Consider the following 144,179-nt stretch of genomic DNA (forward strand, 5'->3'; position numbering starts at 1 on the left):
ACCTCTTTCCAAATGCACTGCTATGACATCCTTAATAATTGATTCCATCATTTTACCCACTACTGATGTCAGGCTGACCGGTCTATAATTCCCTGTTTTCTCTCTCCCTCCTTTTTTAAAAAGTAGGGTTACATTGGCTACCCTCCACTCGATAGGAACTGATCCAGAGTCAATGCATCCGCTATTTCCAAGGCCACCTCCTTAGGTACTCTGTGATGGGTAGATACAGGGGTAAAGACAGGTAGAGACAGGGATATAGGTAGAGATAGAGACAGAGAGACAGATAGAGAGAGACAGATAGAGAAACAGACAGAGATAGAGAGAGACAGATAGAGAAACAGACACAGACAAAATAGAGAGACACAGATAGAGATAGGCAGAGCCAGATAGAGACAGAGAGACAGAGACAGAGATAGAGAGAGAGAGAGAGAGAGAGAGAGAGACAGAGAGAGAGAGACAGAGAGAGAGAGACAGAGAGAGAGAGACAGAAAGAGAGAGAGAGAGAGATGGACAGAGAGATGGACAGAGAGAGAGAGACAGAAAGAGAGCGAGACAGTCAGCGAGAGAGAGAGACAGAGAGCGAGACGGACAGAGACAGACAGACAGAGACAGATGGACAGAGACAGACGGGCAGAGAGAGAGAGGGAGTGAGAGGGAACGTTGGGATGTCGTGAGGTTGTGGCAGGCACTATATAAACAAGTCTATATAAATGAGTTCAGCGATGAATGAATTCTAGCAATGCTCCCTGTAGGCTGCGCTTTGTTCTGCGCAGCCTGGTTCTATTAATGCGGGGTCCCTTTAAATGTCTGCGCATGCGCGATATTTACAGTGTAACAGCCGGTGAGCGGTCTGCTCGGGATCTGTCCGATCACTGCACTGCCGCACGTCCACGCACCTTAGCAGGAACATTGGTCTCGAGTCTGCCAGTACCTCAGATGGTAGCACACTAGCCTCTGAATCAGAAGGTTGTGGGTTCAAGTCCCACTCCAGAGACCCGAGCACAAAAATCTGGGCTGACACTCCAATGCAGCGCTGAGGGAGTGCTACACTGTCGGAGGTGCCGTCTTTCAGATGAGACGTTAAACCAAGGCCCTGTCTGCTCTCTTGGGTGATGTAAAAGATCCCTGGGCAGTATTTCGAAGAAGAGCAGGGAGGTTCTCACCGGTGTCCTGATCAATATTTATCCCTTAATCAACATCACAAAAGAACAGATTATCTGGTCATTATCACATTGTTGTTTGTGGGAGCTTGCTGTATGCAAATTGGCTGCCGTGTTTCCCACATTACAACAGTGACTACTTTATTGGGTGCAAAGTACTTCATTGGATGTAAAGCGCTTTGGGGTACTGGTGGTCATGAAAGGCGCTATAGAAATGCAAGTCTTTCTTTCTTTAGTTCTCCTTTGGAACACCCAGCTGCCTGTATAGGATTCCAGGGTATTTACCTCCACTTCTCTCCTCTGAGTCATTTCCATGTGTGGATTACTGTGTGAAGAACAGCTTCCTGATATTAGTCCGAAATTTGCTTTTTTACGAATTTAAACCCGAGCCTTCTTGTCCTAGTTTTGCAATATAATTTAAAGTAACTTTCTGGATTTACCTCCTCTAACTAATAAAAGAACAACTTGAATTTATATAGCGCCGTTCACGACCTCAGGACGTCCCGAAGCACTTTACAGCCAATGAAGTACTTTTTCAAGTGTAGTCACTGTTGTAATGTGGGAAACACGGCAGCCAATTTGTGCACAGCAAGTTACCTCAAACAGCAATGTGATAATCTGCTTTTTAGTGATGTTGGTTGAGGGGATAAATATTGGCCAGGACACCGGAGAGAACTCCCCTGCTCTTCTTTGAATAGTGGGATCTTTTACATCCATCTGAGAGAGTAGGCAGGGCTTCGGTTTAATGTCTCATCCGAAAGACAGCACCTCCGACAGAGCAGCGCTCCCTCAGCACTGCACTGGGAGTGTCAGCCTCGATTTTTGTGCTTGAGTCTCTGGAGTGGGACTTGAGCCCACAATCTTCTGACTCAGAGGCGAGAGAGAGTGCTACCCACTGAGCCACGGCTGACAATAGAACAAATTAACTAATCATTCATCTCAGTGATCTTTGTCATCATCATCATAGGCAGTCCCTCGAAATCGAGGAAGACTTGCTTCCACTCTAAAAGTGAGTTCTCCGGTGACTGAACAGTCCAATACGGGAATTAAAGTCTCTATCACAGGTAGGACAGACAGTGGTTGAAGGAAAGGGTGGGTGGGGAGTCTGGTTTGCCGCACGCTCCTTCTGATGTCTGCGCTTGGTTTCTGCATGCTCTCGGCGACGAGACTCGAGGCACTCAGCACCCTCTCGGATGCTCTTCCTCCACTTAGGGTGTTCTTTGGCCGGGGACTCCCAGGTGTTGGTGGGGATGTTGCACTTTATCAGGGAGGCTTTGAGGATGTCCTTGAAATGTTTCCTCTGCCCACCTGGGGCTCGCTTGCCGTGTAGGAGTTCCAAGTAGAGTACTTGTTTGTGGGGAGTTACTGGTGCATTGTGTTTGTCCAAAAAGAACGCATCAAATGCGATGAGATGCTATGTAAATGTACGTATAGTTTTGACTTTAAAATAGGCCGGTAACCTGGGCAACATTGGAAATATCATGGATACTTACTCACTGGCCGTGGGAGGGCCATCAATTATATCATTATTTTTGATCTGGCTAATTGGGTTTCCTGAGTACAATTAACCTATACCTCTTGTTTCCCCTCTGGCCTTCTTAATTCTAATGCAAACGTGTCTGTTTTTAAGCAAAAATAGAGGTCAGAAGTCAACTAGCATCTTTTCCCGTACAATGGGGGTGAAAGATCAGCTAATCAATAACCTCCTATTTATAGCTGTGAGTGGGGTGAAAGGTCATCATCCATGGCAGCCACTTTGCTTGTGTTGAACTGAGTGCTTGGGGCCCTGGGAGTGTTCACCCAAACTGACCGTTTCATCCTCGGACCATCATTCATTCAAACTGACCATTCCACCCTCAAAAACAACTTGTATTCATACAACGTCTTTAATATAGTAAAATGTCCCAAGGTATTTCACAGGAGCGTTATCAAACAATATGAGTTACATAAGGAGATATTCAAGCATATGACCAAAAGCTTGGTCAAAGAGGTATGTTTTAAGGAGCATCTTAAAGGAGGAAAGAGAGCTAGAGAGGCAGAGAGATTTAGGGAGGGTGTTCCAGAGCTTGGGGCCTGGGCAGCTGAAGGCACGGCCACCAATAGTGGAACGATTAGACGCAGGGCTGTGCAAGAGGCCAGAATTGGAGGAGTGCATATATCTTGGCAGGTTGTAGGCCTGGAGAAGCTTAGAGAGATAGGGAGAGGAGAGGCCATGGAGGGATTTGAAAACGAGGATGAGAATTTTAAAATTGAGCCAATGTAGATCAGCCCGAGCACAGGAGCGATGGGTGAACGGGATTTGGTGCAAATTAGGATACGGGCAGCAGAGTTTTGGGTGACCTTAAGTTTATGGATGGCGGAAGATGGGAGGTCAGCCAGGAGTGCAATAAAATAGTCAAGTTCTGAGGTAACAAAGACATGGATGAGGATTCAAGCAGCAGATGAAAGTTAACATTTTGGAACACAAAATCAATTAACTGACGAGGGTATCAGTGAGTACATTGTAGCTTTAAAAAAGCTATCCATTCATTGTCATTTTGGAAACTTTCAGGACCAAGCATTGCGTGACACTTTGATTGTGGGTTAAAAAATGAACAAATCAGAAGGAGATTGTTGACAACCCATAACTTGACTTTTGATTTTTCTTGTCAGACAGCCATGTCAATGTATATGGGCGACCAATACTCCTGAGAATTTCGCGCCATTTCCAGTCATCAGACAACCGAGGTGAATCGCCTGCAGGCTAAAAGTAAAAGGCAGTTGCGCCCCAAGGCCTCAGTAACTGGCCACGGTATTAGTATGGGTACCTGGGCCAACACATTGCTCAAAGCTGTCCATATGTGAAGGCAGAGTGTTTCTGCTGCAAGAAAATTGGCATATTGTGAAGGCGTGCCGGCTGAAGAGTAAACAGACTTTCAATGCTAGAAGTAGCAATCACCAGAGACTACATAGCATTGAAGAGAAGTAACAGGATGAGGAGATTCTGGAGATACAGGAGCACGAGGTATCTAACAACAATTCGCAAAGTATCGTCATCCAAGTAGACATTGCAGGAACCAGGATACCCAAAGAAATCAACACTGGTGCATCCGTGAGCATAGTTCTGGAATCGCTATATCTCGACAAGTTGCGTGATTTTCGACTGGAGAAATAGAAGATAGAGCTGTGAGGCCACTCTGGAGAGAAAATCCCTGTTGTAGGATGTATCACTGGACTGGTGAACTACAAGGATCAGTTTCAGAGCTTGCTTCTCATAGTAGTGGCAGGAGACAAGCCTGCCTCGATAGGTATAAATTGGTTGGGATCACTGAAGCTGGATTGGAATTAGATTTTTCATGTGGAAACTAGATTTGCATCAAATGATGATGTCATCAAGCAGTATCTGAAGGTGTTTCACAAAACAGACAGTCCAATCCAAGACTTCAAGGTGAGTGTCAGGGTGCAGAAGGATGTAAGACCAGTTTACTGCAAGCCACGTCCCGTATCATATGCACTCAAGGAGAAAGTTGAGCAAGAACTCAAAAGACTAGATACTGTGAACATTATCTCTAAGGTAAATCTAAGTAATGCTGTTGCGATGTCCAGGTTGACATTCCCATCACAAGTTACACCCAATAGGGAAGAAGTGTTCTATTTTTCATACATTGAAGAGCTGCCAGTCACAACTGAAGAGATTGGTAGAGCAACTAAACTTGACCCAGTTATGTCAAAGGTGTATGATTACATAGCAAATGGCTGGCCAAACCAGGTATCAGAGAAAGATATTCATCCATATTTCGTTCGTAGGAATGAATTATCAGTGGATAAATATTGTATCATGTGGGGTGCAAGAGTGGTTGTCCCAAATAAGTTCAGGTCCAAATTGTAAGGAGATCTTCATGATCAGCACCTGGGAATGTGGTTGACCAAGAGTTTTGCACACAGTTACTTATGGTGGCCAGGTTTAGATAAAGATATAGAGTGCATCGTTAGTCAGTGTACAACATGTCAATCAGTGAGCAAAAAAACACCATCAGTACCATTACAGCCAGAGAAATGGCCTCCCAGGGTGTGGCAAATGTTACATGTAGATTTTGCTGAGCTAGAAGGACAGCAATTGTTCATTGTGATTGGTAGTCATTAGAAGTGGGTAGATGTGTTTCCAATGCGGAAAATAACAACAAGTAAAACACTAGATAATTTGTGAAGATTGTTTTCTTCATATGGCCTCCCAGAAGAAATTGTGTCTAATAATGGACCTCAATTTTGTTCAGAAGAATTTGCACACTTCATGAGCAGAAATGGTGTGACCATACCAAAGTTCCACCATACCACTCTGATTCAAGTCATGCAGTAGAGTGCACAGTACAAGTTGAAAAATGTGCTTTCATTAAGCAAATGTTGGATCCAAGTCCAAGGAAATGACAGTTGCTGGCATATTTTCTGATTACTTATTGGAATACTCCTCATACAACTACTGGTAGAACACCAGCAGAGTTGTTTCTCAAACAACAGCCACGAACCAGGTTCTCGTTGTTAAAGCCAAACTTGGCAAGTCAGTAGAAGAGAAACAATTAAGACAGAAAGAGAGTCATGCTAGAGGTAGAGTAACAGAGAGAAGTGTGAAATTGAATCACAAGATTAGAGTGAAGAACCATCACTATAAATGGTTGAAGTGGTTATCAGGAAGAGTAGTGAAGATTTGTGGCCCTCGCACATATTTGGTCAAGATGTCTGATCATGGAAGGGTTAGGTTTGTTCACATTGATCATATTTTACCTACAGATGTGGAAGGAGATGAAAGTTGGGACGATTTGATTATTTCTGATAAGTCAGATAATCTTATTACAAGTAGAATACCAGTAGCAAATTCTAGAAACAAGTCCAGGAGAATGTCAGACTTTAAGTCAGAGTCTGAGTCAGGCAGACAAAACAGTCTGAAGATGTAGAGAGTCCAAATGTAGATCAAGGTCAGCCCTTGGAGACAAACTCTCCTCAAGCTCCGCCTAGAATGAGTCTAATTCATAGAAACAAGATTGGAAAGTTCTGTTGAAGAACAAAGGTATCCTCTTCGAAACAGAAAACCAGTGGTTAAATTTGATTTGTAAATATGGAAAAATAAGTTCATATCTTTTGTTGTGTATACCACACAAGTTATGTATAATGATTATTTTGTTATGATTACTTCTTCAATAAGGAGGGAGAAGTCTTCTAGAGCTCCACTTAATGGATTACTGATGTATTAACAATAAAAGGTCATGTGGCAAGGTCATGTGACACATTCTTTGTTAAGAAGCCATCTCAAAGTGTGTGTTTGTATTTGTGGTCTCTGTAAAGATATCACATTATGGAGGTGAAAATATGCGGTCAGAAGCTCATGTCTGGGTCAAATAAGACACCAAGGTTGCAAACAGTCTGGTTCAGCCTCAGACAGTTGAGAGGAGAGGGATGGAGTTGATGGCTAGGCAACGGAGTTTGTGGCGGGGATCTTTCCCATATTTAGTTAGAGTAATATTTCTTCTCATCCAGTACTGGATGTCGGACAAGCAATTTAGAGACATTGGAGAGGTCGAGAGACGTGAAGAAGAAGAGCTGGTGTTGTCAGCGTACATGTGGAACCTAAGGCTGCATTTTCGGATGATGTTGCCGAGGGGCAGCATCTAAATGATGAGACATAGGAGGAGGCCAAGGATAGATCCTTGGGGGACACCTGAGGTAATGATGCGGGAGCGGGAAGAGAAGCCATTGCAAGCGATTCTCTTGTTACCTCGTACTATTGCTCACTGAGGCTGACTATTCCACCCTTGCACCAGGCCTGATCGTAAGGAACATTCCACCCTTTAATAAAATCGATTCTGATTGGTGGGGCATTACGCTTAGATCTCGTTGTCACTTATTCTCTACTCTAATCGAAAGCCAAGTGCCCAAGTCAAGGGGATGAGACAGATCAGGATGTATTGTTGGGCTGGGCCAAGCTTTGGGTAGACTGTATGATACAGAGGCAGAGTTAGAGTTGCAGACTGTGCAATTCCCTTTGATTTTTAGAGTGGAGTTGCAGGAGTGGGTATTCAGAGTTTTGTAGCAACGAACAACAAGAACTCAGAGGAGCACGCACCAGAATAATATTTATATAAAACAATTCTAATAAAATTGATTTTTATCCTTGGGATGTACCTGTCGCTGGCAAGGCTGGCATTTATGGACCATCCCAAGAGGCTGTGACAACTGAGCGTCTTGCAAGGGCAGTTAGGAGTCAGCCATATTGCTGTGGGTCTGGAGTCACATATAGGCCCAGACCGGGTAAGGATGGAAGATTTCCTTCTCCAAAGGATATTAGTGAACCAGAGGTGATCTCATCGAAACGTATAAGATTATGAGAGGGCTCGACAAGGTGAATGCAGAGAGGGTGTTTCCACTGATGGGGCAGACGAGAACTAGAGGGCATAATCTTAGAATAAGGGGCCACCCATTTAAAACTGAAATGAGGAGGAATTTCTTCTCTCACAGGGTTGTAAATCTGTGGGATTCTCTGCCCCAGAGAGCTGTGGAAGCTGGGACATTGAATACATTTAAGACAGAAATAGACAGTTTCTTAACCAATAAGGGATTAAGGGGTTATGGGGAACGGGCACGGAAGTGGAGCATATATGGGTTTTTACAACAATCTAATAGCTCCGTGGTCACTTTTACTGAGTCCAGCTTCTTAAAACTAAATTCACGGTGGGTTTTGAACTCATGTTCTGACTGGATATTTTGTCCAGTCCTGTTGATTATTCATCTACATAAGAACATAAAAAATAGGAACAGGAGGAGGCCCCTGGAGCCTGCTCCACCATTTAATAAGATCATGGCTGATCCGATCATGGACTCAGCTCCACTTCCCTGCCCGCTCCCCATAACCCTTTACTCGCTTATCGCTCAAAAATCTGTCCATCTCCACCTTAAATATATTCAATGACCCAGCCTCCACAGCTTTCTGGGGCAGAGAATTCCACAGATTTACAACCCTCTGAGAGAAGAAATTCCTCCTCATCTCAGTTTTAAAATGGGTGGCCCCTGAGTTTTAGTTCCCCTATGAGTCTAGTCACATAACCACGACACCACTGTGGCTGCTCTTGAGAAACAAGAGTAGCTTAGACTCAGACAGAAAGCTGACAGACTAGAATTGGGAGCAAGATTGACGATCAGGCTGGACTTTATATTGTATCCTGCCCAGGAAGATGAGACAGAGAGGTAAGAACAGATTTTCGCAGCTTTGGGAATGAGGCTCTGTGCCTCAATGCGAGGAGTATTTGGAATAAGGTGGATGAATTAACTGCACAGATAGCAGTTAACGGATATGATGTAATTGGCAGAACGGGAGACATGGCTCCAATGTGACCAAGGCTGGGAACTCAACATCCAGGGGTATTCAACATTTAGGAAGGACAGACAGAAAGGAAAAGGAGGTGGGGTGGCATTGCTGGTTAAAGAGGAAATTAATGCAATAGTAAGGAAGGACATTGGATGATGTGGAATCGGTATGGGTGGAGCTTCGGTACGGGTGGAGGGCTGAAAACGCTAGTGGGAGTTGTGTACAGACCACCAAACAGTAGTAGTGAGGTTGGGGACAGCATCAAACAAGAAATTAGGGATGCGTGCAATAAAGCGACAGCAGTTATCATGGGCGACTTTAATCTATATATTGATTGGGCTAACCAAACTGGTAGCAATGCGGTGGAGGAGGATTTCCTGGAGTGTATTAGGGATGGTTTCCTAGACTAATATGTTGAGGAACCAACTAGGGGGCTGGCCATCCTGGGAGATGTATAATGAGAAAGGTCTAATTAGCAATCTTGTTGTGCGAGGCCCCTTGGGGAAGAGTGACCATAATATGGTAGAATTCTTCATTAAAATAGAGAGTGACACAGTTAATTCAGAGACTAGGGTCCTGAACGTAAGGAAAGGTAACTTCGATGCTATGAGACGTGAATTGGCTAGAATAGGCTGGTGGGTGATACTTAAAGGGTTGACGGTGGATAGGCAATGGCAAACATTTAAAGATCACATGGATGAACTTCAACAATTGTACATCCCTGTCTGGAGTAAAAATAAAACGGGGAAGGTAGATCAACCGTGGCTAACAAGGGAAATTAAGGATAGTGTTAAAGCCAAGGAAGAGGCATATAAATTGGCCAGAAAAAGCAGCAAACTTGAGGACTGGGAGAATTTTGTAATACAGCAGAGGAGGACAAAGAGTTTAATTAGGAGCGGGAAAATAGAGTATGAGAGGAAGCTTGCTGGGAACATAAAAACTGATTGCAAAAGCTTCTATAGACATGTGAAGAGAAAAAGATTAGTGAAAACAACCTAGGTCCCTTGTAGTCAGATTCAGGTGAATTTATAATGGGGAACAAAGAAATGGCGGACCAGTTAAACAAGTACTTTGGTTCTGTCTTCACGAAGGAAGACACAAATAACCTTCCGGAAATACAAGGGGACCGAGGATCAAGTGGGAAGGAGGAAATGAAGGAAATCCTTATTAGGCGGGAAATTGTGTGAGGGAAATTGATGGGATTGAAGGCCGATAAATCCCCGGGGCCTGATAGTCTGCATCCCACAGTACTTAAGGAAGTAGCCTTAGAAATAGTGGATGCATTGGTGATCATTTTCCAACAGCCTATCGACTCTGGATCGGTTCCTATGGACTGGAGGGTAGCTAATGTAACACCACTTTTTAAGAAAGGAGGGAAAGAGTAAAGTGGGTAATTATAGACCGGTTAGCCTGACATCAGTAGTGGGGAAAATGTTGGAATCAATTATTAAAGATGAAATTGCAGCACATTTGGAAAGCAGTGACAGGATCGGTCCAAGTCAGCGTGGATTTATGAAAGGGAAATCCTGCTTGACAAATCTTCTAGAATTTTTTGAGGATGTAACTGGTAAAATGGACAAGGGATAACCAGTGGATGTGGTGTATTTGGACTTTCAAAAGGCTTTTGACAAGGTCCCACACAATTTTGGTGTTCAAAATTAAAGCACATGGTATTGGAGGTAATGTACTGACGTGGATAGAGAACTGGTTGGCAGACAGGAAGCAGAGAGTTGGGATAAATGGGTCCTTTTCAGAATGGCAAGCAGTGACTAGTGGGGTGCCGCAGGGCTCAGTGCTGGGACTCCAGCTATTTACAATATACATTAATGATTTGGATGAGGGAATTGAGTGTAATATCTCCAAGTTTGCAGATTACACTAAGCTGGGTGGCAGTGTGAGCTGTGAGGAGGACGCTAAAAGGCTGCAGGGTAACTTGGACAGGTTAGGTGAGTGGGCAAATGCATGGCAGATGCAGTATTATGTGGATAAATGTGAGGTTATCCACTTTGGTGGCAAAACATGAAGGCAGAATATTATCTGAATGGCGGCAGATTAGGAAAAGGGGAGGTGCAACGAGACCTGGGTGTCATGGTACATCAGTCATTGAAAGTTGGCATGCAGATACAGCAGGCGGTGAAGAAGGCAAATGGTATGTTGACCTTCATAGCTAGGGGATATGAGTATAGGAACAGGGAGGTCTTACTGCAGTTGTACAGGGCCTTAGTGAGGCCTCACCTGGAATATTGTGTTCAGTTTTGGTCTCCTAATCTGAGGAAGGACATTCTTGCTATTGAGGGAGTGCAGCGAAGGTTCACCAGACTGATTCCAGGGATGGCAGGACTGACATATGAGTAGAGACTGGATCGACTGGGCCTGTATTCACTGGAGTTTAGAAGGATGAGAGGGGATCTCATAGAAACATATAAAATTCTGACGAGACTGGACAGGATAGATGCAGGAAGAATGTTCCCGATGTTGGGGATGTTCAGGACCAGGGGACACAGTCTAAGGATAAGGGGTAAGCCATTTAGGACTGAGATGAGGAGAAACTTCTTCACTCAGAGAGTTGTTAACCTGTGAAATTCCCTGCCGCAGAGAGTTGTTGATGCCAGTTCATTGGACATATTCAAGAGAGAGTTAGATATGGCCCTTAGGGCTAAGGGGATCAAGGGGTATGGAGAGAAAGCAGGAAAGGGCTGAATGTTCAGCCATGATCTTATTGAATGGTGGTGCAGGCTCGAAGGGCTGAATGGCCTACTCCTGCACCTATTTTCTGTTTCTATGTTTCTGTGGAATTCAAGTACTGGACAGCCTTGACCTTTGAGGAAATTAGGAGTTTTTAAGAGCAAGAGTTTGCAATAAGGGAAGAGATTGAGTTCTAGGGAGGAGTTGATATTATACTGGGGAAAATTTTGACCTTGTGCGATAGTGTGAAACATAAGTCTGCACTGGGTCTTTGAAGTCAAGGGAAATAAAAATCGGGAGAGGTGTAAAATGGGCTAATTCAGAGCGTCAAATATAACCTAATTGTATCTCAAGATCATACCTGGATTTCCTACAGCTTATCACATAGTTCCATTGGCAGAAGAGTTGAGAGCCACAGGACACAGATGTAAGGTGACTGGCAAATGCACAAATGGCGATGAGGAAAATCTTTTTTTACGAAGCAAGTGGTTAGGATCTGGGTGAAAGAGTGGTGGAGGCAGACTCAATCTTGGCTTTCAATAGGGAATTAGATAAGTACCTGAAGGAAATACATTTCAGGGCTACGGGGAAAGGACGGAGGAGTCGCACTGGCTGAGGTGCTCATGCAGAGAGCCGGCACGGGCTCGTCGGGCCGAATGGCCTCCTTCTGTGCTGTAACCGTTCTATGATTCTATCTACATGCTTCTCAGCAGACACCAGCTTTCTAACCACTTAAGTCCAGATATCATAAGCCTGCTGTGACATGTATTCTTCATTCTTTCGAATTCTAGCTCAGGTTCAGCATGGGTTAGATACAGAGTAAAACTCCCTCTACACTATCCCCTCAAACACTCTCAGGGCAGATACAGCATGGGTTAGATACAGAGCAGAGCTGCACCTAAACTGTCCCATCAAATATTCCCATGGCAGGTACAGCATGGGTTAGATAGAGAGTAAAACTCCCTCTACACTGTCCCATCAAACACTCCCAGGTGGTTCAGCATGGGTTAGATACAGAGTAAAGCTCCCTCTACAGTGTCCCATCAAACATTCCCAGGGCAGGTACAGCACAGGTAAATATAGAGTAAAGCTCGCTCTACACTGTCCCATCAAACATTCCCATAGCAGGTACAGCATGGGCTAGATACAGAGTAAAGCTCTCTCTACACTGTCCGATCAAACACTCCCAGGGCAGGTACAGCACACGTTAGTTACAGAGTAAAGCTGCCTCCACACTGTCCCATCAAACAATCCCATGGCAGGTACAGCACGGGTTAGATACAGAGTAAAGCATCCTCTAAACTGTCCCCTTAAACTGTCCCAGGGCAGGTACAGCATGGGTTAGATACAGAGTAGAGCTCCCCCTAAACTGTCCCATCAAATATTCCCATGGCAGGTACATCATGGGTTAGATACAGAGTAAAGTTCCCTCGACACTGTCCCATCAAACATTCCCAGGGCAGGTACAGCACTGGTAGATACAGAGTAAAGGACCCTCGACACTGTCCCATCAAACACTCCCAGGGCAGGTACAGCACCGGTTTATATACAGAGTAAAGCTCCCTCTACACTGTCCCATCAAACACCCCAGGACAGGTATAGCATGGGTTATATACAGCTTAAAGCTACCTCTACACTGTCCCATCAAACACTCCCAGGGCAGGCAGTGAAGACAAACATAGGTTCCTTGCAGTTGGATTCAGGTGAATTTATAATGGGGAACAAAGAAATGACAGACCAATTGAACAAATACTTCTGTTCTGTCTTCACGAAGTAGACAAAAATAACCTTCCGAATGTACTAGGGGACAGTGGGTCGAGTGAGAAGGAGGAACTGAAGGATATCCTTATTAGGCTGGAAATTCTGTTCGGGAAATTGATGGGATTGAACGCTGATAAATCCCCGCCGCTTGATAGTCTGCATCCCAGAGTACTTAATCAAGTGGCCCTAGAAATAGTGGATGCATTGGTGATCATTTTCCAACAGTCTATCGACTCTGGATCAGTTCCTATGGACTGGAGGGCAGCTAATGTAACACCACTTTTTATAAAAGGAGGGAGAGAGAAAATGGGTCATTGTAAACCGGTTAGCCTGACATCAGTAGTGGGGAAAATGTTGGAATCAATTATTAAGGATGAAATAGCAGCGCATTTGGAAAGCAGTGACAGGATTGGTCAAAGTCAGCATGGATTTATGAAAGGGAAATCCTGCTTGACGAATCTTCTGGACTTTTTTGAGGATGTAACTAGTAGAGTGGACAAGGGAGAACCAGTGGATGAGGTGTATTTGGACTTTCAAAAAGCTTTTGACAAGGTCCCGCACAAGAGATTGGTATGCAAAATCAAAGCACATGGTATTGGGGGTAATGTACTGATGTGGATTGAGAACTGGTTGGCAGACAGGAAGCAAAGAATCGGGATAAAAGGGTCCTTTTCAGAATGGCAGGCAGTGACTAGTGGAGTGCCGCAGGGCTCAGTGCTGGGACCCCAGCTCTTCACAATATACATTAATGATTTCGATGAAGGAATTGAGTGTAATATGTCCAGGTTTGCAGATGAAATTAAACTGGGTTGTGATGAGAGCTGTGAGGAGGACGCTAAGAGGCTGCAGGGTGACTTGGACAGGTTAGGCGAGTGGGCAAACGCATGGCAGATGCAGTATAATGTGGATAAATGTGAGGTTATCCATTTTGGGGGCAAAAACATGAAAGCAGAATTTAATCTGAATGGTGGCAGATTAGGAAAAGGGGAGGTGCAACGAGACCTGGGTGTCATGGTTCATCAGTCATTGAAAGTTGGCATGCAGGTATAGGATGCGGTGAAGAAGGCAAATGCTATGTTGGCCTTCATAGCTAGGGGATTTGAGTATAGGAGCAGGGAGGTCTTACTGCAGTTGTACAGGGCCTTAGTGAGGCCTCGCCTGGAATATTGTGTTAAATTTTGGTCTCCTAATCTGAGGAAGGACGTTCATGCTATTGAGGGAGTGCAGTGAAGGTTCACCAGACTGATTCCAGGGATGGCTGGACTGACATATGAGGAGAGACTGGATCGACTGGGCCTTTATTCACTGGAGTTTAGAAGGATGAGAGGGGATCTCATATAAACGTATAAGATTCTGACAGGACTGGACAGGTTAGATGCGGCAGGAATGTTCCCGATGTTGGGGAAGTCCAGACCAGGGGACATAGTCTGAGGATAAGAGGTAGGTCAATTAGGACCGAGATGAGGAGGAACTTCTTCACTCAGAGAGTTGGTAACCTGTGGAATTCCCTGCCGCAGAGAGTTGTTGATGCCAGTTCATTGGATACATTCAAGAGGGAGTTAGATATGGCATCTTACGGTAAAAGAGACCAAGGGGTATGGAGAGAAACCAGGAAAGGGGTACTGAGGGAATGATCAGCCATGATCTTATTGAATGGCAGTGCAGGCTCAAAGGGCCGAATGGCCTACTCCTGCACCTATTTTCTATGTTTCTATGTTACTACATTGTCCCATCAAACACTTGCAGGGCAGCTACAGCACGGGTTAGATACAGAGTAAAGCTTCCTCTACACTGTCCCACCAAACACTCCCAGGGCAGGTCCAGCACGGGTTAGATACAGAGTAAAGCTCCCTGTACACTGTCCCACCAAACACTCCCAGGGCAGGTCCAGCACGGGTTAGATACAGAGTAAAGCTCCCTCTACACTGTCCCACCAAACACTCCCAGGGCAGGTCCAGCACGGGTTAGATACAAAGTAAAGCTCCCTGTACACTGTCCCATCAAACACTTGCAGGGCAGCTACAGCACGGGTTAGATACAGAGTAAAGCTCCCTGTACACTGTCCCATCAAACACTCCCAGGGCAGGTATAGCACGGGTTAGATATAGAGTAAAGCTTCCTCTAAACTGTCCCATCAAACACTCCCAGGGCAGGTACAGCACGGGTTAGATAGAGAGTAAAGCTCCCTCTACACTGTCCCAACAAATATTCCCAAGGCAGGTACAGCACAGGTAGTTACAGAGCAGAGCTCCCTCTACTCTGTCCCATCAAACACTCCCAGGGCAGGTACAGCACGGGTTAGATACAGAGTAAAGCTCCCTCCACACTGTCGCATCAAACACTCCCAGGGCAGGTACAGCACGGGTTAGATACAGAGCAGAGCTCCCTCTACTCTGTCCCATCAAACACTCCCAGGGCAGGTACAGCACGGGTTAGATACAGAGTAAAGCTCCCTCCACACTGTCGCATCAAACACTCCCAGGGCAGGTACAGCACGGGTTAGATACAGAGTAAAGCTCCCTCAACACTGACCCATTAAACACTCCCAGGGCAGGTACAGCACGGGTTAGATACAGAGTCGAGCTGCCCCTAAACTGCTCATCAAATATTCCCATGGCAGGTACAGCACGGGTTCGATACAGAGTAAAGCTCCCTCTACACTGTCCCATCAAACATTCCCAAGGCAGGTACAGTACAGATAGTTACAGAGTAAAGCTCCCTCTACACTGTCCCATCAAACACTCCTAGGGCAGATACAGCACGGGTTAGATACAGAGTAAAGCTCCCTCTACACTGTCCCATCAAACACTCCCAGGGCAGGTATAGCACGGGTTCGATACAGAGTAAAGCTCCCTCTACATTGTCTCATCAACACTCCCAGTGCAGGTACAGCACGGGTTAGATACAGAGTAGAGCTGCCCCTAAACTGCCCATCAAATACTCCCAAGGCAGGTACAGAACGGGTTAGATACAGAGTAAAGCTCCGTCTACACTGTCCCATCAAACACTCTTATGCAGGTACAGAACGGGGTTAGATGCAGACTAAAGCTCCCTCTACACTGTCCCATCAAACATTTCCAGAGCAGGTATAGCACGGGTTAGATACAGAGTAAAGCTCCCTCTACACTGTCCCATCAAACACTCTCAGGGCAGGTATTGCACGGGGTTAGATACAGAGTAAAGCTCCCTCTACACTGTCCCATCAAACACTCTCAGGGCAGGTACAGCACGGGTTAGATACAGAGTAAAGCTCCCTCTACACTGTCCCATCAAACACTCTCAGGGCAGGTATAGCACGGGTTAGCTATCGAGTAAATCTCCGTCTACACTGTCCCATCAAACACTCCCAGGGCAGGTACAGCACGGGTTAGATATAAATCAAAGCTCCCTCTACACTGTCCCATCAAACACTCCCAGGGCAGGTACAGCACGGGTTAGATACAGAGTAAAGCTCCCTCTACACTGTCCCATCAAACACTCCCAGGGCAGGTACAGCATGGGGTTAGATACAGAGTAAAGCTCCCTCTGCACTGCCCCATCACACACTCCCAGGGCAGGTACAGCACGGGTTAGATACAGAGTAAAGCTCCCTCTACACTGCCCCATCAAACATTCCCAGGGCAGGTACAGCACGGGTTAGATACAGAGTAAAGCTCCCTCTACACTGCCCCATCAAACACTCCCAGGGCAGGTACAGCACGGGTTAGATACAGAGTAAAGCTCCCTCTACACTGTCCCATCAAACACTCCCAGGGCAGGTACAGCACGGGTTAGATACAGAGTAAAGCTCCCTCTACACTGTCCCATCAAACACTCCCAGGGCAGGTACAGCACGGGTTAGATACAGAGTAAAGCTCCCTCTACACTGTCCCATCAAACACTCCCAGGGCAGGTACAGCACGGGGTTAGATACAGAGTAAAGCTTCCTCTACACTGTCCCATCAAACACTCCCAGGGCAGGTACAGCATGGGTTAGATAGAGAGTAAAGCTCCCTCTACACTGTCCCATCAAACACTCCCAGGACAGGTACAGCTCTGTACTGAGAGACACAGTGACCAGTCAGGTGTTTAAATTGGGTTGTGTACGCCGCCAGTTAATGTGTGCGGGAGGTGGCAACGGGCGGCAAAGGCCGACCGTCGGTCAGCGCTGTCAACGCCTCGTCCAACGCATCGTCGGCTCTATGGCAGCGGCGCCAAGCGGCAACACTGCGCCGGCTAATGCCACGTGCTTGGTGATGTCATCCAGCGTACAACGCCTCTTTGACGCCTCTGTCGCGCCATTTGCTTTGTACGGTTTCCGTAGAAACAGGCGGCCGTACAGTTGTCCGTAGAAGAGCGGATCTCGGGCGGGATTCAGAGAGGAAGGCAAGATTTTCTCTTTATTTATTTCCCTATGTTTTCATTAGTTTTAAGAGTGGGGAAGTGTGTGTGTGTGTGTGTGGATCGGAGAAGTTTTAGAATCTTAATTTTTTTCCCTGTTTTTTTTCTGGCATGTCGGCAGCCTCCCGTGGGGCTATTCAGTGGGCCTCCTGAGCTCCCGCCCGAGGATGAGTGTGGAAACACCACTATTTTAGCCCTGCTCTCTCATCTTTGGGCCTAAAAACGGAATTTAGGACTTTGAAGTTGTGCCCGACATGCGGCATTAAGGCTGTGACACCGCCTCAAAAACGGCTATAACCAATTTCACCCCCTCAATCTGTACTGAGAGAATCACGGGAGCGGTGAAGTTATTTGGTTCAGCTGTTCCTTTCCTCCTGCTCGCTTTGTCCAGGTGTCTGCCAGCCGGCCCGATCCAGATGAGCTCGTCTCCTGGCAATGGACAGAAAGTGGAAACGGCCAAAAGGAGGAATTCACAGCTGTGCAGCGATGGAAAATCTGACCTAACGGCTGCTGTCTGGGATTGGGCTGCTTCTGATCTACCCTGGCCCCGCTGTGTAGCTGATGGGATTAGCTGAAACCCACACAGCCTCCTCATTGTAGCGATGCCCATTGGCGCGAGTGGTGTGTGGGGGGGTGGGGGGGGCGGGGTTACGGTTGAAGGGAAGGAAGAAGTTTTCTTCCCATCATGAGCTGCGAATAGCAGTGTGTCTTTATTTTGATAAGTGTCCTCATAAGAACATGAGAAATAGGAGCAGGAGTAGGCCATTTGGCCTCTCGAGCCTGCTCCGCCATTCAATAAGATCATGGCTGATCTGATCTTGGCCTCAGCTCCACTTCCCTGCCCGTTCTTCATAACTCTTTACTCCCTTATCGTTCAAAAATCTGTCCATCTTCGCCTTAAATATATTCAATGATTTACCCTCCACAGCTCTCTGGGGCAGAGAATTCCAAAGATTCACGACCCTCTGAGAGAAGAAATTCCTCCTCATTTCTGTTTTAAATGTGCGACCCTTTATTCTGAAACTATGTCCCCTCGTTCTACAAGGGGAAACATCCTCTCTGCATCTACCCTGTCAAGATCCCTCAGAATCTTATACTTTTCAATAAGATCACCTCTCATTCCTCTGAATTCCAATGTGTATAGGCCCAACCTGCTCAACCTATCCTCATAAGTCAACCCCCTCATCTCCGCAATCAACTTCGTGAACCTTCTCTGAACAGCCTCCAAAGCAAGTATATCCTTCTTTAAATATGGAGACCAAAACTGAATGCAGTACTCGAGGTGTAGCCTCACCAATACCCTGTACAGTTGTAGCAGGACTTCTCTGCTTTTATACTCTATCCCCCTTGCAATAAAGGCCAACATTCCATTTGCCTTCCTGATCACTTGCTGTACCTGCATACTAACTTTTTGGGCTGGCTTTTCGGATGTGATGATTTGGGGGCGGTAATAATGGCGGGGCGGTAAAGTTTGCGCCCGGGAACAGTTTGCGCCTCAGTCAGCAAAATTGGGTATCTGGGCACCGAGTCAGGGGGCGCAGCGCTAAGGGAAGCTAAAGAGCTGGGCCGGGAGCGCTCCGAGAGACTCCTGGGGAGAACCAGCCCCCACCTCAAAAACATTCCCAAATATTGCCCATGCCACCTCAACATAAATAGCAAAAAAAGAAAGAAAAGAAAAAACAATCACATTTGCCTCAGGAGTCCATTACTTACCTCTCTGCAGTCGGTATAGGTTGGACTGCTCTGATTTCCCAGGAGGTCACTGCGGGAGTTGTTGCGGGGCGTACGGGTCGGGCTGATGTTCAAACTCGCGCCGGTGTCACAACCAGGTGTGTTGCACACAGGCGCAGCACTGCCGGGTGGTGCTGCTCCATGCCGCAGCAAAACCGGACCCGAGGATCGCCGCGGGGCGCTGGAGGCTGACCGCCCGCCCAGAACACCTCACCGCAGACAACTCCGCCTCTCCAGGGTGAATAAGGGAGTGCGGAAGACCTGAATATCCACCCCTTTGTGTTTCATGTACAGGGACCCCCCCCCCCAGATCCCTCTGTACCGCAGCATTTTGTAGTCTCGCTCCATTTAACTAATAATTTTGCTTTTTTATTCTTCCGACCAAAAGTGGATAAGCTCAGATTTTCCCACGTTATACTCCAGCTGCCAAATTTTTGCCCACTCACTTAACCTGTCTGTATCCCTTTGCAGATTCTTTGTGTCTTCTTCACAACTTGCTTTCCCTGCTCAGGACGATGTATTGGCATTAGAGGAGAACCTTGCTGAGAAGGCCTGTGTTAGCCTGAACTCTGAGGTGTGGAGGGCGATCACTGCACAAGCACCTCCGAATCAGTTGTTAATGACTGTGTGAGGATGTGGCTAAGTTGGGTACAACATGTCCTTGCTGTGAGGGGGGCTGATGATGGCCTGAACGTTGTCATAATATGAAGAAAGGCTGAAGAACCTTGGGCTCTTCACCCGTGAAAGAGAGACTGGATCGACTAGGCTTATATTCACTGGAATTTAGAAGAATGAGAGGGGATCTCATAGAAACATATAAAATTCTGACGGGATTGGACAGGTTAGATGCAGGAAGAAGGTTCCCGATGTTGGGGAAGTCCAGAACCAGGGGGTCACATTTAGGACTGAGATGAAGAGAAACTTCTTCACTCAGAGAATTCTGAACCTGTGGAATTCTCTAACACAGAGAGTTGTTGAGGCCAGTTCGTTAGATATATTCAAAAGGGAGTTAGATGTGGCCCTTACGGCTAAAGGGATCAAGGGGTATGGAGAGAAAGCAGGAATGGGGTACTGAGGGAATGATCAGCCATGATCATATTGAATGGTGGTGCAGGCTCAAAGGGCCGAATGGCATACTCCTGCACCTACTTTCTATGTTTCAATATTTCTATAAGGTACAGTGATGCGATGTTTAGGAATGCAGGAATTGCTAGACCCAAAAAGACCAGGGTCCATCTAGTTCACCTTCTACCATCCTGGGAGTCACATGATACAACGATAATCGAGTTGTTAACTAATCATAGCAATCGATCTCTTATCAATTATTTTGCAACAGATGTTTCCGACATTACAACATTACGACACTTCAAAAGTACTTCATTGGCTGTAAAGTGCTGTAAAGCAGAAATTCGTTTTCACCCAGCGATACTTTTGCGCTCTCTCAAACGTTATCCCCCAAACAGGGTGCTACGCAAATTCCAACCCAAGAAGCTCGACACCATCTAGGACAAAGTAGCCCGCTGGATTGGCACCCCATCCACCACCTTCAACACTCACTCCCTCCACCACTGGCGCACCGTGTCTGCATCTACAAGATGCACTGCAGCAACTCACCAAGGCTTCTTCGATAGCATCTCCCAAACCCGCAACCTCTACCATCTAGAGGGACAAGGGCATCAGGCGCATGGGAGCACCGTCTTGGAAATATCCTGACTTGGAAATATATCGCTGTTCTTTCATCGTCACTGGGTCAAAATTCTGGAACTCCCTCCCGAACAGCACTGTGGGAGCACCTTCACCACACGGACTGCAGCGGTTCAAGAAGGCGGCTCACCACCACCTTCTCAAGGGCAATCAGGGATGGGCAATAAATGCCGGCCTTGCCGGCAACGCCCATATCCCAGGAAATAATTTTTTTTAAGTTACCTGTTCCTCCCAAGTGTGATGTACACATCATACGTCATGGTCGAGTGTGGTCAATGCTTCGATGCTGGGGATGTTGGCCTGAGCGAGAACACTAACGCTGGTGCATCTATCCTCCCAGTGGATTTGCAGGATCTTCCAGCATTTCTCCAGCATTTTGAGGAGTCTCTGAGCCACATAGGAGGGCGGGTATCACTACAGCCCTGTCGACCATAAGTTTGGTGCCAGATTTGAGGTCCTGGTCTTCGAACACTCTCTTCCTCAGGTGACCGAAGGCTGCGCTGGTGCACTGGAGCCGGTGTTGGACCTCATCGTCGATGTCTGCCCTTGCTGATAGTAGGCTCCCGAGGTATGGAAAATGTTCCACGTTGTCCAAGGCCGCGCCGTGGATTTTAATGACCAGAGGGATGTGCTGTATGGCGGGGTCAGGTTGATGGAGGACCTTAGTCTTACGAATGTTTAGTGTAAGGCCCATGCTTTCGTACGTCTCGGTGAAGATGTTGACGATGGCTTGGAATTCAGCCTCTGAATGTGCCGCATTGTAGCTCGATGACTGTACAGTCCAATATGGGAATTACAGTCTCTGTCACAGGTGGGACATACAGTCATTGAAGGAAAGAGCATCGAAGTACTGACCACACTCGACCAGCTCCGTTGGGCGGGCCACATTGTCCGCATGCCCGACACGAGACTCCCAAAGCAAGCGCTCTACTCGGAGCTCCTTCACGGCAAGTGAGCCCCAGGTGAGCAGAGGAAACATTTCAAGGACACCCTCAAAGCCTCCCTGATAAAATGCAACATCCCCACCGACACCTGGGAGACGCTGGCCAAAGACCGCCCTAAGTGGAGGAAGAGCATCCGGGAGGGCACTGAGCACCTCGAGTCTCGTCACCGAGAGCATGCAGAAATCAAGCGCAGGCAGCGGAAGGAGCGTGCGGCAAACCAGACTCCCCACCCACCCTTTCCCTCAACCACTGTCTGTCCCACCTGTGACAGAGACTGTAATTCCTGTATTGAACTGTTCAGTCACCTGAGGACTCACTTTTAGAGTGGAAGTAAGTCTTCCTCGAATCCGATGATGATGACATCATGTCCCAAATTTCCCAGATATTGTATCCAAAATATTATTTTCTGAAAGAAATCTATCTAACTTGCATTTGAATGAATCAATACTGACTGCTTCCACCATATCCTCTGGGGATCCTGGTGCACAGATTGACGATTCACTCACTGAAATTATGTTGCTGGACGAGTAATTGAAAGGCCCAGACTAATAATCCAGAGTTCGTAAATTCAAATCCCTGCACGGCAGTTTCAGAATTTAAATTCAGATTTTTAAAAATCTGGAAAAAAAAATCTGGTGTCAGTAAAAGTGTCCATGAAGCTGCCAGATTGTTGTAAAACCCCATCTGGTTTTATAATGTCCTTTAGGGAAGGAAATCTGCCGTCCTTACCCGGTCTCATCATCATAGGCAGTCCCTCGGAATCGAGGAAGACTTGCTTCCACTCTAAAAGTGAGTCCTCAGGTGACTGAACAGTCCAATACGGGAATTACAGTCTCTGTCACAGGTGGGACAGACAGTGGTTGGAGGAAAGGGTGGGTGGGGAGTCTGGTTTGCCGCACGCTCCTTCCGCTGCCTGCGCTTGCTTTCTGCATGCTCTCGGTGACGAGACTCGAGGTGCTCAGCGCCCTCCCGGATGCACTTCCTCCACTTTGGGCAGTATTTGGCCAGGGACTCCCAGGTGTCAGTGGGGATGTCGCACTTTATCAGGGAGACTTTGAGGGTGTCCTTGAAACGTTTCCTCTGCCCACCTTTGGCTCGTTTGCCGTGAAGGAGTTCCAAGTCGAGCGCTTGCTTTGGAAGTCTCGTGTCAGGCACGCGAACAATGTGGCCTGCCCAGCCGAGCTGATCGAGTGTGGTCAGTGCTCCAATGCTGGGGATGTTGGCCTGGTTGAGGACGCTAATGTTGGTGCACTTGTCCTCCCAGGGGATTTGTAGGATCTTGAGGAGACATCATTGGTAGTATTTCTCCAGCGATTACCCGGTCTGGGCCTATATGTGACTCCAGACCCACAACAATGTGGTTGACTCTTAACTGCCCTCTGAAATGGCCCAGCGAGCCACTCAGTTGCAGAAGGCCAGCTCACCACCACCTTCTCGAGGGGCAATTAGGGATGGGCAATAAATGCTGGCCTTGCCGGTGGTGCCCACATCCCTTGAATGAATAAAACATTTTTTATAACAGGCAAGATGGTTGAATTGGTTGAGGTCAAGGGTCGTTGTTCTAATGGAAGGTGCTCGAGACCGAGACAATGTTGTTCCTGAGATGCCCAGAGCAAGGTCCCATGTCAGACTGTGCGAGGGGTTGACCCTGTCCCAAACCCCGCGGGAAGGTTTTACACTGAGGAGTTTGGTTGCCTTATGCATCCTGGAATCCCATCCCGTGGAAAAGCACCAGCAGGATTGGTCTGCCACCTCGGCTTTGCCAGTGATGCCCACATAAAGGACATTAATGAACGAGTGAACAAAAAAATAAAAACAGAAAATGCTGGAAATCTCAGCGGGTCAGGCAGCCTCTGTGGAGAGGAAGCAGAGTTAACGTTTCGGGTCGATGACCCTTCGTCAGAACTGGAGAGTGTTAGGAAAGAACAGATTCTTAACCAGCACTGAAAGGGGGAGGGGAAGAAAGAACAAAAGGGAAGGTCTGTGATAGGGTGGAAGGCAGGAGAGATTAGAGAGACAAAAGGGATGATTGCCCAAATTCAAATGATAATGGCAGGAGTTAGAAAAACATTAGTCAGGTTAGGGTGTGAATGGTGGGATAATGACCAACTGCCATTAGAGACTAGGAGAAAAAAAGAAAGAAAGAAACAGGCTCTGAGGGGGGGGAGGGGGAAGGGTGGTGGCGGGGGGGGGGGGAAGGGAGCCAAAGATTGACAGCGGTTACACTCTGAAATTGTTGAACTCAATGTTGAGTCTAGAAGGCTGTAAAGTGCCTAAACGAAAGATGAGGTGCTGTTCCTCGAGCTTGCGTTGAGCTTCGTTGGAACAGTGTAGGAGACCGAGAACGGAGAGGTCAGAGTGGGAGTGGAGCGGAGAATTAAAGTGACAGGCGACCGGAAGCTCGGGGTCACACTTGTGGACTGAACAGAGGTGCTCCGCAAAGCAGTCACCCAATCTACGCTTGGTCTCCCCAGTGTAGAGGAGACCACATCGTGAGCAGTGAATACAGTATACTAAATTGAAAGAAGTACAAGTAAATCGCTGTTTCACCTGGAAGGAGTATTTCGGCCCCTGGATAGTGGGAAGGGAGGAGTTAAAAGGGCAGGGGTTATACCTCCTGCACTTGCACGGAAAGGTGCGGTAGGAAGGGGAGGGGGTGCTGGGGGTGATTGAGGAATGGCCCAGGGTGTCGCAGAGGGAGCGGTCCCTTCGGAATGCTGAGAGGGGAGGGGAGGGGAAGGTGATTGGTGGCGGGATCACGCTGGAGGTGGTGGAAATGGCGGAGGATGATCCACTGAACGTGGAGGCTGGTGGGGTGAAAGGTGAGGACAAGGGGAACCCTGTCATGGTTCAGTGAAAAAAAAAAAGATGTGGGTAATCCTTTCTTGGTCTAGTTCTGGCCTGAATCCAGTGAACTCCTTTGGTGTTTGGTATTCACATCTTTCATGTGTACCATCTCAGCCCGAGAGAACCAGATAAGTTACTACAAAGGATTTATTGCTAACCTGGCCTGAAGTCCATTTCAAGGCTTGATACAACTTATTGTCGTATATCTAGCTGTCCACTTCAGTTGTTAATATTCGTGCTTCGGAGCCAGAAGGTTGAGGGTTCAAGCTCCGCTCCAGGACCTGAGCATGTTACAATAATTTGAAATAATGCCACATAATGCCTTTACGCCCACCTCACATTACTGTTTGTGGGAGCTTGCTGTGCACAACATTTACTGCCACGTTTCCTACATTATAACAGGGACTACACTCCAAAAATCTTATACAATAATTACAACAAGTCAAAGGTCTTCCAGGTTGGGAAGCACGTTAACTGGTCACACGATCCCTTGGGAGCTCTAGTGGTCTCCCAGTGTAAGTTTGGCAGGAAACCAGTGAAACCCCACAAGGAAATGGTGGAGATCCCGTTAAGTGGGAGCTGCAACATCGACAGGGATGAGTCTGAAAAGAGTATAAAAAAAAGACTTGCATTAATGTAGTGCTTCAGGTCGTCCCAAAGCGTTTTACAGGCAATGAAGTATTTTTGAAGTGCAGTCACTGTTGTAATGTAGGAAACATGGCAGCCAATTTCTGCACAGCAAGCTCCCACAAACAGCAATGTGATAATGAGCAGATAATCTGTTTTTTTAGGTGTTGGTTGAGGGATAAATATTGGTGAGGATACTGAGGAGAACGCCCCTGCTCTTCTTTCAAATAGTGCAATGGGATCTTTTAAGTCCACTTCACATTGCTGCTTGTGGAAGCTTGCTGTGCGCAGAATTGGCTGTCGCGTTTCCTGAAAACGTGAAAGGCGCTATATAAATGCAAGTCTTTCTTAATAAAGAAAATCTAGAAATTGAAAATATAATAAAGAATAGTCAGGAAGGTCATGCTCGAGCAACCTTGTTGAATTCTTTTTGAAGAAGTAACAGAAAGGGTGGATAAGGGTAATGCAGTCGACGTAATATATTTGGATTTTCAAAAGGCCTTTGATAAGGTATTGCTTGGTAGATTCATGAATAAGGTCAGAACATATGGAGTCGGGGGACAATTAGCAGAATGGATAGTAAGCTGGCTGCAAAACAGTGGCTGAGAAAGTTCGTTATTTATACTGGCAAATGGTAGGAAGTGGCATTCCACAGGGATCACAGTTCTGGGACCACTCTTGCTCACCATTTACATAAATGATTTGGACTTGGGAATCACAAGCACAATTTCCAAATTTGGGAACAACACTAAATGGTCACCATACTAGCTTTTTAATTGCACACTTTATTTAACAAATTGAATTTAAATTCCCCAGCTGCCGTGGTGGGACTTGAACTCACGTCGCCGGATCATTAGTCCCGGCCTCTAGATTACCAGTCCCGTAACATAACCGCTATGCTACCATTCTAGTACACGCTCCTTTTTGAAAGAAAGAGAAAAAGAAAGAGAAAACGAATGAAAGAAAGACAGACTTGCATTTATATAGCACCTGTCACAACCTCAGGATGTCTCAATGCGCTTTACAGCCAATGAAGTATTTTTTGATATGTAGTTACTGTTGTAATTTAGGAAAGGCGGCAGCAAATCTGCACACAGCAAAATCCCACAAATAGCAATGTGTTAATGACCAGATAATCTGTTTCTGGTGCTGGTTGAGGGGTAAATATTGGCCAGCTCTCCCCTGCTCTTCTTCGAAATAATGTCATGGGATCTTTTACATCCACCTGAGAGGGCAGACGGGGCCTCGATTAACGTCTCATCAGCAAGACGGCACCTCCGACAGTGCAGCACTCCCTCAGTACTGCCCCTCCGACAGTGCAGCTCTCCCTCAGTAATACCCTCCGATAGTGCAGTGCTCCCTCAGTACTGCCCCTCTGACAGTGCGGCACTCCCTCATACTGCCCCTCCAACAGTGTGGCGCTCCCTCAAAACCGCCCCTCTGATAGTGCAGCACTCCCTCAGTACTGCACTTCCGACAGTGCAGCGTTCCCTCAGTACTGCCCCTCCGATAGTGCAGCGCTACCTCCACCAGATCAGTGTCCTCTCCCTTTTGTTCCTTTCTTGCTCCCCTTTTTCTGGCTCACTACTTACTTAAAAGCTCTTCATCTCCAATATCTTCCAGTTCTGATGATAGGTCATCCAACCTGAAACGTTAACTCTGTTTCTCACTCCACAGCCGTCGCGCAACCTGCTGAGTATTTTTCAGCATTTTCTGTTTTATTTGAACTTTAGGAAGGATGTGAAGGTCTTAGAGAGGGTGCAGAAAAGATTTACGAGAATGGTTCCAGGGATGGGGGACTTCAGTTACGTGGATAGACTGGAGAAACTGGGGTTGTTCTCCTTAGAGCAGAGAAGGTTGATCGAGGTATTCAAAACCATGAGGGGTCTGGACAGAGTAGATAGCGAGAAACTGTTCCCATTGGTGGAAGGTTCGAGAAACAGAGGACACATATTTAAGGCGATTGGCAAAAGAACCAAAGGCGACATGAGGAAAAGCTTTTTTACGCAGCGAGTGGTTAGGATCTGGAATGCACGGCTTGAAAGGGTGCTGGAGGCAGACTCAATCGTGGCTTTCAATAGGGAATTGGATAAGTAATATGAAGGCAAAGAGGAACTATGAAATTAAATTACCAAGGAACATAAAAACAAAACAGTTAAATATTTTACAGGCACATCGATAAAAAATGAAGGTCGGGATAGGGAACAGGGCTACTAAGCGATGGACAGAATAACACTACATGCAGCAATAGAGAGATGGCAGAGATATGAAATAATTACTTTGCTTGAGTATTTACCAGGGAGATAGAACAGGTGGACATGACATTGGATCATGAGATTAGTAATGAAATAAATGCATTTAAAATAAAAAGAGGGAATATATTAAATAAACTAATCAAACTCAAAGAGGAAAAAAAACCCTGGTCTGGATGGATTACAACTGCACATTTTTAAAGAATCTAGGGAAGAAATAGCAGAGGCATTACTACACATATTTAATATCTAATTAGAAAAAGGTGTAGTGCCAGAGGACTGGTGGATAGTTAATGTAATACAGGATGAACCTCCCTTATCCGGAACCCTCGGGACCTGGCCTGTTCTGGATAAGGGATTTTTCCGGACAAGGGGTGGTCACGTTAAATTGGATGGTACAGGTACTGAGCAAGGGGATATCGGGGCTGGCTGGCTTGGGGCTGGGAGTGCGGCAGAGAGATCATTGGGGGGGGGGGGGGTGGATCGCGGGGTCAGGCCAGCGATTGCGGGAGTCGGCAGCGAGGAATGACTTCAATTTGTTCATGTCGGAATTCTGCGCATGCGCCACCCGGTGGCCGGGAATGGTTCTGGACGAGGGGTGGTTCTGGATAAGGGAGTTCCGGATAAGGGAGGTTCAACCTGTACACATATTTAAGAAGAAGGACAGAACATGTCCAAGGAACTATGGGCCAGTCAGCTTAACATCGATGGTGGGAAAAATAATGGGATCCCTACTAAAGGGGAAAATAGAAGACCATTTAACAGCCAAAAATATAATAATGAATAATCAGCATGGATTTCAAAAAGAAAAGTCATTGAATATTTTGAAGTGATAACTGAGAGATTTGACAAGGGTAATGTAGTAGATGTCATTTATATATAATTTCAAAAGGGCTTCGATAAGACCAGCGAAACGGCTCTCATCAAAGTTGCAAATGACATCCTTTGTGACTGTGATAAAGTCAAACTATCCCTCCTCGTCCTTCTTGACTTGTCTGCAGCCTTTGACACAGTTGACTACTCCACCCTCCTCCAACACCTCTCCACCGTCGTCCAGCTGGGTGGGACTGCACTCGCCTGGTTCCATTCTTATCTATCTAATCGTAGCCAGAGAATCAACTACAACAGCTTCTCTTCCCGCCCCCGCATCGTTACCTCTGGTGTCCCCCAAGGATCTATCCTTGGCCCCTTCCTATTTCTCATCTACATGTTGCCCCTTGGATGAGCGGAAATTTTCTCTAATTGAATATTAGGAAGACCTAAGCCATTGTTTTCAGTCCCCACCACAAACTCCGTTCCCTAGCCACTGACTCCATCCCTCTCCCCAACTTCTGTCTGAGGCTGAACCAGATTGTTCGCAACCGTGGTGTCAGATTTGACCCTGAAATTAGCTTTCGACCACATATCCACAGCATAACTAAGACCGCCTATTTCCATCTCCGTAACATCGCCAGTCTCCGCCCTTGCCTCAGCTCATCCGCTGCTGAAGCCCAACCATTGGTGGCCGTGCCTTCTGTTGCCTGGGCCCCAAGCTCTGGAACTCCCTGCCTAAAATTTTCCACCTCACTACCTCTCTTTCCTCCTTCAAGATGCTCCTTAAAACATACCTCTTTGACCAAGCTTTTGGTCACCTGCGCTAATTTCTACTTATGTGGCTCGGTGTCAATTTTTTAATCTCATAATATTCCTGTGAAGCACCTTGGGATGTTTCTCTACGTTGAAGGTGCTATATAAATACAAGTTGTTGTTGTTGTTGTAGGGCAGAGCAAAACTAGAAGTCATCAATATAAGATAGTCACCAAGAAATCAAATTGAGAATTCATAGAATCATAGAAATTTACAGCACAGAAGGAGGCCATTTCAGACCATCGTGTCCGCGCCGGCCGACAAAGAGCTGTCCAGCCTAATCCTACTTTCCAGCTTTTGGTCCGTAGCCCTGTAGGTTACGGCACTTAAAGTGCACATCCAAATACTTTTTAAATGTGGTGAGGGTTTCTGCCTCTACCACCCTTTCAGGCAGTGAGTTCCAGACCCCCAGTACCCTCTGGGTGAAGAAATTTTCCCTCAAATCTCCTCTGTACCCTCTCTAGTGCAATGACATCTTTTCTGTAATGCGGTGACCAGAACTGCATGCCGTACTCTAGCTGTGGCCTAACTAGTGTTTTATACATTTCAAGCATAATCATAGAAACATAGAAACATAGAAAATAGGTGCAGGAGTAGGCCATTCTGCCCTTCTGGCCTGCACCGCCATTCAATGAGTTCATGGCTGAACATGCAACTTCAGTACCCCATTCCTGCTTTCTCGCCATACCCCTTGATTCCCCTAGTAGTAAGGACTACATCTAACTCCTCTTTGAATATATTTAGTGAATTGGCCTCAACAACTTTCTGTGGTCGAGAATTCCACTGGTTCACTACTCTCTGGGTGAAGAAGTTTCTCCTCATCTCGGTCCTAAATGGCTTACCCCTTATCCTTAGACTGTGACCCCTGGTTCTGGACTTCCCCAACATTGGGAACATTCTTCCTGCATCTAACCTGTCTAAACCCATCAGAATTTTAAACGTTTCTATGAGGTCCCCTCTCATTCTTCTGAACTCCAGTAAATACAAGCCCAGTTGATCCAGTCTTTCTTGATAGGTCAGTCCCGCCATCACGGGAATCAGTCTGGTGAACCTTCGCTGCACTCCCTCAATAGCAAGAATGTCCTTCCTCAGGTTAGGAGACCAAAACTGTACACAATACTCCAGGTGTGGCCTCACCAAGGCCCTGTACAACTGTAGCAACACCTCCCTGCCCCTGTACTCAAATCCCCTCGCTATGAAGGCCAACATTCCATTTGCTTTCTTAACCGCCTGCTGTACCTGCATGCCAAACTTCAATGACTGATGTACCATGACATCCAGGTCTCGTTGCACCTCCCCTTTTCCTAATCTGTCACCATTGAGATAATAGTCTGTCTCTCTGTTTTTACCACCAAAGTGGATAACCTTACATTTATCCTCATTATACTTCATCTGCCATGCATTTGCCCACTCACCTAACCTATCCAAGTCGCTCTACAGCCTCATAACATCCTCCTCGCAGCTCACACTGCCACCCAATTTAGTGTCATCCTCAAATTTGGAGATACTACATTTAATCCCCTCGTCTAAATCATTAATGTACAGTGTAAACAGCTGGGGCCCCAGCACAGAACCTTGCAGTACCCCACTAGTCACTGCCTGCCATTCTGAAAAGTATCCATTCACTCCTACTCTTTGCTTCCTGTCTGACAACCAGTTCTCAATCCATGTCAGCACACTACCCCCAATCCCATGTGCTTTAACTTTGCACATTAATCTCTTGTGTGGGACCTTGTCGAAAGCCTTCTGAAAGTTCAAATATATCACATCAACTGGATCTCCCTTGTCCACTCTACTGAAAACATCCTCAAAAAATTCCAGAATATTTGTCAAGCATGATTTCCCTTTCACAAATCCATGCTGACTTGGACCTAACAGGTCACCTCTTTCCAAATGCGCTGCTATGACATCCTTAATAATTGATTCCATCATTTTACCCACTACCGATGTCAGGCTGACCGGTCTATAATTCCATGTTTTCTCTCTCCCTCCTTTTTTAAAAAGTGGGGTTACATTGGCTACCCTCAACTCCATAGGAACTGATCCAGAGTCAATGGAATGTTGGAAAATGACCGTCAATGCATCCACTATTTCCAAGGCCACCTCCTTAAATACTCTGGGATGCAGTCCATCAGGCCCCGGGGATTTATCGGCCTTGAATCCCATCAATTTCTCCAACACAATTTCCCGACTAATAAGGATTTCCCTCAGTTCCTCCTCCTTACTAAACCCTCTGACCCCTTTTATATCCGGAAGGTTGTTTGTGTCCTCCTTAGTGAATACCGAACCAAAGTACTTGTTCAATTGGTCCGCCATTTCTTTGTTCCCCGTTATGACTTCCCCTGATTCTGACTGCAGGGGACCTACGTTTGTCTTTACTAACCTTTTTCTCTTTACATATCTATAGAAACTTATATAATCGCCCGCTCTTGTGTTCTATGCCTTGGCTAATAAAGGCAAGTATTCCGTATGCCTTCTTAACCACCTTATCTACCTGTCTTGCTACCATCAGGGATCTGTGGACCTGCACTCCAAGGTCCCTTTGTTCCTCTACACTTCTCAGTGTCCTACCATTTAATGTGTATTCCCGTGCCTTGTCAGCCCTCCCCAAATGCATTACCTCACACTTTTCCAGATTTAATTCCATTTGCCACTGTTCTGCCCACCTGAACAGTTCATTGATATCTTCCTTCAGTCTACAGCTTTCTTCATTATCAACCATTCAGCCGATTTTAGTATCATCTGCAAACTTCTTAATCATACCACTACATTCAAGTCCAAATCATTGTAATATACCACAAAAAGCAAGGGACCCAGCACTGAGCCCTGCGGAACCCCACTGCATACAGCCTTCCAGTCCAAAAACACTCATCAACCATTACCCTTTGCTTCCTGCGTCTGAGACAATTTTGGATCCAACTTGCCACTATGTCTTGGATCCCATGGGCTTTTACTTCCGTGACCAGTCTGCCATGTGGGACCTTATCAAAAGCCTTGCTAAAATCCATATTCGCACTGCCCTCATCGACCCTCCTGGTTATCTCCTCAAAAAATTCAGTCAAGTTAGTCAGACACGACCTTCCCTTAACAAATCCGTGCTGACTGTCCCTGATTAATCTGTGGCTTTCCAAATGAAGATTTGTCCTGTCCTCAGAATTTTTTCCAATAATTTTCCCACCACCGAGGGGTTAGGCTAACTGGCCTGTAATTACTCGGTCTATCCCTTTCTCCCTTTTTAAATTCAGCAGAAGTGCTTATATCCTGAGAATGGTGCGAATGTGGAACCAGCTAGGGAGTGGGAGTGGTTGAATCGAATAGTTTAGATGGAATTAAGGGGAGGCTGGTAAGCATTTGAGGGAGAAGGGGATGGAGGGAATAGAGTTAGATGAGGAAAGAGAGGAGGAGGCTCGAGTGGAGCATAAACGCTGGCATGGACTGGTTGGGCTGAATGGCCTGTTTCTGTGTCGATCTTAAGTACTTGAAGGAAAAGATTTGGAGGGCTACGGGGAAGGGGCGGGAGAATGGGACTAGCTGAGGTGACCTTGCAGAGAGCCGGCACAGGCTCGACGGGCCGAATGGCTTCCTTCTGTGCTGTTACCATTGGATGATTCTATGATGCTATGAAATGATAGAGTCCTGTGTGCCTGTTGAAATGGTTGCTAAAGATCCCTTGGCCAATAATCCTCCATCCACAATGTACCAGATATGTAACGTAGTGGATCCCAGCGCTGCGATGGTCATTACCTGAAGGGCTCTGGGACGTCCCTATAAGATGAAGGCCCCAAATTGAAAACTCTCTGTTAGCATTTTTAGGAGCATTTGACTTGAATTCAATCTAAATTCCTCTAAAGCCAATGTAACGCACCAGTGGATTAAATACTGTGACACATTGATTATTCATTAATTACAGAACTGACGGAATTATCCAGAAAGAATGCGATTTACAAAAAGGAAAATGTCATTACTTCTCTGCCCGGGCCACAGAAGGAAAGGTTTCTTTAATAAGTCGAGATTAACTGCAGCATTCCATTGCACATGACGGGTGATTGGACACATAAACCGGTCTGGATCACTTGGCTGTGCGAAAAGAGCAAAGAAAAATAATTGAAGATATATTTGAGTATCAGCAGCCCTTCCCCTCTCCCCTCCCCAGGACCACTCCCCACCCGCCTCTCCCCTTCCCCTCTCCCCTCCCTCCCCTTCGCTCCTCATTCTCTCCCCTTCCCCTCTCCCCTCCCATCATGTCCACTCCCCATCCCCTCTCCCCTTCCCTTCCCCTCTATCCCTCCCTCCCCTCCCCATCTCTCCTCATCCACTCCCCACCCCCTCTCCCCTTCCCTTCTCTCCTCATCCTCTCCCCAACCCCTCTCCCCTCCACATCTCTCCTCATCCTCTCCTCTCCCATCTTCTCCCCTCCCCCATTCTCCTCTAACTTCCCCGTCCCCTTCCCTCTTTGCTCCCTCCCCTCCCCACTTCCCTCCCCTTTCCCTCGCCACTTCTCTTCCTCTCCACCCCCTCTCCCTCCCCTCTCCCCCACCCTTCTCCCTCTCCACCCCTCTCCCTCCCTTCTCCCCACTCCTCTCCCTCTCCATCCCCTCTCCCTCCATTCTCTCCTCCCCATCTCTCCTCTCAACCCCGTTCGGCTGGCAAAATACTGCCCCCCAGGTTTGGCCGGGCCACCAACGGGCAGCCTGTACCCCCTCTCGGGTGCCAGGCCGCTGGCCCGGACGAAACCCTCCCTGGTGGCCCAGTGGCCAAAGGTAAAAAATGCTCCAATCTCTCCCCTTTAATGGAGGGGAGAGAGCGCGGTGACGCACACGCGCTGTGACATCACCACGTTGACTGACAGCAGCGGAGGCCCAACCGGCTCATTTTCAGCCAGTCAGCCTGGCTTTGAATCTAAGGCCCGCCCCCATTATGATCCATTTACTGTGGATCTACTTACCATCCCGGGGGGCGAATTTGGTGAAGGCCGCTGCCCGCACAAGTGCCACCCAAAGGACTGCCGATGGCTGCCGAGGTACCTGACGGTACTCTGCGCGGGGTTTTCATCAAAAAGTTCCTTGAAAGGGCGGCGGGCGGGAAAAGAGGGACTTACGCCATCAATCTGAGCGGCAGTGGGTGGGAGGTCCCTATTGTGTTCTTAACACAGATGAGACTGCACACAGGGAGGTTAAAGTAACAGTGACCTCAGTCTTTAATAAGACACTCCAGAGTGAGGAACAGGCCTTAGGGACCAGCTTATATACAGTGCTCCCAAGGGATGCTGGGATCCCTTGGGACTTCAGGGGATGAGCTCCCTGGTGGCGGAACATGGGAGTGCATGCTTTACGGATACACAACATCACTCCCCCCCAAAGTCAAAGTGAAAACTAGTTACAAGGTGAGGCGGTCGGGAGCCTTTCTTCCCCTGGTGGACCGCCTCGGTACAAATGTCTGTTCCGTGTGTTGGCTGTGCCCTCGCTGGGCTGGCGTGTTGTTGGCCCTGCAGGGCTGCAGGGTGAGCCTGGCCTTGCTGGGCTGTTGGGCGTGATGGGTTCGATTTCCTGGTCCGCGGTGGTGTCGTTGATTCTTTGGGTGTGTGTTGTGGGCTCGAGAAAGGTGGTGTCTGCCGTGGGTTGTTCAGGGCAGTCTGTGAACCACAGCCTCGTTTGGTCCAGGTGCTTTCTGCAAATTTGTCCATTGTTAGTTTGACGATAAACACCCGATTCCCTTATTTAGCTATCACCGTGCCCGCGATCCACTTGGGACCATATCCATAGTTTAGCACATACACAGAGTCATTCAGATCAATTTCCCGTGACACAGTGGCGCAACCGTCGTTTACATTTTGTTGCTGCCGCCTGCTCTCTACCTGATCATACCTTATTAGTCGGGAAATTGTGTTGGGGATATTGATGGGATTGAAGGACGATAAATCCCCAAGGCCTGATGGACTGCATTCCAGAATACTTAAGGAGGTGGCCTTGGAAATAGCGGATGAATTGACTGTCATTTTCCGACATTCCATAGACTCTGGATCAGTTCCTATCGAGTGGAGGGTAGCCAATGTAACCCCACTTTTTAAAAAAGGAGGGAGAGAGAAAACAGGGAATTATAGACCGGTCAGCCTGACCTCAGTAGTGGGTAAAATGATGGAATCAATTATTAAGGATGTCATAGCAGCGCATTTGGAAAGAGGTGACATGATAGGACCAAGTCAGCATGGATTTGTGAAAGGGAAATCATGCTTGACAAATCTTCTGGAATTTTTTGAAGATGTTTCCAGTAGAGTGGACAAGGGAGAACCAGTTGATGTGGTGTATTTGGACTTTCAGAAGGCCTTTGACAAAGTCCCACACAAGAGATTAATGTGCAAAGTTAAAGAACATGGGATTGGGGGTATTGTGCTGACGTGGATTGAGAACTGGTTGTCAGACAGGAAGCAAAGAGTAGCAGTAAATGGGTACTTTTCAGAATGGCAGGCAGTGACTAGTGGGGTACCGCAAGGTTCTGTGCTGGGGCCCCAGCTGTTTACATTGTACATTAATGATTTAGACGAGGGGATTAAATGTAGTATCTCCAAATTTGCGGATGGCACTAAGCTGGGTGGCAATGTGAGCTGCGAGGATGATGCTATGAGGCTGCAGAGTGACTTGGATAGGTTAGGTGAGTGGGCAAATGCATGGCAGATGAAGTATAATGTGGATAAATGTGAAGTTATCCACTTTGGTGGTAAAAACAGAGAGACAGACTATTATCTGAATGGTGACAGATTAGGAAAAGGGGAGGTGCAACGAGACCTGGGTGTCATGGTACCTCAGTCATTGAAGGTTGGCACGCAGGTACAGCAGGCGGTTAAGAAAGCAAATGGCATGTTGGCCTTCATAGCGAGGGGATTTGAGTACAGGGGCAGGGAGGTGTTACTACAGTTGTACAGGGTCTTGGTGAGACCACACCTGGAGTATTGTGTACAGTTTTGGTCTCCTAACTTGAGGGAGGACATTCTTGCTATTGAGGAAGTGCAGTGAAGGTTCACCAGACCGATTCCCGGGTTGGCGGGACTGACCTATCAAGAAAGACTGGATCAACTGGGCTTGTATTTACTGGAGTTTCGAAGAATGAGAGGGGATCTCATAGAAACGTTTAAACTTCTGTCGGGTTTAGACAGGTTATTTGCAGGAAGAATGTTCCCAATGTTGAAGAAGTCCAGAACCAGGGGTCACAGTCTAAGGATAAGGGGTGAGCCATTTAGACCGAGATGAGGAGAAACTTCTTCACCCAGAGAGTGGTGAACCTGTGGAATTCTCTACCACAGAAAGTTGTTGAGGCCAATTCACTAAATATATTCAAAAAGGAGTTAGATGTAGTCCTTACTACTAGGGGGATCAAGGGGTATGGCGAGAAAGCAGGAATGGGGTACTGAAGTTGCATGTTCAGCCATGAACTCATTGAATGGCGGTGCAGGCTCGAAGGGCCGAATGGCCTACTCCTGCACCTATTTTCTATGTTTCTATGTTTCTATGCAGGTTGGGGTGAACCAGCGAGAGTCTGGTTTTAAGTGTCCTTTTCATGAGTAGCTCAGCTAGGGGCACCCCTGTGAGCGAGTGGGGTCTCATGCGGTAACTGAGCAGTAATCGGGACAGGCGGGTTTGGAGTGAGCCTTCTGTGACTCGTTTAAAGCTCTGTTTGATTGTTTGTACTGCCCGCTCTGCCTGCCCATTGGAGGCTGGTTTAAACGGGTCCAAGGTGGCATGTTTGATCCCATTGCGGGTCATGAATTCTTTAAATTCAGCACTGGTGAAACATGGCCTGTTGTCACTGACCAGTATGTCAGGCAGGCCGTGGGTGGCACACATGGCCCTCAGGCTTTCAACGGTGGCAGTGGCTGTGCTTACCGACATTATTTCACATTCAATCCATTTTGAAAAAGCATCCACCACCACCAGGAACATTTTACCAAGAAACGGGCCCACATAGTTGACATGGATCCTCGACCATGGTCTGGAGGGCCAGGACCACAAACTTAGTGGTGCCTCTCTGGGCGCGTTGCTCAACTGAGCACATACGCTGCATTGCCGTACACAGGACTCTAAATCAGAGTCGATACTGGGCTACCACACGTGGGATCTGGCTATCGCTTTCATCATTACTATACCCGGGTGGGTGCTGTGGAGATCCGAGATGAACTTCTCCCTGCCCTTTTTTGGTAGCACTACGCGGTTACCCCACAACAGGCAGTCTGTCTGAATGGACAGCTCGTCCTTTCGCCGCTGGAATGGCTTGATTGGCTCTTGCATTTCAACGGGGATGCTGGCCCAGCTCCTATGCAGCACACAGTTTTTCACTCGGGACAGCAGGGGATCTTGGCTGGTCCAAATCCTAATCTGCGGGCCGTGACAGGTGATTTATCATTTTCAAATGCTTCCATGACCATCAACAAGTCTGCGGGCTGCACCACCATCAATAAGTTTGCAGGCTGTGCCATTTCCACCCCCGTGGTGGGCAATGGTAGCCGACTGAGAGCATCCACACAGTTCTCAGTGCCTGGCCTGTGGCGGATGGTATAGTTATACGCTGATAGCGCGAGTGGCCACCTTTGTATGCGGGCTGAGACATTAGTATTTATCCCCTTGTTTTCAGCGAACAGGGATGTGAGGGGCTTGTGATCGGTTTCCAGCTCAAATTTGAGGACAAACAGGTACTGATGCATTTTCTTTACCCCGAACACACACGCTAATGCCTCTTTCTCAATCATGCTGAAGGCTCTCTCGGCCTTAGACAAGCTCCTGGCGGCATAGGCGACAGGTTGCAACTTCCTCGCAACATTAGCTTGTTGTAATACACACCCGACTCCATACGACGACATGTTACATGCTAGCACAAGTCTTTTACACGGGTTATACAATACAAGCAGCTTGTTGGAGCATAAAATGTTTCTGGCTTTCTCAAAAGCAATTACTTGTTTTTTTCCCCATACCCAGTTCTCACCTTTGTGCAGTAACACATGTAGGAGCTCTAAAAGGGTGCTTAACCCCGGTAGAAAGTTACCAAAATAGTTGAGGAGTCCCAGGAACGACCGCAGCTCCGTGATGTTCTGTGGCCTGGGCGTGTTCCTGATAGCCTCGATCTTTCTCCCCAAAAACTCCACTTCTGTTGCCATGAAGACGCATTTTGACCTCTTCAGCCACAGCCCTACGCGATCCAGTCGCTGGAGGACCTCCTGCAGGTTTTGTAGGTGCTCGGCCAGTGTCCCGACCCATGACCAATATGTTGTCCTGAAAGACCACCGTGTGTGGTACCGACTTGAGTAGGCTCTTCGTGTTTCTCTGGAAGATCGCTGCAGCCGACCGAATTCCAAACGGGCATCTGTTGTAGATGAACAGTCCCTTGTGCGTGTTGATGCAGGCGAGGCCCTTTGAAGACTCCTCCAGCTCCTGCGTCATGTCAGGTTGAGCTTGGTGAACGTCTTGCCTCCTGCCAGCGTCACAAATAGGTCGTCTGCCTTAGGTAGCGGGTATTGGTCCTGTAGCGAGAAACGATTAATAGTTACTTTATAATCGTCGCAAATCCTGACCGTGCCATCACGTTTGAGTACTGGAACAATCGGGCTGGCCCACTCGCTGAACTCCACTGGGGAGATGATGCCCTCGCGTTGCAGCCTGTCCAGCTCGATTTCCACTCTCTCCCTCATCATGTGAGGTACCCCTCGCGCCTTGTGGTGAATGGGTCGTGCCTCTGGGACCAAGTGGATCCGCACCTTTGCCCCAGAAAAGTTTCCGATGCCTGGCTCAAAAAGGGAAGGAAATTTGTTAAGAACCTGGGTACATGAGGCCTCATCGACATGTGATAGCGCTCGGATGTCATCCCAGTTCCAGTGGATTTTGCCCAGCCAGCTTCTTCCAAGCAGTGTAGGGCCATCACCCGGGACAATCCAGAGTGGCAGTTTGTGCACCATGCCCTCGTAGGTGACCTTGACCATGGCGCTGCCCAGGACAGTGATAAGCTCTTGGTGTACGTTCTCAGTTTCGTATGAATGGGGCTCAGGGCTGGTCTGAGTGCCTTGTTGCACCACAATCTCTCAAACATTTTTTTTACTCATGATGGATTGTCGAGCGCCAGTGTCCAGTTCTATGGCTACGGGTAAGCCATTCAATTTTACGTTTAGCATTATAGGTGGACATTTCGTCAAAAATGTGTGCACCCCGTGTACTTCATAATCTGCCTCCTCTCTCTGAGGCTCAAAATGGCTTTGATCCACCATGGACCGATCTTCCTCTGCCACATGGTGGTTAGCAGGTTTTGCAGAGCTTGCAGCTCGTTTGCAAGATCGTTGGAGGTGCCCCATTGGTTCACAGTTCTTGCAAACATACCCTTTGAAGCGGCATGAATAGGCTGAATGGAAGCCTCCACAACGCCAACAAGGTGTGAATTGCCTTGCATTTATCCTTTATTGGGGACTCTGAGTCATCTGGGTCACCTGAGGCCTGCTGACAGTTGCAGATTTGTGGGTTCTGCCCTGTATATTTCTGCTCGCAAACACAGTTCCAGTTAATTTATGAACATTGCTAGCACTTGTGTGCTGAGAGATTTGTTTGGTGTTATCACTGGTGGACATAAACGCCTGTGCTATCGCAATGGCTTTACTGAGGGTCAGTCAAAAGTTTTCGTAGGATGGTCTCGTGGCCAATGCCCAGTACAAAAAAGTCTCTGAGCATTTGCTCCAGGTAGCCTTCAAACTCACATTGTCCTGCAAGTCGCCTTAGCTTGGCGACGTAGCTCACCACTTCCTGACCTTCAGATCGCTGGCACGTGCAGAACCGATACCTCGCCATCAGCACGCTCTCCCTCGGGTTAAGATGCTCCCGAACCAGTGCATACAGTTCCTCATACGACTTATCTGTGGGTTTCACCGGAGCCAGAAGATTCTTCATGAGGCTGTAGGTCGGTGAGGAGGACGCTCTCCTTTTTGCAGCGCTTCCTTCTCCGTCCAGCTCGTTGGTCTAGCCGTTCGACATAGGCTTCCCAGTCCTCACCCTCCGAGAACTTCTCCAGGATGCCCACAGTTTGCTGCATCTTTGCGTTGGATTCGTATTGTCATCGCCAGTTATTGTGTTCCTAACACAGGTGAGGCTGCACACAGGGAGGTTAAAGTAACAGTGACCTCAGTCTTTATTAAGACACTCCAGAGTGAGGAACAGGTCTGAGGGGCCAGCTTATATACAGTGCTCCCAAGGGATGCTGGGATCCCTTGGGACTTCAGGGGATGAGCTCCCTGGTGGCGGAACATGGGAGTGCATGCTTTACAGATACACAACAATTCTAATCTCGGCGGCAGAGGCGCTTGCTGCCCAAGTGCCGCTGAGGATGGAGTCGGGCCCACAGAGGGTCGAAGACCTGCAAAGGAAAATCATTTATAAAAAACCCATCAGGGGACCCCATCCCGGTAAGTCGCTGTAAAAAGAAATTTAAAAATGTTTACTAACCTATTTTTTCGGTTCCTTATACTCATCATCGGGGGCAGACCAGCCTCCAGCCCCGGTCCACCCCCGTTCTGGTGCCGAGTCCCGCTGACTCCGACCCATATCGATCTGGCATCCTCCCGCCCGCTCCACACCAAATGGAAAGTGGCACTGGGCACAACTTCAAGATGAATGTCGGCAGCAGCGGGCGGCTGTGGGCGCTAAGGCCATCAATTTCGGGCCCCAGGAGTTCCAGCGGTAAATACACTCCAAAAATCATAGGTGCACCAGCTTTCTGGTGCAGCTGAATTTTGATTCCTTTATGTCTATCATGTCACAATTTTAAAGACCTCTATCAGGTCACCCCTGATAGAGAGAAGAGGGTTAAGGTTCCCCACTAAGAATATTCCACTTTATCTCTCTCAAAATACTTTGTGTAATGAATTCGTTTGACGTCCTGTTGCTGTTTAGGATACAACAGTCATTTGATCCCATGAAGGAGCAGCTAGTTCAACTGCCTTAGAAATCTAGTTTTAAAATTAACCCAAATCTTTGCAGCTGGCAGGACAGAATAAGGCTGCTATAAAAGTGATCTTCAGCTTTCTAAATAGAAGCATAGGGCATAAAAGCAAGGGAGTTATTCTAAACCCGTATAAATCACTGGTTTTGCCTCATCTGGAGTGTTGTGTTGAATTCAGGGCAATACACTTTAGGAAGGATGTGCAGGCCTTAGAGAGGGTGCAGAGAGATTATATCCCGAGGCATAGAATACAAGAGCAAGGAGGTTATGCTTGAACTGTATAAAACACTGGTTAGGCCACAGCTAGAGTACTGTGTGCCGTTCTGGTCACTACATTACAGGAAAGATGTGATTGCACTGGAGAGTGTACAGAGGAGATTCATAAGGATGTTGCCTGGACTGGAAAATTTTAGCTATGAAGAAAGATTGAATAGGCTGTGTTTGTTTTCTCTGGAACAGAGGAGGCTGAGGGGAGACCTTATTAAGGTGTATAGAATGATGAGGGGCCGAGATAGCCTGGACAGGGAGGACCTATTTCCCTTAGCAGAGCAGTCAACATTAAAGGGGCATAGATTTAAATAATAATAATAACTTATTTATAGAGCGCCTTTAATGTAGTAAAATGTCCCAAGGTGTTTCACAATAATTTTACAACACGTTATATATTGACCATTGAGGGAAAGAGAGAAAAGGCGTGAGAAGGAAATGTAAAAAGAAGTTAAAGACTCGGGTCCAAACCGCAGCCAAAATATGCACCCAGATAGACACAGGCGAAAAAAATTTTAAACAAGAAATTCAAATTACCTTGTAAATAATACAATAAGGAGTATACAATAGTAAAATCAGTATAATAAATATTAATTATAATGAAACAAAATTAAATAATATATACCATAATTATAAATTAAGTTAAAATTAGAAAATTAGCAATTGAATCAAATTAAATCAGTTATTAGCTGTCTTTAAGATTCATGCCCTGTCCAGTGATTCAATTAATCTGGAAGAACCAATCACTGTCCTCCATCCTTGTGATGTCATAATTTTATTACTTTTTATTTCTCATTTTGTTCTGTTGATAGAACCTATAATAGTCCAGGCTCGATCTGCCTCCATTGTCAAGGAGACACTGATGTTTAAATCTCCCCCCAGCTGCTCGAGGCTCATGCTGCATCCGTTGTCAAGGAGACACTGATGTTTAAATCTCCCCCCAGCTGCTCGAGGCTCATGCTGCCTCCGTTGTCAGGGAGAAACTTATGTTTAAATCTCCCCCCAGCTGCTCGAGGCTCATGCTGCCTCCGTTGTCAGGGAGAAACTTATGTTTAAATCTCCCCCCAGCTGCTCGAGGCTCATGCTGCCTCCGTTGTCAGGGAGAAACTTATGTTTAAATCTCCCCCCAGCTGCTCGAGGCTCATGCTGCCTCCGTTGTCAGGGAGATGTTTATGTTTAAATCTCCCTCCAGCTGTTCTAGGCTTGAGCTGCCTCCATTGTCAGGGAGAATTAAAGTAATTGGTAGAAGGTTTAGAGGAGATTTGAGGGGAAATTTCTTCTCCCAGAGGGTGGTGGGGGTCTTGAACTCATCGCCTAAAAGGGTGGTAGAGGCAGAAACCCTCACCACATTTAAAAAGTATTTGGATGTGCACTTGAAGTGCCGTAACCTTCAGGGCTACGGACCTAGAGCTGGAAAGTGGGATTAGGCTGGATTGCTCTTGGTCGGCCGGCATGGACACGATGGGCCGAAATGGCCTCCTTCCATGCTGTAAATTTCTATGATGATTCTATGATTTACCAGAAAGGTGTCAGGGATAAGAGACTTCAGGTATGTAGAGAAACTAGAGAAGCTGTGGTCGTTCACCTTAGAGCAAAAAAGCAGATTTAATAGAGGTGTTCACAATTATGAAGGGTTATGATAGTTTCCCCTTATTTACTCTGTTCCCATTGGCAGGAGGGTTGATAACCAGAGGACACAGATTTAAGGTAATTGTAACCAGGGGGGAGATGAGGAGAATTTTTTTAAAGCAGCGTGTTAATGTGATCTGGCATGTGCTGCCTGAAAGGCCGGTGGAAGCAGATTCAATAGAAATTTTCGAAAGGGAATTGAATAAATACTTGAAAAGGAAAAGAATTGCAGGGCTACGGGGAAAGAGCAGGCGAGTGGGACATAAGAACATAAGAAATAAGAGCAGGAGTAGGCCATTCGGCCCCTCGAGCCTGCTCCGCCATTTAATAAGTTCATGGCTGATCTGATCATGGACTCAGATCCACTTCCCTGCCCACTCAAAAATCTGTCTATCTCCACCTTAAATATATTCAATGACCCAGCCTTCACAGCTCTCTTGGGCAGAGAATTCCACAGATTTACAGAAGAAATTCCTCCTCATCGCAGTTCTAAATGGACGGCCCCTTATTCTGAGACAATGCCCCCTAGTTCTAGATTCCCCCATGAGTGGAAACGTCCTCTCTGCATCTAGAAACTTAGAAACATAGAAAATAGGGGCAGTAGTAGGCCATTCGGCCCTTCGAGCCTGCACCGCCATTCAATATGATCATGGCTGATCCTCTATCTCAACACCATATTTCCGCTTTCTTCCCATACACCTTGATGCCTTTTGTGTCGAGAAATCTATCTATCTCCCTCTTAAATATATTCAGTGACTTGACCTCCACAGCCTTCTGTGGTAGAGAATTCCACAGGTTCACCACCCTCTGAGTGAAAACATTTCTCCTCATCTCAGTCCTAAATTTCCAATCCTGTATCCTGAGACTGTGACCCCTTGTTCTAGACTTCCCAGCCAGGGGAAATATCCTCCCCCCATCCAGTCTATCCAACCCAGTCCAATTTTATATGTTTCAATGAGATCCCCTCTCATTCTTCTGAACTCTAGTGAATACAGGCCTAGTCGACCCAATCTCTCCTTATACAACAGTTCTTGGATTGGGACGAGTTGGATTGTCGTAAAAACCCAACTGGTTCACCAATGCCCTTAAGGGAAGTAAACACCTTCCTTACCCGATCTGGCTTATATGTGATTCCAGTCCCACGTTAACATGGTTGACTCATATCTGCCCTCCAGCCACTCAGTTATATCACCACAGGGCGACTAGGGATAGGCAATAAATGCCGGCGATGCCCATATCCTGAGAATGAATAAGAATAGATTGGAGAGTGACAAGGAAAGAACTTAGCTTGACTTGTTCTGTGGATCGCTATATAACATTACGGTGTTGGCATGGCAATGCAGCACTATGGGACGTGCAGGAACGAGTTGACAGTGAACAGGCAGGCTGCAGTCTGAATGCTGTCACTCTATACAGGAAGAGAGGGCCAGCAGTTCTTTATTTGGAAGGTATTATTGGAGGGGGTGGCGAAGTTTAATTGGGGAGATCTTGGTACAACGACTGCCCCAATCTCATACAGGGGTCAACAGCTGTGTCTATGTTTACTGACCGTGTGTTCACAACCACAGGCTGTGGCTCAATATCAGGAGCGCATTGGATACAGCAACAGCTATGGGCCCCAACAACATCCCAGCTGTCGGGCTGAAAACTTATGCTCCAGACCTAGCCGCGTCTCTAGCTGAGCTGTTCCAGCACAGCTACAGCACTAGCCTCTACCCGACAATGTGGAAAACTGCCCAGGTATTTCCTGTCCACAAAAACAGGACAAATCTAATCCAGCTAATTACAACCCCCATCGGTCTACTCTCTCAATCATCAGCAAAGTGATGGAAGGTGTCGTCGACAATGCTATCAAGTGGCACTTATTTACCAATAACCTGCTCAGTGATGCTCAATTTGGGTTCGCTGCAGGAGTTCCTCAGGGCAGTGTCCTAGGCCCAACCATCTTCAGCTGCTTCATCAATGACCTTCCCTCCATCAAAAGGTCAGAAGTGGGGATGTTCGCTGATGATTGCACAGTGTTCAGTTCCATTCGCAACTCCTCAGATAATGAAGCAGTATCCTAATCTGAGGAAGGGCATTCTTGCTCTTGAGGGAGTGCAGCGAAGGTTCACCAGACTGATTCCCGGGATGGCAGGACTGACATATCAAGAAAGACTGGATCAACTAGGCTTATATTCACTGGAATTTAGAAGAATGAGAGAGGATCTCATAAAAACATATAAAATTCTGACGGGACTGGACAGGTTAGATGCAGGAAGAAAGTTCCAGATGTTGGGGAAGTCCAGAACCAGGGGTTACAGTCTAAGGATAAGGACTAAGCCATTTAGGACCGAGATGAGGAGAAACTTCTTCACTCAGAGAGTGGTGAACCTGTGGAATTCTCTACCACAGAAAGTTGTTGAGGCCAGTTCGTTAGATATATTCAAGAGGGAGTTAGATGTGGCCCTTACAGCTAAAGGGATCAAGGGGTACGGAGGGAAAGCATGAAAGGGGTACTGAGGTGAATGATCAGCCATGATCTTATTGAATGGTGGTGCAGCTTGAAGGGCCGAATGGCCTACCCCTGCACCTATTTTCTATGTTTCTATGTTTCTATGCAGCAAGACCTGGACAACATTCAGGCCTGGGCTGATAAATGGCAAGTAACATTCGCGCCACACAAATGCCAGGCAATGACTATCTCCAACAAGCGAGAGTCTAACCACCGCCCCTTGACAATCAATGCCATTACCATCGCCGAATCCCCCACCATCATCATCCTGGGGGGTCACCATTGACCAGAAACTTAACTGGACCAGCCACATAAATACTGAGGCAACAAGAGCAGGTCAGAGTCTGGGTATCCTGCGGTGAGTGTCTCACCTCCTGACTCCCCAAAGCCTTCCCACCATCTACAAGCCACAAGTCAGGAGTGTGATGGATGAGTGCCGCTCCATCACAACTGAAGAAGCTCGACACCATCCAGGACAAAGCAGCCCACTTAATTGTCACCTCATCCACCACCTTCAACATTCACTCCCTCCACCATCGGCGCACCGTGGCTGCAGTGTGTACCATCTACAAGATGCACTGCAGCAACTCGCCAAGGCTTCTTCAGCAGCACCTCCCAAACCCGTGACCTTTACCACCTAGAGGGACAAGGGCAGCAGGCGCATGGGAACACCACCACCTGCAAGTTCCCCTCCCAGTCACACACTATCCTGACTTGGAAATATATCGGCCGTTCCTTCATCGTCGCTGGATCAAGATCCTGGAAGTCCCTCCCTAACAGCACTGTGGGAGCACCTTCACCACACGGACTGCAGCGGTTCAAGAAGGCGGCTCGCCACCAGCTTCTCAAGGGGCAATTAGGGATGGGCAATAAATGCCCGGCCTTGCCAGCGACGCCCACATCCCAGGAACTAATAAAATAAAAGATGCTGACAACTCCCTGAGTAAAAAAATGTCCCCTCATCTCTCATCTCGATCTTATGTTGACGATTTTAAATCTATAACCTCTGGTTATTGACCCACTTGCCATAGGGAATAATTTCACTCTATCTAATTGATCAAAATCCAATCATCATTTATAAAACCTCTATTAGGTCACCTCTTAACCTTCTCCATTAACAGCCCTAACTTTTCCAACTTCTCCTCATAACTGAAATCCCTCATCCCTGGCAACATCCTGGTAAACCTCATCTGCACTCTTTCTAAGGCCTTTACATCTTTTCTGAAGTGTGGTGCCCAGAATTGTCCGCAATACTCCAGCTGAGGCTGAACCAGTGGCGTATAAAGTTCTAACATGATCTCTTTGCTTTTATATTCTATTCCTCTATTTATAAACACAAGTAACCTATATGCCTTTTAACCACCTTATCAACTTGCCCTACCACCTTTCAGGATTTGTGTATATGGACACCAAGGTCTCTCTGCTCATCTACACTTTTCAAAATCATACCGTCCGGAGAGATTCAACCAAGCTGAGGGAGGGGAGAGAAACAGAAAGAAAGAGAGGGACAGAAAGGCAGAGAAAGACAGACAGAGAGAGACAGGGAGCCACACAAAGAGAGACAGAGAGAGAGAGAGAGAGAGAGGCAGGCAGAGAGAGAGAGACAGAGAGAGATAGAAAGAGACAGAAAGAGAAACACAGACAAAAAGGGAGAGGCAAAGATAGAGAGAGAGACACACAGAGAGGGTTAGAGAAAGGCAGAAAGAGAGACAGAGGGAAACAGAGAGGGGAACAGAGAGAGAGACAGACAGGCAGAGAGAAGAAGGAGAAGACAGACAGACAGAGGGAGAGAGATAGCCAGAGAGAGAAAAAGAAAGGGGAACAGAGAGAATGAAACTGAGAGAAAACGATGAGAGTGAGAGAGACTGACAGATAAACTAAGAGAGAGAGAGAGATAAGGAGAAAAAAATAAGAAACAGTCAACATAGGACAGGAGGAGGCCATTCAATGAGATCATGGCTGATCTGTATCTTAACTCCATTTTCCTAAATTTGATCCAATCTCTTGATACCTTTACCCAAGAAAAATCTAGCGATCTTAATCTAGAAAATGTCAATTGTTCCACCCCCCACTTCCCAGCACCACACCCCCCCTCCCCTCCCACTCCCCCCCCCACCCCCAGGTTTTGGGATAAAAATTCCACATTTCCACTCCTGTTTCTGTAAAAGCAGAGAGATAAAGAGAAAAAAAAGTAGAAGCATGAGAGAGATTGAGAGAAACAGACAGTGAGAGACCGAAGTAACAGGAGAGAGGAAAAGAGAAAATATGCGTGACAGTAGAGCGAGACGGGGAGCTGATTGACTGGTTGTCAAGGGACACACATCATCAGTGTGGTTCGCTAGCACATTTAATGTGCAAATTCTTACTGCTGTTCAGTTTAATTACATCCTTGCACCCCTGGTACAGCTATTAAATTCACAATATAACATCCTCTCGCTAATACTCGATTTAGAAACCTATAGAAACATAAAACATGGAAATTTACAGCACAGAAGGAGGCCATTTCGGGCCATCATGTCCGCGCCGGCCGACAAAGAGCTGCACGGCCCTCAGTCAGCAGCCCTGAAGATTACATATAAACCTATGAACAATGAACAATGGCGGAAAGGTAAAGAGCACCCAGCCCAACCAGTCCGCCTCACACAACTGCGACACCCCTTGCACCGAAACATTCTACACTCCACCCCAACCGGAGCCATGTGATCTCTGGGAGAGGCAAAAACCAGATAAAAACCCAGGCCAATTGGGGGAAAAAAATCTGGGAAAATTCCTCTCCGACCCATCTAGTCAAGGAGATCACCCTGGCCGTATTCGATTCCCTGCAGTACTTACCATCATATCATCGTATCTTTATTGTCATCACAAAGATGTACACAGGTTTAATACAGAGTAAAGCTCCCTCTACATTGTCCCATCAAACACTCCCAGGGCAGGTACAGCACGGGTTAGATACAGAGTAAAGCTCCCTCTACACTGCCCCATCAAACACTCCCAGGGCAGGTACAGCACGGATTAGATACAGAGTAAAGCTCCCTCTACACTGCCCCATCAAACACTCCCAGGGCAGGTATAGCACGGGTTAGATATAGAATAAAGCTCCCTCTTTGTTTGCCATCTGATAGCTGATTTAACTGTTAACTGTTTCTCCTATCCCTTTCTCTCTGTTATTCCAGTCTCTGTGCTTGTCACTTTAATGAGCTTTCCTCTCTTGTTCCCATGGAGCTCCAAATAAACTGGTCTCCGAGCTCGTTCTGAAGAGAATGTTGCCAGGACTGGAGAATTTTAGCGATGAGGAAAGATTGGATAGGTTGGTGTTGTTTTGCTTGGAACAGAGGAGGCTGAGGGGAGACCTTATTGAGGTGTATAAAATTATGAGGGGCCTAGATAGAGTGGATAGGAAGGATCTATTTCCCTTAGCAGAGGGGTCAACAACCAGGGGGCATAGATTTCAAATAGTTGGTGGAAAATTTAGAGAGGAGTTGAGAAATTCTTCACCCAGAGGGTGGTGGGGGTCTGGAACTCACTGCCTGAGAGGATGGTAGAGGCAGAAGCCCTCATCACATTTAAAAAGTACCTGGATATGCACTTGAAGTGCCGTAACCCACAGGGCTACAGACCAAGAGCTGGAAAGTGGGATTAGGCTGTCTAGCTCTTTGTTGGCCGGCGTGGACATGACGGGCCGAAATGGCCTCTTTCCATGCTGTAAATTTCTCTGATTCATCTCACAAAACTACCCTCCTCCTCTAACGTATTTTGCCTCAGGACCTCACAACTTGTGAGGGTGGGATTTGAACTCGTGGCCTCCGAGTTGCTGGTGAAGAGTAGGAGAGACGTAAAAACAGAAAATGCCGTAAATCTCAGCGGGTCAGGCAGCATCTGTGGAGAGAGAGAGAGATTTAACGTTTCGGGTCTGAGACCCTTCATCAGAACTATGTCGCCTTCCGCCTTTCTTCCCTCCGGCAATCTACAGGCTGATTTAAAACCAGCAAATCACAGAGTCATCTCATCTTCTTGATCTGTAGGGTTCTTGCATATTGGTAGCTGACCACTAGATGGTGCATCTAATGGGAGTAAGGACTTTGTGCCAATTATACCCCAAGGTCTCACTATGTTATTCTTTCTCGGGAATGTCCCAGAGATTCCAGAAAGTAAAAGGTAGCTCGTTATTACCACAGCAATAAGTTTATTCGGACACAGCACTTCTTTCATGCCTTTTTTTTTTACAAACCCCGCCCTCTTTTCTCTCATTCTCAGGGCACCTGGTGATGATTCCACCATTCACGCCCCATCTAGACTCATCTTTCGTTTCCTAACTTGTGCCATTGCTATCTCATTTTGTCTCTCTAATCTCTCCTGTCTTCCACCCTTTCACAGACCTTCCCCTTTTGTTCTTTCCTCCCCTCCCCCTTTCCCTGCCCTTGCACTTCCTGAAGAACCTGTTACATCTCAAACTTTTCCAGTTCTGACCAAGGGTCCCAGACCCGAAACATTAACTCTGTTTCTCTCTCCTCAGATGCTGCCTGACCCGCTGAGATTTACAGCATTTTCCCGTTTTTACTTCTCTCCTACTCTTCGCCAGCAACTCGGAGGCCATCAGTTCAAATCCCACCCTCTCAAGTTGTGAAATTGAATTCAATAAATCTGTCGGCTTGTTGTTAAAAAACCCAAGCAGTTCACCACTGTCCTTCAGGGAAGGGAATGTGTCGCACTTAACCAACTTGGCCTAAAGAATCATAGAATGGTTACAGCACAGAAGGAGGCCATTCGGCCCGTCGAGCATGTGCCGGCTCTCTGCAAGAGCACCTCAGCTAGTCCCACTCTCCCATCTCTTTCCCCATAGCTCTTAAAATTTGTTTTCCTTCAGGTACTTATCCAAATACCTTTTGAAAGCCACGATTGAACCTGCCTCCACCTCTCTTTCAGGCCGTGCATTCCTGATCCTAACCACTCGCTGCGTAAAAAGGTTTTCTTATGTCGTCTTTGGTTCTTCTGCCAATCGCCTTAAATCTGTGTCCTCTGGTTCCCGACCCTTCCGCCAATGGGAGCAGCTTCTCTTCATCTACTTATCTACTCTATCTAGACCCCTCATGATTTTGAAAACCTCTATCAAATCTGCTCTCAACCCTCTCTGCTCCAAGGAGAACAAACCCAGCTTCTCCAGTCTATCCATAGAACTGAAGTCTCTCATGCCTGGAACCATTCTTGTAAATCTTTTCTCAAACCTCTCTGAGGCCTTCACATCCTTCCTAAAGTGCGGTGCCCAGAATTGGATACAATACTCCAGTTGAGGCCGAACCAATGTTTTATACAGGTTCATCATAAAATTCACATGTGACTCTACTCCCACATTATGTGGTTGTCTCTTAATGCCCTCGGACCTAGGAATGGGCATTTAATGCAGCCTTGCCCACATCTCCAGAACAAATGACAATGTTCCTTTGATGGTGTCCTGTATACAGGCCTCAGTCTTGCACCTCTACTCCTTGATAAAGTGAAACGCATTCCCGGTATTCTAACTCCCAGTCCACACATTGTTCATACCTCCCAGCTGTCTTTGAAAGAACGTACAGCACAGAAACAGGCCACTCAACCCAACTGGTCCGTGCCGCCATTTATGCTCCCCATAAGTCTCCTCCCCCCATCTTCCTCTCACCCTATCAACAGATCCTTCTATTCCTTTCTTCCTCGTGTGTTTGTCTAGCCTTTCCCATCCATGTAATAAGCATCAACTACAGGGAAGGAGGGGACTTGAGGGGAAATGTTTTCACCCAGAGGGTGGTGGGGCCTGGAACTCACTGCCTGAAAGGGTGGTAGAGGCAGAAAGTACATGGATGTGCACTGGAAGTGCCATAACCTACAGAGCTACGGACCAAGAGCTGGAAAGTGGGATTAGGCTGGGTAGCTCTAGATTGGCCGGCGCGGACACGATGGGCCGAAATGGCCTCCTTCCGTGCTGTAAATTTCTATGATTCTCCATGTGTTCGCAAGTGCTGCATCCTAACCATTCTCTGGGTAAATAGGTTTCTCATGAAATATTTATTCAATTTATTAATGACTGTCTTATATATATATATATATATATATAGTTCCTAGTTTGGCCACCCACCCCCCATCCCCACAACACAAGTGGAAACATCTTCTCCATGTCTACCTTATAGAACTCTCTTCATAATCTTAAAGACATCTATCAGATCACCTCTCAGTCTTTTCTGTTCTGGAGAAAGGAGCCTCAGCTTATTCAGACTGTCCTGATGGCTGCCAGTCGGAGTGGACATGTGGCTATCATGTATGTACGCTTGGGGTTACTAGCCACCAGGTGGCACCACTGTCGGAGGTCATTGGGCTGTACGCACGTGTGTGCGGCCCAGGTGTAAAAGGCAAGCCATCAGGTAATGTTTTCACTTTGGGCCCTAATAAAGCAGAGCCAGGTTTATACCTGTGTTAGTTCACAGTATTCAGTCTATCGAGTTATTACATACATAACGGTGTGAAAGGAGATTGTAGACGAGTATGAAAGCAGTGGACTGCCTGCTCCAGTGTGGTTTATTCACTGGTCCACTGGGAAACCGATGTCACATGGGACAAAACACACTATCACAGACTCAGCCCCTTAGTGCCTGACCTTAATGGAGGTCAGGACCTCCGACCTGATCTAGCCTCAGTTATGTGGGCTGCAGAGTTGGCTGTAGAAACCCCCACACAATTACTTCCATATGTAAGCGACTGGTTCTTAAACACAAAGAAGCGGATCAGCATTCCCTGTGGCTGAGGAGGTCAAAGCACCATTGTGTGGCGTTTGACAGGAAAGGGCCCAAGTTTTAATCCCCGGTTAGCGCTGAGTTACCTGACCTCAGCCAGTGTCGCATAATGAGGGGGCACTGCAATTAGTCATAGCGCCTTTAGGCTAAACCACTTAAACTCTGCTGACCGTACCTAATCCCACACCAGATCCAGCTCACCCATTACCCTGGTGCTCACTGACCTACACTGGCTCCCGGTCTCCCAGTGCAGCAAATTCCAAGTTCCCACCTTCGTATTTAAATCTCTTCGTGGCCCGCACCGCCCCATCTCTGGAAGCTCCTTCAGCAATCAAGTGCCTGCCTGAAATCTTTATTCCTCTGACTCTGGCCTCTTGTGGTATCCCCCAATCCCTTCAACCCACTGATGGCAGCAGTGCCTTCAACCATCTCTCTGAGATTCCCTCCTCAAAGCTCTCTGTCTTTCAATCTCCCTCTCCTCCTTTAAGATGCTCCTTAAAGAGTTTGGAAGACAGAGGAAACAAAGGCTAGAAAATAGAGAACAAGGGAGTTTGGCAGTGCTAAATGGTACATACTTTAATGCAAGGAGTCTAGGATATAATGTACTGACATGGATAGAGAACTGGGTTGGCAGACAGGAAGCAGAGAGTCGGGATAAATGGGTCCTTTTCAGAATGGCGGGCAGTGACTAGTGGGGTGCCGCAGGGCTCAGTGCTGGGACCCCAGCTCTTTACAATATACATTAACGATTTGGATGAAGGAATTGAGTGTAATATCTTCAAGTTTGCAGATGGCACTAAACTGGGTGGTGGTGTGAGCTGTGAGGGGGATGCTAAGAGGCTGCAGGGTGACTTGGATAGGTTAGGTGAGTGGGCAAATACATGGCAGATGCAGTATAATGTGGATAAATGTGAGGTTATCCATTTTGGGGGCAAAAACACGAAGGCAGAATATTATTTGAATGGTGGCAGATTAGGAAAAGGGGAGGTGCAACAAGACCTGAGTGTCATGGTTCATCAGTCATTGAATGTTGGCATGCAGGTACAGCAGGTGGTGAAGAAGGCAAATGATATGTTGGCCTTCATAGCTAGGGGATTTGAGTATAGGAGCAGGGAGGTCTTACTGCAGTTGTACAGGGCCTTAGTGAGGCCTCACCTGGAATATTGTGTTCAGTTTTGGTCTCCTAATCTGAGGAAGGACGTTCTTGTTATTGAGGGAGTGCAGCGAAGATTCACCAGACTAATTCCAGGGATGGCTGGACTGTCAGATGAGGAGAGATTGGATCAACTGGGCCTTTATTCACTGGAATTTAGAAGGATGAGAGGGGATCTCATAGAAATATATAAGATTCTGATGGGACTGGACAAGTTAGATGCAGGAAGAATGTTCCCGATGTTGGGGAAGTCCAGAACCAGGGGACATTGTCTTAGGATAAAGGGTAGGCCATTTAGGACTGAGATGAGGAGAGACTTCTTCACTCAGAGAGTTGTTAACCTGTGGAATTCCCTGCTGCAGAGAGTTGTTGATGCCAGTTCATTGGATATATTCAAGAGGGAGTTAGATATGGCCCTTACGGCTAAGGGGATCAAGGGGTATGGAGAGAAAGCAGGAAAGGGGTACTGAGGTGAATGATCAGCCATGATCTTATTGAATGACGGTGCAGGCTCGAAGGGTCGAATGGCCTACTCCTGCACCTATTTTCTACGTTTCTATAAAGCAGATAAGCTGAGGGAGCAGATAGACATGGGAGATTATGATATTGTAGCCATTACTGAGACATGGCTGAAAGAAGGGTAGGAATGGCAGCTCAACATTTTTGTTACAGGGTTTTCAGGTGAGATAGAAAGGGGTTAAAAAAGGTGGGAGGGGTTTGCAGTATTGATTAAAGAAACAATTACAGCTATGAGGAGAACACAAGGACACAAAAAATAGGAGCAGGAGTAGGCCATACGGCCCTTCGAGCCTGCTCCGCCATTTAATAAGATCATGGCTGATCTGATCATGGACTCAGCTCCACTGCCCTGCCCGCTCCCCATAACCCATCACCTCCAGGCCAGATCCAAGACCGTCCCATCCTCTGTCGTCGAACTACAGTATGTGGACGGCGCTTGCGTCTGCGCACATTCAGAAACTGAACTTCAAGTCATCATCAACATCTTCACCGAGGTGTATGAAAACATGGGCCTTACACTGAACATCTGTAAGACAAAGATCCTCCAGCAACCTGACCCCGCCACACAGCACTGCCCCCTGGTCATCAAGATCCACAGCGTGGTCTTGGACAACGTGGACCATTTTACATACCTCGGGAGCATATTATCAGCAAGGTCATACATCGACAACGAGGTTCAACACCGCCTCCAGTGAGCCAGTGCAGCCTTCGGCCGCCTGAGGAAGAGAGTGTTCGAAGATCAGCCCCTCAAATCTGGCACCAAGCTTATCGTCTGCAGGTCTGTAGTGATACCCGCCCTCCCGTATGGCTCAGAGACGTGGACCATATACAGTAGACACCTCAAATCGCTGGAGAAATAACACCAATGATGCCTCCGCAAGATCCTGCAAATCCCCTGGGAGGACAGACGCACCAATGTCAGTGTTCTCGCTCAGGCCAACATCCCCAGCATCGAAGCACTGACCGCACTCGACCAGCTCCGCTGGGCGGGCCACATTGTCTGCATGCCTGACACAAGACTCCAAAAGCAAGCGCTCTACTCGGAAATCCTACACGGCAGGCGAGCCCCAGGTGGGCAGAGGAAATGTTTCAAGCGTACCCTGAAAGCCTCCTTGATAAAGTGCAACATCCCCACCAACACCTGGGAGTCCCTGGCCAAAGACCGCCCTAAATGGAGGAAGAGCATCTGGGAGAGCGCTGAGCACCTCGAGTCTCATCGCCGAGAGCATGCAGGAAACCAAGCACAGGCAGCGGAAGGAGCGTGCGGCAAACCAGACTCCCCACCCACCCTGTCTGTCCCATCTGTGACAGAGACTGTAATTCCCGTATTGGACTGTTCAGTCACCTAAGAACTCACTTTTGAAGTGGAAGCAAGTCTTCCTCGATTTCGAGGGACTGCCTATGATGATTCCCTTATCGCTCAAAAATCTGTCTATCTCCGTCTTAAATATATTCAATGACCCAGCCTCCACAGCTCTCTGAGGCAGAGAATTCCGCAGATTTACAACCCTCTGAGAGAAGAAATTCCTCCTCATCTCAGTTCCAAATGGGTGGCCCCTTATTCTGAGACTATGCTCCCTAGCTTTAATTTCCCCCATGAGTGGAAATAGCCTCTCTGCATCCATCTTGCCAAGCCCTCTCATTATCTTATATGTTTCAATAAGATCACCTTTCATTCTTCTGAATTCCAATGAATATAGGCCCAATCTACTCAACCTATCTTCATAAGATATGTTAGAAGGATCGTCTAATAAGGCTATATGGGTTGAACCAAAAATCAAAAAAGGGGAGTGTACTATAGACCCCCAAACAGCCCAAGGGAGACAGAAGAGCAAATTTGTAGGTAAATTTCTGACAAGTGCAAAAACCATAGGGCAGCAATAGTGGGAGATTTCATATACCCTAATATTAACTGGGATACTATCAGTAAAATAGATAGAGGGCACATAATTCCTAAATTGCATGTTGGAGAACTTTTTTAGCCAATACGTAGCAATCCCTACGTATTGGAATTAGTTTTCGGGATCGGCCATTTAGAACTGAGATGAGGAGAAATTTCTTCACTCAGAGGGTGGTGAATCTTTGGAATTATCTATCCCAGAGGGCTGTGGATCCTCAGTCTTTGAGTATATTCAAGATGGAGATCAATAGATTTTTGGATATTAAGGAAATCAAGGGATATGGAGATAATGCAAGAAAGTGGAGTTGAGGTCGAAGATCAGCTGTGATCTTATTGAATGGTGGAGCATGTTCGAGGGGCCGAATGGCCTACTCCTGCTCCTAATTTTTTCTTCTTATGAATGAAGCTGGGCAGGTGGAAGGAGTATCAGTGGGAGAGTATTTTGTGGTAGTGATCATAATTCAGCTAGTTTTAGCATAATTATGGATAAGGACAAAAAAAAAACAGGAATAAGGATTCTAAATTTGGGTCCTGGGCAATATTTATCCCTCAATCAACATAACAAAAACCATTTATCCGGTCATTATCACATTGCTATTTGTGGGAGCTTGCTGTGCGCAAATTGGCTGCCGCATTTACTACATTCAAAAGCACTTCATTGGCTGTAAAGCGCTTTGAGACGTCTGGTGGTCGTGAAAGGCGCTATATAATTGCAAGTCTTTCTTTCTTTCTAAATTAGGGAAAGGCCAATTATACTTGGCTGAGAGGTGATTTAGTAAAAATGGACTGGTAACAATTACTTGACGATAAATCAGTGCCGGAGCAGTGGGAGGCATTCGAGAGGGAGGTACATGGAGTACATGGAGTGCTGGGACCACAACTGTTTACAATATACATAGATGACCTGGAAAAGAGGACAGAGTGTAGTGTAACAAAATTTGCAGATGACACAAAGATTAGTGGGAAAGCGGGTTGTGTAGAAGACACAGAGAGGCTGCAAAGAGATTTAAATAGGTTAAGCGAATGGACTAAGGTTTGGCAGATGGAATACAATGTCAGAAAATGTGAGGTCATCCACCTTGGAAAAAAAAACAGTAAAAGAGAATATTATTTGAATGGGGAGAAATTACAACATGCTGCAGTGCAGAGCGACCTGGGGGTCCTTGTGCATGAATCCCAAAAAGTTAGTTTGTAGGTGCAGCAGGTAATCAGGAAGGCGAATGGAATGTTGGCCTTCATTGCGAGAGGGCTGGAGTACAAAAGCAGGGAGGTCCTTCTGCAACTGTACAGGGTATTGGTGAGGCCGCACCTGGAGCACTGCGTGCAGTTTTGGTCACCTTACCTAAGGAAGGATATACTAGCTTTGGAGGGGCTACAGAGACGATTCACTAGGCTGATTCCGGAGATGAGGGGGTTACCTTATGATGATAGATTGAGTAGACTGGGTCTTTACTCATTGGAGTTCAGAAGGATGAGGGATGATCTTATAGAAACATTTAAAATAATGAAAGGGATAGACAAGATAGAGGCAGAGAGGTTGTTTCCACTGGTCGGGAGACTAGAACTAGGGGGCACAGCCTCAAAATACGGGGAAGCCAATTTAAAACCGAGTTGAGAAGGAATTTCTTCTCCCAGAGGGTTGTGAATCTGTGGAATTTTCTGCCCAAGGAAGCAGTTGAGGCTAGCTCATTGAATGTATTCAAATCACAGATAGATAGATTTTTAACCAATAAGGGAATTAAGGGTTACGGGGAGCTGAGTCCACGGCCAGATCAGCCATGATCTTGTTGAGTGGCGGAGCAGGCTCGAGGGGCTAGATGGCCTACTCCTGTTCCTAATTTTTATGTTCTTATGTTCTTATGTTCTTATGTACACTGGATTGACATTACTCTAGACTGACATTACCCTGGATTGACATTACTCTGGATTAACATTACACTGGATTGACATTACACTGGATTGAGATTACACTGGATTGACATTACTCTGGATTAACATTACTCTGGATTAACATTACTCTGGATTGACATTACACTGGATTGACATTATGCTGGATTGACATTACTCTGGATTGACATTACTCTGGATTGACATTACACTGGATTGACATTATGCTGGATTGACATTACTCTGGATTGACATTACACTGGATTAACATTACTCTAGATTAACTTTGCCCTGGATTAACATTAATCTGGATTGATGTTACACTGGATTGACATTACTCTGGATTAACATTATCCTGGATTGATATTACACTGGATTGACATTACACTGGATTGACATTACTCTGGATTGACATTACTCTGGATTAACATTACCCTGGATTGACATTACACTGGATTGACATTACACTGGATTGGCATTACTCTGGATTGACATTACTCTGAATTAACATTACTCTAGATTAACATTACTCTGGATTAATATTACACTGGATTGGCATTACTCTGGATTGACATTACTGTGGATTAACATTACTCTGGATTGACATTACACTGGATTAACATTACTCTGGATTAACATTACTCTAGATTGACATTACACTGGATTGACATTACTCTGGATTAGTATTACCCTGGATCGACATTATTCTGGATTGACATTACTCTGGATTAACATTACACTGGATTGACATTACTCTGGATTGACATTACTCTGGATTAACATTACTCTGGATTGACATTACACTAGATTAACATTACTCTGGATTGACATTACACTGGGTTGACATTACTCTGGATTGACATTACTCTAGATTAACATTACTCTGGATTGACATTACTCTGTATTGTCATTGCTCTAGATTAACATTACTCTGGATTAACATTACACTGGATTGACATTACTCTGAATTGACATTACTTTGGATTACCATTACTCTGGATTGACATTACTCTGGATTATCATTGCTCTAGATTAACATTGCCCTGGATTAACATTGTCCTGGCTGTTCACTAGGTTGATTCTGGATATGAGAGGGTTGTGATCTATGGAGACTGGGTCATCGAATATATTGTGTATGCAATAACTCAATAGACTGAATATTGCCAACTCCAAACAGGTACAAACCTGGCTCTACTTTATTAGAGCCCAAAGTGATTACATTACAAGATGGCTGGCCTTTTATACCTGGGCCGCACACATGTATGCACAGCCCACTGACCTCCGACAGTGGCGCGCGCCACCTGGTGGCTAGTAAACCCAAGCATACATACATGATAGTAAATAAGGGTGATAATTTCGCAGACAACACTCCGGGCAGCCAGTGAGGCTTGGATAGGGTGAGTGTGGGGTGATGGAGATGGCGGGACGTCGAGTGGGGGATGACCATGCAGGGACGGTTAAAACATTATAGAACTGCGGGTCTTTCTTTAACAAGCGGAAAACAAAAGGGAACCTGACACAAACAGAATTAAAAGTGCGCACCACAAAATCACAGCAGCAGTACTGTGAGAGCCTTGCTTTAAGTAGCGCAAAACAGGTTTGTTAGCTTGAGAGCCAGAGCCAATCAGCATCCAGCATGAACTTTGGTGGTGTCAATTATTATTTAATTAACTTTGCATAAAATGCTCCTGATTATGAAAATGAGGGGATTTTGTTTCTCGCTGACCCTCAGTTGCCAATTCTTTTGATTTACAAAGGCAAACCGTTTAACCATCTGTTCTCTGCGCTCCATCAAAGCAATGCAGAGAGCGAGGGGAGAGGGGGAGAAATGGCCAGCAGTGAGTTATATTTTTCTCTCACTCTTTCTCTCCACCAACACCCCAGAGATGTTGAGCAGAAAGAAATGGATGTTGCGCGACTGATTGGCCTCCTGCTCCTTCCACGTGACCCTCGCTAGCGTCTTGAAGTCTGGATCCCTCTTTAGAATCCATTTGATGGGATTGACATTTCTGGATAGAAGGAAGCGGAGAGGTGGAAAACCAGGACTTGCCAAACCCGGATCGGGATTCATCGAGCGATTGCGATGGGAGGTGAAGGGTCGTGGGGAGGATATAACTTCCCAGGCAGTGTCCATCATCTTCAGTTTTTAATGTATCTCCCTTCTCCAAGCTTCTCCGTAAACTTGAGCTCATCCAAATCTCAGCTGCCTGTATCCTGACTCGCACCGAGTCCCGTTCGCCTCTCACCCCTGTGCTCGCTGACCTACATTGGCTCCCGGTCCGGCAACGTCTCGATTTTAAAATTCGAAACCTTGTGTTCAAATCCCTCCATGTCCTCGCCTCCACTATCCATGTAATCTCTTTCAGCCCTTCGAGCTCTCTGCCCTCCTCCAAATCTGACCTCTCGTGTATCGCTGATTTTCATCGCTGCACCATTGGTGGCCATGCCTTCAGCTCTGGAGTTCCCTCCCTAAACCTCCCCGCCTCTCTCTCCTCTTTTAAGACACTCCTTAAAACCTACCTCTTTGACCAAGCCCTTTCCGAATATCACCTTAAATTGTTTCGTGACATTTTTTTCCTGCTAATGCTCCTGTGAAGCAGCTTAGGCCATTATAGTATGCTAAAGATGCTTTATAAATACAAGTTGTTGTCATTGAAAGTGCAGAGTCTGTGCTAAAGGAACTTGAATTTATATAGCGCCTTTCACGACCTCAGGAGGTCCCAAAGTGCTTTACAGCCAATGAAGTACTATTCAAACTGTACTCACTGTTGGCAATTTGCGCACAGCAAGCTTCCACAAATACCAATGCGATAATGACCAGATAACCTGACCTTTTTGTGATGTTGGTTGAGGGATGAATATTGGCCAGGATACCAGGGAGAACTCCCCTACTCTTTTTCCAATAGAGGATTTGAGTATAGAAACATAGAAACATAGATAATAGGATCAGGAGTAGGACATTCGGCCCTTCTAGCCTGCACCGTCATTATATAGGAGCAGGGAGGTCTTACTGCAGTTGTACAGGGACTTGGTGAGGCCACACCTTGAGTATTGTGTACAGTTTTGGTCTCCTAATCTCAGGAAGGACATTCTTGCTATTGAGGGAGTGCAGCGAAGGTTCACCAGACTGATTCCCGGGATGGCAGGACTGACATATGAAGAAAGACTGGATCCACTAGGCTTATATTCACTGGAATTTAGAAGAATGAGAGGGGATCTCATAGAAACATATAAAATTCTGACAGGGTTGAACAGGTTAGATGCAGGAAGAATGTTCCGATGTTGGGGAAGTCCAGAACCAGGGAACACAGTCTAAGGATAAAGGGTAAGCCATTTAGGACCGAGATGAGGAGAAACTTCTTCACTCAGAGAATTGTGAACCTGTGGAATTCTCTACCACAGAAAGTTGTTGAAGCCAGTTCGTTAGATATATTGAAAAGGGAGTTAGATGTGGTGTGAAAGAAAGGACAGTGACTACACCTCAAAAGTACTTCATTGGCCGTAAAGCGCATTTGGGACATCGTGAGGATGTGAGAGCCACTGTAGAAATTAACATCCCCTCTTTTTGAATCTGTCATTTGAGCGTTACTTCTTAATAAGGTGGCACCAGGTGGGGGGAGGGGGTTGGATTGTGGGATGAGGATGAAGGATAAAATGGATGGGGTGAGGTGGAAGGGGATCATAGAATCATAGAAATTTATGGCACAGAAGAAGGCCATTTCGGCCAATTGTGTTCGTGCTGGCCGAAAGAGAGACTACCCAGCCTAATCCCACTTTCCAGCTCTTGGTCCATAGCCCTGAAGGTTACGTCACTTCAAGTTCACATCCAAGTACTTTTTAAATGTGATGAGGGTTTCTGCCTCTACCACCCTTTCAGGCAGTGAGTTCCAGACTCCCACCACCCTCTGGGTGCAAAAGGTTCCCCTAAATCCCCCTCTAATTCTTCCACCAATTACTTTAAATCTATGCCTCCTAGTTATTGACCTCTCTGCTAAGGGAAACAGGTCCTTCCTATTCACTCTATCCAGGCCTCTCATCATTTTACACACCTCAATAGGGTCTCCCCTCAGCCTCCTCTGTTCCAAAGAAAACAGACCCAACATCTCCAATCTTTCCTCATAGCTAAAATTCTCCAGTCCAGGCAACATCCTCGTAAATCTCCTCTTAACCCACTCTAGTGCAATCACATCCTTCCTGTAATGTGGTGACTTGAACTGCAAGCAGTTGGAATGGGGTGATGGGACCAGGAAGACTGCAGAGAAGGAGAGTATTCGCGGATTAAAGAGGAAGCTGGACAGATATTGCGTGGAGAAAATGGTTGAGGAACATGAGAGATACAGAGGGACGAAGCGATAGTGCTGAATTGGGAGCCCATGTTATACCTCGACCGATTTTATTCTCCATTGTCTTTAGATGGAGTAAATAGTTAGACATTGTTTGCAGTGGCAGGAGGGTCAGTAACCAGAGGACACAGGTTTAAGGTAATTGTAACCAGGGGGGGGGATGAGGAGAATTTTCTTACGCAGTGAGTTGTTGTGATCTGGAACGCGCTGCCTGAAAGGGCGGTGGGAGCAGATTCAATAATAACTTCCAAATGGGAATTGGATAAATACTTGAAATGGAAAAGATTGTGCAGGGCTGTGAGGAAAGAGCAGGAGGGAGTGGGACACAAACAATCTTCTGGATATAAAAGGGGTCAGAGGGTCTAGTAAGAAGGAAGAACTGAAGGAAATCCTTATTAGTCGGGAAATTGTGTTGGAAATAATTGATGGGATTGAAGGCCGATAAATCCCCAGGGCCTGATGGACTGCATCCCAGAGTACTTAAGGAGGTGGCCTTGGAAATAGCGGATGCATTGACAGTCATTTTCCAACATTCCATAGATTCTGGATTAGTTCCTATGGAGTGGAGGGTAGCCAATAACCCCACTTTTTAAAAAAGGAGGGAGAGAGAAAACAGGGAATTATAGACCGGTCAGCCTGACATTGGTAGTGGGTAAAATGATGGAATCAATTATTAAGGATGTCATAGCAGCGCATTTGGAAAGAGGTGACATGATAGGTCCAAGTCAGCATGGATTTGTGAAAGGGAAATCATGCTTGACAAATCTTCTGAAATTTTTTGAGGATGTTTCCAGTAGAGTGGACAAGGGTGAACCAGTTGATGTGGTGTATTTGGACTTTCAGAAGGCTGTCAACAAGGTCCCACACAAGAGATTAATTTGCAAAGTTAAAGCACATGGGATTGGGGGTAGTGTGCTGATGTGGATTGAGAACTGGTTGCCAGACAGGAAGCAAAGAGTAGGAGTAAATGGGTACTTTTCAGAATGGCAGGCAGTGACTAGTGGGGTACCGCAAGGTTCTGTGCTGGGGCCCCAGCTGTTTACATTGTACATTAATGATTTAGACGAGGGGATTAAATGTAGTATTTCCAAATTTGCGGATGACACTAAGTGGGGTGGCAGTGTGAGCTGCGAGGAGGATGCTATGAGGCTGCAGAGTGACTTGGATAGGTTAGGTGAGTGGGCAAATGCATGGCAGATGAAGTATAATGTGGATAAATGTGAGGTTATCCACTTTGGTGGTAAAAACAGAGAGACAGACTATTATCTGAATGGTGACAGATTAGGAAAAGGGGAGGTGCAACGAGACCTGGGTGTCATGGTACATCAGTCATTGAAGGTTGGCATGCAGGTACAGCAGGCGGTTAAGAAAGCAAATGGCATGTTGGCCTTCATAGCGAGGGGATTTGAGTACAGGGGCAGGGAGGTGTTACTACAGTTGTACAGGGCCTTGGTGAGGCCACAACTGGAGTATTGTGTACAATTTTGGTCTCCTTATTTGAGGAAGGACATTCTTGATATTGAGTGAGTGCAGCGAAGGTTCACCAGACTGATTCCCGGGATGGCGGGACTGACATATCAAGAAAGACTGGATCAACTGGGCTTGTATTCACTGGAGTTCAGAAGAATGAGAGGGGATCTCATAGAAACGTTTAAAATTCTGACAGGTTTAGACAGGTTAGATGCAGGAAGAATGTTCCCAATGTTGGGGAAGTCCAGAACCAGGGGTCATAGTCTAAGGATATTTAGGATCAAGATGAGGAGAAACTTCTTCACCCAGAGAGTGGTGAACCTGTGGAATTCTCTACCACAGAAAGTTGTTGAGGCCAATTCACTAAATATATTCAAAAGGGAGTTAGATGTAGTCCTTACTACTGGGGGGATCAAGGGGTATGGCGAGAAAGGAGGTACTGAAGTTGCATGTTCAGCCATGAACTCATTGAATGGCGGCGCAGGCTCGAAGGGCCGAATGGCCTGCTCCTGCACCTATTTTCTATGTTTCTATGACCAGTTGGATAGCTTCTTCAAAGAGCTGGAACAGGCAGAATGGGCCAAATGGGCCTCCATCTTCACTGGATCATTCATAGGTTCTATGAATTCAGGAGGCTAAAAAACAATTTTCCCCCAGATAGAATTTCCAGAATTTTTGAATTAGCCAGACAGACGACACTGACTTTGTCCCACCCTGCACACACCCGTGTTCCTATCAGTGCCGTTGTTATTTCGGAGCTGCTTTATTCACCTCCAATGAGCCAGGTGTGATGACTGGACGGCCTCATTCTCCAGGACTTGGGTTCGACACGTGGGGTAAATCTCTCCTCTCCTGTCACTCTCTGTTGGCGCACGGAGCCCAGGTGAAATGTGCTCCAGGTAATCTCCATCTAGCTCTGTGCAGATAGTCAGCTGTGGCTCAGTGGGCAGCACACTCGCCTCTGAGTCAGAAGGTTGAGGGTTCAAGTCCCACTCCAAGAACTTGAGCACATCAATCCAGGCTGACGCTCCAGTGCAGTGCTGAGGGAGTGCTGCATTGTCGGAGGTGCCGTCTTTTGGATGAGATGTTAAAACTGAGACCCTGTCTGCCTTCTCAGGTGGATGTAAAAGATCCCACGGTGCTATTTCATAGAAGGGCAGGGGAGTTATCCCCGGTGTCTTGGGCTAATATTTATCGCTCAATCAACATTACAAAAAACAGTTTATCTGATCATTATTGCATTGCTGTTTGTGGGAGCTTGCTGTGTGCAAATTGGCTGCCGCGTTTCCCACATTACAACAGTGACCACACTCCAAAAGTACTTCTTTGGCTGTAAAGCGCTTTGAGACGTCCGGTGGCCGTGAAAGGTGTTCTTTTAGTCTAAGTCTTTCAAGCATCACTCCAGGGACTTGAGCACAAAATCTCGGCTGACACTCCCAGGGCAGTGCTGAGGGAGTGCTGCACTGTCGGAGGTGCCGTCTTTCGGATGAGAAGTTAAACCGAGGCACCCATGCACATACATACTGACACAAACATACAGACACAAACATACAGACACACACAGAAACAGATACACACACACACACATAGAAACAGATACACATACACACACACACACAGAAACAGATACACAGACACACACAGAAACAGATACACACACACAGAAACAGATACACAGACACACACAGAAACAGATACACACACACACACAGAAACAGATACACACACACACACACACATAGAAACAGATACACAGACACACACAGAAACAGATACACACACACACATAGAAACAGATACACACACACACACAGAAACAGATACACAGACACACACAGAAACAGATACACACACACACACAGAAACAGATACACACACACACAAACAGATACACACACACACATAGAAACAGATACACAGACACACACAGAAACAGATACACACACACACACAGAAACAGATACACACACACACATAGAAACAGATACACAGACACACACAGAAACAGATACACACACACACATAGAAACAGATACACACACACACACATAGAAACAGATACACAGACACACACAGAAACAGATACACACACACACACATAGAAACAGATACACAGACACACACAGAAACAGATACACACACACACATAGAAACAGATACACAGACACACAGAAACAGATACACACACACACATAGAAACAGATACACAGACACACACAGAAACAGATACACACACGAAATAGATACACACACACATAGAAACATACACACACACAAACAGATACACGCACACACACAGATACACACACACACAGATACGCACACATAGATACAGATACGCACGAAACATACACACACACACACAGATACACACACACGAAACAGATACACACACACACACACAGAAATAGACAGAAACAGAGACACACAGACTCCAGGTCACTTTTGCTTAAGCTGATCCACTGCAACTTTTCCGTCTCTCTCTGCAGGAATGTATTGCGGCTGATCATAAACTTGGATGGCCGAAGCTAGCGACTCCTCCTCCCATGAAGCCCACCCCCTGAAACCCTATAAACACAGAGGCTCATTCAACACCGAGCTCGGGAGCCAGGAACAGGAGCGACAGACCACGGTGTGGAGAGAGAGAGAGAGAAAGAAAGAAAGGGTTTCACTGCACAAGGGCGGAGCAGGCATTTTTCCATTGTCCCTGTTTATGAAATTTCAGCTGGAATTGGAAAATCCAAGGGTCGGCATGGATTTTTTGAACTCCAACTACCTGGGCGCCGGGAGCGGGTACGATTACACGTTTAACTTTTGGAATGACTACCTGGGTCTGTCCACACTGGTGATGAAGAACCGCAGGAACGTGCCTAGGTCCTCCAACTCCATCACCGAGTCGCTCAAGGCCACCCTGGGGCTGAACGACTCCACCTGCCCTTGCATGGGGAATGGCGATGGACCTCTGGAGTGCTGCTGTTCGCCCAGCCCGGCCAGGACCTTCCTGGAGCTGGAGGAGAGCTTCTCCCTCTTCAACCCCTTCCAGCCTCTGCCGCCCGGCGGCGGTCACCAGGAGCCCGAGATGCTGCTCGACCCCTTCGGCTCCCTGGACCTCCTGGGGCTGGAGAGGAGGGCCTTCAGGAAGGCCAACGGCCGGCCCAAGCAAGAGCCCAAGATCTGCGTCTTCTGCCGGAACAACGGGGCGCCCGAGGATGTGTACGGCTCGCACGTCTTGAAGAGCCCGGACGGTCGGGTCCTGTGCCCCATCCTGCGGGCGTACACTTGCCCCCTGTGCAACGCCAACGGCGACAACGCGCACACCATCAAGTACTGCCCCCTCTCCAAAGACCAGCCCCCTCAAAGGGTGCTGAAGGGAGGCAGAGCTGTCGGCGGCGGCAAGAGAATCAAAGTCTTCTAGACTCGACATCTCAATGGGAAGAGAGAGCTTCCTCTGCTTCCCAATCCTTCCCAACTCAAGATCTTCTCGATGGGAAGAGAGAGCTTCCTCTGCTTCCCAATCCTTCCCAACTCAAGATCTTCTCGATGGGAAGAGAAAGCTTCCTCTGCTTCCCAATCCTTCCCAACTCAAGATCTTCTCGATGGGAAGAGAGAGCTTCCTCTGCTTCCCAATTCGTTCCAACTCAAGCTCTGCTCGATGGGAAGAAAGAGAGAGAGAGAGAGAGAGAGCTTCCTCTGGGTCCTAAACCTTCCCAACTCTTCCCACAAACTGTTTCAAAGATGACCTGGTCTTGAAAATAAATGCTAAAAATTCCACCAATTCTAAATCTTCACGGAACAGGAATCTGATTTTGGGGAAACCCCGTGCGTTTTTGCCTCTCTGAAATGTGCTGTTTCGGAAAAAAAAGACAGAACGAGAGAGGAAATTCAGCTTCTCCCTGCTAACTCTTTGTTGTTTAAAGTGCTCGGTGTCGTTTGCTTTTACAATGCCAGTCAATTATACCGACGTTCAAGAAGGCACCTTTTGTGTTTCATTTGAGGTCCAGATTTATATCTATTTTATTAACCCACCACGCCATCTCTCCTCTCCATTTGAGATGCCAGTGATGTATTTGAAATCCAGCTCACCTCCTATCAAACAACGTTCTACAGAGAGAGAGAGAGAGAGAGAGAGGGCTGCTGTGGTGGACCAGGAATTTCATTTGGACACAAGACAACAAAAAGTCCCCGCTCTTGGGATGAACCGAACGGAATTCGCACCGACCCTACATTTTCAGCAGAAATCAATGGATCATTTTAAGGAGTATTTTTTATTTTGAATTCAACGGGCATTTTTTTTGTGGGGGGGGGGGGGGTTTGGGGGAAGGATTGAATTCTAAACTTGGGGCAAGAATCGTAATGCTCTGATATGTAACTAACACTTCACTGTAACTCACAACCCGAGATGTCATTACCAGCCCAACCCTTGACTCCAGTGATCCGTTAGAATTGAACCTGTCTCTTGAGTTTTTGCATTGGGGTGGGGGGGAGGGGGGTGGTTTATGTTGCGGAGCACTGCTAGATCGGTACATAGAAACAGGGATTTATTTTGAACACGTATGACATAATCCGACTCATTTTAGGACCTGGGGCGGCAGGGGAGGAAGGTCCCCTCTCGGGGTTTGGCTGGATCACATTTCAGTCTCAAGACCTGAATTCGTCTTAAAGCAAGACTGCTGATACTGTGTTTTTCCCCCCCCTTTGCTTAAATACAAACAAGCAGGATTTAAATATGTTGGATAATAGCCAGCATTTGAATCTTAATCTTTGGTGCATTCGGTCTAAACTCTTAATCCAAATATATTGGAAAAAAATGCAATTTCTTTATTTCTTGTAGTGAATGTAACATTTTAACGGTCAGAATATTTTGAAGAGAAAATGATTCTAGCAGGACTGCACAATGGAATTGCTTGTTTTTTTTTTGGTTTTGTTTACCAAAGCAGATTTAAAAGTTGTAATAGAATTATTTGTAAATAAGAACTTGCTAGTAATGTATATTCAGTATGTTACCATATACTGACCGAAAGAGGGCGCTATTTCAAGGACACTAATGCTTGAGCATTAAGTTTGTATCAAAAAAATGAATGAAGTATCAAGTCGATAAATAACCAGTTTATAAATGACACACTGCCATTTCTAAAAGGTTTTGTAATAGTATTTTTTTGGATTTTATATAAGAAATTTGTATTTTTCGCCATGAAGTGGCAGAGGAGATTAAAAATGAATGTCGCTTTGAAGCAATTCTTTAATCTTGAGAAGTAACTGTAAATATATTCACCATTTTTCCTTATTTTGGATTTGCGTTGTACATTGTTTCCAGAGAATGGCCTTTTTTTCGTAGAGTTCTTTTTAAAAAAAAATTAAGATACTGGTTTAATTTTTATTTATATAATGGAGTCACTTCTGTATGCTGCGGCACAGAAAGAATTATATTGTTTACTGGAAGATAATAAAAATGGCATATCGAAGACCCGTCGAGATGGCTCTTTTCATTCGTTGGCGATCAGTGATTGGGAGTGTGTGGGCATGGGATCCCCTGGTGGCTGAGTTGGAATGAGCAATTTACAGGGCAGACCAGAAATTTCGAGTTTGAGTCCTGGCTTGGTAGCAGATCTCAGCTGGAGTGGAAGGAAGTGGAAGGAAGGGCAGGATAATAGAGGGTCTGGGCTCCATCATCATCATCATAGATGGTCCCTTGGACGAGGATGACGTGCGTCCACGCCAAAAGCGATGTTTGCAGATGCTTCAATGAAGGACCCAATATTCTAGTCCTGAACTCCAGGGGTGGAAGATGCCTGTGCGTGGATTTTGTTAACGTGTGGTGATCATTGCACACCAGCCACCAGACGGGCTTGACAGAGCTAGGTCTTGGTTCAGCGGCAAGGGTTAACCAGGACGACTGGAGACCTGCTCTGCTGCACGGACCTAGTGCGCGCACATATCGCAGTGTGGGGCTGGCCCGTGCTGCCCCTGGCCCCGAACTCGCGCCTCTCCTGGGCCCCGATCACGTCCCTCTACAATCTCTCGCCGCTCCTGCTGTACCTGCCCGCGCTCCATTCACCGACCTGGACCTTGATGACGCCACCCTCCGCTGCCATCACCCTCCTGCAGCAGCTCGCACTGCTCCCCGATGTGGCCTGCCTCCACGCTGCTCCCGGGGCCTACACGCTGCTCCCAGGCTGCTGCTCGCCGCTCCTCTTATGGCCCCGACCTGCCGCTGGTGCTCTCACGCAGGCCGGGGCCTCCATGCTGCTCCCGGGGCCTCTACCTGCTCCTTTTATGGCCTCGACCTGCGTGAGAACACCAGCGTCAGGCCGTTAAAGGACCACAGTGTAGAGGGTCGCGGCTCCCCTCTAGGGTATGGCAGTGCCAAATCGCACAGGTTCAAGCAGCTAGCTTAGTTGTGACATCTCCCGAAGTCAATATTCTGAGGGGGGTGGGGGAGGGCAGGGCGGGGGCTTGACGGTAGATGCTGAGAGGCTGTTTTCCCCTCGGGCTGGAGAGTCTAGAACTAGGGGGCACAGTCTCAGAATAAGGGGTCGGCCAATTAAGACTGAGATGAGGAAGAATTTTTGGAATTCTCTACCCCAGAGGTCTGTGGATGCTTAGTCGTTGAGTATATTCAAGACAGAGATCGATAGATTTTTGGACTCTGGGGGAATCAAAAGGTCTGGTGATCGGGTGGGAAAGTGGAGTTGAGGTCGATGATCAGCCGTGGTCTTATTGAGTGGCATAGCAGGCTCGAGGGGCCGAATGGCCAACTCCTGCTTCTAATTCTTATGTTCTTTTCTGATGTCCACTACCATTACAACAACAGCAATTTGCATTTATATAGCGCCTTTAATGTAGTAAAACATCCAAAGCTGCTTTGTGGGAGTGTAAATCAGACACAAATCAACACCGAGCCAAAGGAGACATTAGGACAGGTGACCAAAAGCTTGGTCAAAGAGGTAGGTTTTAAGCCGAGACATAAAGGAGGAAAGAGAGGTGGAGAGAAGGACGACTGGAGACCTGCTCTGCTGCATGGACCTCATCATCATAGGCGGTCCCTCGAAACGAGGATGACTTGTTTCCACGCCAAAAAGGGATGAGTTTCAATGAAGGACCTAATATTCCAGATCCTGAACTACATTTTGAAGGGTGGAAGGTGCCTGTGCGTGTATTTTTTTAACGTGGGGTGACGGTTGCACACCAGCCACCACACGGGCTTGACAGAGCTCGGTCTTGGTCCAGTGGCAAGGATTAACCAGGACGACTGGAGACCAGCTCTGCTGCACGGACCTAGTGCGCACACATATCGCAGTGTGGGCTGGCCCATACTGCCCCTGGGCCCTCGGTTCTTCTGGGCCCCAAACTCACGCCTCTTCTGGGCCCCGATCATGTCGCACTACAATCTCTCGCTGCTCCTTCGCCCCGACCTCGCCGCTCCGCCATGCTCCCTCAGTACTGTCCCTCCACCAGTGCGGCACTCCTTCAGTGCTGCCTTTCCAACAGTGCGGTGCTCCCTCAGTACTGCCCCTCCGACAGTGCGGCACTCCCTCAGTGCTGCCCCTCCGACAGTGCGGTGCTCCCTCAGTACTGCCCCTCCGACAGTGCGGCACTCCCTCAGTGCTGCCCCTCCGACAGTGCGGCACTCCCTCAGTGCTGCCCCTCCGACAGTGTGGCGCTCCCTCAGTGCTGCCCCTCCGACAGTGCGGCACTCCCTCAGTGCTGCCCCTCCGACAGTGTGGCACTACCTCAGTACTGCCCCTGCGACAGTGCGGTGCTCCCTCAGTGCTGCCCCTCTGATAGTGTGGCGCTCCTTCAGTGCTGCCCCTCCGACAGTGTGGCGCTACCTCAGTACTGCCCCTCCGACAGTGCGGTGCTCCCTCAGTGCTACCCCTCCGATAGTGTGGCGCTCCCTCAGTGCTGCCCCTCCGACAGTGCGGCGCTCCCTCAGCACTGCCCCTCCAACAGTGTGGCGTTCCCTCAGTACTGCCCCTCCGACAGTGCGGCGCTCCCTCAGCACTGCCCCTCCAACAGTGTGGCGTTCCCTCAGTACTGCCTCTCTGACAGGGCGGCGCTTCCTCAGTACTGGCCAAATCGCAGTGTGGGCTGGCCCGTCTCTTTTGGGCCCCGCACCCTCATTTGCTGCACCTCCGCTATGGCAGTGCCAAATCGCACAGGTTAGACCAGCTGGTGCTTAGTTGTGACCTCTCCCGAAGTCAAGATTCTGAGGGGAGGGGAGGGAAGGTGGGGAGGGGATTGACAGGGTAGATACTGAGAGGCTGCTTCCCCCTGGCTGGAGAGTCTAGAACTAGGGGGGCACAGTCTCAGGAGAAGGGGTTGGCCATTTAAGACGGAGATGAGGAGGAATTTCTTCACACAGAGGGTGGTGAATCTTTGGAATTCTCTGCCCCAGAGAGCTGTGGATGCTCAGTCGTTGAGTATATTCAAGCAGAGAGTTCTCAGAGGGTTGCAGGGCTGGAGAAGATAGGGAGGGGAGAGGCCACGGAGAAATCTGAAAACCAGGATGCAAATTTTAAAATCGGACGCATTGTTGTTTGGCAGCCAATGTAGGTCAGCGATGGGTGAGCGGGACTTGGTGCAAGTTACAACAACTTGAAAAGGGGAGGAGGCTGTGGGGAGAGGAAATAAATATCTTTGCGGGATACATGAAATTGATTTTAAAAGATTCACACAAATACCAACCCCCAGTGTCAGCCGTGGCTCAGTTAGTGGCACTTTCCTCTCTGAGTCAGGTCATGGGTTCAAGTCACACGCCAGTTGTTATGTTCAGAATAAATCCAGAGGACTTATTCAGACTCCAGAGTGCAGAAACAGCATGGTGAATCACCTTTTATAACTGCTTGCCCCAGGGTGCACAGGTGACCCTTAGGTCTCCCACTGGTGTGCCCCCTAGTGGCAAGTCTTACACTTTGGTAAGGTTTACATGCATACATAACACCAGTGACTTGAGCAAGTAATCTAATCTGACAGTCAAATGCAGTACTGAGGGAGTACTGCACTGTCGGGTGAGACGTTGAACTGAGGCTGACCCGACGCTTGTCACAAAGGTAAGCTCCTGAACGTAACAGATGCAAGGCCCACTTAAGGGAGAGACTGGTGATGCTGGACCTGGTAGAATATTGACTGCAGCTATGAGAGCCTCGATTGCAATCTACCCTGCAGGCTGGGATCAGGGAGTGAAATCGGGCGGGGTGTATAACGGGCGTCGGATCCGAGTTAGAATCAAATCGGTACTGAACTGTGCAAAACTGGCGTTAAGCTGCATCACAGCGAGAAACAACAGCAGGGCAGGACCCCAGCGTATGTGCGTGATCTGTGTGTGTATGTGAGAGTGTGTGTGTGTGATCTGGGTGAGTGTGTGTGATCGGTGTATGTTTGAGTGTGTGTCTGTGAGTGTGAATGTGAGTGTGAATGTGAGAGTGCGTGTTTGTGATGTGCGTGTGTATGTGTGTATGTGTCATGTATGTAACCTTCATGTAACTGTAACTTTCATAACAACACTGCATACTGTATTCACCTAAGAAATGCACACCTTGACTACAGAGGGTGAACTTGTGGGAGACACTCTTCACCTGGTCATCCAGGTATATAAAGGAATGTCCCACGCAGGGTCATCACTTCCTTGTCCTGTGAATAAAGGTTCAGGTCACAGAGTGACCTTGTCTGCAGAATGTGCCTCGTGTGAATTTATAGTAGTGTGTAAGGACATTACATTTGGCGACGAGAAATGGGAATCAACGACTCACGCGAATGGCCACCAGTAGCACAGAGGAACGGTACTGTGTTGGTGAGGACTGGGACGATTTCGTTGAGAGGCTCCAGCAGAGCTTTGTCACGAAGGACTGGTTGGGAGATACAGCGGCTGACAAGTGAAGGGCGCATCTACTGACCAGCTGTGGACCTAAGACGTACACGCTGATGAAAGACCTACTCGCACCTGAGAAGCCGGTGGACAAAACCTTTGAAGAGCTCAGCAAACTGATTGGTGAGCACCTCAAACCGGCGAGCAGTATACACATGGCCCGACACCGATTCTATACACACCGACGTCAGGAAGGACAGAGCATACCGGACTTCGTTGCGGACCTTCGGCGCTTGGCCAGCCTCTGTAAGTTCACAGACGCCTGCAGGGGCGAGAAGTTAAGGGATTTCTTTATTGAGGGCATTGGTCATGCCGGGATTTTCAGAAAGCTAATTGAGACCAAGGAGTTGACCTTGGAAGCGGCGGCGTTGATGGCTCAGATCTTCATGGCGGTGGAGGAGGAAACCAAGATAATATACGCACGCAACTCTGCTTCCAACGTGGCGAATGATCAGGGAGTTAACGTTGTAAATGCGACTCAGAACCCCGCAGGCAGGCAAGGGCAATTCAACACCACCCAGGCAGCAACAGACTCTAGAGTGGGTCCTCAGCAGAGACAATGGCAGGTTGAACAGACATTTACACCATCACAGTGGACAATGCATCCCGGGATGGGGCCATTGACTCCCACTAACAGAGTGCTCAAGAGTAATCAAAGAGACAATCAGAGAGGAATGCCTGGTAACAGCCCTTTTGTTCACAACGATCTCAGCTCATGCTGGAGGTGAGGGGGCAGACATGCTGCAGAAACCTGTAGGTTTCAACAATTTATCTGTAGAAATTGTAAGTTCAGTGGACACTTAGCCAGAATGTGCAGGAAGGCCGCAATGAGGCTAATTTATGAGGCAGATGAACCAGAAGAGGGGTCTGCAAGGCAGGTTGATGCTTGGGACAAAGCAATGGATGCTGAAGTTCAGCGGGTTCATGTGGCAAACATCCACAGCTCATATACCAAAATGCCACCTATGATGATGAAAGTCCTATTAAACGGCATACCGGTACGCATGGAGCTGGACACAGGGACCAGCCAGTCACTTATGAGTGTCCAACAATTCGAGAAACTATGGCCACTCAGAGCCAGCAGACCCAAACTAGAACGCATTGGCACACAATTACGGATGTACATCAAAGAGATCATCCCAGTGCTAGGCAGTGCAATGTTGGTGGTCACACATAATGGATCAGAGAACCGGCTGCCACTCTGGATTGTCCCGGGAAATGGTCCCGCGCTTTTGGGGAGGAGCTGGCTAGCCGAAATGAACTGGAAATGGGGGATGTGCACGCCATTTCATCTGTGGAGCGAAGTTCATGCTCACAGTTTGTACAGAAATTTGAGTCACTATTTCAACTTGGTGTCGGGACTTTCAAGGGTACCAAAGTAGTGATACACATCACCCTGGACGCCAGCCCACAAAGCCAGAGCTATGCCGTATGTGATGCGGGAGAAAATTGAGAGTGAGTTGGACAGGTTGCTAATTTCGCCCGTTGAATTCAGCGACTGGGCAAGCCCCATCGTCCCTGTCCTAAAAACAGATGGCTCGGTCAGGATCTGTGGCGACTACAAGGCCACTATTAACCGAGTGTCACTACAAGACCAGTACCCGCTTCCGAGAGCGGAGGATCTTTTTGCCACGCTGGCAGGCGGCAAGCTGTTCACCAAGTTGGACCTCACTTCGGCCTACATGACCCAGGAACTGGCCGAAGAATCCAAGCTACTGACCACCATCACCACGCACAAGGGGCTGTTTGTTTACAACAGGTGTCCGTTTGGCATTCGATCAGTGGCCGCTATCTTTCAAAGGAACATGGAAAGCCTGCTCAAATCCATCCCTGGAACGATCGTAATTCAGGACGATATCCTTATCACAGGTCGTGACACCGAGGAACACCTCCACAACCTGGAGGAAGTGCTACGCCGACTGGACCGGGTAGGCCTGCGACTGAAGAAGTCCAAGTGTGTGTTTTTGGCCCCAGAGGTCGAGTTTTTGGGCAGGAGGGTTGCCGCAGACTGGATCCGGCCGACCGGATCCAAAACGGAAGCGATTCGTCGTGCGCCCAGGCAACATATCGGAGTTTCATTCATTTCTGGGACTCTTGAAATATTTTGGGAACTTTCTGCAGAACTGAAGCACATTGTTGGAGCCTCCTGCGTAAGGGTTGCGATTGGTTTTGGGGCGACTGTCAGGAACGGGCTTTCAATCGGGCGTGGAACCTGCTTTGCTCTAAAAAGCTGTTGACTCCGAACAACCCCTGTAAGAAATTGGTTTTGACATGTGATGCATGATCCTATGAGGTTGGGTGCATGTTGCAGCAGAGTAATGATGAGAGCCAACTCCAACCTGTGGCTTATGTCTCCAAGTCGCTCTCCCAAGCAGAACAGGGATATGGGATGGTTGAAAAGGAAGCGCTCGCATGTGTCTACGGGGTGAAAAAGATGCACCAGTACCTTTTTGGCAGAAGGTTCGAGTTAGAAATGGACCACAAGCCGTTAACATCCCTGTTGTCAGATAGCAAAGCAGTCATGGCCGTTGAAGCCTTTGACAGCACAGGCTCCCCCATCACAGCCCACCAGATCAAAATCTGGACACACAGAGATCCCCTCCTATCTTCGATTAAGAAATGTGTCCTGACTGGGGATTGGGAGCCCGCACACGGAGCATGCCCCGAGGAGGTCAGGACTCTCCATCCAAGCCGACTGCCTGCTAAGGGGCAGCCGGGTAGTCATGCCCCAGAAGGGAAGGGAAGCATTCATCAGGGAACTCCATAGCGAGCACCCTGGCATCGTGCTAATGAAGGCCATTGCCCAGTCACATGTATGGTGGCCGGTGATTGACTCAGACCTGGAACACTGGGTTCGCAGGTGCACGACGTGTGCCCAGCTAGGCAATGCCCCCAGGGAGGCCTCACTCAGCCCGTGGCCCTGGCCCAACAGGCCATGGTCACGTATTCACGTAGACTACGTGGGCCCGTTCATGGGAAAAATGTTCCTCATTGTTGTTGATGCGTACTCGAAATGGATCGAGTGCATCATATTGAATTCGTGCACGACATCCACCACTGTGGAGAGTCTGCGTACGGTCTTTGCGACCCACGGCTTGCCGGACATCCTGGTTAGCGACAACAGCTCGTGTTTCACTAGCTAGGAATTCCGGGAGTTCATGTCGGGTAATGGCATCAAACATGTCAGGATGGCACTGTTCAAACCGGCTTCCAATGGCCAGGCGGAACGTGCGGTCCAAATCATAAAACAGGGCATGCTCCGGATTCAAGGACACTCCCTTCAATGCCGCCTATCGCGCCTCCTGCTGGCCTATAGATCCCGACCACACTCGCTCACGGGAGTCCCGCCCGCGGAACTACTCATGAAATGCACACTTAAAACTCGGCTGTCCCTCATTCATCCTGTTCTGTCAGACATTGTTGAGGGCAACGCCAGTCCCAAAATGAGTGCCATAACCATAACTCAAAGGGGAGATGTATAGAAATCGATGACCCTGTATTTGTTCTTAATCACGCTTTGGGGCCCAAGTGGCTTGAGGGTACTGTAATTGGCAAAGAGGGGAATAGGGTCATAGTGTTCAGACTCAACAATGGGAAGATATGCCGCAAGCATCTGGACCAAGTAAAAAAAAGGTTCAGCATGGACACTGAGGAACCTGAGAAAGATCATGAGATGTTGCCCACACCATCGCCAGTGAACGAGCAACAAGAACATTCAGCAGCATGCACAGTCCCTGCGGCCAGCCCGGACAAGCCGGAATCACCTCAGGTGACAGAGACACATGCCAAGGCTCAACAACTAGAGCCCCAACTGCGGCGCTGCACGAGAGAGCGTCGACCGCCTGAAAGACTCAATCTTTGACCCCATAAGATGTTGGGGGGGAGGTGATGTCATGTATGTAACCTTCATATAACACTGCATACTGTATACACCTAAGAAATGCACACCTTGACCACAGGGGGTGAACTTGTGGGAGACACTCCTCACCTGGTCATCCAGGTATATAAAGGGAGGTTCCACGCAGGGTCATCACTTCTTGGTCCTGTGAATAAAGGTTCAGGTCACAGAGTGATCTTGTCTGCAGAATGTGCCTTGTGTGAATTTATAGTAGTGTGTAAGGACATTACAGTATGAGTTTGTGTGTGTGTGTGTGTCTGACCTGTTTGTGTGTGTGTGATCTGTGTGTGTGAGTGTGTCTGATCTGTGTGTGTGAGTGTGTGTGTGTGATCTGTGTGTGTGAGTGTGTGTGTGAGTGATCTGTGTGTGTGCGTGATCTGTGTGTGTGTGTGTGAGTGTGTGATCTGTGTGAGTGAGTGTGTGTGTGTGTGATCTGTGTGTGTGAGTGTGTGTGTATGATCTCTGTGTGTGAGTGTGTGACTATGTGTGTGTGATCTGTGTGTGTGCGTGATCTGTGTGTGTGTGTGTGTGATCTGTGTGTGTGACTGTGTGTGTATGATCTGTGTGTGTGAGCGTGTGAGTGTGTGTGTGGGATCTGTGTGTGTGAGTGTGTGTGTGATCTGTGTGTGTGAGTGTGTGTGAGTGTGTGTGTGAGTGTGATCTGTGTGTGTGCGTGATCTGTGTGTGTGTGTGTGTGATCTGTGTGTGTGAGTGTGTGAGTGTGTGAGTGTGTGTGTGAGTGTGATCTGTGTGTGTGCGTGATCTGTGTGTGTGTGTGTGATCTGTGTGTGTGAGTGTGTGTGTGAGTGTGTGAGTGTGTGAGTGTGTGTGTGAGTGTGATCTGTGTGTGTGCGTGATCTGTGTGTGTGTGTGTGTGTGATCTGTGTGTGTGAGTGTGTGTGTGTGTGTGTGAGTGTGTGTGTGTGAGTGATCTGTGTGTGTGAGTGTGTCTGATCAGTGTGTGTGCGTGATCTGTGTGTGTGCGTGATCTGTGTGTGTGAGTGTGATCTGTGTGTGTGCGTGATCTGTGTGTGTGAGTGTGATCTGTGTGTGTGCGTGATCTGTGTGTGTGTGTGTGATCTGTGTGTGTGTGTGTGATCTGTGTGTGTGTGTCTGATCAGTGTGTGTGCGTGATCTGTGTGTGTGCGTGATCTGTGTGTGTGAGTGTGATCTGTGTGTGTGCGTGATCTGTGTGTGTGAGTGTGATCAGTGTGTGTGCGTGATCTGTGTGTGAGTGTGATCTGTGTGTGTGCGTGATCTGTGTGTGTGTGTGTGATCTGTGTGTGTGTGTGTGTGTGATATATGTGTGATATGTGTATGTGTGTAAGTGTGTGTGTGTTTGTTATCTGTTACAACTCTAACGTTTTCCAGTTCTGAAGAAGGTGCTGCCTTACCTGCTGAGAATTTCCAACATTTTCTGTTCTCATTTTAAGAGCAAGCATTTGGCACAAGGGAAAATATTGAAGATAAGAACATAACAATAGGAGCAGGAGTCGGCCATTCGACCCCTCGAGCCTGCTCCACAATTCAATGGCTGATCTTCTACCTCAACTCCACTTTCCTGCCTATGTCCCCATATCCCTTGATTCCCTTAATATTCAAAAATCTATCGAACCATGCCTTGAATATACTCAAAGACTGAGCCTCTATAACCCTCTGGGGCAGAGAATTCCAAAGATTCACCACCCTCTGAGTGAAGACATTTCACCTCATCTCAGTCCTAAACAGCCAACCCCTTATTCTGAGACTGTGACCCCTGGTTCTAGACTCCCCAGCCCGAGGAAACATCCTCCCTACATCTACCCTGTCAAGCCCTGTAAGAATTTTGTAGTTTCAATGAGATCATTGCTCATTCTTCTAAACTCTGGTCTACTCAATTTCTCCTCATAGGACAATCCCTCCATCCCAGGAATCAGTCTGGTGAACCTTCGTTGCACTCCCTCTATGGTAAGTATATCCTTCCTTAGGTAAGGAGAACAAAACTGTATGCAATATTCCAGGTGTGGTCTCACCAAGGCCCTATATAATTGTAGTAAGATGTATTTACTCTTATACTCAAATCCTCTTATAATAAAGGCCAACATACCATTTGCTTTATTAATTGCTTGCTGCACTTGCATGGTAACTTTCAGTGATTTGTGTACAAGGACACCCAGGTCCCTCTGAACACCAACATTTCACAATCTCTCACCATTTAAAACATATTCTGCTTTTCTATTTTTCCTACCAAAGTGGATAACTTCACATTTCTCCACATTATATTCCATTTGCCATGTTCTTACCCTTCACTCAGCCTATCTCTATCCCCTTGAAGCCCCTTTGCATCCTCCTCACAACTTGCATTCCAACCTAGCTTTGTATCATCAGCAAACTTGGATATATTACATTTGGTCCCCTCATCCAAATCATTGATACAGATTGTGAATAGCTGGGGCCCCAGCACTGATCTTTGCGGTACCCCACTAGTTACAGCCTGCCAACCCAAAAATGACTCGTTTATTCCTACTCTCTGTTTTTTGTCCGTTAACCAATCCTCAATCCATGCTAGTATAATACCCCCAATCCCATAAGGCCTAATTTTGTTTAATAACCTCTTGTGTGGCACCTTATCGAATGCCTTCTGAAAATCCAAATACACCACATCCACCGGTTCCCCCTTATCTATTCTACTAGTTACAACCTCAAAAAACTCTTACAGATTTTTCAAACATGATTACTCTTTCATAAATCTTTGTTGACTCTGCCCAATCCTATTATTATTTTCTAAGTGCCCTGTTACCACATTCATAATAATAGATTCCAGCATTTTCCCTACTATTGATGTCAGGCTAGCTGGTCCATAGTTCCCCGTTTTCTCTCCCTCCTTTCTTAAATAGTGAGGTTACATTAGCTACCTTCCAATTTGCAGGAACCGTTCTAGAATCTATGGAATTTTGGAAGATGACAACCAATGCATCCACTATCTCTATAGCCACTTCTTTCAAAACCCTAGGATGTAGGCCATCAGGTCCAGGGGATTTATCAGCTTTCAGTCCCATTAATTTCTCCAGTACTATTTTTTTACGAATACTAATTTCTTTCAGTTCCTCATTCTTGCTAGACCCTTGGTTCCCCACTATTTCCGGAAGGTTTTCTGTGTCTTCTTCCATAAAGACAGACACAAAGTATTTGTATAATTTCTCTGCCATTTCCTTATTCCACATTATAATTTCTCCTGTCTCAGCCTGTAGGGGACCCACATTTACTTTCGCTAATCTTTGCGTTTTTACATACCTATAGAAGCTTTTATTGTCTGTTTTTATGTCTCTTGCTAGTTTACTCTCATATTCTATTTTCTATTTCTTTATCAATTTCTTGGTTCTTCTTTACTGAATTCTAAAATCCTCCCAATCCCCAGGCTTACTGCTCTTTTTGGCAACATTATAAGCCTCTTCCTTTGACCTAATACTATCCTTAACTTCTCTTGTTAGCCACAGTTGGACCACTTTTCTTGTGGGGTTTGTGTGCCTTAAAGGAATGTATATTTGTTGTAAATTATATATTAATTTTTAAAATGCTATCCATTGCTTGTCTACTGTCATACCTTTTAACGTAGTTTCCCATCTACCTTAGCCAACTCTCCCCCTCATACCTACGTAGTTTGCTTTGTTTAGATTTAAGACCGTAGTTTCAGATTTAAATAAATCACTTTCAAACTCAAAATAAAATTCTATCATATTATGGTTACTCTTCCCTAAATGTTCCTTTACTGCAAGGTTATTAATGAACCCTTTCTCATTGCACAATACTAGATCTAAAATAGCCTGTTCCATAGTTGGTTTCTCAACAGACTGATCTAGAAAACTATCTTGCATACATTCCATGAATTAGTCCTCCACACTATTACTACATATTTGATTTGCCCAGTCTATATATAGATTAAAGTCCCCCATGATTACTGTATTATCCTTGTTACATGCACCTGTAATTTCCTGATTTATACTCTGCCCTACACTACCACTACTGTTTGGGGGCCTATAAACAACTCCCACCAATGTTTCCTGTCCCTTGCTATTTCTTACCTATTAATTTCTATCTGCGCTCGTAATTCATTGTGATATATTCACAGAGCACAGCACACACAGCTCCTAACATGGCAGGCAGCTCTCTTGGAAGCCTCCGGAATCTGCCTGGTTCTGTTTATTATTAACTCTGCAGTTGCAGTACACAATACGTCCACATCCATAGTGTGGAGCTACAAACATTACAAGCTGACAGACATTACACTTCTCCCTCCTTAATGAAGAAGTTATTATAACAAACATCATACATAACTTTCATGTTTATACATAACGCAAGATATAAATGTATTTTTTTTCATATTTACAAATTTAACTTTGCTACTTGTTTTCTGTTTCGAAGAGGATACATTTGCTCATGAACAGAACCTTCCAAACATGGTGTCGAATCTAAACTCATTCGAGGCTCATCCTGAGGAACGTTTTCCTCCACGGAATTTCCTTGATTTTCATTTGAACTCACTCTAACTTTAGGCTCTTTGTTTTCCTGACTCGAACCCAGACTTTCATTCTGATTCTCTCCTGGATTTGTTTCCAGTACATTGGATTTAGGATTTGCTACTGGTGTATCAAAACTATCTGATGAGTCAGAAATAATTGAATCATCCCCACCTTCAACTCCTTCCATGTCTGTAGGTAAAATATGATCAATATGAACAAACCTAACCTGTCCATTATCAAACATCTTTACCAAATATGTGCGAGGACCACATATCTTCACCACTCTTCCTGGTAACCACTTTAATCATTTATGGTAATGGTTCTTTACTCTCACTTTCTGGTTTAATTTCACACATCTCTCTTTTACTCTACCTCTATCATGATTCTCTTTCTGTTTTAATTGTGTCTCTTCTACGGACTGTGCCAAATTTGGTTGAACAACGAGAATCTGGTTCGTGGCTGTCGTTTGAGAAACAACTCTGCTGGTGTTCTACCAGTAGTTGTATGAGGAGTATTTCGATATGTAATCAAAAAATTAGCCAATTTCTGATCCAATGACAACTGTCGTTTCCTTGGATTTGGATCGAACATTTGTTTTATGAGGGCACGTTTTACAATTTGTACAGTGCGCTTTGCTGCACCATTCAAAGCAGGATGGTATGATGGAACCTTGGTATGTTTCACACCATTTTTGCTCATGAATTGTGCAAATTCTTCAGAATGAAATTGTGGTCCATTATCCGAAACAATCTCTTCAGGGAGGCCAAATGAAGAAAATAATTTTTGCAAAATGTCCAATGTTTTACTTTTTGTTATTTTCCACATTGGGAACACCTCAACCCACTTCGAATGGCTATCAATCACAATGAACAATTGTTGTCCTTCTAACTCAGCAAAATCAATATATAGCCTTTGCCACACCCTGGGAGGCCATTTCCATGGCTGTAATGGTACTGGTGGTGGTTGCTTGCTTACTGATTGACATGTCGTACACTGACTCACGATGTACTCTATATCTTTATCAAGACCTGGCCACCATAAATAACTGCGTGTAAAACTCTTGGTCAAGCACATTCCCAGGTGCTGGTCATGGAGGTCTCCTAATAATTTGGACCTGAATTTATTTGGTATAAGCACTCTTGCACCCCACATGATACAATCTTTATCGACTGATAATTCATTCCTACGAATGAAGAATGGATGAATATCTTTGTCTGTTACCTGGTTTGGCCATCCATTTGCAATATACTCATACACCTTTGACATCACTGAGTCACGTTTGGTTGCTCTACCAATCTCTTCAGCTGTGACTGGCAGTTCATCAATCTTTGAAAAATAAAACACTTCTTCCCTATCGGGTGTAATTTGTGATGGGGAAGGCCATCTAGACATTGCATCAACATTACTGTGATCAGCTGATCGTCTGTATTCAATATCATGTATATGCTGACAAAATCAAAGCCCATCTCTGCATTTGGGCTGCAGCTAATGTTGGAACTGGGGACTTTGGATGGAGGATTGCTGTTAGGGGTTTATGGTCCATAACGATGGTAAACTTATGACCATACAAGTATTTGTGAAACTTCTTGACCCCAAAAATTAATGCCAAAGCTTCCCTTTCAATTTGCGCATAATTACTCTCACTGGCACTGAGAGTGCGTGAAGCAAAAGCAATTGGTCTCTCCTCCCCACTATGTGATACATGAGAGATCACTGCCCCAACTCCATATGGAGAGACATCACATGCTAGCTTAATCTCCTTTGATATGTCATAGTGAACTAACATGGTGCTCTCTACTAATTTGCTTTTACACTCCTTGAATGCTGTATCGCATTCTTTTGACCACTTCCAATGGACCTGTTTTTTCAAAAGTTCATTCAGTGGATGTAATACTGTAGACAAACTTGGTAGGAACTTCCCATAATAGTTCAAAAGACCCAAGAATGAACGCAGTTCAGTGACATTCCTGGGAGTGGGTGCATTTCTGATTGCATCCAGTATTTCCTTGGTCGGATGTAAACCATCTTTGTCCACTTTGTACCCTAAGTACTCCACTGAGTTTTTAAATAACTCACACTTACGAGCAGACACTCATGCTCTGTGCTTCTCTAGTCGTTTGAGGACTTCATTCAATATGTTATTATGAATTTGCCTATTTGGTGCTGAAATTAGTATGTCATCCAAATAACATACTACCCCTTCAATACCTTGCAAAATCTGGTTCATCACCCCTTGGAATATGGCAGGGGCAGAAGACACTCCAAATGGTAGCCTATTAAATTGATATAGGCCTAGATGAGTATTTATAGTCAAACATGACTTGGACTCCTCATCTAGTTCAAGCTGTAAGTAGGCATTCGTAAGATCCAGTTTTGAGAAGATCTGACTACCTGTCAGTGTTGTGAACAAATCTTCTATATTCGGCAATGTATTGGGGACATCACCCTCTAGAACCTCGTTTACGGTTACTTTATAATCACCACACAATCTTACCTTACCATCGGACTTAGGTACAACAACAATGGGTGTAGCCCAATTACATCGATCTATCTTACAAGTAATGTTCTCAGTCTCTAGTCTTTTGAGTTCTTGCTCAACTTTCTCCTTGAGTGCATATGGTACGGAACGTGGCTTATAGTAAACCTATCTAGCATCCTTCTGTACCCTGACACTCGCCTTGAAGCCTTGGATCGGACTGCCCGTTCCGCAGAACACTTTTGGATACTTCTTGATAACTTCATCCGTTGATGAAAATCTCGCTTCCACACAGAAAATCTTACTCCAATCCAACTTCAGTGAGCTCAACCAATTTCTTCCTAGTAAGGCAGACTTGTCTCCTTTCACTATTATTAGAGGCAAGTTCTGAAATTGATCTTTATATTTCACCGGTACGGTGATACGACAGGAATTTTCTCTCCCGAGTAGCCTTGCAGCTCTAGCTTGGATTTCTCCAGTTGGAAATCACGCAATTTGTCGAGGTACAGCGACTCCGGTACTACACTCACGGATGCACCCGTGTCAATTTCCATTCGTATCTTGAATCCCGCAACATCTATGTGGATTTTGATGCTTTCTGAATCGCTGTCCGTTAACCTCATGCTCCTGATGACGTGTAACACTAACAGCTCCTCGTCCTGTTGTTGTTCTTCCATGCTATGTAGCCTCTTGGGATTTCTACTCATAGCTTTGAACGCTGGACTCATAGCTTTAAAAACTGGTTTAGCCTTCAGTCGGCATGCCTTCGCAAGATGCCCAGTCTTCCTGCAGAAGAAACACTCTGCCTTCACGTATGGACAACTTTGAGCAATGTGTTGTCCCAGGCACCTATAGCACGACTTCGACGCTCTGTTAGAATTTCCAGTTTCTGAGACTTTGGGCCCCCACCGTCATTTACTTTGAACCTGCAGGTGATTTACCTCGGTTGACTGACGGCCGTAATCATTATTTAATTCTCGGGAATATTGTTTGGCCATGCCCATCGACCTCGCTGTCTGACAAGCAATCTCAAAAGTCAAGTCATCCGTCGTCAATAACTTCCTTCTGATCGCATCATTTTTCACCCCACAAACAAAACGATCCCGTAATGCTCGGTTTTGAAAGTTTCCAAAATTACAGTGCATCGATAGCTTTTTTAATGCTACGATGTAATCACTGATACCTCCATCAGCCTTTTGATTCCGAATCCCGAAACGATAGCTTCAGCAATTTCCAACAGTTTGGGGTTATAGCGCTGTTCCAGCTTCATTAAAATCTCTTTAAACGTTGTGTCCTTTGGCTCGTCAGGCACAAGCAGATTTACAAGGGTTTCGTACAATGCTGGACCCGCCTCCGATAAGAAGATCGCTTTCTTACGTTCCAACACAGCCCAGTTCTGGACTGCATTGTCTGGAACTTCGATTATATTATTTGCAGTGAAAAACATTTCTAGCCGATCTACATACGCTTTAAAAAGTTTCTGGTCGTGTCTATATTCCCCCAAATGTCCGATTACACCTGCCATTTTAATCTCTAGCTGTTCACACCGTGTGGTGTATTTTACCTTGGATTTTGTAGCTTTTTTCCAAAGACAGAAACTTCCAAAGTCTCTCTGTCGGCTGGCTGAATCCTTCCCTAACAAAATTTAAGCTTTAAATCATCCGAAAAATCCCATCTCATCACCAAATGTGATATATTCACAGAGTACAGCACACACAGCTCCTAACATGGCAGGCAGTGCTCTTGGAAGCCTCCGGAATCTGCCTGGTTCTGTTTACTATTAACTCTGCAGTTGCAATACACAATACGTCCACATTCACAGTGTGGAGCTACAGACATTACAAGCTTACAGACATTACATTCATCTATTTTGTTGTGAATGTGTAGCTTTGACTTTTTTCTATTGTTCCCTGATACCACCTTAGTCACTGATGCCCTATGATCTTTGTTACTTTCTCTGTCCCTTCCTGACCCACTCTGCTTATTGTTACCCAAAACTCTGCTCTGCTCTAGAGCCTCGACATTTCCCTTGCTGCTTTTAAATTTACTCTTTTCTGAATCCTCCCACCCGTCCTTCATTGCTCCAGGGAATACTTTAATCTTATACTGGGGATAATTTAGACGATGTGCGATAGTGTGCAACGTAAGTCTGCACTGAGACTAAACTGAATTTAGATTCTCGGTGTCATGTTGGGATTTGAGCTCACGTTTGATGGTTAACCAGTCCCGACCTCTCGATCGCTGGTTAAATAATATGAACACAATACCACTATGTCCTTTCCCTCATCATCATAGGCTTCCACTCTTAGAATGAGTCCTCTGGTGACTGAACAGTCCAATATGAGAGCCACAGTCCCTGTCACAGGTGGGACAGACAGTGGTTGAAGGAAAGGGTTGGTGGGACTGGTTTGCCGCACGCTCCTTCCGCTGCCTGCGCTTGGTTTCTGCATTCTCTCGGCGACGAGACTCGAGGTGCTCAGCGCCCTCCCGGATGCGCTTCCTCCACTTAGGGCGGTCTTTGGCCAAGGACTCCCAGTGTCGGTGGGAATGTTACACTTTATCAGGGAGGCTTTGAGGATGTCCTTGTAATGTTTCCTCTGCCCACCCTTGGCTCACTTGCCGTGAAGGAGTTCCGAGTAGAGTACTTGCTTTGGGAGTCTCGTGTCTGGCATGTGAACAATGTGGCCTGCCCAGCGGAGCTGATCAAGTGTGGTCAGTGCTTCAATGCTGGGGGAGTTACACCCACCCTATAATCACCAATTATACAAGTAATGTATGAAATCCTATTACAGAGGATGCAAGTTAAAAATTAGAAAAATTTAAGGTAGCTTTGATCCAGATTTAGTAAATAGAAATACATTAGAACAGCAGAGAACAGGCCATTCGGCCCAACCAGTCAGTGTTTCCCTTCCACACGAGCAAATAGTTCTGATCATAGTTACCTCCCCTGTTCTCATATCCCTTTAATCCCTTTTCCTTCATCCCCTCTCCATCTAATCTTGAATGTTGACACAGTTTCTGCCTCCACCACTGACCCTGGGTCTGAAGCCCACAGCCTCACAACTCTCTCTATGTGAAGAAGTTTCTCGACCCTTCTGTTCGAAATCTTTCGCATTAAATCCTGGATCTGTGGCCACCTTGTGGTCAGAGGAATTATCACATCCAAAAGTTGGCAACAGTTTATATTCCAGCACTGACCACACTCGATCAGCTCCGCTGGGCGGGCCACATTGTCCACATGCCAGACACGAGACTCCCAAAGCCAAGCGCTCTACTCGGAACTCCTTCACAGCATACGAGCCCCAGGTGGGCAGAGGAAAGGCTATAAGGACACCCTCAAAGCCGCCCTGATAAAGTGCAACATCCCCACCGACACCTGGGAGTCCCTGGCTCAAGACCGCCCGAAGTGGAGGAAGCGCATCTGGGAGGGCGCTGAGCACCTCGAGTCTCGTCGGCGAGAAGATGCAGAAATCAAGCTCAGACAGTGGAAGGAGCGTGCGGCAAACCAGACTCCCCACCCCTAACCCTCAACGACTGTCTGTCCCACCTGTGACAGGGTCTGTGGCTCTCGTATTGGACTGTTCAGCCAACAGTGAACTCACTTCAGGAGTAGAAGCAAGTCTTCCTCGATCCCGAGGGACTGCCTATGATGATGATGATATTCCAGGTGATCTCCAACCCGTGTGAGAACACCACCGCAGGTCGGGGCTATAAATAGAGCTGGAGATCCGGGCCCTGGAGCAACGTGGGTGAAGGTGCAGCGAATGAGGGTTCGGGGCCCAGAAGAGCCGAGGGCCCAGAGGCAGCATGGGGCCAGCCCACACTGCGATATGTGTGCGCACTAGGCCCATGCAGCAGAGCTGGTCTCCAGTTAGTCTTGGGTAACCCTTGCCACTGGACCAAGACCTAGCTCTGTCAAGCCCGTGTGGTGGCTGGTGTGCAACGGCCACCACACGTTAAAAAATCCACGCACAGGCATCTTCCACCCTTCAGGATGTAGTTCGGGATCCGGAATATTATTGAAACACTTGTGAACTCATCTGTTCTCAGCGTGGAAGCAAGTCATCCTTGGCAGAGATAGAGAGACAAAGAAATACAGAGAGGGAGGAAGAGAGAAAGGCAGAGAGAGAGAGTGAGACACACAGAGAGAAAGTCAGAGAGAGAGTGAGACAGAAAGAGAGAGCGATAGGGAGAGAAAGGGAAAAAGACAGAGAGAGAGTGAGACAGAGAGAGAGAGACAGGGAGAGAAAGGGAAAAAGAATGAGAGAGAGTGAGACACAGAGAGAGAAAGACAGAGAGAGAATGAGACAGAGAGAGAGAGAGAGAAAGACAGAGAGAGAGAGAGAGTGAGCCAGAGGGAGAGAGAGACACAGAGAGCGATAGAAACAGGGAGAGAAAGGAAGAGAGAAAGACAGAGAGCGAGAGTGAGACAGAGAGCGCGAGAAAGACAGAGAGAGAGTGAGACGAAAAGAGAGAAAGACAGAGAGAGAGTGAGAGTGAGACAAAGAGAGAGAGAGAGAAAAAGACAGAGAGAGTGAGACAGAGGGAGAGAGACAGAGACAGAGACAGAGAAAGACAAAGAGAGGTAGAGGTTGAGGCAGAGAGAGAGAATGTGACAGAGAGAGAGAAAGACAGAAAGAGAGAGTGAGAGAGAGAGAAAGAGAGAGAGAGAGAGAGAGACAGGGAAAGAGAGACAGGGAGAGATAGAAAGGAAGATGGAGAAAGGGAGAGAGAGAAAGGAAGCGAGAGTAAGGGAGGGAGACATGGAGAGACAGATAGAGAGATAGAGACCGAGGCCAAAATTTAACCGTTGCCGTGCATGGGGGTTTGTGGGCGAGTCAATAGTAAAAATCCCGTAAATAGGGAGCGTGTCAGAAACCCGCCATCATCCTGCCTCCTCGTGCATTTACCTCGGGCAGCTGTGAAGGCGTGACATGGACACGATCGGTAGAGGCGGGCGACCTGCAAACATTCAGCACTGAAACAATGCAACATTACAGCTCAGTACGTGCCTCACGGAAAGCCTCATGCTAGAAACATAGAAACTAGGTGCAGGAGTAGGCCATTCGACCCTTCGAGCCTGCACCGCCATTCAATGAGTTCATGGCTGAACATGCAACTTCAGTACCCCATTCCTGCTTTCTCACCATACCCCTTGATTCCCCTAGTAGTAAGGACCTCATCTAACTCCTTCTTGAATATATTTTAGTGAATTGGCCTCAACAACTTTCTGTGGTAGAGAATTCCACAGGTTCACCACTCTCTGGGTGAAGAAGTTTCTCCTCATCTCGGTCCAAAATGGCTTACCCCTTATCCTTAGAATGTGACCCCTGGTTCTGGACTTCCCCAACATTGGGAACATTCTTCCTGCATCTAACCTGTCTAAACCCGTCAGAATTTTAAACGTTTCTATGAGATCCCCTCTCATTCTTCTGAACTTGTGAATGCAAGCCCAGTTGATCCAGTCTTTCTTGATAGGTCAGTCCCGCCAGCCCGGGAATCAGTCTGGTGAACCTTCGCTGCACTCCCTCAATAGCAAGAATGTCCTTCCTCAAGTTAGGAGACACAATACTCCAGGCGTGGCTCAACAATGCCCTGTACAACTGCAGTAACACCTTCCTGCCCCTGTACTCAAATCCCCTCGCTATGAAGGCCAATAACACCTTCCTGCCCCTGTACTCAAATCCCCTCGCTATGAAGGCCAACATGCCATTTGCTTTCTTAACCGCCTGCTGTACCTGCATGCCAACCTTCAATGACTGATGTACCATGACACCCAGGTCTCGTTGCACCTCCCCTTTTCCTAATCTGTCACCATTCAGATAATAGTCTGTCTCTCTGTTTTTACCACCAAAGTGGATAACCTCACATTTATCCACATTATACTTCATCTGCCGTGCATTTGCCCACTCACCTAACCTATCCAAGTCACTCTGCAGCCTAATAGCATCCTCTTCGCAGCTCACACTGCCACCCAACTTAGTGTCATCCGCAAATTTGGAGATACTACATTTAATCCTCTCGTCTAAATCATTAATGTACAATGTAAACAGCTGGGGCCCAGCACAGAACCTTGCGATACCCCACTAGTCACTGCCTGCCATTCTGAAAAGTACCCATTTACTCCTACTCTTTGCTTCCTGTCTGCCAACCAGTTCTCAATCCACGTCAGCACACTACCCCCAATCCCATGTGCTTTAACTTTGCACATTAATCTCTTGTGTGGGACCTTGTCGACAGCCTTCTGAAAGTCCAAATACACCACATCAACTGGTTCTCCCTTGTCCACTTTACTGGAAACATCCTCAAAAAATTCCAGAAGATTTGTCAAGCATGATTTCCCTTTCACAAATCCATGCTGACTTGGACCTATCATGTCACCTCTTTCCAAATGCACTGCTATGACATCCTTAATAATTGATTCCATCATTTTACCCACGACTGAGGTCAGGCTGACCGGTCTATAATTCGGTTTTCTCTCTCCCTCCTTTTTTAAAAAGTGGGGTTACATTGGCTACCCTCCACTCCATAGGAACTGATCCAGAGTCTATAGAATGTTGGAAAATGACTGTTAATGCATCCGCTATTTCCAAGGCCAGCTCCTTAAGTACTCTGGGATGCAGTCCATCAGGCTCTGGGGATTTATCGGCCTTCAATCCCATCAATTTCCCCAACACAATTTCCCGACTAATAAGGATTTCCCTCAGTTCCTCCTCCTTACTAGACCCTCTGACCCCTTTTATATCCGGAAGGTTGCTTGTGTCCTCCTTAGTGAATACCGAACCAAAGTACTTGCTCACTCCACTTTGTCCACAGGTTTGGGTGTCAGCAGTTTGCAGGTCATTTGTGAAACCTCGGAAGCCACTCTCACCACACTGCTCACTCACTATCGCAACATTGAGGGATTGGCCCTCTCATGGCCACTTGACCTGCCGTATGCTACATCAGCACAGGTGCCGCTTATACTGTCTCACCTTGTCCCAAAGAGTCGGCCCAAGATGAGCCCCACTACCAACAACAGGAGCCTTCTCCCCACTGAACTTATGCTTCCACAGGGCTGCAGCGCGCTGGAGGCAATACTCTCAACACAGGGTATACAGGCAGAGCATGAGCTTCCTCAACATGACGGAGCAGCAACAACTTAATGTAATAGAGTGGACTCATCAACATCCTCATAAGCAGTCCCTCAGAATCGAGGAAGACTTGCTTCCACTCTAAAAATGAGTCCTTTGTTGGCTGAACAGTCCAATACGAGAGCCACAGTCCCTGTCACAGATGGGACAGATCGTCGTTGAGGGAAAGGGTGGGTGGGACTGGTTTGCCGCACGCTCCTTCCGCTGCCTGCGCTTGATTTCTGCATGCTCTCGGCGACGAGACTCGAGGTGCTCAGCGCCCTCCCGGATGCACTTCCTCCACTTTGGGCGGTCTTTGGCCAGGGACTCCCAGGTGTCAGTGGGGATGTCGCATTTTTATCAGGGAGGCTTTGAGGGTGTCCTTGTAACGTTTCCTCTGCCCACCTTTGGCTCGTTTGCCGTGAAGGAGTTCCGAGTAGAGCGCTTGCTTTGGGAGTCTCGTGTCTGGCATGCGGACAATGTGTCCTGCCCAGCGGAGCTGATCGAATGTGGTCAGTGCTTCAATGCTGGGGATGTTGGCCTGATCTAAGGTTGGTGCATCTGGCCTCCCAGGGGATTTGTAGGATCTTGCGGAGGCACCGTTGGTGATATTTCTCCAGCGACGGACTACCGTGGTAATGCAACTAATGATGCATTATTATAAATCAATCATGTGACAAGGTCACATGACAAGTTCTGATGGCACCATCTTGTGTGTAGTGTGCTTAATGATGTTGTAACGAATATATCACAATTATGTTTATATCTTCTTCTTAGGCAGTCACTTGGAACCGAGGGTGACTTGCTTCCACACTAAAAGTGAGTTCTAAGGTGACTGATGAGACCAATGCGGGATCTACAGTCTCTGTCACAGGTGGGGCAGATGATGGTTGAAGGGACGGGTGGATGGGGTGCTTGGTTTGTTGTACGCTCCTTCCGCTCTGTACGCTTGGGTTCCGCGTGCTCCCGGCAAAGAGACTCGAGGTGTTCGGTGCCTTCCTGGATGCTTCTCCTCCACTTTGAACGGTCTTAGGCCAGGGATTTCCATATTCCTATGGCACTTCACGGGAGTATTGTAAGACAGAAATGTGACATTGAGCCACATAAGGAGAAATTAGGGCAGGTGACTAAAAGCTTGGTCAAAGACGAGGCTTTAATAAGAACATAAGAACATAAGAATTAGGAACAGGTGTAGGCCATCTAGCCCCTCGAGCCTGCTCCGCCATTCAACAAGATCATGGCTGATCTGGCCGTGGACTCAGCTCCACTTACCCGCCCGCTCCCCATAACCCTTAATTCCCTTATTGGTTAAAAATCTATCTATCTGTGATTTGAATACATTCAATGAGCTAGCCTCAACTGCTTCCTCGGGCAGAGAATTCCACAATTCACAACCCTCTGGGAGAAGAAATTCCTTCTCAACTCGGTTTTAAATTGGCTCCTCCGTATTTTGAGGCTGTGCCCCCTAGTTCTAGTCTCCCCGACCAGTGGAAACAACCTCTCTGCCTCTATCTTGTCTTTCCCTTTCATTATTTTAAATGTTTCTATAAGATCACCCCTCATCCTTCTGAACTCAATGAGTAAAGACCCAGTCTACTCAATCTATCATCATAAGGTAACCCCCTCATCTCTGGAATCAGCCTAGTGAATCGTCTCTGTACCCCCTCCAAGGCTTCCTTAAGTAAGGTGACCAAAACTGCACGCAGTACTCCAGGTGCGGCCTCACCAATACCCTATACAGTTGCAGCAGGACCTCCCTGCTTTTGTACTCCATCCCTCTCGCAATGAAGGCCAACATTCCATTCGCCTTCCTGATTACCTGCTGCACCTGCAAACTAACTTTTTGGGATTCATGCACAAGGACCCCCAGGTCCCTCTGCACCGCAGCATGTTGTAATTTCTCCCCATTCAAATAATATTCCTTTTACTGTTTTTTTTTCCAAGGTGGATGACCTCACATTTTCCGACATTGTATTCCATCTGCCAAACCTTAGCCCATTCGCTTAACCTATCTAAATCTCTTTGCAGCCTCTCTGTGTCCTCTACACAACCTGCTTTCCCACTAAGGAACATCTTAAAGGAGGAAATAAAGGTAAAGAAGCGGAGAAGTTTAAGGAGGGAATTCCAGAGCTTAGGGCCTTGGCAGCTGAAAGCATGGCTGCCAATGGTGGAGCGATTATACTCAGGGATGCTCAAGTGGGCCGAATTAGAGGAGCGCAGCCATCTCGGGGGTTTTGGGGCTGGAGGAGATTACAGAGATAGGGGGGGGGCGAGGCTATGGAGTTATTTGAAAACAAGGATGAGAATTTTGAAATCGAGGCGTTGCTTAACCGGGAGCCAATGTAGGTCAGTGAGCACAGGGGGTGATGGGTGAGCGGGACTTGGTGCGAGTTAGGACATGGTCAGCTGAGTTTTGGATGACCTCAAGTTTAGGGTAGAATGTGGGAGGGCAGCCAGGAGCGAGTTGGAGTAGTCAAGTCTAGAGGTAACAAAGGTGTGGATGAGGGCTTCAGCAGCGGATGGACTGAGGCAGGGACGGAGATGGGCGATGTTACAGAGGTGGAAATAGGCGGTTTTAGTTATGCTGTGGATAAGTGATTGGACAGTAATTTCAGGGTCAAATATGACACCAAGGTTGCGAACAGTTTAGTTCAGCCTCAGACAGGAGTTGGGGAGAGGGATGGAGTCAGTGGCTAGGGAACGGAGTTTGTGGCGGGGACCGAAAACAATGGCTTTGGTCGTCCCAATATTCAATTGGAGAAAATTCCTGCTCAGCCAGCACTAGATGTCGGACAAGCAGTCTGACAATTTAGGGACAGTGGCGGGCTCAAGAGAAATGGTGGTGAGGTAGAGCTGGGTGTCATCAGCGTACATGCGGATACTGACGCTGTGTTTTCAGATGATGTTGCCAAGGGGCAACATGCAGATGAAAAATAGGAGGGGACCAAGGATAGATACTTGGGGGACACCAGAGGTAAAGATGCGGGAGTGGGAAGAGATGCAGGGGGATAAGGGGTTATGGGGAACGGGCAGGGAAGTGGAGCTGAGTCCATGATCAGATCAGCCATCAGTTTATTGAATGGCGGAGCGGGCTCGAGGGGCCGTATGGCCAACTCCTGCTCCTAGTTCTTATGTTCTTATGTTCTAAGCCATTGCAGGAGATTTTCTGGCTATGATTAGATAGATAAGAATGGAACTAGGCGAGTGCAGTCCCACCCAGCTGGACGATGGTGGAGAGGTGTTGGAGGAGGATGGAGTGGTCACCTGTGTCAAAGGCTGGAGACAGGCCCAGAGGATGAGGAGGGATAATTTACCTTTGTCACATTCACAAAGGATGTCATTTGTGACTTAAATGAGAGCCGTTTCTGTACTGTGGCCGGGGCCGAAACTGGACTGGAGGGATTTAAATATGGAGTTCTGGGAAAAACAGACGTGGAGTTGGCAACACGTTCAAGGATTTTGGAGAGGAAAATACATTTGAAAATTGTATGGTAGTTTGCAAGGGCGGAGAGGGTAAAGGATTTATTTTTTGAGGAGAGAGGTGATGTTGGCAGATTTGAGGGAGAAGGGGACAGTACCTGAGGATAGAATGAGCTTTGGGAGGCTGAATAATACAGGATAGATAATTAAGTGTAGATCGCACAGTGCAGATAATACAGTGTGGATCGCAGAGTACAGATAATACATGGTAGAACATACAGTGCAGATCGCACAGTGCAAATAATAGAGACTAGACCGCACAGTGCAGATAATACAGAGTAGATTACACAGTGCAGATAATACAGCATGGATAATACAGTGTTTGGATAATACAGTGTGTGGGGATTACAGTGCGGATAATAAAGTATGTGGATAATACAGTGTGGAGAATACAGTGTGTGGATAATACAGTGTGGATAATACAGTGTGGATAATACAGTGTGTGGATAATACAGAGTGGAAAATACAGTGTGTGGATAATACAGTGTGGATAATACAGTGTGGATAATACAATGTGGATAATACAGTGTAGATAATACAGCGTGGATAATACAGTGTGGATAATACAGTGTGTGGATAATATAGTGTGGATAATGCAGTGTGGATAATACAGTGTGGAGAATACAGTGTGTGGATAATACAGTGTGGATAATACAGTGTGGATAATACAGTGTGTGGATGATACAGTGTGTGGATAATACAGTGTGGATAATACAATGAGAATAATACAGTGTAGATAATACAGTGTGTGGATAATAGTGTGCGGATAATACGGTGTGGATAATACAGTTTAGATAATACAGTGTGTGGATAATAGAGTGTGTAGATAATACAATGAGGATAATGCAGTGTGGATAATACAGTGTGTGAATAATACAGTGTGGATAATAGAGTGCGTGGATAATACAGTGTGGACAATACAGTGTGCGGATAATGCAGTGTGGAAAATACAGTGTGTGGATAATACAGTGTGTGGATAATACAGTGTGGATAATACAGTGTAGATAATACAGTGTGTGGATAATACAGTGTGTAGATAATGCAGTGTGGACAATACAGTGTGGATAATACAGAGTAGGTAAGACAGTGTGGATAATAAAGTGTAGATAATACAATGTGTGGATAAAAGTGTGTGGATAATACAGTGTGGATAATACAGTGTGGACAATAGAGTGTGTGGATTATACAGTGTGGACAATAGAGTGTGTGGATAATACAGTGTGGATAATACAGTGTGTGGATAATACAGTGTGGATAATACTGTGTGGATAATAAAGTGTGTGGATAATACAGTGTAGATAATACAGTGAGTGGATAATACAGTGTGGACAATACTGTGTGTGGATAATACAGTGTTGATAATACAGTGTGTGGATAATACAGTGTGGATAATACAGTGTAGATAATACAGTGTTTAGATAATACAGTGTGGATAATACAATGTGGATAATACAGTGCAGATAATACAGTGCGTGGATAATACAGTGTGTAGATAATACAGTGTGGATAATACAGTGTAGATAATGCGGTGTGTGGATAATGCAGTGGGTAGATAATACAGTGTGTAGATAATACAATGTGGATAAAAGAGTGTAGATAATACAGTGTGTGAATAATACAGTGTGTGAATAATACAGTGTGGATAATACAGTATGGACAATACAGTGTGTGGATAATACAGTATGGAAAAAAATGTGTGTAAAATACAGTGTGGATAATACAGTGCAGCTAATACAGTGTGTGGATAATACAGTGTGGATAATACAGTATGTGGATAATACAGTGTAGATAATAGAGTGTGTGGATAATACAGTGTGGACAATGCAGTGTGTGGATACTACCGTGTTGATAATACAGTGTGTGGATAATACAGTATGGATAATACCGTGTGTGGATAATACAGTGTGTGGATAATACAGTGTGGATAATACAGTGTAAATAATACCGTGTGTGGATAATACTGTGTGGATAATACAGTGTGTGGTTAATACTGTGTAGATAATACAGTGTGTGGATAATACAGTGTGGACAATACGGGTGTGTGTGGATAATACAGTGTTGATAATACAATGTGTGGATAATATAGTGTGGATAATACACTGTAGGTAATACAGTGTTTGGGTAATGCAGTGTGGATAATACAATGTGGATAATACAGTGTGTAGATAATACAATGTGGATAATACAGTGTAGATAATACAGTGTGTGGATAATACAGTGTGTAGATAATACAGTGTGGATAATACAGTGTAGATAATACGGTGTATGGATAATCCAGTGTGTGGATAATACAGTGTGTAGATAATACAATGTGGATAAAACAGTGTAGATAATACAGTGTGTGAATAATACAGTGTGGATAATACAGTGTGGACAATGCAGTGTGTGGATAATATAGTATACGACAATAAATTGGGTGGATAATACAGTGTGGAAAACACAATGTGTGCATAAGACAGTGTGGATAATACAGCGTAGCTAATACAGTGTATGGATAATACAGTCTGGATAATACAGTGTGTGGACAATACAGTGTAGATAATACAGTGTGTGGATAATACAGTGTGGACAATGCAGTGTGTGGATAATACAGTGTGGATAAAACAGTGTAGATAATACAGTATGTGGATAATACAGTGTGAATAATACAGTGTGGGTAATACAGTGTGTGGATAATACAATGTGTGGATAATATGTGTGGATAATACAGTGTAGATAATACAGTGTAGATAATACAGTGTGGGGATAATACAGTGTGGATAATACAGTGTAGATAATATAGTATGTGGATAATAGTGTGTGGATAATACAGTGTGGAAAATACAGTGTGTAGATAATACAGTGTGGATAATACAGTGTAGATAATACCGTGTGGATAATACAGTGTAGATAATACAGTGTGTGGATAATACAGTATGGATAATACAGTGTAGATATTACAGTGTGTGGATAATACACTATGTGCATAATACAGTGTAGATATTACAGTGTGTGGATAATATAGTGTGTGGATAATACAGTGTGGATAATACAGTGTGGACAATACAGTGTGTGGATAATACAGTGTGGACAATACAGTGTGTGGATAATACAGTGTGGATAATACAATGTAGATAATATGGTGTGTGGATAATACAGTGTGGATAATACAGTGTGTGGATAATACAGTGTAGATAATACAGTGTGTGGATAATACAGTGTGGATAATACCATGTGTGGATAATAAAGTGTTGATAATACAGTGTGTAGATAATATAGTGTGGATAATACAGTGTAGACAATACAGTGTTTGGATAATACAGTGTGGATAATACAATGTGGATAATACAGTGTAGATAATACAGTGTGTGGATAATACAGCGTGTAGATAATACAGTGTGGAAAATACAGTGTAGATAATACGGTGTGTGGATAATACAGTGTGTGGATAATACAGTGTGTAGATAATACAATGTGGATAAAACAGTGTAGATAATACAGTGTGTGAATAATACAGTGTGTGAATAATACAGTGTGGATAATACAGTGTGGACAATACAGTGTGTGGATAATACAGTATAAGACAATACATTGTGTGGATAATACAGTGTGGAAAATACAATGTGAGTATAAGACAGTGTGGATAATACAGTGTAGCTAATACAGTGTGTGGATAATACAGTGAGCATAATACAGTGTGTGGACAATACCGTGTAGATAATACAGAGTGTGGATAATACAGTGTGGACAATGCAGTGTGTGGATAATACAGTGTTGATAATACAGCGTTCGGATAATACAGTGAGGATAATACCGTGTGTGGATAATACAGTTTGTAGATAATACAGTGTGGATAATAGAGTGTAGATAATACAGTGTGTGGATAATACAGTGTGGATAATGCACTGTGGATAATACAGTATGTGGATAATACAGTGTGGATAATACAGTGTGTGGATAATATAGTGTTGATAATACAGTGTGGATAATACAGTGTGTGGATAATACAGTGTGGATAATACAGTGTAGATAATACAGTATGTGGATAATGCAGTGTGGATAATGCAGTGTGGATAATACAGTGTGAAGAATACAGTGTGTGGATAATACAGTGTGTGGATAATACAGTGTGGATAATACAGTGTGCATAATATAGTGTATAGATAATACAGTGTAGATAATACAGAGTGGAAAATACAGTGTGTGGATGATATAGTGACAATAATACAGTATGGAAAATACAGTGTGCGGATAATACAGTGTGGATAATACAGAGTAAATAATACAATGTGTGGATAATACAGTGTGAATAATACAGGGTGGATAATACAGTGTGTGGATAATACAGTGTGGATAATACAGTGTGTGGATAATACAGTGCAGATAAGATAGTGTGGATAATACAGTGTAGATAATACAGTGTGTGGATAATAGTGTGTGGATAATACAGTGTGGATAATACAGTGTGGACAATACCGTGTGTGGATAATACAGTGTTGATAATACAGTGTGTGGATAATATAGTATTGGATAATACACTGTAGATAATACAGTGTTTGGATAACACAGTGTGGATAATACAATGTGGATAATACAGTGTAGATAATACAGTGTGTGGATAATACAGTGTGTAGATAATACAATGTGGATAATACAGTGTAGATAATACAGTGTGTGGATAATACAGTGTGTAGATAATACAGTGTGGATAATACAGTGTAGATAATACGGGGTGTGGATAATCCAGTGTGTGGATAATACAATGTGGATAAAACAGTGTAGATAATAGTGTGTGAATAATACAGTGTGTGAATAATACAGTGTGGATAATACAGTGTGTAGATAATACAATGTGGATAAAACAGTGTAGATAATAGTGTGTGAATAATAGTGTGTGAATAATACAGTGTGGATAATACAGTGTGGACAATACAGTGTGTGGATAATACAGTATACGACAATACATTGTGTGGATAATACAGTGTGGAAAACACAATGTGTGTATAAGACAGTGTGGATAATACAGTGTAGCTAATATAATGTTTGGATAATACAGTGTGGATAATACAGTGTTTGGACAATACAGTGTAGATAATACAGTGTGTGGATAATAGAGTGTGGATAATACCATGTGTGGATAATAAAGTGTTGATAATACAGTGTGTGGATAATATAGTGTGGATAATAAAGTGTAGATAATACAGTGTGTGGATAATACAGCGTGTAGATAATACAGTGTGGATAATACAGTGTAGATAATACGGTGTGTGGATAATACAGTGTGTGGATAATACAGTGTGTAGATAATACAATGTGGATAAAACAGTGTAGATAATACAGTGTGTGAATAATACAGTGATAATAATACAGTGTGGACAATACAGTGTGTGGATAATACAGTGTGGAAAATACAATGTGAGTATAAGACAGTGTGGATAATACAGTGTAGCTAATACAGTGTGTGGATAATACAGTGAGGATAATACAGTGTGTGGACAATACCGTGTAGATAATACAGAGTGTGGATAATACAGTGTGGACAATGCAGTGTGTGGATAATACAGTGTTGATAATACAGCGTTTGGATAATACAGTGAGGATAATACAGTTTGTAGATAATACAGTGTGGATAATAGAGTGTAGATAATACAGTGTGTGGATAATACAGTGTGGATAATACAGTGTAGATAATACAGTATGTGGATAATGCAGTGTGGATAATGCAGTGTGGATAATACAGTGTGGAGAATACAGTGTGTGGATAATACAGTGTGTGGATAATACAGTGTGGATAATACAGTGTGCATAATATAGTGTATAGATAATACAGTGTAGATAATACAGAGTGGAAAATACAGTGTGTGGATGATATAGTGACAATAATACAGTGTGGAAAATACAGTGTGCGGATAATACAGTGAGGATAATACAGAGTAAATAATACAATGTGTGGATAATACAGTGTGGATAATACAGTGTGGATAATACAGTGTGTGGATAATACAGTGTGGATAATACAGTGTGTGGATAATACAGTGCAGATAAGATAGTGTGGATAATACAGTGTAGATAATACAGTGTGTGGATAATAGTGTGTGGATAATACAGTGTGGATAATACAGTGTGGTCAATACCGTGTGTGGATAATACAGTGTTGATAATACAGTGTGTGGATAATATAGTGTGGATAATACACTGTAGATAATACAGTGTTTGGATAACACAGTGTGGTAATACAATGTGGATAATTCAGTGTAGATAATACAGTGTGTGGATAATACAGTGTGTAGATAATACAATGTGGATAATACAGTGTAGATAATACAGTGTGTGGATAATACAGTGTGTAGATAATACAGTGAGGATAATACAGTGTAGATAATACCGTGTGGATAATACAGTGTAGATAATACAGTGTGTGGATAATACAGTATGGATAATACAGTGTAGATATTACAGTGTGTGGATAATACACTATGTGCATAATACAGTGTAGATATTACAGTGTGTGGATAATATAGTGTGTGGATAATACAGTGTGGACAATACAGTGTGTGGATAATACAGTGTGGACAATACAGTGTGTGGATAATACAGTGTGGATAATACCATGTGTGGATAATAAAGTGTTGATAATACAGTGTGTAGATAATATAGTGTGGATAATACAGTGTAGATAATACAGTGTTTGGATAATACAGTGTGGATAATACAATGTGGATAATACAGTGTAGATAATACAGTGTGTGGATAATACAGCGTGTAGATAATACAGTGTGGATAATACAGTGTAGATAATACGGTGTGTGGATAATACAGTGTGTGGATAATACAGTGTGTAGATAATACAATGTGGATAAAACAGTGTAGATAATACAGTGTGTGAATAATACAGTGTGTGAATAATACAGTGTGGATAATACAGTGTGGACAATACAGTGTGTGGATAATACAGTATAAGACAATACATTGTGTGGATAATACAGTGTGGAAAATACAATGTGAGTATAAGACAGTGTGGATAATACAGTGTAGCTAATACAGTGTGTGGATAATACAGTGAGCATAATACAGTGTGTGGACAATACCGTGTAGATAATACAGAGTGTGGATAATACAGTGTGGACAATGCAGTGTGTGGATAATACAGTGTTGATAATACAGCGTTCGGATAATACAGTGAGGATAATACCGTGTGTGGATAATACAGTTTGTAGATAATACAGTGTGGATAATAGAGTGTAGATAATACAGTGTGTGGATAATACAGTGTGGATAATGCACTGTGGATAATACAGTATGTGGATAATACAGTGTGGATAATACAGTGTGTGGATAATATAGTGTTGATAATACAGTGTGGATAATACAGTGTGTGGATAATACAGTGTGGATAATACAGTGTAGATAATACAGTATGTGGATAATGCAGTGTGGATAATGCAGTGTGGATAATACAGTGCGAAGAATACAGTGTGTGGATAATACAGTGTGTGGATAATACAGTGTGGATAATACAGTGTGCATAATATAGTGTATAGATAATACAGTGTAGATAATACAGAGTGGAAAATACAGTGTGTGGATGATATAGTGACAATAATACAGTATGGAAAATACAGTGTGCGGATAATACAGTGTGGATAATACAGAGTAAATAATACAATGTGTGGATAATACAGTGTGAATAATACAGGGTGGATAATACAGTGTGTGGATAATACAGTGTGGATAATACAGTGTGTGGATAATACAGTGCAGATAAGATAGTGTGGATAATACAGTGTAGATAATACAGTGTGTGGATAATAGTGTGTGGATAATACAGTGTGGATAATACAGTGTGGACAATACCGTGTGTGGATAATACAGTGTTGATAATACAGTGTGTGGATAATATAGTGTGGATAATACACTGTAGATAATACAGTGTTTGGATAACACAGTGTGGATAATACAATGTGGATAATACAGTGTAGATAATACAGTGTGTGGATAATACAGTGTGTAGATAATACAATGTGGATAATACAGTGTAGATAATACAGTGTGTGGATAATACAGTGTGTAGATAATACAGTGTGGATAATACAGTGTAGATAATACGGGGTGTGGATAATCCAGTGTGTGGATAATACAATGTGGATAAAACAGTGTAGATAATAGTGTGTGAATAATACAGTGTGTGAATAATACAGTGTGGATAATACAGTGTGTAGATAATACAATGTGGATAAAACAGTGTAGATAATAGTGTGTGAATAATAGTGTGTGAATAATACAGTGTGGATAATACAGTGTGGACAATACAGTGTGTGGATAATACAGTATACGACAATACATTGTGTGGATAATACAGTGTGGAAAACACAATGTGTGTATAAGACAGTGTGGATAATACAGTGTAGCTAATATAATGTTTGGATAATACAGTGTGGATAATACAGTGTTTGGACAATACAGTGTAGATAATACAGTGTGTGGATAATAGAGTGTGGATAATACCATGTGTGGATAATAAAGTGTTGATAATACAGTGTGTGGATAATATAGTGTGGATAATAAAGTGTAGATAATACAGTGTGTGGATAATACAGCGTGTAGATAATACAGTGTGGATAATACAGTGTAGATAATACGGTGTGTGGATAATACAGTGTGTGGATAATACAGTGTGTAGATAATACAATGTGGATAAAACAGTGTAGATAATACAGTGTGTGAATAATACAGTGTGTGAATAATACAGTGATAATAATACAGTGTGGACAATACAGTGTGTGGATAATACAGTGTGGAAAATACAATGTGAGTATAAGACAGTGTGGATAATACAGTGTAGCTAATACAGTGTGTGGATAATACAGTGAGGATAATACAGTGTGTGGACAATACCGTGTAGATAATACAGAGTGTGGATAATACAGTGTGGACAATGCAGTGTGTGGATAATACAGTGTTGATAATACAGCGTTTGGATAATACAGTGAGGATAATACAGTTTGTAGATAATACAGTGTGGATAATAGAGTGTAGATAATACAGTGTGTGGATAATACAGTGTGGATAATACAGTGTAGACAATACAGTATGTGGATAATGCAGTGTGGATAATGCAGTGTGGATAATACAGTGTGGAGAATACAGTGTGTGGATAATACAGTGTGTGGATAATACAGTGTGGATAATACAGTGTGCATAATATAGTGTATAGATAATACAGTGTAGATAATACAGAGTGGAAAATACAGTGTGTGGATGATATAGTGACAATAATACAGTGTGGAAAATACAGTGTGCGGATAATACAGTGTGGATAATACAGAGTAAATAATACAATGTGTGGATAATACAGTGTGAATAATACAGTGTGGATAATACAGTGTGTGGATAATACAGTGTGGATAATACAGTGTGTGGATAATACAGTGCAGATAAGATAGTGTGGATAATACAGTGTAGATAATACAGTGTGTGGATAATAGTGTGTGGATAATACAGTGTGGATAATACAGTGTGGTCAATACCGTGTGTGGATAATACAGTGTTGATAATACAGTGTGTGGATAATATAGTGTGGATAATACACTGTAGATAATACAGTGTTTGGATAACACAGTGTGGTAATACAATGTGGATAATACAGTGTAGATAATACAGTGTGTGGATAATACAGTGTGTAGATAATACAATGTGGATAATACAGTGTAGATAATACAGTGTGTGGATAATACAGTGTGTAGATAATACAGTGAGGATAATACAGTGTAGATAATACGGGGTGTAGATAATCCAGTGTGTGGATAATACAATGTGGATAAAACAGTGTAGATAATAGTGTGTGAATAATACAGTGTGTGAATAATACAGTGTGGATAATACAGTGTGTAGATACTACAATGTGGATAAAACAGGGTAGATAATAGTGTGTGAATAATACAGTGTGTGAATAATACAGTGTGGATAATACAGTGTGGACAATACAGTGTGTGGATAATACAGTATACGGCAATACATTGTGTGGATAATACAGTGTAGATAATACAGTGTGTGTATAATACAGTGTCACAATGCAGTTTGTGGATAATACAGTGTGGATAATACAGAGTAAATAATACAGCGTGTGGATAATATAGTGTGAATAATACAGTGTGGATAATACAGTATGTGGATAATACAGTGTGTAGATAATACAACATGGATAATACTGTGTAGATAATACGGTGTGTGTATAATACAGTGTGGTTAATACAGTGCGGATAATACAGTGTAGATAATACAGTGTGTGGTTAATACAGTGTGTAGATAATACAGTGTGGATAATACAGTGTGTGGATAATACAGTGTAGTAAGACAGTGTGGATAATACAGTGTAGATAATACAATGTGTGGATAATACAGTGTGGATAATACAGTGTGCATAATATCGTGTATAGATAATACAGTGTAGATAATACAGAGTGGAAAATACAGTGTGTGGATGATATAGTGACAATAATACAGTGTGGAAAATACAGTGTGCGGATAATACAGTGTGGATAATACAGAGTAAATAATACAATGTGTGGATAATACAGTGTGAATAATACAGTGTGGATAATACAGTGTGTGGATAATACAGTGTGGATAATACAGTGTGTGGATAATACAGTGCAGATAAGATAGTGTGGATAATACAGTGTAGATAATACAGTGTGTGGATAATAGTGTGTGGATAATACAGTGTGGATAATGCAGTGTGGTCAATACCGTGTGTGGATAATACAGTGTTGATAATACAGTGTGTGGATAATATAGTGTGGATAATACACTGTAGATAATACAGTGTTTGGATAACACAGTGTGGTAATACAATGTGGATAATACAGTGTAGATAATACAGTGTGTGGATAATACAGTGTGTAGATAATAGTGTGTGGATAATACAGCGTGCATAATGCAGTGTAGATGATACAGTGTGTGGATAATAGAGTGTGTGGATAATACAGTGTGTAGATAATACAATGAGGATAATGCAGTGTGGATAATACAGTGTGTGGATAATACAGTGTGTGAATAATACAGTGTGGACAATACAGTGTGTGGATAATACAATGTGGAAAATACAGTGTAGATAATACAGTGTGTGGATAATACAATGTGGATAATACAGTGTAGATAATACAGTGTGTGGATAACACAGTATGGACAAAACAGTGTGTGGATAATACAGTGTGGAAAATACAATGTGTGTATAATACAGTGTGGATAATACAGTGCAGCTAATACAGTGTGTGGATAATACAGTGTGGATAATACAGTGTGTGGATAATACAGTGTAGATAATACAGTGTGTGAATTATAGTGTGGATAATACAGTGTGTGGATAATACAGTGTAGATAATACAGTGTGTGGATAATACAGTGTGGATAATGCAGTGTGGATAATACAGTGTGTGGATAATACAGTGTAGATAATACAGTGTAGATAATACAGAGTGTGGATAATATAGTGTGTGGATAATACAGTATGGATAATATAGTGTGGATAATACAGTGTAGATAATACAGTGTGTGGATAATACAGTGTATGGATAATAATGTGTGGATAATACAGTGTAGATAATAAAGGGTGTGGATAATACAGTGTGGACTATACCGTGTGTGGATAATACAGTGTGGAAAATACAGTGTATAGATAATACAGTGTGGATAATACAGTGTGGATAATACAGTGTGTGGATAATACAGTGTAGATAATAACATGTGGATAATATAGTGTAGATAAGACAGTGTGGACAATGCAGTATGGATAATACAGTGTAGATATTACAGTGTGTGTATAATATAGTGTTTGGATAATACAGTGTGGATAACACAGTGTAGATAATACAGTGTGGACAATGCAGTATGGATAATGCAGTGTAGATATTACAGTGTGTGGATAAAACACTGTGTGGATAATACAGTATGCATAATACAGTGTAGATATTACAGTGTGTGTATAATATAGTGTTTGGATAATACAGTGTGGATAACACAGTGTAGATAATACCGTGTATGGATAATACAGTGTGGATAATACAGTGTGGATAATACAGTGTAGATAATACCGTGTATGGATAATACAGTGTGGATAATACAGTGTGGATAATACAGTGTAGATAATACAGTGTGTGGATAATACAGTGTGGATAACACAGTGTAGATAATACCGTGTGTGGATAATACAGTGTGGATAATACAGTGTAGATATTACAGTGTGTGGATAATATAGTGTGTTGATAATACAGTGTGGATAATACAGTGTAGATATACAGTGTGTGGATAATATAGTGTGTGGATAATACAGTGTGGATAACACAGTGTAGATAATACCGTGTGTGGATAATACAGTGTAGATAATACAGTGCATGGATAATGTAGTGTGTGGATAATACAGTGTGGATAACACAGTGTAGATAATACAGTGTGTGGATAATACAGTGTGTGGATAATACAGTGTGGATAATACAGAGTGGATAATACAGTGTGGATAATAGAGTGTGTGGATAATACAGTGTGGATAATACAGTGTAGATAATACAGTGTGTGGATAATACAGTGTGTGGATAATAAAGTGCAGATAATACAGTGTGCTGATAATACAGTGTGGACAATACAGTGTGTGGATAATACAGTTATGATAATACTGTGTGTGGATCATACAGCCTGGATAATACAGTGTGACTAATAGTGTAGATAACAGTGTGTGGATAAAACAGTGTGGATAATACAATGTGGATAATACAGTGTAGATAATACAGTGTGTGGATAATACAGTGTGGATAAAACAGTGCAGTTAATACAGTGTGTGGATAATACTGTGTGGATAATACAGTGTAGATAATACCGTGTGTGAATAATAGTGTGGATATAACAGTGTAGATAATACAGTGTGGATAATCCAGTGTGGATAAAACAGTGTAGATAACACAGTGTGCAGATAATGCAGTGTAGATAATACAATGAGGATAATACACTGTAGATAATACAGTGTGTGGATAATACAGTGTGTGAATAATACAGTGTGGATAATATAGTGTGGATAATACAGTGTGTGTATAATAAAGTGTAGATAATGCAGTGTGGATAATACAGTATAGATAATACAGCGTGGATAATATAGTGTGGACAATACAGTGTGTGGATAATACAGTGTGGAAAATACAGTGTGTGGATAATACAGTGTGGATAATAAAGTGTGTGGATAATACAGTGTGAATAATACAGTGTAGATAATACAGTGTGTGGATAATACAGTGTGTGGATAATACAGTGTAAATAATACAGTGAGTGGATAATACAGTGTGGACAATACTGTATAGATAATACAGTATTTGGATAATACAGTGTGGATACTACAATGTGGATAATACAGTGTAGATAATACAGTGTGTGGATAATACAGTGTGGATAATACCGTGTGTGGATAATACAGTGTGAATGATACAGTGTAGATAATACAGTGTTTGGATAATACAGTGTGGATAATACAATGTGGATAATACAGTGTAGATAATACAGTGTGTGGATAATACAGTGTGTAGATAATACAATGTGGACAATACATTGTAGATAATACAGTGTGTGAATAATACAGTGTGTGAATAATATAGTGTGGATAATACATATGGACAATACAGTGTGTGGATTATACAGTGTGGAAAATACAATGTGTGTATAATACAGTGTGGATAATACAGTGCGGCCAATACAGTGTGTGGATAATGCAGTGTTGATAATATAGTGCATGAATAATACAGTGTAGATAGTACAATGTGTGGATAATACAGTGTGGATAATACCGTGTGTGGATAATACAGTGTGTGGATAATACAGTGTAGATAATTCAGTGTGTGGATAATACAGTGTGGATAATGCAGTGTGGATAATACAGTGTGTGGATAATACAGTGTGGATAATACAGGGTGGACAATACAGTGTGTGGATAATACAGTGTAGCTAATACAGTGTAGCTAATACAGAGTGTGGATAATATAGTGTGTGGATAATACAGTGTGGATAATATAGTGTGGATAATACAGTGTAGATAATACAGTGTGTGGATAATACAGTGTGTGGATAATACAGTGTGGATAATACAGTGTAGATACTACAGGGTGTGGATAATACAGTGTGGACTATACAGTGTGTGGATAATACAGTGTGGAAAATACAGTGTGTAGATAATACAGTGTAGATAATACAGTGTAGAAATACAGTGTGTGGATAATACCGTGTGTGGATAATACAGTGTGGAGAATACAGTGTGTGGATAATACAGTGTAGATAATACCGTGTGGATAATACAGTGTAGATAAGACAGTGTGGACAATACAGTATGGATGATACAGTGTAGATATTACAGTGTGTGGATAATACCGTGCGTGGATAATACAGCGTGGACAATACAGTGTAAATATTACAGTGTGTGGATAATAAACTGTGTGGATAATACAGTGTGGATAATACAGTGTAGATAATACAGTGCGTGGATAATATAGTGTGTGGATAATACAGTGTGGATAACACAGTGTAGATAATACAGTGTGTGTGGATAATACAGTGTGTGGATAATGCACTGTGGATAATACAGCGTGGACAATACATTGTGGATAATACAGAGTGGATAATACAGTGTGGATAATATAGTGTGTGGATAATGCAGTGTGTGGATAATACAGTGTGGATAATACAGTGTGTGGATAATACAGTGTGGATAATACAGTGTGTGGATAATACAGTGTGGATAATACAGTGTGGATAATACAATGTAGATAATAAAGTGTAGATAATACAGTATGGATAATACAGTGTGGATAATACAGTGTGGATAATACAGTGTGGATAATATAGTATAGATAATACAGTATGTGGATAATATAGTGTGGATAATAGTGTGTGAATAATACAGTGTGAATAATGCAGTGTAGATAATAAAGTGTACACAATACAGTGTGGATAATACAGTGTGTGGTTAATACAGTGTGTGGATAATACAGTGTGTGGTTAATACAGTGTGTGGATAATACCGTGTGGATAATACAGTGTGGATAATACAGTGTGTGAATAATACAGTGTGGATAATACAATTCAGATAATACTGTGTGGATAATACAGTGTGTGGTTAATATAGTATGTGGATAATACAGTGTGTGGTTAATACAGTGTGTGGATAATACAGTGTGGATAATACAGTGTGGATAATACAGTGTGGCTAATACAGTGTGTTGATAACACAGTGTGTGTATAATACAAGTGTGGATAATACAGTGTGTGGATAATACAGTGTAGATAATACAGTGTGTGTATAATACAGTGTGGATAATACAGTGCAGAAACAGTGTGGAGAATACAGTGTGGATAATACAGTGTGTGGATAATACAGTTTTGATAATGCAGTGTGCATAATACATTGTGGATAATACAGTGTGGGTAATACAGTGTGTGGCTAATACAGTGTGGATAATACATTGTAGATAATACAGTGTGGGTAATATAGTGTGGATAATACAGTGTAGATAATACAGTATGGGTAATACCGTGTGGATAATACAATGTAGATAATAAAGTGTACATAATACAGTGTGGATAATACAGTGTGTGGATAATAAAGTGTAGATAATACAGTGCGAATAATGCAGTGTAGAAAATAAAGTGTAGATAATACAGTGTGTAGATAATACAGTGTGTGGATAATACAGTGTGGATAATACAGTGTGTGAATAATACAGTGTGGATAATACAATTCAGATAATACTGTGTGGATAATACAGTGTGTGGTTAATACAGTGTGTGGATAATACAGTGTGTGGTTAATACAGTGTGTGGATAATACAGTGTGGATAATACAGTGTGGCTAATACAGTGTGTGGATAACACAGTGTGTGTATAATACAGTGTGGATAATACAGTGTGTGGATAATATAGTGTGGATAATACAGTGTGGATAATACAGTGTGTGGATAATATAGTGTGGATAATACAGTGTGGATAATACAGTGCAGAAACAGTGTGGAGAATACAGTGTGGATAATACAGTGTGTGGATAATACAGTTTTGATAATGCAGTGTGCATAATACATTGTGGATAATACAGTGTGGGTAATACAGTGTGTGGCTAATACAGTGTGGATAATACATTGTAGATAATACAGTGTGGGTAATATAGTGTGGATAATACAGTGTAGATAATACAGTATGGGTAATACAGTGTGGATAATACAATGTAGATAATAAAGTGTACATAATACAGTGTGGATAACACAGTGTGTGTATAATACAGTGTGGATAATACAGTGTGTGGATAATATAGTGTGGATAATACAGTGTGGATAATACAGTGTGTGGATAATATAGTGTGGGTAATACAGTGTGTGGCTAATACAGTGTGGATAATACATTGTAGATAATACAGTGTGGGTAATATAGTGTGGATAATACAGTGTAGATAATACAGTATGGGTAATACAGTGTGGATAATACAATGTAGATAATAAAGTGTACATAATACAGTGTGGATAATACAGTGTGTGGCTAATACAGTGTGGATAATACATTGTAGATAATACAGTGTGGGTAATATAGTGTTGATAATACAGTGTAGATAATACAGTATGGGTAATATAGTGTGGATAATACAGTGCGGATAATAATGGGTGGTAATATAAATTCAAAATTATTGCAAAGCAATTTGTCTTTCAAGAAGCACTGATGAAGGTATAAAGATAGATTTACAAGGATGATATTTTGTTCGTTCTGGAATGTAGGCGTCGCTGTCAAGGCCGACATTTATTGCCCATCTCTAATTTCCCTTGAGAAGGTGGTGGTGAGTCGCCTTCTTGAGCCGCTGCAGTCCGTGTGGTGAAGGTACTCCCACAGTGCTGTTAGGGAGTTGCAGGATTTTGACCCAGCGACGATGAAGGAACGGCCGATATATTCCCGAGTCAGGATGATGGAACTTTGAGGGGAACTTGATAATTTGAGACCTGAGAAGCTGTTGCTATCAGGAAGCGCTGAACAGGCTGGGGCTGTGCTGTCTAGAAAGGCGAAGACTGAGGTGTGGCTGATTGAGGTCTTTAAGATTCTGAAAGTGTTTGATAGGGTAGACATAGAGAAGATGTTTCCACTTGTGGGGGCCGAGCAGAACTAGCGGCCATAAATATAAGATAGTCACTGATAAATCCAATAAGGAATTGTTTACCCAGAGAGTGCTGAGAATGTGGAACTGGCTACCACAGGGAGTGGTTGAGGCGAATAGTATAGACGCGTTTAAGGGGAAGCTGGATAAACACATGAGGGAGAAGGGAATAAAGGGTTATGCTGATAGGGTTAAGTGAAGTAGGGTGGAAGGAACCGCGTGTGGAGCATAAACACCGGCACGGACCAGTTGGCCCAATGACCTGATTCTGTGCTTTACCTTCTATGTAAAACCTGAGGTGGCAACAGCGGCAGGTCGGGGCCATAAAAGGAGCGCTGAGGAGGTATACCACGACAAGGTACAGCGCCAGCTGGTGCAGGAGGGTGACGGCAGCGAAGAATGACGTCATCAAGGTCCAGGTCAGTGATTGGAGCGTGGGCAGATACATCAGGACCGGTGAGAGACTGTGGAGGGATCTGATCAGGGCCCAGGAGAGGCGTGAGTTCAGGGCCAGGTGCCCAGGGGCTGCACGGGCCCAGCCCACACTGTGATATGTGCGCGCACTAAGTCCGTGCAGCAGAGCGGGTCTCCAGTCGTCCTGGTTAACACTTGCCACTGGACCAAGACCTAGCTCTGTCAAGCCCGTGTGGTGGCTGGTGTGCAACGGTCACCCCACGTTAAAAAAATCCACACACAGGCATCTTCCACCCTTCAACATGTAGTTCCAGATCCGGAATAATAGGTCCTTCATTGAAACACCTGTGAACTCATCCCCGTGGAAGCAAGTCATCCTCGCTTCGAGGGACTGCCTATGATGATGAAAACCTGAGGTCCAGAGACTCCCCTGTGCTGAATAAATGGAGCTCTGCTGCCACCCTGTGGCGATGCTATGTTCTGCATGGGAACGCACCGCCTGTTGCTGTCTGCAGGCGAGGGGAGAGGGGCCCATTACATTTCACAGCACCTTTTATCCTATGGGGTTGCTGGGGGTTTTGGGGGGATGTTAGGATTAGAGCGGGAATGAACGGCCCCCCAGGGCCCCCCAGACCCTGGGACAGTGCGATCGGAGTGTGTACATAAGAACATAAGAACATAAGAATTAGGAACAGGAGTAGGCCATCTAGCCCCTCGAGCCTGCACCGCCATTCAACAAGATCATGGCTGATCTGGCCGTGGACTCAGCTCCACTTACCCGCCCGCTCCCCATAACCCTTAATTCCCTTATTGGTTAAAAATCTATCTATCTGTGTAATGTGGTGTGGGAGCAGCAATAAAGGGCGGGAGAGTCAGGAGTCAGGGGGTTGGCAATGAGGAGAGAGCAGGAATCTGGTGAATAGGAGAGGGGGGTGTGGGGAAAGAGGGAGACTGGGGAAATGGGCCTTGGAGTGGGGAAAGGGGGTTGGGGGGAGAGGGAGTGAGACTGGGGAATGGGGAGAGGAGAGAGAGAGAGAGAGAGAGACTGGGCAAAGGGGAGAGGAGAGAGAGAGAGAGAGAGACTGAGGAATGGGGGAGGAGAGAGAGAGAGAGAGAGACTGGGGAATGGGAGAAGAGAGAGAGAGAGAGAGAGAGAGAGACTGGGGTATGGGGAGAGGAGAGAGAGAGAGAGAGACTGGGGAATGGGGGAGGAGAGAGAGAGAGAGAGAGAGACTGGGGTATGGGGAGAGGAGAGAGAGAGAGAGAGACTGGGGAATGGGGGAGGGGAAAGAGAGAGAGAGACTGGGGAATGGAGGAGGGGGGAGAGAGAGAGAGAGAGAGAGAGACTGGGGAATGGAGGAGGGGGGAGAGAGAGAGAGAGAGAAAGAGAGAGACTGTCAGAGTAGGAATCGCAGGATAGCGCAGATGAATACGTGGCTTGAGCAGTGGTGCAGCAGGGAGGGATTCAAATTCCTGGGGCATTGGAACCGGTTCTGGGGGAGGTGAGACCAGTACAAACCGGACGGTCTGCACCTGGGCAAGACCGGAACCAATGTCCTAGGGGGAGTATTTACAAGTGCTGTTGGGGAGGAGTTAAACTAATATGGCAGGGGGATGGGAACCAATGCAGGGAGACAGAGGGAAACAAAATGGAGACAGAAGCAAAAGACAGAAAGGAGATGAGTAAAAGTGGAGGGCAGAGAAACCCAAGGCAAAAAACAAAAAGGGCCACTTTGCAACAAAATTCTAAAGGGTCAAAGTGTGCTAAAAAGGCAAGCCTGAAGGCTCTGTGCATCAATGCGAGGAGTATTCGGTATAAGGTGGACGAATTAACTGTTCAGACGGCAGTTAACGGATACGATGTGGTTGGCATCACGGAGACATGGCTCCAGGGTGACCAAGGCTGGGAACTCAACATCCAGGGGTATTCAACATTTAGAATGGATAGACAGAAAGGAAAAGGAGGTGGGGTGGCGTTGCTGGTTAAAGAGGAAATTAATGCAATTGTAAGGAAAGACATTAGCTTGGATGATGTGGAATCGGTATGGGTGGAGCTACGGAATACCAAGGGGCAGAAAACACTAGTGGGAGTTGTGTACAGACCACCAAACAGTAGTAGTGATGTTGGGGAGGGCATCAAACAGGAAATTAGGGGTGCATGCAATAAAGGTGCAGCAGTTGTCATGGGTGACTTTAATATGAATAGAGATTGGGCTAACTAAACTGGAAACAATACAGTGGAGGAGGATTTCCTGGAGTGCAAATTGGATGGCTTTCTAGACCAATATTTCGAGGAACCAACTAGGGGGGAGGCCATCTTAGACTGGGTATTGTGTAATGAGAGAGGATTAATTGGTAATCTCGTTGTGCGAGGCCCCTTGGGGAAGAGTGACCATAATATGGTGGAATTCTACATTAGGATGGAGAATGAAATAGTTAATTCAGAGACCATGGTCCAGAACTTAAAGAAGGGTAACTTTGAAGGTATGAGGCATGAATTGGCTAGGATAGATTGGCAAATAATACTTAAGGGGTTGACAGTGGATGGGCAATGGCAGACATTTAGAGACCGCATGGATGAACTACAACAATTGTACATCCCTGTCTGGTGTAAAAATAAAAAAGGGAAGGTGGCTCAACCGTGGCTGTCAAGGGAAATCAGGGATAGTATTAAAGCCAAGGAAGTGGCATACAAATTGGCCAGAAATAGCAGTGAACCTGGGGACTGGGAGAAATTTAGAACTCAGCAGCGGAGGACAAAGGGTTTGATTAGGGCAGGGAAAATAGAGTACGAGAGGAAGCTTGCAGGGAATATTAAAATGAACTGCAAAAGCTTTTATAGATATGTAAGGGTAAAAAGTTTAGTAAAGACAAACGTAGGTCCCCTGCAGTCAGAATCAAGGGAAGTCATAACTGGGAACAAAGAAATGGCAGACCAATTGACCAAGTACTTTGGTTTGGTATTCACTAAGGAGGACACAAACAACCTTCCGGATATAAAAGGGGTCAGAGGGTCAAGTAAGAAGGAGGAACTGAGGGAAATCCTTATTAGTCGGAAAATTGTGTTGGGGGAATTGATGGGATTGAAGGCAGATAAATCCCCAGGGCCTGATGGTCTGCATCCCAGAGTATTTAAGGAGGTGGCCTTGGAAATAGCGGATGCATTGATAGTCATTTTCCAACATTCCATTGACTCTGGATCAGCTCCTATGGAGTGGAGGGTAGCCAATGTAACCCCACTTTTTAAAAAAGGAGGAAGAGAGAAAACAGGGAATTATAGACCGGTCAGCCTGACCTCAGTAGTGGGTAAAATGATGGAATCAATTATTAAGGATGTCTCAGCATTTGGAAAGAGGTGACATGATAGGTCCAAGTCAGCATGGATTTGTGAAAGGGAAATCATGCTTGACAAATCTTCTGGAATTTTTTGAGGATGTTTCCAGTAGAGTGGACAAGGGAGAACCAGTTGATGTGGTGTATTTGGACTTTCAGAAGGCTTTCGACAAGGTCCCACACAATAGATTAATATGCAAAGTTAAAACACATGGGATTGGGGGTAGTGTGCTGACGTGGATTGAGAACTGGTTGGCAGACAGGAAGCAAAGAGTAGGAGTAAATGGGTACTTTTCAGAATGGCAGGCAGTGACTAGTGGGGTACTGCAAGGTTCTGTGCTGGGGCCCCAGCTGTTTACATTGTACATTAATGATTTAGACGAGGGGATTAAATGTAGTATCTCCAAATTTGCGGATGACACTAAGTTGGGTGGCAGTGTGAGCTGTGAGGAGAATGCTATGAGGCTGCAGAGTGACTTGGATAGGTTAGGTGAGTGGGCAAATGCATGGCAGATGAAGTCTAATGTGGATAAATGTGAGGTTATTCACTTTGGTGGTAAAAACAGAGGGACAGACTATTATCTGAATGGTGACAGATTAGGAAAAGGGGAGGTGCAACGAGACCTGGGTGTCATGGTACATCAGTCATTGAAGGTTGGCATGCAGTACAGCAGGCGGTTAAGAAAGCAAATGGCATGTTGGCTTTCATAGCGAGGGGATTTGAGTACAGGGGCAGGGAGGTGTTACTACAGTTGTACAGGGCCTTGGTGAGGCCACACCTGGAGTATTCTGTACAGTTTTGGTCTCCTAACCTGAGCAAGGACATTCTTGCTTTTGAGGGAGTGCAGCGAAGGTTCACCAGACTGATTCCCGGGATGGCGGGACTGACCTATCAAGAAAGACTGGATCAACTGGGCTTGTATTCACTGGAGTTCAGAAGAATGAGAGGGGATCTCATAGAAACATTTAAAATTCTGACGGGTTTAGACAGGTTAGATGCAGGAAGAATGTTCCCAATGTTGGGGAAGTCCAGAACCAGGGGTCACAGACTAAGGATAAGGGGTAAGCCATTTAGGACCGAGATGAGGAAAAACCTCTTCACCCAGAGAGTGGTGAACCTGTGGAATTCTCTACCACAGAAAGTTGTTGAGGCCAATTCACTAAATATATTCAAAAAGGAGTTTGATGTAGTCCTTACTACTAGGGGGATCAAGGGGTATGGTGAGAAAGCAGGAATGGGGTACTGAAGTTGCTTGTTTAGCCATGATCATATTGAATGGTGGTGCAGGCTCGAAGGGCCGAATGGCCTACTCCTGCACCTATTTTCTATGTTTCTATGTTTCTATGACTGGGGAATGGGGGTCGGGGGAGAGAGTGAGAGAGAGAGACTGGGGTATGGGGGAGAAAGAGGGAGAGAGAGACTGGAGAATGGGAGGGAAAGAGAGAGACTGGGGAATGTGGGTCGAGGGTGAGAGAGAGAGAGAGAGAGAGACTGGAGAATCGGGGAGGGGAAAGAGAGAGAGAGACTGGAGAATGGGGGAGTGGAGAGAAAGAGAGAGAGAGATTGGGGAATGCACGAGGAGAGAGAGAGCGAGAGAGAGAGAGAGATTGGGGAATGGGGGAGGAGAGAGAGAGAGAGAGAGAGAGAGAGAGACTGGAGAATCGGGGAGGGGAGAGAGAGAGAGAGACTGGAGAATGAGGGAGTGGAGAGAAAGAGAGAGAGAGATTGGGGAATGCACGAGGAGAGAGAGAGCGAGAGAGAGAGAGATTGGGGAATGGGGGAGGAGAGAGAGAGAGAGAGAGAGAGAGACTGGGGAATGGGGTAGGGTGAGAGGGAGACTGGTGAATGCGGGTCAGAGAAGAGGGAGACTGTGGAATGGGAGTCGTGGAGAGGGAGACTGGGAAATGGGAGTTGAGGGAGAGGGAAACTGGGGAATGGGGGAGAGGGAGACTGGGGAATGGGGCTTGGGGGAGAGGGAGACTGGGAAATGGGAGTCGGGGAGAGGGAGACTGGGAAATGCGAGTCGGGGAGAGGGAGACTGGGAAATGGGAGTCGGGGAGAGGGAGACTGGGAAATGGGAGTCGGGGAGAGGGAGACTGGGGAATGGGGGAGAGGGAGAGAGAGAGAGAGAGAGAGAGAGAGAGAGAGAGAGAGAGAGAGACTGGGGAATGGGGGAGGGGAGAGGGTGACTGGGGAATGGGGGAGGGGAAGAGGGAGACTGGGGAATGGGGGAGGGGGAGAGGGAGACTGGGGAATGGGGGAGAGGGAGAGAGAGAGAGAGAGAGACTGGGGAATGGGGGAGGGGAGAGGGAGACTGGGGAATCGGGGTGGGGAGAGAGAGAGAGAGAGAGAGAGAGAGAGAGAGAGACTGGGGAATGGGGGAGGGGAGAGGGTGACTGGGGAATGGGGGAGGGCAGAGGGAGACTGGGGAATGGGGGAGGAGAGAGGGAGACTGGGGAATGGGGGAGGGGAGAGAGAGACTGGGGAATCGGGGTGGGGAGAGAGAGAAAGAGAGAGAGAGAGAGAGAGAGAGAGAGAGAGAGAGACTGGGGAATGGGGGAGGGGGTGAGGATACTGGGGATTGGACGTCCACATAGGATTACATCGGATATACGGCACAGAAACAGACCATTCGGCCCAACCAATCCATGCGGCGTTTATGCTCCACTCGAGCCTCCTCCCGTCTCTCCTCATCTAAATCTATCAGCATAACCCTCTATTCCCTTCTCCCTCATATGCTTGTCCAGTCTCCCCTTAAATGTATCGATACTATTCGCCTCAACCCCTCCCTGTGGCAGCGAGTTCCACATTCTCACCACTCTCTGGGTAAAGAAGTTTCTTCTGAATCCCCGATTTGATTTCTTGGTGACTATCTTATATTGATGGCCTCTAGTTATGCCCTTCCCCACAAGTGCGAACACTCTCTCTGTATCCACTCTATCAAAACCTTTCATAATTTTAAAGACCTCTTTTAGGTCACCCCTCAGCCTTCTCTTTTCAAGAGAAAAGAGACCCAGCCTGTTCATCCTTTCCTGATGTGTATACCCTCACATTTCTGGTATCATCCTTGTAAATCTTCTCTGCACCCTCTCCAGTGCCTCTATATCCTTTTTATAATATGGCGTAGTACTCTAAGTGTGGTCTAACCAAAGTTCGATACAAGTTTAACATAACTTCAGTACTTTTCAATTCTATCCCTCTAGAAATAAACTCTCGTGCTTGGTTTGCTTTATATATGAGGGAGAAGGTCGAGGAGAGAGGGAGACTTGAGCCTCCTGACTAGACACTTCCTATTCCCCCTCCGCCCTCCCCCATCCCCCCCAAACCATGGGGCCTCGGTTTCATGTCTCATCCAAAAGACGGCACCTCTGACACAAGGCCATCAAGGAGAGCAATGGCCTGGAAAATGTTAATTTATGCTAAGTTGTCGTAATTACATTGTCAGCTGTGGCTCAGTGAGTAGCACACTCACCTCAGAGTCAGAAGGTTGTGTGTTCAGGTCCCAGGGACTTGAGCACAAATCTAGACCGACACTCCCAGGGCAGTGCTGAGGGAGCGCTGCACTGTCGGAGGTGCCATCTTTCGGATGAGACGTTAAACCGAGGCCCCGCCTGCCCTCTCAGGTGGACGTAAAAGATCCCACGGCCACTATTTCCCACATTACAACAGTGACTACACTTCAGAAGTACCTCATTGACTGTAAAGCGCTTTGAGACGTCCGGTGGCCGTGAAAGGTGCTATATAAATGCAAGTTTCTTCCTTTATCTCTAAATGCAGTTCGCATCGGGTTAAACGCACAAGTTATTCTGGAATAAAAACAGACAATGCTGGAAACACTCAGCGGGTCAGGCAGCATCTGTGGAGAGAGAAACAGAGATAACGTTTCGGGTCGATGATCCTTCGTCAGCGCTGGAAAAAGTTAGAGATGTGACAGGTTTTAAGCCAGTGTAGGGGCAGGGAATGGGGGGAGGGGGAGGAAAGAGCACAAGGGAAGGTCTGTGATAGGGTGGAAGACAGGAGAGATTAGAGAGACAAAAAATGATGGTGGGTACAAAGCAAAAGGAGATGGTCATGGGACAAGTGAGTAAACAAGAGGTGGGTCTCGCGGAGGTGTCAATGGGAATAGCAGAACCTGCAACAGGTGCTGTTGCCGGACTGGGAACCAGTGTCGATCAGCAAGCACAGAGGGTGACAGGTGAGCAGGACTGGGTGCCAAAGCAAGGAAGTTATGATGAACCTTTATAAATCACTGGTTCAGCTCCAGCTGGAGTAGTGTGTCCAATTCTGGGCTCCGCACTTTCGGAAGGACGTCGAGACCTTGGCGCGGTTGCGGAGGAGTTTTTTTAAGAATGGTTCCAGGGATGAGGGACTTCAGTTGCGTGGAGAGACTGGAGATTCTGCGCTCGTTCTCCTTAGGGTCGGTAATCATGTGGACACATCCCTGGAACCACTGCAATTAATATCAGCAGAGAAAAAGTACTTGAGAAACTAACGGGGCTAAAAGCCGACAAATCCCCTGGACCGGTCATAGAAACATAGAAAATAGGTGCAGGAGTAGGCCATTCGGCCCTTCGAGCCTGCACCGCCATTCGATATGATCATGGCTGATCATTCACCTCAGTACCCCATTCCTGCTTTCTCTCCATACCCCTTGATCCCTTTAGCCGTAAGGGCCACATCTAACTCCCTTTTTGAATATATCCAACGAATTGGCCTCAACTACTTTCTGCGGTAGAGAATTCCACAGGTTCACCACTCTCTGGGTGAAGAAGTTTCTCCTCGCCTCGGTCCTAAATGGCTTACCCCTTACCCTTAGACTGTGACCCCTGGTTCTGGACTACATCCTAGGGTTTTAAAAGAGGTGGCTGCAGAGATAGTGGATGCTTTGGTTTTGATCTTCCAAAAATCCCGAGATTCTAGAATGGTCTCCGTGGATTTGAAGGTAGAAAATGTAACACCGTTATTCAAGAAAGTAGAGAACACAGGGAACTACAGGCCAGTTAGCCTGACATCAGTCTTCGGGAAAATGCCAGAATCCATTTTTCAGGGCACTTAGAAATTCATAACATGATTAGACAGAGTCAACAAGGTTTTATGAAAAGGAAATCGGTGTTTGACAAATTTATTAGAGTATTTTGGGAATGTAACTAGAAGGGTAGATAAAGGGGAACCAGTGGATGTAGTATATTTGGATTTCCAAAAGGCATTCGATAAGATGCCACATAAAAGATTATCACACAAGATAAGGGTTCATGGGATTAAAGATAATGTATTAGCATGGATAGAGGATTGGTTAACAGACAGAAAACAGAGAGTAGGGATAAACAGGTAATTTTCAGGTTGGCAGTCTGTAACTAGTGGGTTGCTGCAGGGATCAGTGCTGGGGCCTCAGCTATTTATGATCTATATTAATAATTGAGATGAAGGGACCGAGTGCAATGTATCCAAGTTTGCTGACGATTTAAAGCTAGGTGGGACAGTAAGCTGTGAGGAGAACACAAAGCATCTGCAAAGGGATATAGATAGATTAAATGAGTGGGCAGTTAGGTGGCAGATGGAATATAATGTGGGGAAATGTGAGGTTATTCACTTTAGTAGGATAAATAGAAAAACACAATATTTTTTAAATGGTGAGAAACTTTTAAATGTTGGTGTTCAGAGAGATTTGGGTGCCCTTGTGCAAGAAAGACAGAAAGCTAGTATGCAGGTACAGCAAGCAATAAGGAAGGTAAATGGCATGTTGGCCTTTATTGCCAGGGGGTTGGAGTATTAAAGTAAAGAAGTCTTGCTACAATTGTACAGGGCCTTGGTGAGACCACACCTGGAGTACTGTGCACAGTTTTGGTCCCTTACCTAAGGAAGGATGTACTTGTCTTGGAGGCGGTGCAACAAAGGTTCACCAGGCGGATTCCTGGGATGAGAGGGTTGTCTTATGAGGAGAGATTGTGTAGAATGGGCCGATACTCTCTGGAGTTTAGAAGAATGAAAGGTGATCTCATTGAAACTTACAAGATTCTGAGGGAGATTGACAGGTTTAATTGCAGGGAGGATGTTTCCCCGGGCTGGAGTGTCTAGAAATAGGGGTCACAGTCTCATGATAAGGGGGCGGCCATTTAAGGCAGAGATGAAGAGAAATTTCTTCACTCAAAAGGTTGTGAATCTTTGGAATTCTCTGCCCCAGAGGGCTGTGGATGCTGGGTCATTGAATATATTCAAGGCGGAGATAGATAGATTTTTGGACTCTAGGGGAATGAAGGGACATGGGGATCAGGCGGGAAAGTGTTGAGGTCGATTATCAGCGATGATCTTATTGAATGGTGGAGCAGGCTCGAGGGACCGTATGACCGACTCCTGCTCCTAATTCTTATATTCTTATTATGATGGGCTAAATGGCCTCCTTTTATGCTGTAAAAGTCAAGGACGTGCTTATTTGTACTGCCAAAATGGCCACCATGCTCCACCCTTTGTCTCTGATTGGTCCCCTTGGAGGATAAGCCACACCCTGAAGTTTCACAGGAATGTATAACTGGAAACATAGAAACATAGAAAATAGGTGCAGGAGTAGGCCATTCGGCCCTTCGAGCCTGCACCACCATTCAATATGATCATGGCTGATCATGCAACTTCAGTACCCCATCCCTGCTTTCTCTCCATACCCCTTGATCCCTTTAGCCGTAAGGGTCACATCTAACTCCCTTTTGAATATATTGAACGAACTGGCCTCAACAACTTTCTGCGGTAGAGAATTCCACAGGTTCACAACTCTCTGAGTGAAGATGTTTCTCCTCATCTCGGTCCTAAATGGCTTACCCCTTATCCTTAGATTGTGACCCCTGGTTCTAGACTTCGCCCAACATTGGGAACATTCTTCCTGCATCTAACCTGTCCAATCCCGTCAGAATGTTATATGTTTCTATGAGATCCCCTCTCATTCTTCTAAATTGCAGTGAATATAAGCCTAATCGATCCAGTCTTTCTTCATATATCAGTCCTGCCATCCCGGGAATCAGTCTGGTGAACCTTCGCTGCATTCCCTCAATAGCAAGAATGTCCTTCCTCAGATTAGGAGACCAAAACTGTACACAATATTCAAGATGTGGCCTCACCAAGACCCTGTACAACCTATATGCTCCTATATGCAAATCCTCTCGCTATGAAGGCCACCATGCCATTTGCCTTCGTCACCGCCTGCATGCCAACTTTCAATGACTGATGTACCATGACACTCAGGTCTCTTTGCACCTCCCCTTTTCCTAATCTTTCACCATTCAGATTGTAAAATTTTTACTCTACCGCATGCAACCACACGAGGCACATTCCAGGGACAAGGCCACTCTGTGACCTTAACTCTTTATTACAGGACTCCACAAGTGATGACCCTGCGTGGGACCTCCCTTTATATACCTGTGTGATCAGGTAAGGAGTGTCTCCCACAAGATCACCCCCTGTGGTCAAGGTGTGCATCTGAGTTGAGTGTATAGAGTAATACAGTGGTGTTACATTGTAGTTACAAACATGACATCACCTTCCCTCCCAAAGTCTTATTGGGATCATAGGTTTAGTCTTTCAGGTGGTCTACGCTCCCTCGCGGAGCGCCGCAGTTGGGGCTCTGGTTGTTGGACACTGACGTGAGTGTCTGTCACCTGTGGTGATTCCGGCCTGTCCGGGCTGACTGCAGGGACTGTGCATTCTTCTGATTGCTCTTGTTGCTCCATCACCGGCGGTGTTGTGAGCTCCATCTCATGGTCTTCTTCAGGTTCCTCCGTGTCGATGTTGAACCTTTTTTTTAACATGGTCCAGATGCTTACGGCATGTCTGGCCATTGTTGAACCACGAAGACGCTGTTCCCCTCTTTGCCAATTACAGTACCCTCAAGCCATTTGGGCCTCATGGCGTGATTGAGGACGTATATAGGATCATCTATTTCTATACATCTCCCCCTTGAATTACGGTCATGGTACTCATTTTGTGACTTGCGCTTGCCCTCAACTATGTTGGTCAGGACTGGGTGGATGAGGGACAACCGAGTTTTGAATCTCCGTTTCATTAGTAGCTCTGCGGGTGGGACCCCCGTGAGCGAGTGCGGTCGGAATCTGTAGGCCAGCAGGAGACGCGATAGGCGGCATTGTAGGGAGGGTCCTTGAATCCTGAGCATACCTTGCTTAATGATTTGGACCACACGTTCCGCCTGGCCATTGGAGGCCGGCTTGAACGGCGCAGTCCTGACGTGGTTGATGACATTGCCCGACATGAACTCCGGAATTCATAGCTCGTGAAACACGGGCCATTATCACTAACCAGGATGTCCGGCAAGCCATGGGTTGCAAAGATCGCACATAGGCTTTCCATGGTGGTGGATGACGTGCATGAATTCAGGATGATGCACTCGATCCATTTCGAGTACGCATCGACGACAATGAGGAACATCTTCCCCATGAACGGGCCCGCGTAGTCAACATGAATGCGTGACTATGGCTTGGTGGGCCAGGGCCACGGGCTGAGCGGGGCCTCCCTGGGGGCATTACCCAGCTGGGCACATGTCGTGCACCTGCGAACACAGTGTTCCAGGTCTGAATCAATTCCAGGCCACCAAATGTGTGACCGGGCAATGGCCTTCATCAGCACAATGCCTGGGTGCTCGCTGTGGAGTTCCCTGATGAATGCCTCCCTGCCCCTCTGGGGCATAACTACCCGGATGCCCCATAGTAGGCAGTCGGCTTGGATGGAGAGCTCATCCATCCGTCTGTAGAACGGTCTGACCTCCTCAGGGCATGCTCCGTGTGCGGGCGCCCAATCCCCAGTCAGGATACATTTCTTAATCAAGGATAGGAGGGGATCTCTGTTTGTCCAGGTTTTGATCTGGCGGGCTGTGATGGGGGAGCCTGCACTGTCAAAGGCATCGACAGCCATGACCATCTCAGCGCTTTGCTCCGCTGCCCCCTCAGTGATGGCCAGTGGAAGCCTGCTGAGCGCGTCAGCGCAGTTTTCAGTGCCGGGCCGGTGCCGGATGGAGTAGTCATAAGCAGCCAGCGTGAAGGCCCACTGCTGTATGCGAGCTGACGCGTTGGCATTGACAGTCTTGCTGTCTGACAACAGGGATGTTAATGGCTTGTGGTCCGTCTCTAATTCAAACTTCCTACCAAAGAGGTACTGATGCATTTTTTTTACACCATAGACACATGCGAGCGCTTCCTTCTCGACCATCCCATATCCCCGTTCTGCTTGAGAGAGTAACCTGAAGGCATAAGCCACAGGTTGTAGCTGACCCTCAGCATTACCCTGCTGCAACACGCACCCAACCCAATAGGATGATGCATCATATGTCAGAACTAAACGTTTACAGGGGTCGTACAGGGTCAACAACTTGTTTGAACAAAGTAGGTTTCGCGCCCGATCAAAAGCCCGTTCCTGACAGTCCCCCCAAAACCAATCGCAACCCTTACGCAGGAGCACGTGTAGCGGCTCCAACAACGTGCTCAAGTTCGGCAGAAAGTTCCTGAAATAGTTCAACAGTCCCAGGAATGAACGCAGCTCCGATGTGTTGCAGGGCCTGGGTGCTCGTCGAATCACCTCTGTTTTGGATTCGGTGGGCCGAATCCCATCTGCAGCAACCCTCCTGCCCAGAAACTCAACCTCAGGAGCTAAAAACATGCATTTAGACTTCTTGAGTCGCAGGCCTACCCGGTCCAGTCGGCGCAGCACCTCCTCCAGGTTGTGGAGGTGTTCCTCAGTCTCTCGACCCGTGATGAGGATGTCGTCCTGGAATACTATCGTTCCCGGAATGGATTTAAGCAGGCTTTCCATGTTACGTTGAAAAATCGCGGCTGCTGATCGAATGCCAAACGGGCGCCTGTTATACGCAAACAGTCCCTTGTGCGTGGTGATGGTGGTCAGTAGTTTACTTTCGTCGGCCAGTTCCTGGGTCATATAGGCTGACGTGAGGTCCAACTTGGTGAACAGCTTGCCGCCTGTCAGCATGGCGAAGAGGTCTTCCGCTCTTGGGAGCGGGTATTGGTCTTGTCGGGACACCCGATTGATGGTGGTCTTGTAGTTGCCATAGATCCTGACAGAGCCATCTGCTTTTAGGACGGGAACGATGGGGCTCGCCCAGTCGCTGAATTCAACAGGCGAGATGATGCCCTCTCTCAACAGCCGGTACAATTCGCTCTCGATTTTTTCCCGCATTACATACAGAACCGCTCTGACTTTGTGGTGTACTGGCCTGGCATCCGGGGTGATGTGTATCACTACTTTAGTGCCTTTGAAAGTCCCGACACCCAGTTGGAATAGTGACTCTAATTGTTGTAGGACTTGTGAGCATGAACTTCGCTCCACCGTGGACATTGCATGAACATCCAACCATTTCCGGTTCATCTCGGCTAACCAGCTCCTCCCCAACAGTGCGGGACCATTGCCCGGGCCAATCCAGAGTGGCAGCCGGTTCACTAACCTATTGTGTGTGACAGCCAACATTGCACTGCCTAGCACCGGAATGATTTCTTTGGTGTAAATCCGTAATTGTGTTTCAACACGTGCTAATTTGGGTCTACTGACTTTAAGTGACCATAGCTTCTCAAATTGCTGAACTCCCATGAGTGACTGGCTGGTCCCAGTGTCCAGCTCCATGCATACAGGGATAGCGTTTAATAAAACCCTCATCATCATTGGTGGTGTTTTGGTGTATGAACTGTGAATATTCGCCACATGGACCCGCTGAACCTCGGCGTCCATCGATTTGCCCCAAAAGTTATCCTGCCTCAAAGAACCCTCTTCTGGTCCATCCGCCTCATATATTAGCCTGGTTGCAGACTTCCTGCACATTTGAGCTAAGTGGCCACTGAGATTGCAGTTTCTGCAGACAAACTGTTGGAATCTGCAAGATCTAGCTGAGTGTTTTCCCCCACACCTCCAGCATGAGTTAAAGTTTCCATTGTTGGGGAGAAAGGGACTATGGCCAGGCATTCCGCGCTGACTGTCCCGTTGACTGCTCTTAAATACCCTATTAGTGGGTGTCAATGGCCCCATCCCGGGCCGCATTGTCCACTGTGATGGCGTGAACATCCGTTCAGCCTGCCATTGTCTCTGTTGAAGTCCTACTCTGGGGTCTATTGCTACCTGGGGAGTGTCGGACTGCCCCTGCCTGCCTGCGGGGCTCTGAGTCACATTGATGATGTTGACTCAGATCCATCGCCGCGTTAGAGGCAGAATTGCGCGCATAAATCATTTTCTTCTCTTCCTCCCCCGCCATGAAAGTTTGAGCTAACAACGCCGCCGCTTCCAAGGTCAAATCCTTGGTCTCAATTAACTTGCGAAAAATTCCCGCATGACCGATACCCTCGATAAAGAAGTCCATTAGCATCTCCCCCCCTGCAGGCGTCTGTGAACTTACAGAGGCTGGCCAAGCGCCGGAGGTCCGCTACAAGATCCGGTATGCTCTGTCCTTCACGACGTCGGTGGGTGTAGAATCTGTGTCAAGTCATGTGTATGCTACTCGCCAGTTTGAGGTGCTCCCCGATTAATTTGCTAAGCTCTTCAAAGGTTTTGTCCGTCGGCTTTTCAGGTGCTAGTAAGTCCTTCATGAGCGCGTAAGTCTTTGGTCCGCAGCTGATCAAAAGATGAGCCCTTCGCTTGTCGGCCGCTGCATCCCCCAGCCATTCTTTCATAACAAAGCTTTGTTGAAGCCTCTCAACAAAATCGGCCCAGTCTTCCCCAACACAGTACCGTTCCGCTGTGCTACCGGTGGCCATTCCCGTGGGTCGTGAATTCCCGTTTCTCGTCGCCAATATAAAGTCCTTACTCTTCCGTATGAAACCACACGAGGCACATTTCAGGGTCAAGGCTACTCTGTGACCTTAACTCTTTATTACAGGACTCCACAAGTGATGACCCTGCGTGGGACCTCCCTTTATATACCTGTGTGATCAGGTAAGGAGTGTCTCCCACAAGTTCACCCCTTGTGGTCAAGGTGTGCATCTGAGTTGAGTGTATACAGTAATACAGTGGTGTTACATTGTGGTTACAAACATGACACAGATAATATTCTGCCTTCCTGTTTTTGCCCCCAAAGTGGATAACCTCACATTTATCCACATTATACTGCATCTGCCATGCATTTGACCATTCACCTAACCTGTCCAAGTCACCCTGCAGCCTTTTAGCATCCTCCTCACAGCTCACACTGCCACCCAGCTTAGTGTCATCTGCAAACGTGGAGATATTACATTCAATTCCTTCGTCTAAATCATTAATGTATATTGTAAAAACTGGGGTCCCAGCACTGAACTTTGCGGTACCCCACTAGTCACTGTCTGAAAAGGACCCGTTTATTTCTACTCTTTTCTTCCTGTTTACCAACCAGTTCTCTATCCACGTCAATACATTACCCCCAATACCATGTGCTTTAATTTTGCACACTAAACTGGAACCGCCCATCGCAAGGTCTCACTGACTTTGCAAACTGTAACTCTATCTATTTTGACTTCCTGAAGCGACAGAGGACAGAGCCCCCTAAAAGACAGGAAGGGCCAGCCAAAGTGCCTTACCCCAGTCCAAGTACACGCCTCCCCCAGCCGAAGTGCCTTACCTCAGTCCAAGTACATGCCTCCCCCAGCCGAAGTGCCTTACCCCAGTCCAAGTACATGCCTCCCCCAGCCGAAGTGCCTTACCCCAGTGCAGCAAGTGCAACCACACCCCCTTCCCCCACCCCCCCCATCACCACAGATGGGACAGGTATTTTGTACGGATTGTTAACAGGTTTATTGGATATGAAGTGAATAGTGACACTGACTTCTGGATATCATCCACTCCAACGTTATCCCTTGGTTGGAAGAATGTGATCTATCTTCCCTGAGTGCCCCTCTCTCCTCCGATCCTCACCCCCCTCCCACCCACCCGTGTCTTTCTCTCTCCCCCCCCAGTCTCTAACTCTCCCCAGCCTCTCTCTCTCTCTTGCTCTCTTTCTCTCTCTTCTAGCCTCTCTCTCCCTCCCAGTTTCTCTCCCTCTCCCCCAGCCTCTCTCACTCTCCCTCAGATTCTCTCTCTCCCCCAGTCTCTCTCTCACTTTCCCCCAGTCTTGCTCTCTCCTCCAGTCTCTCTCTCTTCTCCTAGTCTCTCTCTCCCCCGCCCCCCCAGTCTGTCTCTCTCCCCCAGTCTCTCCCTCTCCCCTAGTCTTTCCCCCACCCCCAGTATCTCTCCTCCCAATCTCTCTCTCTCTCTCCCCCAGTCTCTCCCTCTCCCCCAGTCTTCCCCCTCACCCCCAGTATCTCTCCCCCCCAATCTTTCTCTCTCTCCCAACTTCTCTCTCTCCCCCAGTCTCTCTCAATCTCCCCCACAGTCTCTCTCTCTCCCACCCAAGACTCTCACTCTCCCACACAGTCTCTCCCTCTCTATCCCTGTCTCTCTCTCCCCAGCCTCTCTCTGTCTTCCCCAGTCTCTCTCTCTCTCTATCCCTGTCTCTCTCCCCAGTCTCTCTCTCTCCCCCAGTCTCTCTCCCCTCCCCCCAGTCTCTCTCTCTCTCCCCCCAGTCTCTCTCTCCCAGTCTCTCTCCCCCCCCCCCCACCCCAAGTCTCTTTCTTTCCCCCAGTTTCTCTCTCTCTCTCTCTCTCTCTCTCTCTCTCTCCCCTGTCTCTTTCTTTCTCTCTTGCGTTCAGAATAACACCACAAGACTGTATATCTTAAGTTCAAACTGTTGTGACCTTGGTCTCTTTAATGTAACTCTAGAGTGAGAAAGCAGCATGGTAGACTGAATTTTATACCTGCTTGCCCAGGGTGTGCAGGTGACCCTTGGGTCTCCCACAGGTGTGCCCCCTGGTGGCAAGTCTTACACATTGGTAATGTTTACATACATAACATCACTCCCCCCCCCCCCCCCAACCCCCAAAGTCTTAGATACAAGTTATTTACAAGTTGAGGTGATCCGGGACTCTACGTTCCCGGGTTGATCGCCTGAGTTGAAGTCCTGGTATGGGTGAATTGGTCGGATCATTGCTGCACTGCGGTGTGACTGGTCTGATCAGACTGTCGGCCATGGTGGGTTCATCCTCGTGGTTGACCGCGAGGTCGATTGCTGGTTGGGTGTGTGTGGGTGGGTCATTGATGGTAATGTCCTCTTCAAACTGTTCTTGGTTGTCAGTGAACCGCAGTTTGTCTGATCCAAGTGCTTTCTGTACGTTTGTCCGTTCAAAAGTTTGACAACAAACACTCTATTTCCCTCCTAGGCTATCACAGTGCCAGAAACCCATTTGGGACCATGACCGTAATTAAGAACAAACACAGGGTCAGTAACCTCAATGTCACACGATACAGCCGCCCGATCGTGGTACATGTTATGCCGGTGACGCCGGCTTTCTACGTGATCATTGAGATCCAGGTGGACTAAGGAGAGCCTGGTTTTGAGTGCTCTCTTCATTAGCAATTCTGCAGGGGGAACCCCGGTAAGTGAGTGGGGTCGCGTGCGGTAGCTGAGCAGAACCCGAGATAACCGGGTCTGCAGGGAACCGTCTGTCACGCGTTTCAAGCTCTGCTTGATGGTTTGGACTGCCCGTTCCGCTTGACCATTGGATTCGGGCTTAAATGGCGCAGACCTGACATGCTTGATGCCATTGTGGGTCATGAACTCATTGAATTTCGAGCTGGTGAAGCATGGTCCATTGTCACTAATAAGGACGTCGGGCAAACCATGGGGGGCGAACATGGTCCGGATGCACCGTGGCCCTCCTCCGCCTACTGCCGACCCGGGAGCGCCCCCTCACAGGAAGAGGAGCGTCGGAGACAGAACTGGATACGGGGGGAGGGGACAGAGGGGGAGATAGAGGGAGAGACAGAGCTGGAGACAGAGGGGGAGACAGAGGGGGAGGCAGAGGGAGAGACAGAGGGGGAGACAGAGGGGGAGACAGAGGGGGAGGCAGAGGGAGAGACAGAGGGGGAGACAGAGGGGGGGACAGAGCTGGAGACAGAGGGGGAGACAGAGCTGGAGACAGAGGGGGAGACAGAGGGGGAGACAGAGCCAGAGACAGAGGGGGAGACAGAGGGGGGGACAGAGCTGGAGACAGAGGGGGAGACAGAGGGAGAGACAGAGGGGGAGACAGAGGGAGAGACAGAGGGGGAGACAGAGGGGGAGACAGAGCCAGAGACAGAGGGGGAGACAGAGCCAGAGACAGAGCTGGTGACAGTGGGGGAGGCAGAGGGTGTTATGTTTAGAATAACTCCACAAAACTGTGTTGTAAGCTCAAACCATTGTGACCTTGGTCTCTTTAATATAACTCCAAAGTGAGGCAGTAATGTGGTGGCCTGCCTTTTATACCTGCTTGCATCAGGGTACACAGTGACCCATAGGTCTCCCACAGGTGTGCCCTCTGGTGGCAAGTCTTACACACAGGTGAGGTTTGCATACATAATATCACTTCTCCCCCCCCCCCAAAGTCTTGAGTACAAGGTATCTACAGGTTGAGGCGATTTGGCGTTCTGCGTTCCCTGGTCGATCGCCTGAGTTAACGTCCTGACATGGGTTAGTTGGTTGGGTCATCGCTGCACGGCAGCTCGGCTGGTCTGATTGGACTGTCGGGCAAGGTGGGTTCATTCTCGTGGTTGACAGTGAGGTCAGTTGCTGGTTGGGTGTGTGTTGGTGATCATTGATGGTAGTGTCTTCCTCAAACTGTTCTTGGTAGTCCATGAATCGCAGTTTGGTCTGATCCAGGTGCTTTCTGCACGTTTGCCCATTCAACAATGTCACAACAAACACTCTATTCCCCTCCTTGGCTAAGACAGTGCCAGCAATCCATTCGGGACCATGACCGTAATTGAGAACAAACACAGGATCATTGACCTCAATGTCACGCGAGGCCGCTGCGCGATCATGGTACACGTTATGCCTGTGACGTCGGGTTTCTACATGATCAATGATCAGTGGACTAAGGAGAGCCTGGTTTTGAGTGCTCTCTTCATTAACAATTCTGCAAGGGGAACCACAGGTGAGCGAGTGGGGGCGTGTCCGGTAGCTGAGCAGGACCCTGGATAACCGGGTCTGCAAGGGGCTTTGCTTGATGGTTTGGAGTGCCCATTCCGCTTGGCCGTTGCATGCGGTTTTAAATGGGGCAGACCTGACATGCTTGATGCCATTGCGGGTCCTGAACTCGTTGAATTCCGAGCTGGTGAAACATGGTCCATTGTCACTGACAAGGACGTCGGGTAGCCCGTGGGTGGCGAACATGGCCCTGAGGCTTTCAATGGTGTCGGTGGACGTACATGATGACATTATTATACATTCAATCCATTTTGAGTCAGCGTCTACTGCTACGAGAAACATCTTCCCAAGAAAGTGGCCAGCGAAATCTACGTGGACCCTGGACCACGGTTTGGAGGGCCATGACCACAGGTTCAGGGAGGCCTCCCTGGGTACGTTGCTCAGCTGTGAGCAAGTGTCACATTGGTGTACGCATGCCTCTAATTTGGAGTCAATGCCGGGCCACCAGACGTGTGACCTGGTGATAGCCTTCATCATGACTATGCCTGGGTGGATACTGTGTAGGTCCCGTATAAACATTTCCCTGCCCTTTTGGGGCAAAATCACGCGATTCCCCCCCATAGGAGACAATCCGACTGGACTGACAGTTCATCCTTGCATCGATGAAAAGGCTTAATTTCCTCTTGCATTTCCCCGGGAACTCCCGACCAGCTCTCATTGAGAATGCATCTTTTTACTAGTGATAACAGGGGGTCTTGGCTGGTCCAGGTCCTGATCTGGCGAGCCGTGATGGGTGACCCCTCGCTCTCAAAAGCATCGATTACCAGAAGCGAGTCTGCGGGTTGCACCATTTCCACCCCGGTAGTAGGCAATGGCAACCGACTGAGGGCATCAGCGCAGTTCTCTATGCCTGGTCTGTGGCGGATTACATAGTCGTATGCAGACAATGTTAGTGCCCATCTTTGAATGTGGGACGATACTCTTGATTTCTGAGAGCAGTGATGTGAGCAGTTTGTGGTCGGTTTCGAGCTCGAACCGGAGACCAAATAGATATTGGTGCATTTTCTTTACCCCGCATATACAAGCCAACACTTCTTGCTCAACCATACGATATGCTCTTTCAGCCTTGGATAAACTTTTGGATGTACATGCAACCGGTTGCAGTTTGCCTGACACATTTGCTTGCTGTAACACACACCCGACCCCGTATGCATCACATGCTAGTACTAAGTATTTACACGGGTCATATAATACAAATAACTTGTTGGAGCATAGCAGGTTTCTGGCCTTGTTAAAGGCTGTTTCTTGAGATTTACCCCAAACCCAGTCATCACCCTAATGCAAGGGTTCCAGCAAAGTGCTCAACCCCCGGTAGAAAGTTACCAAAGTAGGTGAGGAGTCCCAGGAACGAACACAGCTCCGTCACATTCTGTGGTCTGGGTGCATTCTTGATGGCCTCCGTCTTGGAGTCCGTGGGTCCTTCTCCCCAGAAATTCGACCTCTGGCGCCAGGAAGACACACTTGGAGCGTTTCAGCCTGAGCCCCACTCTGTCCAGTCGCTTTAGAACCTCTTCCAGGTTGTGCAAGTATTCGGTGGTGTTGTGACCCAGTGATCAAGATGTCATCTTGGAACACCACTGTACATGGAACCAATTTCAGCAGACTCTCCATGTTCCTCTGGAAGATGGCCGCTGCCGAGAGAATCCCAAAGGGGCATCTGTGATACACGAACAGTCCTTTGTGCGTGTTGATACACGTCAACTTCTTTGACGATTCAGCCAGCTCCTGTGTCATGTACGCGGAGGTGAGGTCTAGCTTGGTGAACGACTTTCCCCCTGCTAGCATTGCGAATAAGTCCTCCACTTTGAGTAGTGGGTCCTGCTCCTGTCACGAGACTCGGTTGATCGTCACCTTGTAATCCCCACAGATTCTGACCGTCCCGTCCATCTTTAGCACCGGCACAATTGGATCGGCGTTGAACTCGACTGGCGATACGATTCCCTCTCGTTGAAGTCTGTCCAGCTCGATTTTGACTTTCTCGCGCATCATATATGGGACTGCTCGGGCCTTGTGATGAACAGGCCGTGCCCCAGGAACAAGGTGGATCTGCACTTTTGCGCCTGTGAAGTTGCTGAAGCCTGGCCCGGGAATTTGTTTAGCACCTGGGCGCACGGGGCGTCATCCACCGAAGACAGTGCTTTGATGTTGTCCCCGTTCCACCAGATCATGCCTAGCCAGCTCCTGCCGAATAGCGTAGGGCCATCGCCTGGTACAATCCATAGTGGTAAATCATGCACCATTCCGTCATACGATACTTTCACTGCCGCACTGCCGATAACAGGTATGAGTTCTTTGGTGTAAGTGCGCTGTGTAGTGTGAATCGGACTCAGTTTTGGCCTCTATGCCTTGTTGCCCCAGTTTCTCAAAGGCCGTTTGGCTCTTAATCGATTGGCTCGCTCCCATGTCCTGTTCCATGGAGACTGGAATGCTATTAAGTTTGACATTTAACATTATTGGAGGGTTTCTGGGGGTACCCCATACACCTCCTTCTCTTTCTCCGGTTGAGTTGCCTCTCCTGCTCGTTCAGCGTGATCTGCGCTGGATCAGTCGCTCTCTGCTGACTCTGCCACGTGATGAGACCGAGGTCGCTTGCACATTCGCTGGAGGTGCCTCATTGTTCCACAGCCCCTGCACACGTAGTGCTTGAATCGACACTGATGGGCTCTGTGACTGCCCCCATGGTGTTAATGGATTCACATCAGCACTCCCCAGCGGCCTCTGAGTCACCCTAGGCCTGGCCTCTGCGGTCATGTGGGCCCTACCATGTACAGTCCTGCCTGCTGAAGGCATTATTTTAAGCACAGGACTTGCCGGTGAGCCTCGATCCTGTGAAGATATCTGTTTCGTGTTGTCGCTCGTGGATGTAAAGGCTTGAGCTATCGTGATGGCCTAGCTCAGATCCAGAGATTCGGCAGACAGCAGCTTGCGAAGGATGACCTCGAGGCCAATTCCAAGCACGAAGCGGTCCCGCAACATTTCCCCCAAGGATCCTGCAAAATCGCACTGCCCCGCAAGGCGTCTTAGGTCGGCAACAAAACTCGCCACGTTCTGGCCTTCGGAGGGATGGTGCATGTAAAAGTGGTACCTGGGGGAGACAGAGGGGGAGGGGGAGACAGAGACAGCGGGGGAGACATCGGGGAGACAGAGGGGGAGACAGAGGGGGAGACATCGGGGAGACAGAGGGGGAGGGGGAGCCAGAGACAGCGGGGGAGACACCGGGGAGACAGAGGGGGAGGGGGAGACAGAGCCGGAGACAGCGGGGGAGACATCGGGGAGACAGAGGGGGAGGGGGAGACAGCGGGGGAGACATCGGGGAGACAGAGGGGGAGGGGGAGACAGAGACAGCGGGGGAGACATCGGGGAGACAGAGGGGGAGACAGAGGGGGAGACATCGGGGAGACAGAGGGGGAGGGGGAGCCAGAGACAGTGGGGGAGACATCGGGGAGACAGAGGGGGAGACAGAGCCGGAGACAGAGGGGGAGACATCGGGGAGACAGAGGGGGAGGGGGAGACAGAGCCGGAGACAGCGGGGGAGACATCGGGGAGACAGAGGGGGAGGGGGAGACACCGGGGAGACAGAGGGGGGAGACAGAGCCGGAGACAGAGTGGGAGGGGGAGACAGAGCCAGAGACAGCAGGGGAGACACCGGGGAGACAGAGGGGGAGGGGGAGACAGAGCCGGAGACAGAGGGGGAGGGGGAGACAGAGCCAGAGACAGCAGGGGAGACACCGGGGAGACAGTGGGGGAGGGGGAGACAGAGCCGGAGACAGAGGGGGAGGGGGAGACAGAGCCAGAGACAGCAGGGGAGACACCGGGGAGACAGTGGGGGAGGGGGAGACAGAGCCGGAGACAGAGGGGGAGGGGGAGACAGAGCCAGAGCCAGAGGGGGAGACATCGGGGAGACAGAGGGGGAGGGGGAGACAGAGACAGCGGGGGAGACACCGGGGAGACAGAGGGGGAGGGGGAGACAGAGCCGGAGACAGCGGGGGAGACATCGGGGAGACAGAGGGGGAGGGGGAGACAGAGCCGGAGACAGAGGGGGAGGGGGAGACAGAGGGGGAGACACGGGGGAGACATCGGGGAGACAGAGGGGGAGGGGGAGACAGAGGGGGAGACATCGGAAAGACAGAGGGGGAGGGGGAGACAGAGCCGGAGACAGCGGGGGAGACATCGGGAAGACAGAGGGGGAGGGGGAGACGGAGCCGGAGACAGCGGGGGAGACAGAGGGGGAGACAGAGCCGGAGACAGGGGGAGAGACACCGGGGAGACAGAGTGGAGACAGAGGGGGAGGGGGAGACAGAGCCGGAGACAGAGGGGGAGGGGGAGACAGAGGGGGAGACAGCGGGGGAGACATCGGGGAGACAGAGGGGGAGGGGGAGACAGAGCCGGAGACAGAGGGGGAGGGGGAGACAGCGGGGGAAACATCAGGGAGGACAGAGCTGGAGACAGTGCTCCATTTCCTTCGAGTTGCGTACGGCCTAATTCCGTGTCCCTCTCTGCTTCCTGTCTGCCAACCAGTTCTCTATCCACGTCAGTATATTACCTCCAATACCATGTGCTTTAATTTTGCACACCAATCTCTTTTGTGGGACCTTGTCAAAAGCCTTTTGAAAGTCCAAATACACCACATCCACTGGTTCTCCCTTGTCCATTCTGCTAGTTACATCCTCAAAAAATTCCAGAAGATTTGTCAAGCATGATTTCCCCTTCATAAATCCATGCTGACTTGGACCGATCCTGTCACTGCTTTCCAAATGCGCTGCTATTTCATCCTTTTCCCCACCACCGATGTCAGGCTAACCGGTCTATAATTACAGTTTTCTCTCTCCCTCCTTTTTTAAAAAGTGGTGTTACATTAGCAACCCTCCAGTCCATAGGAACTGATCCAGAGTCGATAGACTGTTGGAAAATGATCACCAATGCATCCACTGTAGTGTCCATAATGCATCCATAATAGTATCGGTGCATTTAAGGGGAGGCTGGACAAGCATATGAGGGAGAAGGAATAGAGGGTTCTGCTGATAGAATTAGATGAGGAAAGACAGGAGGCGGCTCGAGTGGATGACATGGACTGATTGGGCTGAATGGCCAGTTTCTGTGCCATTTATCCAATGTAATCATATGAGGGATCGTGTGGCCTCCTCCTGCTCCTAATTCCTATGCCGGAGGGAAGTTTGTTGATGAAGCAGCTGAAGCTGGTTAGCCTCGCTCTTCCCTGGGGACTCTTAGTGATGTCCTTGACCTTCAACAACTACCACCATCTTTGTTATGTCTTCAATATTCTTATGAGTGACTCAACGAGGTCTAGTATTGTACTTGAGCTGTTGTGACCTTAGTCCCATTTATTGTAACTCCAGAGTGAGGCACAAGCATGGTGGGCAGCCTTTTATACTGGGCCCTGCACACCTATGCAGGTGACCCTCAGGTCTCCCACTGCAGTGCCCTCTGGTGGCACACCTTATGTGACTATACAGTTAGTATACATGGTCTACATACATGACAATCTTCCTATCTGTCAGGCACATGCGGCAGAACCTGGTCTCCAGTCGTCTTGGTTAACCCTTGCCACTGGACCAAGACCTAGCTCTGTCAAGCCCGTGTAGTGGTTGGTGTGCAACGGTCACCACACGTTAAACAAATCCACCCACAGGCATCTTCCACCCTTTAAAATGAGCTCATCAGTCACCTGAGAACTCAGTCTTAGTTTGGAAGCAAGTCATTCTCGACCCCGAGGGACTGCCTGTGATGACGATGATGATCTGTCAGTTGTGGCTTCAAATCACTGGAGAAATATCACCAACGATGCCTCCGCAAGATCCTGCAAATCCCCAGGGAGGACAGACGCACCAACGTCAGTGTTCTCGATCAGGCCAACATCCCCAGCATCGAAGCGCTGACCACACTCGACCAGCTCCGTTGGGCGGGCCACATTGTCCGCATGCCGGACACAAGACTCCCAAAGCAAGCGCTCTACTCGGAACTCCTACACAGCAAGCGAGCCCCAGGTGGGCAGAGGAAACGTTTCAAGGACACCCTTAAAGCCTCCTTGATAAAATGCATCATCCCCACTGACACCTGGGAGTCCCTGGCCAAAGACCGTCCTAAGTGGAGGAAGTGCATCCGGGAGGGCGCTGAGCACCTCGAGTCTCGTCGCCGAGAGCATGCAGAAACCAAGCGCAGGCAGCGGAAGGAGCGTGCGGCAAACCAGTCCCACCCTCCCTTTCCCTCAACCACTGTCTGTCCCACCTGTGACAGAGACTGTAATTCCCGTATTGGACTCTTCAGTCACCTGAGAACTCACTTTTAGAGTGGAAGCAAGTCTTCCTCGACCCCGAGGGACTGCCTATGATGATGATCTGTCAGTTGTGACTCTTGCAAGTGACGGTTGCCCGCTGGCCCACATCACCTTCAGGTTGGCTCGGTATCTGTTAAGCTGCGGGCTGTGTGTGAGGTCTGAATGTCCCGCGCAGGGCAGTCTCCGGCTCATGAATGGAAAACCCGCACGTGCGCGGAAATCTGAATTTGCCGTGCAGCCCGTTAAAGGGGTCGTGCACCCCCCCCCCCCCCCCCAAAAAAAATATGGGGGAACATTGCCTGTGAGGAGAAGATGTCCACGGACTGCATTGGAAAATAGTAACCTGCGTGACTGGCACCAAGACTGGTGGCTCCAACCGCTGAGGTGTGTTTCATAGAAACACAGTGTTAAGTATGCAATAAAGGTTCAAACTGTACTGTTTAACTAAGCGAGGTACAACCTTGGCTGTGCTTTATTTAGGCCCAAAGTGCCTGACTCTCAAAATGGCTGGCCTTTTATACCAGAGCAGCACCATGAGCGTGCTGCTCAATGGCCCCCAACAATGACGCCATCTGGTGGCTACAAACAGAATGTACATACATGACAATAGAAACATAGAAAATAGGAGCAGTAGTAGGCCGTTCGGCCCTTGGAGTCTGCACCGCCATTCAATATGATCATGCCTGGTCCTCTATCTCAACACCATATTCCCATTTTTTCCCCATACCCCTTGATGTCTTTTCCGCTTCATCAGCTTCATCAGGGTGAATTTGGACAGGTCCTGCTCGATTGGCTTTTGCCTCACTTTGTTCAACACCTGCAGAAACCCTACGACAAGAGAAAGGACTTGCATTGATATAGCGCCTTTCACCACCTCAGGACGTCCCAAAGCGCTTCACAGTCAATATTTTTTTGAAGTGTAAAAAAATAAGCTCCCGCAAACAGCAATATCATCCGAAAGACACAAAGACAAAAAAAATCATTGTAAATGTGCTTGGAGAGGGTGTAGAGGAGATTGGTTCCAGGGACGAGGGACTTCAGTTGTGTGGAGAGACTGGAGCAGCTGGCGTTGTTCTCCTTAGAGCAGAGACGGTTAAGGCGAGATTTAATTCAGGTGTTCAAAATGATGAAGGGGTTTTGATCAAGTAAACAAGAATAAACTGTTTCCAGTGGCAGAAGGTGTTAAGTGTGGAAGAACTCCACAAGACTAAAACTGATGTGACCTTAGTCCCTTTAATACAACTCCAGAATGCTTAAGCAGCATGGCAGACAACCATTTATACTCCCTTGCTCGAGGTGTGCAGGTGATCCTTGGGCCTCCAACAGTTGCGCCCTCTGGTGGCAAGTCTTACACAGTTACAATGTTTACATACATAACATAAGGATTGGTAACCAGAGACACAGATTTAAGGTAATTGGGAAACGAGGGGAGATGAGGAGAATTATTTTACTCAGCGAGTTGTTGTGATCAGGAACGTACTGCCCGAGAGGACGGTGGAAGCAGATTCAATCGTAGCTTTCAAAACGGAATTGCATAAATACTTAAGTTTTAAAAAAATTTATTCATTCATGGGATGTGGGGTCGCCGGCAAGTCCGGTATTTATTGCCCATCCCTAATTGCACCTTGAGAAGGTGGTGGTGAGACGCCTTCTTGAACCGTACTCCCACAGTGCTGTTAGGGAGGGAGTTCCAGGAGTGTGACCCAGTGACAATGATATAGTTCCAAGACAGGATGTTGACAGTCAGTGGAAACATTTGCAGGACTGCATGGGGAAAGGACAAGGGAGTGGGACTAATTGGATCGCTCTTTGAAAGAACCGGCACAGGCAGGATGGGCCTCATGATCTCCTTTGTTGCATCATTCTATGAATTTCACATGTGATTCTGACCATGTGCAAGTTCCTGGAAGGCACCTGGTCAACACTCTAGTGACATGAGGCCAAATATTAACCAAACACACTAGTTTATTTTAATTGCAGAATAGAATCATAGGGCTAGAAATTGCCCCTCATCCCAATTGCGGGCAGTAACTTTCCGGGGGTGGGACTTCCTGTCCCAATCCGCTGGGACCTCCCCCGAATCCAGGGAATGTTGGTAGATTACAACCAATGCATCCTCTATCTCTGCAATCACTCCACATCTATTCTCTCAGCATCCACCCTGCCAATAGCGCGAAGAATTTTATACCTTTTAGGGAGATCACCTCTCATTCTTCTAAACTCCAGAGTGTATCGGCCCTTGATCTTAGGGTCAAGATCATCATCATCATAGGCAGTCCCTCGGAATGAGTCCTTAGGTGGCTGAACAGTCTCTGTCACAGTCTCTGTCACAGGTGGGACAGACAGTGGTTGAGGGAAGGGGAGGGTGGGACTGGTTTGCCGCACGCTCTTTCCGCTGCCTGTGCTTGATTTCTGCATGCTCTCGGTGACGAGACTCGAGGTGCTCAGCGCCCTCCCGGATGCACTTCCTCCACTTAGGGCGGTCTTTGGCCAGGGACTCCCAGGTGTCAGTGGGGATGTTGCACTTTATCAGGGAGGCTTTGAGGGTGTCCTTGAAATGTTTCCTCTGCCCACTTTCAGCTCGCTTGCCATGTAGGAGTTCCGAGTAGAGCGCTTGCTTTGGGAGTCTTGTGTCTGCTATGCGAACAATGTGGCCTGCCCAGCGGAGCTGGCCGAGTGTGGTCAGTGCTTCGATGCTGGGGATGTTGGTCTGGACGAGGACGCTAACGTTGGTGCGTCTGTCCTCCCAGGGGATTTGTAGGATCCAGCGGAGGCATCGTTGGTGGTATTTCTCCAACGGCTTGAGGTGTCTACTGTACATTGCCCAGAGTGGGGCTGTTGGCTGACAATTCCAAAGTCTAGCTCCATTCAAAAGAACTCGGAATAAAACAGCCCAGACCAGCCTAGAATATGACTAGGGGAACAATCCCCCTGTCATCATAATTCAGTTAGATTTAGAGTAGTTATGGAAAAGGACAAAGATGGACCAGGTATAAAAGTTCTCAATTGGGGAAAGACCAATTTTGCGAAGCTGAGATGTGATTTGGCCATTGTGGACTGGAAACAGCTACTTGAAGGTAAATCAGTGTCAGAACAGTGGGGGGCATTCAAGGAGGAGATCCTGAGGGTTCTGAGCAAGCACGTTCCCACAAAGAAAAAGGGTGGGACTCCCAAACCTAGAGGCCCCTGGATGTCAAGGAGTATACAGGATAGGATAAGGAAAAAAAAGGGAGGCTTATGACAGATACCGAGGGCTCACTACTGCAGATACCCGAGAAAGTGCAGAGGTGAAATTAAAAAGGAAAATAGGGAAGCAAAGAGAGAGCATGAAAAAATATTGGCAAGTAAAGTCAAGGAAAACCCAAAGATGTTTCATAAATGCATAAAGAGCAAGGGGATAACTAAAGAAAGAGTAGGACCTATCAGGGGCCATAAAGGGTAACTTGTGTGGAGGCAGAAGACGTGGGTATGATTCTTAATGAATACTTTGCGTCTATTTTCACAGGAGAGAGGGGCGATGGAGACATTATAATTAAGGAGGAAGGGTGCGAAATATTAAATGGGATAAATAGAGTGAGAGAGGATATATTAAGAGGTTTAATATCTTTGGGCACAATTTTGTCCCACCCCTTCTTTCGGAGCACTTACCGGAGATGCGCCGCTTTTCTCCGTTCAGAAGTGTGTCGAAAAAAATTCCTCCCCAGCGTGGCCAGTCGAGTCGGGGGTGGAGCCGGGACTTCTGCACATGCGCATTGGAGTCGGGTCGCGATGTCCGCGCAAGCGCAGTAGCGGCAAAATTCGGCAATCGGCCCAGCCTCTCTCTCTCTCTCTCCACAGATGGCGCGTTCACTCGGTCTCCTCCTCCCTCCTCCCACCTCCCCCCGCCCCCGTTCATTTGAAGCCCAGCCTCTCTCTCTCTCTCTCTCTCTCTCTCTCCCTGTGGAATACAGAGGCCACGTTGAATCCCGATGCCGATCGCTCCCGCTCCTAGCCCAGGCCGAGTGGCCGCTCACACAAGCCGGCCCGCTGTCTTCCTGGGCCACGAAGGTAGGACGTACTTAAATTTTTTATTTGTTATTTAATTCTTAGAACTTTTTGTTTGCAAGGTTTGGTAGTTTGTAAGGCTTGGTGCTTTAGGTGCACTTCTTTTATTTTTGTAGTTTAAGCTTCCTTGAATGCTTCTGTTGAATAGTAACTTAACTTTGCGAAGTTCGTCATATGGTGTCCTGTGTAGCTGTTTGATCCTATTCACATTCTTTAATCATTAAGTTTCTTTATTAGTGACCAAATAAAATTTTAATCTTTTGAAACTCACTCGGCCAGGGCTAGGGGTGGGCGGGCAACAGAACTGATAGAAATCATCCAACTATCAGTTCTCCTGCCCGTCCCTAGCCCAGGCCGAATGGCCTCCGATGTACCTATCTCCACTGATTTCTTAACTCTCCGCAAGGATTTTCTGAAGTCCACATACACTGGCCTAAGTAGATTTGGAGTAACTATAAGCTGGGCAAAAGTGGCCTAAAACTGGCGCAGGTGGCTGGTAACGCCCCCTTTTGTGAAAAAAAAACTAAACTAAAAAAATCATAACTAACTCACTTACACTGGCGCAAATTGAATGTGCAAAATGGGGATTTTTAAGATACACCAGAAAAATCAAGTGACTCCAAAAAAAACGGAGCAACTCCTGGCCAAAATTGAGCTCTTTGAAAGTAGATAAATCCCCAGGCCCGGATGTAATGTATCCCAGGCTATTAGGAGAGGCAAGAGAGGAAATAGCAGAGGCTCTGACCAGCATTTTCCAATCCTCTCTGGCTACAGGTGTGGTGCCAGAGGACTGAAGGACTGCTAAAGTTGCACCTTTGTTTAAAAAGGGAGAAAGGGATAGACCGAGTAATTACAGGCCAGTCAGCCGAACCTCAAGAGTGAGAAAATTATTGAGGAAAAAATTCTGAGGGACAGGATAAATCATCATTTAGAAATACACGGATTAATCAGGGACAGTCAGCACGGATCTGTTAAGGGAAGGTCGTGTCTGACTAACCTGATTGAATTTTTTGAGGAGGTAACCAAGAGGGTCGATGAGGGTAGTGTGTACAACGTAGTGTATATGGATTTTAGCAAAGCTTTTGATAAGGTCTCACATGGCAGACTGGTCACGAAAGTAAAAGCCCATGGGATCCAGGGCAAAGTGGCAAGTTGGATCCAAAATTGGCTCAGAGGCTGGAATCAAAGGGTAATGTTTGATGGGTGTTTTTGTGACTGGAAGGCTGTTTCCAGTGGGGTTCCTCAGGGCTCAGTGCTGGGTCCCTTGCTATTTGTGGTATATATATCAACGATTTAGACTTCAATGTAGGGTGCCTGGTTAAGAGGTTTGCAGATGATACTAAAATAGGCCGTGTGGTTGATAGTGAGGAAGAAAGCTGTGGACTGCAGGAAGATATCAATGTACTGATCAGGTGGGCAGAGCAGTGGCAAATGGAATTCAATCTGGAGAAGTGCGATGTAATGCATTTTGGGAGGGCTAACAAGGCACGGGAACACACACTAAATGGTAGGACACTGAGAAGTTTGCGGGGGTTGGGGCGGGGTGGGGGGGGGGGGGGTGTTGCCAGGCGACCCGGTCAAACCTGGGGGCATAATTGTCAACAAAAAAAATATGGCGGCCACGGCAGTGCAGCCTCCTCTTTAATGGAGGCCGCACCACCATTTTAGAAGCACTCCAAGCACAGTGCACCGGCAGAAAAAGCTGCTGGTGGCACCGAACTGCGGCAGCAAGACTTTTTCGGTGGAATTTAACCGACGGGGTGGAACATAGGCGGTGCATGCACAGATGTTGCACCGAGAAGCGAAGTGGTAGTGAGGGGACTGGGTCACCGCCGGGATACCACAGGAGTGGAATTTTCAAAATGGTGGCCATTCCACGAAAAATCGCCGCCCATTCCTCGCGGCAGCATGGCCGTCGGTTTCCGCCGATAACAGGCCTGAAGTGAAGGGGCAATTTCGGTCTCAAGAAATCCCCAGTCAACTGAGTCGAGGTCATCCACGATGAGGTATGCAGTTGTGAGCCTGGTGGATGAACTGGTAATGTGTCGAGTGATTGTTAAACCTTTGTTAATAAACCAACTAGTTCTTAATAGCAATGTGTTGCTAGGAATTCTTAAGCAAAGAACCCATGAAGCAAATACATTACACGTGTGTTACACCTGCCCTGGAG

At 46.4% G+C, this 144,179-nt stretch overlaps 1 protein-coding gene across 1 annotated transcript; it reads left to right on the top strand.

Moving 5' to 3' along the window:
- The first annotated feature begins 66,037 nt into the window (after nt 1-66,037).
- On the top strand, nt 66,038-68,901 carry nanos1 (nanos homolog 1). The gene has a single exon (XM_070861091.1). It carries the CDS (start codon nt 66,145-66,147, stop codon nt 66,844-66,846), a length of 702 nt encoding a protein of 233 aa, XP_070717192.1. The 5' UTR covers nt 66,038-66,144; the 3' UTR covers nt 66,847-68,901.
- The last annotated feature ends 75,278 nt before the right edge of the window (nt 68,902-144,179 follow it).

Source organism: Pristiophorus japonicus, chromosome 2 (genome assembly GCF_044704955.1).
Source record: "Pristiophorus japonicus isolate sPriJap1 chromosome 2, sPriJap1.hap1, whole genome shotgun sequence".
NCBI lineage: Eukaryota > Metazoa > Chordata > Chondrichthyes > Pristiophoridae > Pristiophorus > Pristiophorus japonicus.

Coding starts and splice junctions, on each gene's coding strand:
- nanos1 (XM_070861091.1), top strand. CDS start 66,145: ATGAAATTTCAGCTGGAATTGGAAAATCCAAGGGTCGGCATGGATTTT.